This window comes from Amphiura filiformis, chromosome 12 (assembly GCF_039555335.1).
Source record: "Amphiura filiformis chromosome 12, Afil_fr2py, whole genome shotgun sequence".
Classification (NCBI taxonomy): domain Eukaryota; kingdom Metazoa; phylum Echinodermata; class Ophiuroidea; order Amphilepidida; family Amphiuridae; genus Amphiura; species Amphiura filiformis.
This window is the reverse complement of record NC_092639.1, coordinates 45,257,678-45,401,856: the sequence shown is the minus strand read 5'-3', so window position 1 is coordinate 45,401,856 and position 144,179 is coordinate 45,257,678. Positions and strand designations below refer to the sequence as shown.

Sequence of the window (144,179 nt, the reverse complement as noted above, 5' to 3'; positions counted from 1 at the left end):
TGATATAAGGTATTGATGAACGACCTGGTGTAGCTATCCACCATAGTATACCTCTGATATAAGGTGTTGATGAACTACCTGGTGTAGCTATCCACCATAGAATACCTCTGATATAAGGTATTGATAGCTATCCACCATGGTATACTTCTGATATAAGTTGTTGAAGAACTACTTAGTGTAGCTATCCACCATAGAATACCTCTGATATGAGGTGTTGATGAACGACCTGGTGTAGCTATCCACCATAGTATACCTCTGATATGAGGTATTGATGAACTACCTGGTGTAGCTATCCACCATGGTATACCTCTGATATAAGTTGTTGATGAACTACCTAGTGTAGCTATCCACCATAAATACCTCTGATATGAGGTGTTGATGAACTACCTGGTGTAGCTACCCAGCAAACACAAAACGTTTTCGACATAATTCGCAAAAGGTTATAAAAGGTTGTCAGAAAACGTTTAAATGTCGGGTTATATAAAGGGTATATTAAGAGTATAAAACGTTTTCATAACCTTAAAAAACACTTTTTGATAATCTACTGCTCATCAAACAAAAATGTTTTACAGAAAACGTTTAAATGTCGGGTTATATAAAGGGTATAAAAACGTTTTAATAACATTCCAAAAACATTCTTGAAAACTTGATACAAAACATTCTAAACAGAATGTTACTTTGGAGTTGAAAAAATATTTTGCGAAAAATGTTTACCCAAAATATTTTCAATAACGTTTTAAAAAACGTTTTCATGACCTTTATATAACCCGACATTTAAATGTTATTAAAAGGTTTTGAAAAAAAAAAACCATTTTATGAAAATTTTTGTGTTTGCTGGGTTCAAATATTTTTAACATAATGTTATATAAGTATTGACACAATATTTGGCAAAAATCTTTGCAAAAATAGTTTACAATAACATTTTTGGTAAACATTTAAGAATATTGTTGTAGTGTGTTTTCGTATAAAACGTTTTAAAACGTTATCATGACCTTTATATAACCCGACATTTTAATGTTATTAAAACGTTTTTACCTAAACCAAAAGCCAAAAAAAACTTATTTAAAATGTTTTTAAAACGTTTTTGTGTTTGCCGGGTATCCACCATAGAATACCTCTGATATGAGGTGTTGATGAACGACCTGGTGTAGCTATCCAGTCCACCATAGTATACCTCTGATATAAGGTGTTGATGAACGACCTGGTGTAGCTATCCACCATAGTAGTATTTCTGGTTCAAGGTGTAACGCATGCGCTTGTCCTTGATGTAAACAACTTCAAATATTTGGGCAAAAAAAGTGATAGTTTCTCTTTAAATTGTACTATTTTTGCGGTAAAAGAAATGAAGTAAAAGTTGCTGCCCTATCCTTTACACCCAAATAATGTGTCCTTGGCAGTAAAAACGTTTTAAAATAATGGATTTGACTCTGCCGCACCAGTATTCGCCTCGGACACATGGTGTAAAGGAGAGCTAGGGCATTACCATTTATTTCTTCCATTTAAAACGTAACGACCAAAACGTTTCTAATATTTTAATATAATAATAACAATAATAATAATAATACTATTAAGTACAGAAATTAAATTACAACTTAAAGGAGTATTTCGTGATCCTAGCATCCTCTTTTTATGACATTTTTCAGTACATATCCACGAAAAAAAGCATATTCCCCAAATTTCAGTTGATTCCGATATTGCGTTTGCGAGCACGATTATGTGTATTACACTGCTCCATAGACAATACGTTGTAATTTCGTTCTGGTGCACCAGAACGAAATCTTGGCTAAACGAATTAATCTGCAAGAAATATTTTGTACATAAACATTATGTAGCCAGAGGTTTCCAGTGATATAAAAATCTCAACTTTTTTTTTTGAGAAAAGTGGGGATGAGGCTGTGGATCACGAAATGCCCTTTTAAACGACAATTTAGAAAGATGTGTCGTTAAACATCTGCAGAGAAGTGATGCTGCGAATATCTGCCGACAGAGCATTCCAGATGGTGGTAGGTGCAGCTACACTGAAGGGTCTACTGCCATATGTGACGGTTCTGTGAATGTCCGGGCGCATATGAAGAGCGAAATGTGCGAGAAGGATTATGGCGAGAAATGACTTCAGTCATAACCAGGAGACATTCCATGGAGACTCTTGAAAGTCATGACAGCAATTTTGTAAGTGATGCGATGACTACACTCTAAATTTTGCAATGGATAATGTATTTGTGACAAATGGTTGAACCGATTGTTGAACTGTCTTGATGCTACGTACTTTGATATGATATGATATTTTGTTGTAATTGTGTGTTTTGTATGTATGAGCACTCATGAGTGTAATTTCCCTTGTGGATTAATAAAGTTTTTACTTGACTTGACTTGAACCTGTGTACATATAGTGCCTATATTACAATATAAATCAAATAAAGCAGCCATAGGTGTCAATTGTCTTTTGGAAAAAGACTCGTAATTGGTAAAAGTAATTTCTTGGCTATTTATACTGCACTTACACATAATTGTACCGAAAATATAAACGCATACTTTCGGGACAACTATGTGTTTAGTGCACTTTGTCCCGAAAATACATGGTGTAATTTGTATAAATTGCCTTCTAACAATCACGAGCCCTTTACCAAAAGACTAATTTTGACACATGTGGCCATTTAATGGTAATCATATCACATAAGCACCGCATGTACACATGTTTATTCAAAGTACACAGCATCAAGAGAGTGCAACAAACGGTTTGTTCACAGCTACATATTAACCGTTGTAAAATTTAGAGTATAACTGTGAGTCAATGCAGATCGCGGAGGATTGGGCTGATATGATCGTATCTACTACTGCGTGTAACGAGTCCAGCTGCTGCGTTCTCTGTACTCTTTGGAGCTTCTTGATATCATTGGCTGGTAGCCCGTACAATAAGTTGTTACATTAATCAAGCCGCGACAAAACAAACACATGGACCAGTCACCCGATGGAATCGCGATCAAGGTGCTTAGTAAGCTGCCCGATCTTATGGATAGTAAACGAAGCTGCACTGACAACTGATTTAAGATGATCCTTCATGTCCATAGTATGATTGAAAATAACTCTGTGGTTTTTGGTGACTGATATCGATGAGAGACTCACCAATCGACACCTTCAGAAATGGAGGTGAATGTAGACATGAATCACCACACAGTCTTCGAGTCATTAAACAAACGCACTTCTCTATCCTTGAAAGAGCGTCAGATCTCTCTGAAGGCTTCAGAATCAGATAGAGCTATGAGTCATCTGCATATTTCATATACCGGCACTCAACACCATGGGCACTGAAAATATCACCGATTGGAGCAGAATACATTGTAAGTATGGTAAGTCCAAACACTAACACTCGAGGAACACCCTCCGTAACACACAAGTATCCGAAAAATCAACAGATTGTACGCGGCAAATAAGATAAGATTCAAACCATTCGACAATACCATAGCGATCCCGCAGGCGTTTGAGAATGATCTGATGGTCTATGTTGGTGAATGCCGCGGAGTATAATCAATCAGCACTAAAATGGCTTCCTGATGATTGAATGCAAACTAATGCAGTCTCAGTACTATGGTATTTGCGATACGTGGACTGTTTGGGATCGTGCAAACCATGAGCATCATTCAGTTGACAAGCAGCAGCTTTCTCAATTGGTCTTGAAGAGAAATTTGAGATTTGATATCGGGCAGTAGTTCTTGAAATCTTAACGATGCAAGCTATATTTCTTCAACAACGGCTTTACATGCGCGGATTTCAGCGTCTCTGGTATCACACCAAAAAGCTGTTCACAGTGTGAGCTATATGGGGTAGTACTGAATCCAAACAACTCAAGTCTTCAGGAGGCTCGTCAAGACTACAGACAGACGTTGGCTGGCTGATAATAAGTTTCCTGATGTCATCCTTAGTGACCGGATTACTAAACGAAGAGAACGTAACATAACACGTGTCATTGATATCAACGGAAATTTTCGGAGGCACTATGTTATCAGGTTTATTTCGAAGATCGCGGACTTAGAAGAACTTTACAATTTGCCAAGTCTGTCTCAGTTTCAATGTCGGGTAATGCATGCGTTTTTGCGAATTAAGACACCCAGGGCAAAATCCAATATGCACTGATCTACCCTACGTCATTGAAAGCAATTGGAAATGAGTCTAAGATTGACTGAAAATATATTGAGAAATAAATGTGGGGAAAACGTCCAAATCTTGTTTACAAGGCAAATAAGGTATAGAAGATGTTTGCCATACATGCGTAGTGACTGAAAGATACTAATTTCATCAAACAAACAACTAAACGAGGTTGTACTTTTCCCATTATCATGATTATTAACAAGTTACAGGCAGAACATCGCTTTTCAAATATGCCTGACACCTTTAGACCGTAAAATTGGTCGCTTAGCGAAGGAGTTAGACAAATTGTGACATGTCATGTCAAAAGGAGACACTTTTGGGCAGGTTATTAATTTTGAGGTTTTTAAAATAAATATCGAGATATTTTGCTCCACAACGCCGTTTTCCCTAATGAAATCGGACATTCCTATGCGAAGATAATTGAGCTCGTAAGTTATGGTAGGCCTATTATAAATTTGGAAATTGAGATATCGGCCTTTAAAAATATTATTGACAATTTTGAGAGTAGGGATTACCTTGAAAAATGTCTCACAAAATACAAGATGCCAGTTATATTCCGGTCTGAAACTTTCAGACAATATTTTAAACATTGATAACATCACAAATTTGCACGAACCCAAATTGTGCAAAAATCACCCGGGCAGATATTTGGCTATTTCTCCATTTACGATCCTGCCCAAAAGTGTCTCCTTTTGACATGGCACGTCACAAATGCATTACAACATTTCAGACAAGTAGAACAAAAGCATATTATTTCCTGCCATAAGTTTGTTTTGGTCAAATTCATTTCATTAGACTGCAGAGTAGGCGACTAGTACAAAGGTTTTCTAAGCACCACGATCCATAGCTAGTGAGGCAATACTGCACTCTGGTTGTTATTAATAAAATCACGGCTGAACGAAATTCAAATTTCACGATATCTTTGCTAAACGAATTAATCTGCAAGATATATTTTGTACATAAATATTATGTAGCCAGAGGTTTCCAGTAATATAAATATCTCAACCTTTTTTGAGAAAAGTGGGGGGGATGAGGCGGTGGATCACGAAATGCCCTTTTAACATGTTTAAGTTATGAAACACTGTAAATTGTTTATAGTTCTTCAATTAACCCACAAATCACAGGTTTTATCAGCAGTTAGCATCTGAATTTTATACCATCATCATCAGTTTTATGCTTAGATTCTTCTGATCTACTTTTTTTTTTTTTTTTTTTACATTTATCTTCATTTTGGAACAATTTATGAGTTTGTAAGTCATGTCTGCTGTTGTAAATCATCACAGAAGGAAGTCAATATTACAGGGTGTGTTGAACTATTGACTGACTAATAGGAGTACTAGCTATAACAATAGATATACCACACACAGTTTTTGACTGCTTCATGCTACACTGCTACTGAACACTGAACGCTCAAAACTGAATGCTTTAAAGACTGAACACTGAATGATGACGACTGAACATTGAACACTAAACACTAAAAACACTGAACGTCCTGTGCGGTGGACTTGGCACTGAATACTGAAACGCAGAACACTGAACATCCCGTGCCCACGTATATACAAAATATCTATTACAACTATTACAAGTACAAATACAAGGTTCTGGATTTGGTATATGGGCTGACAAAGTTTTACCACAAATTGGTAGCCCCGGGTTGGCAGCAAAACGGGACTTTAGTTCAACAGCAGAACACTATACATCAACTCCTAAAGTATTTCCGAGAATCGTCTTAGCGCCCTTGGTTGGGTCCAGGGGCTTAGATAAGCCCCCGTCGGATCAGGTTTTAGCCAGGAAAACGGGTTCGAGCCAGGAAAAGAGTCAGACTCGAGCTCACACGACTGATGATACCGCATCAGTATAATAGCATGCAGATGCATGATTTGCCGACCTGTCCTCCGGCACTTCAGTAGACCACTTAAAATGAACCGACAGTGCCGTCTCAACAGACGGAATGGAATATGGGGGGTATTAGGCCCCTGGTTATGTCCAGGGGCAAAGCTCCGACCGCCCCCTGAAGCTCCTAGGTTTGTTCCAAGAAACTTATTTTTGGGAGCGGAAGAAGACCCGCGGATTTTACACCAGCCTCAATTCAGTACAACCCCTTGCCCCCTCTTGTAACATGGCCCTTACAAGGCTGCTGCGATTATTTACTTTTGCCATATCGATCGGCTATAAGTGTTGCTAAGGTATAAAGAAACGGATTAAGAGCAGAGTTGATGGGTAGGATTAGACCTATTGTCCAAGCATACATTTCTGGACCAACCGTAAATGCACCACATTGTACCAGTAAACATACCATGGCTAATGGCACCCAGCAAAAGAAATCTGTGAGAACCACAACAGACATTTTAAACGCCATCCGCAATTCATTCGTTTTTGCCGAGCTTTGGAGTGATTTTGAAGAAGCATTTGCTATTTGAAATATCCGGATATAGAATATAGCTATTGCTACAAAACACGTGACATTTAAACCAATAAATACAATGATTGATAGATAATTGGCCAACTCATGTCCTGAAACCTCAGAAACTTTGTATATAATGTGTTCAGTAAAAGAAACACTCATGAGATACTACCTCCCGCCAATGGTGTCATTCCACGTGATACTGTTATAATACATATAATGATACTGATAGTAATTTAATTTGAACACGTGCTTAATAATTGATGTCGATTCTGTTTTTTCCATGTTTACTGCCCGTTTGACAATAGGCAATCCGACACAAACTTCTGAAATATCGAACCCTCCAGGAATGTACATTCCTAATACAATCGAGCCAACAGATATTATCAACGAAATCAACCAACAAGTAGAAACACAAACCCTCATTCGGGTAGATCCTAATCCTTTGCTAACACCTAATGGGTATCTGACTCCAAGATATCTATCGACACCTATGAGCAAAACTAAAATCACCGACGCTTCACTTGAGAGTGTAGATAAAACAGCAGCTACCTTGCACAGGAATCCGTTAATCCAAGTTACTGAAAAACTTGGAAAATAATCAGCGTAATAAACATCTACAGAGGTTAACATAACCATGTCAATACCCATTACCAAATCCGATAGAGCGAGATTTAATATCAGAGTGTTTTGAACCTTGTTTTTCACTTTTGCAATAAGTCTCTGTCCAATAACGCAAACATTAAATAAAATTGCAGCTAAACCAACGGCCCACATAGTAATTTTTAACATGATATTAGGTAACATTCGTTTACATGTCATGTAAGAAGGCCTGGCAGTTCCTGGAAAGCATGACAGATTCCCATTCATAAAGCAACATGGTGCGTACCTATCAACTACGAACGTAATTTTATTTAAACCAGAAAAGGACTCAGTCGTTAAAAACGAAAGTGGATTGCCTCGTAGTTCACATGTGATATTATCTAACAATGCGTTCGTGCCTGTAGGATCCATATATTCAATAACATTTTGTGACAGATTTAAGATACGCAAATAAGGAATATGATTTAAAAATATGTTAGATACGAACTTCTTTAGTTTGTTATTTTGTAATTCTAAAAAAACAAGGCTTTTCAAACCTATGAAACTATCATAAGCTAGATTTGAAATATTATTTTCGGACATGTCGAGGATTTCAAGACTGCTTAAATGTTTGAAAACACCTATCGCAATGCTTGAAATGTTATTTGAATTTAGATATAGAAGTTTTAGGTGATGAAGTCCATAAAATGCGCCACTAGTAAGCACTCGGATATCATTATTGTGTAGTTTCATCATCTGCAAGACGTCAAAACTTCCAAAACTGTTAAAACTTGAGTCAGATAGAATGTTATTATCAACTTCTAAATATACCAACTTGATGCAAGAATACAGAGGTGGTATGTGTATTAAAGCATTTTTTGCTAACGATAAATATTCTAACGAAACTAATGGTGTAAAGATTTCCATTGGTAAACTACTTATGTTATTGCAACAAGAATGCAGAATGCGTAGTTGTCTTGTCCTGATAAACATGTTCTCATAAAGGTATGAAATGTTGTTGGTGGAGAAGGATAGAACCTCTAAACGTTCGAGTGAGTCAAGAAAACCATCTGAGATTTCTGTCAACAGATTACGCTGTATTTCCAAATTTTCTAATTTAACAAGTGTATCGAAAATTCCAACAGGCAGTAAGGAAAGTTCATTTTCCGACAAAGCAAGAATTTTCAATGCTGTATTTGATTTGAATATGTCTTGTGGTAATACTTGTAAGTTGTTACCAAATAGACGTAAAACTTCTAAAAGTATCAAAGCTTCGAAACTTGTATTGTGTAGTACCCTCAATCGATTAAATGTAATGTCAAGTTCCATTAGATTTTGCGCAGTATTAAATATTCCCAGTGGTAATTCAGAAAACATATTGCTTCCCATGCTTAATACCCGTAAGGCTGTAAGATCACGAAATATGTCGTCATGTAGCATATAAAGTCTGTTACCATCTAAAAGAAGCTGCAGTAGATCGTATTTCTTGTGGAAAAGGTTACCCGGTAAAACAGACAACAAATTATTGTGAATGTTTACCACTTTCAATTTCGGAGAAACCAAATAATTGGTTTCAAAGGATGTGAAATGATTAAAAAAAGCATAGAAGTATTCGAGGTTTTCTAAAGCTGAAGTATTTGGACATTTTATCAAATTGTTTGAATCCACTGCAAGATAGAATAGTTGCGAGTTTGAAGAAAAAATATATTCTGGCAATTCAACCAAATAATTGTTACTTACATCTAGATGCGTTAGAGTAACGAGACTGCTGAAAATGTCACCAGGCAAGGTTGAGAGATGATTAAAAGCAAGAATAAGTTGTAGTAGCTGGGTTAAATGTGTAAAAACACCTGGTGGTAAGTTAACTAAGGCGTTATTTCCTAGACTCAACACGAAAAGCATTGTCGCAGTGTCTAAAGCTTCGCTGCTGATTGCAAATATTTTGTTGCGAGATACAATGAATGTTTCCAATTTCTCTAAATTTAAATATGGTAATGACGTTAATTTATTTTCAGACAATTCCAAGACTTGTAAACTCTCAAGACCGTAAAAAGTATAATCTGGGAGATCCGTTATCTCATTTGAATTTAAATATAGCTTCAACAGACGTGTAAGATGACTAAACATATGGGACGTTAAGTCTGACAAGTTGTTGTGGTCCAGATAGAGATCTAATAAATTAATGGTGGAATTAAAGATATATTTTGTAAGTAAGAAAAGCTTGTTATATGACAAATAAAGCTTCTTCAGATTTTCTAGTCCATCAAAAACGTCATCCGGTAATGATGTGATCAGGTTGTTTTCTATAAATATTTGAATTATTGAAACTGGAAACAAACCACGTGACAATTGCGTTATCTGATTGTGATCTAACTGTAAATCACGTAAATTTGTTACATTACTAAACGCCCCAGATGGTAGATCCGCCAGGCTGTTATCTGACAGTAGCATATATTCAATATTCGTACTAAACGTTCCTGCTGTAAATGATGTCAAATTATTTCCAAACAAATTAAGGTAGTATAAAGAAACTAAACCATCAAAGATATTAATTGACAATGTGGCAATCTTGTTAAATTGAAGATGAAGATCTGTTAATTGTATTAAGTGACTAAACACACCAGAAGGTAAAGTAATAAACATGTTTCTACTCAGAAACAATAATCTTATATTAATAGTTAAGTCGAAAATTCCGTCTGGTAATAATGATATGCTATTATTTATCATTAACAAATGCTTCAGGTTAACCTGGTTTTCAAAAATATTGTCGGGTAACACTGCTAGTTTGTTCCAACTTAAATCTAAGTACCTTAAGGGTAGACGAGGTATTGTTGGTCGAAGCAACCTAAAAATCTATTTTCATTATCTATAGATCAATATATTATTGAAAAATAACACCTTGATGTTTTGCAAAAGTTCATTCTGCAAATCATATACTTTGCAAACTTGCTTAATTTATTGTTGTTAATGAGTTATGTACGTTTTACAAAAGTGTTGTTGTTTCAGCCCTCTTTACAACGTAACTCAAGAACCGCAGCACCTATAAAAGTATATCTGTGATATTTTAATTCTTCTACACACTCGCTATGAATTGAGCAATACAGTTTTTGCCAAAGCTCACTACCATTCGTAAGATGCTGTGAACTACCAAATCACAACAGTTTAAAATAATTAATAACCTTAATTTAATCAGACCATGAAAAACATGACGGGGCAAAACATGAATTTCATTTTCTCTAAGTATCAATTTCTGTAAAGATTTGAAACACCAAAATGCTTTCGGTTCGATGGTACTTATTTTCTGATTGGAAAATGAAAGACCCGCCAAGTTTGGATCATAAATTAGTAAAACCCTGAATTTCTTTTCTTCCATGCATTCTGTAAGCCAGACTTTGTGACCCAGTGAACAAATGCACTCATCTGGACATGGGATGTCAGACCGGTATGTCGACATTATTATATCCGCATCTTTTCTTTGATTCTGTAGGGTTAAATAGTAGTAATGGAATTTAATCCGCTTTAAATGAAACCGTTTGACTTGTTGATATTCAACAAGACTACAATTATTGAGTTGTTCAATATCCATTGCATCACTAGCATGTATGGTAAAATCAATATACATTAATGCAAAATGAAAAACTAAGGATGTCCCGACAATAGTAGTTGTGCATGTGCTAAACGGAAAAGAAATAAAATTATTATCATTTGTTCTCGAGCTTATATCATCCTCATGTATCTTCTCAACAAAAAACGTGGAATAGTTATAATTTGCTTCTACGTGTTGAATATCAATTGTAAACCAAGAGCGAGTGAACGAGTAAACCGTTATGCTACATTCTGTTTCGGTGCCAGCGACAAACCGCTCTGTTCTATCATGTCTATTATTCGGTATAAAAATGTTCCTCCCACAAGAATTTTGGTCAGGATTCAAATCATATTTTATACCATATGAATCGAAAAGGCTCTTATACCAAAAGGAGGAATACGGATCATCAACGACAGAAGAAGAACATGAATAAGAGCCTGGTGGAAATGAAAGTAATAATAAACAACACAAAATATACACAAGATACCAATCCATCGTTTCCTTAGTTGTTAACATCTATTCTGGTTACCATGGATACATGATCATCGGCAACGTCTTCATGTGTGATTTCTGTAAAGTAATACAAAACGAGCCAAAAGAAAAAATAAACAAAACAAAAAAAACGCAAGGTGTAAGGTTATTATTTTGAGGATAAGTGAACGAACTAATAAAAGGAGACATAGCTGACAGTGAAAATTAACTAACAGTTTGTGGAAAAAAATCAACAACTATTTTTGGAAATGTTACAATATTGCTATTATTAAGCGATTTCAAACATTTTTCTGGATTGCTTTGGTTCTCGACGGAAGAAAGAAAGAAAGAAAGAAGGAAACAAAGAACCAAGGAAGGAAGAAATAAAGAAGAAAGAACGGAAGAAGGAAAAAAGGAGAAGGAAAGAAAGAAGGAAGGAAGGAAGGGAGGAAGGAAGTAAATAAGAGAAAGAAAGGAAGAAAGAAATAGGAAAGAAATAAATAAAAAAGGAACGAAACAAAGAAAACATATCTCTAAAAGGATAATGCACTTGTGAGTGTGTAGAGGTAGGGGGTGGGTGTGGTGTATGTGTGCCATAAACTGGACATCTTACCGATTCTTAATGTTTTGTTCCCAATCAAGTGTGATACTATGAAACGAATAATGTCTCTGCAATCAAACGTCCACGTATGTAGTGTGTGAGAGGATTGTTCAAGAGTTCTTACTTGGGGTTTGGTGATGATAACCAAGAATAGTGAAATAGACAAGAAGTAAAAAACCATTCAAGTTAGCAGGTGGTATCCAATCTTAATTATATTCATAAATTAGAAATTTTAAAACTGTAGTTAATTTCTCTCTTGAAGTGACTGGTAAGCATGAGTGCTAGTTGCTATGCAGGAGTTTTTAGAAATTCTGACGATTTTTGGAAAATAGAAGCAAATAGCATTGACAAATCAACCATGATAAATGCTTTTTTGTAGATAAAACAATATAAATCATTTGTTTTCCAAAAGGTGCTCAATAGCTGCCGTGTGTTACAAGTTTTCTGGTATATTTTAAATAACATTTAACGATTGGAATGGATTGTAACTCTAGCTTATTTTATAACTATTTTCACCTAATGTCACCTAAACTTCTCCAATTCAAAGTTTAAGAATGGCTGTCATTGGATTTAGCTCCTTTTGGAACAAAAGACAAATCTTTCATATAGATTATTTTCTACTTCTTCTTCTTATTTTTTTAAAAATACAATTAACAATTGTTATAACTATTCTAGTGGTCCAATGTTATTATATTGACAAGATTATTACTACTCTAAGGAATATCATCAAAATGAATTTTACACAAAGCAGCCTTTTGGAACCAAACTCTAATAGATTTGACAGATCAACCATGACAAATGATTCATATTTTTGTAAATAAAAGACTATAAATAAAAATCAACAACAACCACAGGTTTGGAATAATACGCTTAATATTTTGTAACACCATCATACTGGTTTGAGTTTAGGGTGGGTGGGTGACACGACATAATATAAATCAATCACGAGCCCTTTACCAAAAGACTAATTTTGACACATGTGGCCATTTAATGGTAATCATATCACATAAGCACCGCATGTACACATGTTTATTCAAAGTACGCAGCATCAAGAGAGTGCAACAAACGGTTTGTTCACAGCTACATATTAACCGTTGTAAAATTTAGAGTATAACTGTGAGTCAATGCAGATCGCGGAGGATATGATCTGATATGATCGTACTGATCTACTACTGCGTGTAACGAGTCCAGCTGCTGCGTTCTGTACTCTTTGGAGCTTCTTGATATCATTGGCTGGTAGCCCGTACAATAAGTTGTTACATTAATCAAGCCGCGACAAAACAAACACATGGACCAGTCACCCGATGGAATCGCGATCAAGGTGCTTAGTAAGCTGCCCGATCTTATGGATAGTAAACGAAGCTGCACTGACAACTGCTTTAAGATGATCCTTCATGTCCATAGTATGATTGAAAATAACTCTGTGGTTTTTGGTGACTGATATCGATGAGAGACTCACCAATCGACACCTTCAGAAATGGAGGTGAATGTAGACATGAATCACCACACAGTCTTCGAGTCATTAAACAAACGCACTTCTCTATCCTTGAAAGAGCGTCAGATCTCTCTGAAGGCTTCAGAATCAGATAGAGCTATGATGAGTCATCTGCATATTTCATATACCGGCACTCAACACCATGAGCACTGAAAATATCACCGATTGGAGCAGAATACATTGTAAGTATGGTAAGTCCAAACACTAACACTCGAGGAACACCCTCCGTAACACACAAGTATCCGAAAAATCAACAGATTGTACGCGGCAAATAAGATAAGATTCAAACCATTCAACAATACCATAGCGACCCCGCAGGCGTTTAAGAATGATCTGATGGTATATGTTGGTGAATGCCGCAGAGTAATCAATCAGCACTAAAATGGCTTCCTGGTGTTTGTCCACAGCCTTCAGAAGATCGTTTTGATTGCAAACTAATCCCGTCTCAGTACTATGGTATTTGCGATACGTGGACTGTTTGGGATCGTGCACACCATGAGCATCATTCAGTTGACAAGCAGCAGCTTTCTCAATTGGTCTTGAAGAGAAATTGGAGATTTGATATCGGGCGGTAGTTCTTGAAATCTGTACTATCCAAGCCATGTTTCTTCAGCAACGGCTTTACCTGCGCGGATTTCAGCGTCTCTGGTATCACACCTGAAGACAAAAAGTTGGTCACAACTATATGCTATATGGGGTAGTACTGAATCCATAAAAACTCTTCAGGAGGCTCGTCAAGACTACAGACAGACGTTGGCTGGCTGGTAATAAGTTTCCTGATGTCATCCTTAGTGACCGGATTACTAAACGAAGAGAACGTAACATCACCGCAATAGCATCTGGTTGAATGATTTTTGTCTTACGCTATAGAATAGAGTAAGACAGTAAAATCACTACTGTTCGTCCGTGTTACTGTGATTATACTTTTATAGGCATATCAACATTCTCAATCTTGTGTTTGTAGTCACTTTTAAACACGAATAAATGTAATAAAGTTGGTATCATTGTGTGACGTTTTGCTTTTGATGCTATAATTGTTTTTGTTTATTATTTTAATGATTATTTAAGTTCAAAAACACAGTATAATTGTTTCTAATTCTTCAATTAACCCATATATCACAGGTTTGATCAGCAGATAGCATCTGAATTTTATACCATCATCTTCAGTTTTATGCTTATCTACTTTGTTTATTTACAATTATCTTCATTTTGGAACAGTTTACGACTTTGTTAGTCATTTCTGCTGTTGTAAATCAAACCTACACTGATTGTATACCTCATCACAGAAGGTAATCAATACACAGGGTGTGATGAACTATTGACTGAACAATAGGAGTACCAGCTATATAACAATATATATACCACACCCTGTTTTTGACTACGTTGAGCAAGACTTTCATGCTACATGTAGGGATGGTCCACGGCAGGTTTTAAAGACAGACTGAATGCTTAAGACTGAACACTGAACAACGTTCCTGGACAACGTTAAACACTGAACACTAAAAACACTGTGCGGTGGACTTGGCACTGAATACTGAAACGCTGAACACTGAACATCCCGTGCCCACGTATATACAGGGGGATCTATTACAACATCTAGTAGTTCTATAGTACGTCTTCATGTGTAACCATCACCTCATGTGGGCTCATATTTGGGCAAAAAAAAGTTTTACCTAAAAATGGCAGCAAAGTTGGGACATTTGCCACCCGCGGATTTTACACCAGCCTCCACCTAGTAAAACCCATGCCCCCTCTAGTACCACTGGCCCTTGAAGGGGCCTTAAGGGCTGCTGCGATTATTTACTTTTACCAAATCGATCGGCTATGAGTGTTGCCAAGGTATAAAGAAACGGATTAAGAGCAGAGTTGATGGGTAGGATTAGACCAACTGTCCAAGCATACATTTCTGGCCCAACCATAAACGCACCACACTGTACCAGTAAACATACCATGGCTAATGGCACCCAGCAAAAGAAATCTGTGAGAACCACAACAGACATTTTAAACGCCATTCGTAATTCATTCGTTTTTGCCGAGCTTTGGAGTGAATTTGAAGAAGCATTTGCTATTTGAAATATCCGGATATAGAATATAGCTATTGCTACAAAACACGTGACATTTAAACCAATAAATACAATGATTGATAGATAACTGGCCAATTCATGTCCAGAAACCTCAGAAACTTTGTATATAATGTGTTCAGTAAAAGAACTACTCATGAGGTGCCACCTGTCCATCCACGTGATGCTGCTATAATCCATAATATAGTAATTTATTTGGAACACGTGCTTAATAGTTGATGTCGATTCTGTTTTTTCCATGTTTACTGCCCGTTTGACAATAGGCAATCCGACACAAACTTCTGAAATATCGTACCCTCCAGGAATGTACATTCCTAATACAATCGAGCCAACAGATATTATCAACGAAATCAACCAACAAAAAGAAACACAAACCCTCATTCTGGTAGAACCTAATCCATTGTTAACACCCAATGGGTATCTGACTCCAAGGTATCTGTCGACACCTATGAGCAAAACCAAAAGCACTGACGCTTCACTTGAAAGTGTAGATAAAGTAGCAGCTACCTTGCATAGAGATCCGTTAATCCACGTTACTGAAAAACTTGGAAAATAATCGGCATAATAAACATCTACAGAGGTTAATATAACCATGTCAATACCCAATACAAGATCCGATAAAGCGAGATTTAATATCAGAGTGTTTTGAACCTTGTTTTTCACTTTTGCAATAAGTCTTTGACCAATAACGCAAACATTAAATAAGATTGCAGCTAAACCAACGGTCCACATAGTCATTTTTAACATGATGTTAGGTAACATTCGTTTACATGTCATGTAAGAAGGCCGGGCAGTTCCTGGAAAGCATGAAAGATTCCCATTCATAAAGCAACATGGTGCGTATCTATCAACTACAAATGTAATTTTGTTTAAACCAGAAAAGGACTTAGTCGTTAAAAACGAAAGTGGATTGCCTCGTAATTCACATGTGATATTATCTAACAATGCGTTCGTGCCTGTAGGATCCAAATATTCAATACAATTTTGTGACAGATTTAAGATACGCAAATAAGGAATATGATTTAAAAATATGTTAGGCACGAACTTCTTTAGTTTGTTATTTTGTAATTCTAACAAAACAAGACTTTCCAAACCTATGAAACTATCATAATCTAGATTTGAAATATTATTTTCGGACATGTCCAGGATTGCAAGACTGCTTAAATGTTTGAAAACACCTATCGCAATGCTTGAAATGTTATTTGAATTTAGATATAGAAGTTTTAGGTGATAAAGTCCATAAAATGCACCACTAGAAAGCACTCGGATATCATTATTGTGTACTTTCATCATTTGCAAGACGTCAAAACTTCCAAAACTGTTAAAACTTGAGTCAGATAGAATGTTATTATCAACTTCTAAATATACCAACTTGATACAAGAATACAGTGGTATGTGTATTAAAGCATTGTTTGCTAACGATAGATATTCTAACGAAACTAATGGTGTAAAGATTTCCATTGGTAAACTACTTATGTTATTACAACAAGAATGCAGAATGCGTAGTTTTCTTGTCCTGATAAACATGTTCTCATTAAGATATGAAATGTTGTTGGTGGAGAAGGATATAACTTCTAAACGCTCGAGTGAGTCAAGAAAACCATCTGAGATTTCTGTTAACAGATTACGCTGTATTTCCAAATTTTCTAATTTAACAAGTGTATCGAAAATTCCAACAGGCAGTAAGGAAAGTTTATTTTCCGACAAAAGAAGAATTCTTAATGCTGTGTTTGATTTGAATATATCAGTTGGTAATACTAGTAAGTTGTTACCACAGAGACGTAAAACTTCTAAAAGTATCAAAGCTTCGAAACTGGTATTGTGCAGTACCCACAATCGATTCAATGCAATGTCAAGTTCTATTAGATTTTGCACAGTATTAAATATTCCCAGTGGTAATTCAGAAAACCTATTGCTTGTCATGCTTAATACCCGTAAGGCTGTAAGATCACGAAATGCGTCACCATGTAGCATAGAAAGTCTGTTACCATCCACATGAAGACGCAGTAGATCATATTTCTGGTGGAACAGGTTACCTGGTAAAACAGACAACAAATTATTGTGAATGTTTACCACTTTCAATTTCGGAGAAACCAAATAATTGGTTTCAAAGGATGTGAAATGATTAAAAAAAGCATAGAAGTATTCGAGGTTTTCTAAAGCTGAAGTATTTGGACATTTTATCAAATTGTTTGAATCCACTGCAAGATATAACAGTTGCGAGTTTGAAGAAAAAATATATTCTGGCAATTCAACCAAATAATTGTTACTTACATCTAGATGAGTTAGAGTAACGAGACTGCTAAAAATATCACCAGGCAAGGTTGAGAGATGATTAAAAGCAAGAATAAGTTGTAGTAGCTGGGTTAAATGTGTAAAAACACCTGGTGGTAAGTTAACTAAGGCATTATTTCCTAGACTCAACGCGAAAAGCATTGCTGCAGTGTCAAACGCTTCGCTGCTGATTGCAAGTATCTTATTGTCAGATACAATAAATGTTTCCAATTTCTCTAAATTTAAATTTGGTAATGTCGTTAATCTATTTTCAGATAGCTCCAAGACTTGTAAACTTTCAAGACCGTAAAAAGTATAATCTGGGAGACCCGTTATCTCATTAGAATTTAAATATAGCTTCAACAGACGTGCAAGACGTCTAAACATATGAGACGTTAAGCCTGGCAAGTTGTTGTGGTTCAGATGGAGTTCTAATAAATTAATGGTAGAATTAAAGACATTTTTGGTTAGGTAGAAAAGCCTGTTATATGACAAAGAAAGCTTCATCAGATTTTCTAATCCATCAAAAACATCATCCGGTAATGATGTGATCAGGTTGTTGTCTACAAATATTTGAATTATTGAAACTGAAACAAACCGTGTGACAATTGCGTTATCTGATTGTGGTCTAACAGAATCGTCTGTAAATTTATTACATTACTAAACGCCCCAGATGGTAGATCAGCTTCGCTGCTGATTGCAAATAAGTTGTTGCCAGATACACTGAATGCTTTCAATTTCTCTAAATTTAAATTCGGTAATGTCGTTAATTTATTGTCAGACAAGTCCAAGACTTCTAAACTCTCAAGACCGTAAAAAGTATAATCCGGGAGATCCATTATCTCATTAGAATTGAGAAATAGCAGCAACAGGCGTGTAAGACGTCTAAATATGCGGGACGTTAAGCCTGACAAGTTGTTGTGGTTCAGATGGAGTTCTAATAAATTAATGGTAGAATTAAAGATATTCTTGGTTAGTAAGAAAAGCCTGTTATATGATAAAGCAAGCTTCATCAGATTTTCTAGTCCATCAAAAACATCATCCGGTAATGATGTGATCAGGTTGTTGTCTATAAATATATAAATGATTGAAACTGGAAACAAATCACGTGGCAATTGTGCTATCTGATTGTGATCTAACCGTATGGAGCGTAAATTTGTTACATTACTAAACGCCCCATATGGTACATCAGCCAGGCTGTTATCTGACAGTAGCATATATTCAATATTCGGACTAAACGTTCCTGCTGTAAATGATGTCAACTGATTTTCTGATATATCTAAGTTCGTCAATGTTAGAAAACGTAATTCAGGGACCTGCGTCAAATAATTTCCAAACAAATTAAGGTTGTCTAAAGAAACTAAACCATTAAAGATATTAATTGACAATGTGACAATCTTGTTAAATTGAATATTAAGATCTGTTAATTGTGTTAGGTGACTAAACAAACCAGAAGGTAAAGTAATAAGATTGTTGTTTATCAGAAATAATAATCTTATATTAATAGTGAAGTTGAAAATTCCTTCTGGTAATAATGATATGTTATTAAATATCATTATCAAATGCTTCAGGTTAACCTGGTCATCAAAAAATGTTGTCGGGTAACAGTGATAGTTTGTTCCAAGCTAAATCTAAGTACCTTAATTTATTCAGACCATGAAAAACACGACGGGGCAAAACATGAATTTCATTTTCTCTAAGTATCAATTTCTGTAAAGACTTGACACACCAAAATGCTTCCGGTTCGAGAGTACTTATTTTCTGATTGGAAAATGAAAGACCCGCAAAATGTGGATCATAGATTAATAAAACCTTGATTTGTTTTTCTTTCAGGCATTCTGCAATCCAGACTTTGTGACCAAGTGAACAAATGCAGTCATCTGGACATGGGATGTCAGACCTGTATGTCCTTATTACTATATCTGCTTCTTTCTTTTCGTTCTGCAGGGTTAAATAGTAGGGAGGGAGTTTAATCTGCTGTACACGAAACCGTTTGACTTGTTGATATTCAACAAGACTGCAATTATTGAGTTGTTCAATATCCATTGCATCACTAGCATGTATGGTAAAATCAATATACATTAATGCAAAATGAAAAACTAAGGATGTCCCGACAATAGTAGTTGTGCATGCGCTAAACGGAAAAGAAATAAAATTATTATCATTTGTTCTCGAGCTTATATCATCCTCATGTATCTTCTCAACAAAAAACGTGGAATAGTTATAATTTGCTTCTACGTGTTGAATATCAATTTTAAACCAAGAGCGAGTGAACGAGTAAACCGATATGCTACATTCTGTTTTAGTGCCAGCGACGAACCTCTTTGTTCTATTATTCGGTATAAATATGTTCCTCCCACAAGAATTATGGTCAGGATTCAAATCATATTCTATACCATATGCATCGAAAAGGCTCTTATCCCAAAAGGAGGAATACGGATCATCAACGGAAGAAGAAGAACATAAATAAGAGCCTGATGGAAATGAAAGTAATAATAAACAACACAAAACATAAACAAGATACCAATCCATCGTTTCCTTAGTTGTTAACATATAATATGGTTACCATGGATACATGATCATCGGCAACGTCTTCATGTGTGATTTCTGTAAAGTAATACAAAACGAGCCAAAAAAAAGGTAAGGTGTAAGGTTATTATTTTGAGGATTAGTGCACGAACTAATAAACGGAGACATAGCTGACAGTGATTAACTAACAGTTTGTGGAAAAAAATCAAGAACTATATATTTTTGGAAATGTTACAATATTGCTATTATTAAGCGATTTCAAACATTTTTCTGGATTGTTTTGGTTCTCGACGGATCTCTGAAAGAAAGAAAGAAATAAGGAAAGAAAGAACCAAGGAAGGAATGAAAGAAAGGAAGAAATAAAGAAGAAAGAACGGAAGAAGGAAAAAGGAGAAGGAAAGAAAGAAAGAAAGAAGGAAGAAAGGGAGGAAGGAAGTAAATAAGAGAAAGAAAGGAAGAAAGAAATAGGAAAGAAATAAATAAAAAAGGAAACAAAAAAAAACATGCCTCTAAAAGAATAATGCACTTGTGAGTGTGTAGGGGTAGGGTGTGGGTATGGTGTATGTGTGCCATAAATTGGACATCTTACCGATTCTTAACGTTTTGTTCCCAATCAAGTGTGATACTGCAACGAATAATGTCTCTGCAATCAAAACGTCCACGTCTGTTGTGTGTGAGAGAATCGTTCAAGAGTTCTTACTTGGGTTTTGGTGATGATAACCAAGAATAGTGAAATAGACAAGAAGTAAAAAACAACCCAAGTTAGCAGGTGGTATCCAATCTTAATTATATTCATAAATTAGAAATTCTAAAACTGTAGTTAATTTCTCTCTTGAAATGACTGGTAAGCATGAGTGTTAAGTTGCTATGCAGGAGTTTTTAGAAATTCTGACGATTTTTTGAAAACACAAGCAAATAGCATTGACAAATCAACCATGATAAATGCTTTTTTGTAGATAAAACAATATAAATAATTTGTTTTCCAAAAGGCGCTCAATAGCTGCCTTGTGTTACAATTTTTCTGGTATATTTTAAATAACATTTAACGATTGGAATGGATTGTAATTCTAGCTTATTTTCTAACTATTTTCAGCATCATTTTGTAACCTAAAATTCTCAAATTCAAAGTTTAAGAATGGCTGTCATTGGATTTAGCTGCTTTTGGAACAAAAGAAAAATCTTTCATATATATTATTTTCTACTTAAAAAAAAAATACAACTAACAATTGTTATAACTATTCTACTGGTCCAATGTTATTATATTGACAAGATTATTACTACTCTTAGGAATATCATCAAAATGAATTTTACACAAAGCAGCCTTTGGAGTTAGCGCCTTTTGGAACCAAACTTTTCATATAAACAAATAATTTAATAAAGTCATCTTTGGAATAATACACTTTACAGAATAATAAATTTTGCAAGCATATTTGGTTTGATGGTAGGTTGAGTGTGTAAAGCGACTCAATACGAATTAAAAGCAAACAGACGGGCTAATAGATTTGACAGATCAACCATGACAAAAGATTCATATTTTTGTAAATAAAAGACTATAAATAAAAACAAAACCAACCACAGCTTTGGAATAATACGCTTAATATTTTGTAAAACCATCATATTGGTTTGAGTGTTTTTGTAGATAAATAAACACAGCTTTGGAATAATACGCTTTACATCAAGGAGCTTATATAACGTGGAGAGACACTAGATTGCGTAACGCATTGTTCTTTTGTGTCAATTTGATTTGCCTACAAGCTATTCATCGAGAGCTACATTTTGTTCAAGACAAAAGGGTTCGCCATTAAATCAGTAACTGAAATCACAGATTTGTGCTGACATGACAGCGTATTAACGCTTTATCAGATAGGCTACTGTCAATAAGTGATCAAAAGCAGGCGGCATAGGAAGCGCAACACGTGACGTACGAGGCTGGCGAAGATACAGGGCTGACAGCCCCATTCAAAATACACGGTTAGCAATTACAAATGGAAATTTAACATACTTGCAGTGTGGTACACTGCCGTACCCCCACGGTTTTAGAGTAAGATAATTTTGCTTTGACACCACATAACAAATTTAGAATTATTTGTGAAGATTTCATGATTATGTGTTAATCCAATGGCGACCTCAAAATTGGCGATATCGCTTCCATCACCGCCTGATCAAAAGAAGTCATGTGAAAGCGTCCACTTGAGCGAGAGGTATATTTTGTTCTCATATAGACCTTTTTCCCTCTATCCCACAATGCACTATTCCAGGGGGGTATGACGTAGTTCATCAACCTCATAGATCGTGTGCATCCGATGGTCTTTGCCAGGCCTTTGCAATTATTTTGTCTTAATATGGGCATACTGATTCCATATTTGCGGATTATCGTAAAGACCATCGATGTTACTAATTATGCAATTATTGAATACACGAGTGATGCAGTTACGGAGCGATGCAGAACATCTGTGTAAGAGATTTTGTGTTCGTTTTATTTTCAACTCCGAAAAAAAAGTGAAACGAACGCCGGTAAAATACCACTGCGTGTCCCGTCATCAGTTTTTCACCATTAGGTCTATAAAATGTATACAAAGTTAGGTTTCAATAACGGGAAACTTTTTTGGGTGAATACACCATGTCCATAAGGCATAGAAATGTTTTTTTTTGCCCCCCCGAAAGGTATCAGTGATCGTGGCGCCATTATCATCATTATCGGGGATTCCTTTTTTTGTGATGAAGGCACCAGTCGAAATGTCCGTATTCCAGACTGTAATGAACATAACTCTGTACTCCCCCGGGGAGATGATGTATTTTGCGACACTCATACCCCCCTGGAATAGTGCATGATGGGAAAGAGGGAAAAAGGTCTATAGCCCACGGGCGTGATTGAGTCTTCGCCAGCTCACAAAGCACACTTTATCGTCGATGTAAAGTTATTTACAGCCCACCTTAATTTAGGTGCCTCATTGAAATAAATTGAATAGAGTTGCTGATCGATTACCCGTAACAACGTGGCGTGGCTGCCAGGTAAAGGTCTATGTCTATCTGTGTCACTTTCTATTAATTAGCAGTAATTGTTATCATGATTATAGGCCTAGTCAATAAAGTTAAATGGGATTCTTAATATCACCGTATTATCACAAATATCCATTTTAATAGCCAAGTGAGGGAGTGAAGGAGGGGTCGAGGGGTAAAAAGAGGAGAAACGGTTGGGCGATCGAGATTGGAGGGGAGGGGAGAAAGACAAACAGAAAAAGAAAGGAAGATTTGTTTGTTTGTTTGTTTGTTTGTTTGTTTGTTTGTTTTATTTCTTCTTTTGCCTGTGTTATTCATTCAGTGGACGTTTTAAGGTATCCTCTGTTCTTCCATGAGGCCCAGGGGAGAAGGTGAGAGAAGGAGAGTGAGGGAGTGATGGGTTCTAAAGTGTAGGTATAAGAAAGAATAAGTGCAGAGAAAGGAAAAGAAAGGACTGAATAGAGAAAATAACAATTATTATCATTATTATTATAGAAACTAAACACATAGCTGCACTAGGCAGCCATTCAACGATGCCAAAACCTTAATGCGTTACGTAATTAAAACACCTAATCAAGACGTATTTTACCATGGAGCTAGTATATCATGGAGGAGCAATAGATTACGTAACGCATATTTCGTTTCTGCCGACAAGCTATTCATCGAGAGGTACCTTTTGTTCATGACAAAAGAGTACCGCCATTAAATTGGTAACTGACCTGACAGCGTATTAACGCTTTTACCCGGCATGCTACTGTCAATAAGTGATCAAACGAAAGTCACGTGAAAGCGCCGACTTCAGCGAGAGATACCTCTTGTTCTCATACTTTAGCGGTCGATGTACAGTTATTTACCACCCACCTTATTTCAGGCGCACCATTTACATAGATAAATTGAATAGATAGACTCGTTCTATTTTGGAAATATGTGCTTAAAAAAAATCGGAATTTATATAGCGCATTTTTGTAGAGGATTCAAAGCGCTGTAATTTCGCTGCGTGGTGAATCATCACAATCAGATCGCATCAACTAGGCTAGTTGCAGCCAAACCTGGCGCAAACATATCCGCACTTAGATTGTAACATCCACCCATTTTCTGCAGCTCCCCAAATTCCATTGGGTGAAGGAAGTTTTTGATAACCAAACAACTAATCACCGATGCTTATTTAAGCATCAAGCAGCAAGTTCGCGTAAAAACTGGCAACCAAATTATATTGGTTAACTTGGGTATGCTGAATTCAAAATTTTTGTCTGCCAAACTATATTGGAACACCGTGACCCTCAAAAAAGACACCCAAACATGCTCATACAGGGGGCAAAAATTAAACGTGCTCCACTACAAAAGATGTCGAATTATTTGTCTGGGTCTAAGGATCACAAAAATGTGGCATATTTGCGCATAGACCAAGTTATTAGGCCAAACAGGTCCATGGTCAATTTGCATGTTATACAGGGGTGAAAAATTCAAGTTGCTTCGATTTTCGTAAAAATGGATGCAAATTGTTCCTCAACTTCGATGAATTCATGAAAAGAATCAGAGGATATATGATAAATAAATACAAATTTCATTGAATCCTACATATCTTTTGACTCTTTGCTGTGTAACATGCTAACTAGACATCGCAGATTTCGGCGAACAATTTGATTTGCCTCAACTTTTGCGAAAATTGAGCAACTTTGAAATTGGCCCATAATAAGCAAAACCTTTTGTGCCTCATAACTTCTTAACGATAGGTTGTACACGCACAAACATTACACTACTTGGATCCATGGGACCAGATAGCTCGAGAACCTCTAGCTAAAATACAGGTTTACATTTACTATCTTACATTATCTTGCTGTATTTCAGCTAGAGCTCCAAACGACAAGCTTCCGGGTTTTTTGGAGAACAATACTGTTACGTAAGATGAAGAAGAACCCGCCTCGGAGCCCGCCCTACTCATTATTTCATTGTACTTATTGCAATTTGCCTCCACACATTACGTAATCAACACAAAGCTTTTGTGAGGATTAGTGAGTGGATAAGAAATTGACAGTGGATGGTACGAAGTACACGCCGATTGCTAGTTGTCAATCATGAATTGCCGCAACGTATTAATATTTTACTGCATGGCATTCCGCAAACACCAAGACAAATTATGCCGTATTTTCCAAAGATCATCTCATATGAAGTAAGCTGAATGCGATCTGTACATTTGTAACATTCCGATCGCTTTTGATCACCTATTATCGGCGAATTTGCTTGAAAACACGTGAGTTCATGTTGTGTAAACATAATTAGCATAGACACAAATGAAATTACGATGCAATACAATGCAATTTGAATGCGCAGCAGATCTATAGAAATAACGTTGCCCGGTTTTATGCAGAATTAGACCCTGTCTGGGACCAGACGCATAATTTGACATGTATGAAAGTTTTTTTGAAATTAAATTAATTTTTGCCCCTATACGATCCGATGGGGTCATCTGGGGTCTTTTTAAGGATCGCGGTCTCAAAATGTAGCTAAAATATTACTTGGCAGATAACAGATTCGTGTTCAGCATACCAAAATTAACAAAAACTTGCTTATTGATGCATTTATTTCCCTTTAAATTTGCTGCGTAAATTCTATTATATTCACCGCTTGATATTTATAACCCTGTTTAATTCACTAACGACCTTCACTTGAGATGAGGATGCTGTGGTTTTTGTTCTTTTGTTGCATCTCATACTTTTTTCATTCAATAGTTGCGCAATCATCTTTTATGTTATTACCTCTGTAATGTGCGTCTTCCCTTGGTGAAGGTCGTTGGGGTATCATTTTTTATAATAGCTGCTTTGAGTGGTGGTGGATTGTAACATTGTTGTCATGCTTTACTTACCGGTCTTTCGGTTTCAACTTTCCACTGCTCGGAACATCTATCCTTTCGTATATTGTATTGCTGCCTTGAGTGGTGGTAAATTCTAGCATTGTTGTCATTCGTTACTCATGACGTTTGAAACGTCACGTTTCTATGTTTGGATTATCCACTGCTCGCATTAGTCTACATATTCTTTGTTTACTATGATGTTGACGTCCCTGTTTACCTCTCTGTTATTTGGCAGTTATTAAGTATCTTTTTTTTTTTAATACATTTTTTTTTAAAATAATGCTCAATCCATTGGTTTATATTCAAACCCTGCTCCACAAATATATTTATATATTTTCCCTGTTTTTCACTTGCTTTTTAGTGACCCATCTCGTGTGTATTTTGGAACGTACCATATAAACTTCCCTCTGTAATATACTAGTTGTTTATAATTGTTTGTTGTTTATGTGTTTACATGTTGGCAATTATGGTAAATGTTTGTATATCTTGTAGCAAAAATAGTTTATTTATCAACAAGATCTTTTTTTTTGCTGTAATGGCAAATACCTTTCCCACACCCGTTGTGTTTACACTGATATTGATCAAGTTCATGACTGATTTATATGTTTCAATTGTTTTGGTGATATTTTCCCGTTTAACCATATTTTTCGATGATAAATTAATTCGCCCTGCTTACTTTCAAAAATTCTGTGCATGTTAAATAATGTTTGTTCCTGACATGAGTGACCTTGGTCAAGTTCAAAACTGGTTTTGTTTTTTCTATGATTATTTTCCCGAAGTTCAATCATTATGTTGAAGATAATCAAAAATAATTCACTTTGTACACTTTTGAAAATTCATATTATTATAGTCATTGATCTGATCTCAAAAACTCAATCCTGTTTATATAGATGATATGTAAAACGTGTAATATAAATATTTTGCCTCATCATTCCAAACTTCTTTGTTGCAATTGCAACCATTTTTATCACGCTCGCTGTGTTTACACTGACTATGACCAAGTCCAGAAGTGGATTTGTTTTCAATGTACTGGGGACATTTTCCCCTTTAATCACTATGTTGATGACGATGAGTTCAGATTTGCTTTATTTTGTTTTGATAATACAATTGAGTTTAATCGCATGCTTAGTTTGAAATTAAATCCCTTTAACTTTGAAGATATGTTTCGAACATCATCCAATGAATCTATTAATTTGAATGAGCACACAAACCCTCTCAATAATTGTTCTTATTTATTTGACAATGATATTACTTGCTCAGGTGATAACGATTTTTCAATTTTACATTTAAATTCACGTAGTCTCAACAAAAATTTTGATAACATTCATAGCTTTATTTCTGGTCTAAGTCACACTTTCACAATTATTTCCATTTCAGAAACGTGGTTAAATGATGATAGTTTTAATATGATTGATATTGAAAATTATGTTCTCGTTAATGCACCCCGACAAGGTAGAAGAAGTGGTGGTTCTGCTATTTATATTCATAACTCAGTTGCTTACCGTGAAAGGGAAGATCTTAAATTAATTGTTGAATCATCTGATGACATCGACCACTCTGAGTCTGTATTTATTGAAATTTTGAATTCTGTTAACAAAAAATATAATTGTGGGTAATATTTATCGTGCACATCGTACTAATGTAAATATGTTCCTTACTGACTTGGAAAATTGTCTTGCTAAAATGTCTGGTGAAAATAAGCAGTGTTATATTTCTGGTGATTTTAATTTTGATCTATTGCAGTATACTAACAATAACACAATTAATGATTTTCTCAATATTTTTTACAATAATAATATGCACCCACTGATTGACAGGCCTACAAGAATAACACCCACTACCGCTTCTTTACTTGACAATATTTTCACAAACGTTCTCACACACCAAATAAAATCTGGTATTTTCGTTAGAGGCTTAAGGGATCCAAAATGAGCGTTTATTGCGTTTCGACAGTATTTTTTGTGGGACATGAGAGCACCTCAGACCTATCGAATTGCATTCTGAATACGAAGCATGTCTTTCTGATATCAAATAATTTTCATTTTTAAAAATCACAATATAATACAAATTTTATGACAAATTATAAAAATTTGATATTTTTCAAATTTTGATATATAACAGTCATCGAAGTAAATTATATAAATCTAATGATATATTCTTAAAGTGTATGTAGCAGGAGGAAAAGCCGACGGTCAATTGAAAATTTTGACCTTTCATATTGAAGATATGGATTTTTTCCCAAATAGACCTAATTTTTTTTGGTGTTTTGGGAAAAAAAATCCATATCTTCAATACGAAAGGCCAAAATTTTGAATTGATCGCCGGCTTTTCATCCCACCTACATACACTTTAAGTATAAATCATCAGATTTATAAAGTTTACTTCAAGTACGGTTAAATATCAAAATATCAATTTTTAATGATTTGCCATAAAATGTGTATTGTAATTGCGAATTTCAAAAAATCAAAATTATTTAATATCAGAATGACATTCTTCGTATTCAGAATGCAATTCGATATGTCTGATGTGCTCTAATGTCCCAAAATAAATACTGTCCAAACGTTCATACCCCAGCCCTCAACTGATCATTACCCTATTTTTCAAATTACCAAATCTATTCCTCTTACACACCCACGCCACCACCAGCATACTACATATCGTTTAATTAATCAAAATAGAATCCGAAATTTTCAGAATCATTTAAATCTGGTTGATTGGAATTTTGTTGAAAATATAGGTTCTTGTGAGCATGCCTATGTGGCTTTTCTTAATAAATTTTCTGATTTGTATAACATTTATTTTCCCTTGAAATCGTCTCGCTCTAGTAGTTCCAGTAGTCGTCGAACTCCCCGCAAACCGTGGATTACAACAGCTGTCCTTAACTCTATTGTTCGGAAGGAAAAACTTTACAGAAAGTATGTCGGTCATCCAACAGAGTCTAACAAAATGAATTATCATGTTTATCGCAATCGACTAACTTCTATCATTAGGTCTTCCAAAAAGACTACTATGCTGAGAAACTAGAGAATTGTAAAAATAACTCGAAACGAACATGGAATATTTTAAATTCTATTCTCGGTCGCCAACATAGGTCTGATCTTCCAACTATGTTTAACATCAATAACGTTTCAACTTCGGATTCTCAGCATATTGCAGTTCATTTCAATTCATATTTTGTTAATATTGGGTCTAAATTAGCTGGCAAAATTCAACAACCAAATACTGATTTTCGTGAATTTTTAATTAATGCTCATTCTCCTGTTAACTCACTCTTTCTTTCACCCACCAACTTCGATGAAGTAGTCAATCTCTGTATGGCACTGAAGCCTGGAGCAAGCAGTGGTCATGATGAAATCAAACCCGAGGTTATTAAAGCAGTCAGCACCTCAATCGCAACCCCACTTGTCCATATTTTTAATTTATCCCTGTCTTCTGGTTTTGTTCCCCACCAACTCAAGATCGCTAAAGTTGTTCCCATTTTTAAAGATGGTGATCGCCACGATTCTTCCAATTATAGACCAATTTCAGTTCTTCCTGCTTTTTCAAAAATTCTTGAGCGTCTGGTCCACAAGAGGTTGTACAATTTTATTTCCCGATTTAATCTACTTCATAACTCACAATTTGGTTTTCGTTCTAACCGTTCCACATCTATGGCCATCATGGAAGTCTACAATAAAATTGTTAACGATCTCGATAACAAAAATCACGCCCTTGGTATCTTCCTGGACCTCTCGAAGGCATTCGACACGGTTAACCATGATATTCTGTTCTCAAAACTCGCTCACTACGGTATTCGTGGGAATGCCTTCGATTGGTTCAGGAGTTACCTTACTGATAGATCCCAGTTCGTTAACTTTAATCGTCGTAACTCAATTCATTTGAATACAAGTTGTAGAGTTCCACAGGGCTCAATCTTAGGACCCTTATTATTCATTCTATATATAAATGACATTGTGTTCTCAAGTAAATTTTTCTCATTTGTCATTTATGCTGATGACACTAATTTATTGGCTTCACATAAAAATCTCCATCACCTTATACATTCAGCTAATATTGAACTTGCAAAAATTTCCACATGGCTTAAAGTAAACAAACTTTCCTTAATATTAAAAAAGACCACATATATGTTATTTAAAACAAACACAACACACGTATTACGTATCCTGACACTATTTTAATCAATATTGAAAACAAACCTATCTCAAGGGTTTCTCACACAAAATTTCTCGGGATAATTCTTGATGATTCTCTAACATGGCATCAACATAACACTTATATTACAAATATTGTTTCGAAATATTCAGGTATTCTTTATCGTCTTAAACACATACTTTCTGGCTCAACATTATTTTCTCTTTATTCTAGTTTGGTTTTACCACATATTCAATATTGTAATATTATTTGGGCCGACAAGAATAATTGCAATTTACAATCTATTCATCTCAAACAAAAGAAAATTGTCCGTTTATGCACCAACTCACATTACCTTGCACACACACAACCTTTGTTTAAGAGATTAAATACACTAACCGTTTATGATATTCACAAACATCAAATTTCCCTCTTTATGTATAAGTTCAAAAGTAGTTTACTCCCAAATATTTTCACTGATTATTTTAAGAAGAGTAATACCTTCCATTCTTATGGAACCAGGTCAGCTGAATTGTATAGACCTCGCAACTTCAGAACAGATCTTGCAAATAACACAATTAAAAGACAGGGCCCATTAAGTTGGAATGTTATTGATCTCAATATTCGTAACTGTAACACCATTAAATGTTTTAGTAACCCGTATAAAGATTATCTTGTATCCCAATATGAGTTGTAATTAGATTGCTCGGGGTTTTATTTATAGATCATGTTGATTTCCAATCAATGATTCTCGTGACTTTGAGTCTCGTAACCATCTTTTTATTATCTTGATTATATCGTATTGTCAACATATTTGTCTGTCTCACCTGTGCTGTCCTGTCTCGCTTTGCACATTGTAGTTTTGTCGCTTCATAATGTCTCTCGTCTTTGCACGTAGTATTTAAGTATTAGTAGTTCTCTTATAAATTTCTTTCAGGGTGGCCAAACTTGTACGAGCCTTGTGCTCTTTTTGGTCATCCTCCATTAATAATACCGTTTGTTTTGAAATATGATTCAATTGGTAAATAAAACTGAAACTGAAACTGAAACTGAAAAATAAGCTGGTTGCCAAACTTGCCTCTAGGAACGCGAGTTTTCCAAAATACAACCAGCATAAGAGTTGTTGGTCGATTACCCATAACAAAGTGGCGTGGCTGTCAGGTACGTATAGGTTCAGGATCTGTGATCTGACTGTGTCACTTTCTATCAATTAACTGTTTCGCAGTATAGTTTGTTATCATGGTTACTCGCTGGCGAAGTGACGTAATAAATCGGATTAATAGCAATAGGTGAAAACAATTTTGAATATATCGCGCTGCACTACAAGCAGGTTGAACTCATCACATGTGCATGTCTGCAATCATAGTATTGAATACAATAGCTCTCTTTTCAAAGATCCTAATCTTACGCGGCCCATACACAATCAAATTATTTATGTTGTTATTGCGGACACATTAAGGGAAGGGGTATGAACGTTTGGACAGTATTTATTGTGGGACATTAGTGCCAGGGGCGTAGCCAGCTTTCTTGGTCAGGGGGGGCAAAATAACATTTTGGGGGCACAGACGAAAAAAATTGCAGTTGCATCATACAATACATAGAGACTGTATGTCTTCGAGGTTCCCGAAAAAGGCCTTATTGTGATGATGTGCGCGCGTAGCGCGAAAAAAAATGGTATTTTACACTATTTTCGCCCATTATCCGGCTAAAAAGGGCTTTATTGTTACAATGTGCGCGCGTAGCGCTGAAAAAATTTTGTATTTTACACTATTTTGGCCCTGAATTTTGCTAGAAAAGGGGCTCCTTGCCCTTTTCTTTTCCTTTGCCCTCCTGATTTTCTCTTTCATTTTTTTTCAGAGGGGCACTTTTTCTTTCATTTTTTTTGTCAGGGGGGGCACTCTGCCCCCCTGCCCCCCCGCTGGCTACGCTACTGATTAGTGCACATCAGACATATCGAATTGCATTCTGAATACGAAGAATGTCCTTCTGATATCAAACAATTTTGATTTTTTGAAATTCGCACTGTAATACACATTTTATGGCAAATCATTAAAAATTGATATTTTTGATATTAACAGTACTTGAAGTAAACTTTATAAATCTGATGATTTATACTTAAAGTGTATGTAGGTGGGATGAAAAGCCGACGATCAATTGAAAATTTTGACCTTTCGTATTGAAGATATGGATTTTTTCCCAAAACACCCAAAAAAATAGGTCTTTTGGGAAAAAATCCATATTTTCAATATAAAAGGTCAAAATTTTCAATTGATCGTCGGCTTTTCCTCCCAGCTACATACACTTTAAGAATATATCATTAGATTATACAATTTATTTCGAGGACTGTTATATATCAAAAATTTGAAAAATATCAAATTTTAATAACTCTCATGTCCCACAAAAAATACTGTCGAAACGCCATAAACTTTGGGATGCAAAGCCGACGATCAATTGAAAATTTTGACCATTCGTATTGAAGATATGGATTTTTTTCCCCAAAACACCAAAAAAAAAAAGGTCTTTTTTTTATTAAAATTCATAACTTCAATATGAAAGGTCTAAATTTTCAATTGACCGTCGGCTTTTCCTCCCTGCTACATACACTTTAAGAATATGTCATTAGATTTATATAATTTACTTCGAGGACTGGTATATATCAAAAATTATCAAATTTTTATAATTTGTCATAAAATTTGTATTATATTGTGATTTTCAAAAAATGAAAATTATTTGATATCAGAAAGACATGCTTCGTATTCAGAATGCAATTCGATAGGTCTGAGGTGCTCTCGTGTCCCACAACAAATACTGTCGAAACGCAATAAACGCTCATTTTAGATCCCTTAATATGGTGTATTGTAAAGGAGAGGGCATTACCATTTATTCTTCCCTTTACAACCAAAGCGTTTCTAATATTTTCCAACAGGTGTGCGATCCCGTTACCAAGGAGTTATGCAGCCACTGAAATCAATGATCAATATTCATCTTCGATAATAGTAATAATAAAATATATTTTTGAGCGCCTGACAACAAGCGCTTTACAAAGCCAAAATACATGAAAGCAAGAACACACAAATTATTTAAAAGTGCAAACTAGCTGTACAAGAAAATATCATAAAAATGGTTACAATACCTTAAAATAAGCACAATAATTAAACTACAACATAAACGACAATTTAAAAAGATGCGTCGTTAAACATCTTTTACAGTTCTGTAGAAAAGTGATGCTGCGAATGTCTGCCGACAGAGCATTCCACTGAAGGATCTGCTGCCATATGTGACTGTTCTGTCAATGTCCGGGCGCTTAAGGAGATGTGCAGATGAAGAGCGAAGTGTGCGAGAAGGATTATGGCGAGAAATGAGTTCATTGATGTAACCAGGAGATATTCCATGGAGACTCTTGAAAGTCATGATAGCAATTTTGTAAGTGATGCGCTGACTAACTGTGAGTCAATGCAGATCGCGGAGGATTGGGCTGATATGATCGTATCTACTACTGCGTGTAACGAGTCCAGCTGCTGCGTTCTGTACTCTCTGGAGCTTCTCGATATCATTGGCGGGTAGTCCGCACAATAAGTTGTTGCATAAGTTTGCCGCGACAAAAACAAACACATGGGCCAGTCACTCGATGGAAACGCGATCAAGGTGCTTAGTATTAAAGCTGTCCAATCTTATAGATAGCAAACAAAGCTGTACGGACAACTGCTTTAACATGATCCTTCATGTCCACAATATGATTGAAGATAACTCTGTGGTTTTTGGTGACTGATATCGATGAGAGACTTACCAATCGACACCTTCAGAAATGGAGGTGAATGTAGAGATGAATCACCTCAGTCTTCGAGTCATTAAACATATGCACTTCTCCATCCTTGAAAGAGCGTCAGATCTCTCCGAAGGCTTCAGAATCAGATAGAGCTGTGAGTCATCGGCATATTTCATATACCGGCACTCAACACCATAGGCACTGATAATATCACCGATTGGAGCAGAATACATTGTAAGTATGGTAAGTCCAAACACTAACACTCGAGGAACACCCTCCGTAACACACAAGTATCCGAAAAATCAACAGATTGTACGCGGCAAATAAGATAAGATTCAAACCATTCAACAATACCATAGCGACCCCGCAGGCGTTTAAGAATGATCTGATGGTATATGTTGGTGAATGCCGCAGAGTAATCAGTCAGCACTAAAATGGCTTCCTGGTGTTTGTCCACAGCCTTCAGAAGATCGTTTTGATTGCAAACTAATGCCGTCTCAGTACTATGGTATTTGCGATACGTGGACTGTTTGGGATCGTGCAAACCATGAGCATCATTCAGTTGACAAGCAGCAGCTTTCTCAATTGGTCTTGAAGAGAAATTTGAGATTTGATATCGGGCAGTAGTTCTTGAAATCTGTACTATCCAAGCTATGTTTCTTCAACAACGGCTTGACCTGCGCGGATTTCAGCGTCTCTGGTATCACACCTGAAGACAAAAAGTTGGTCACAATGTGAGCTATATGGGGTAGTACTGAATCCATAAAAACTCTTCAGGAGGCTCGTCAAGACTACAGACAGACGTTGGCTGGCTGATAATAAGTTTCCTGATGTCATCCTTAGTGACCGGATTACTAAACGAAGAGAACGTAATATCACCGCAATAGCATCTGGTTGAATGATTTTTGTCTTACGCTATAGAATAGAGTAAGACAGTAAAATCACTACTGTTCGTCCGTGTTACTGTGATTATACTTTTATAGGCATATCAACATTCTCAATCTTGTGTTTGTAGTCACTTTTAAACACGAATAAATGTAATAAAGTTGGTATCATTGTGTGACGTTTTGCTTTTGATGCTATAATTGTTTTTGTTTATTATTTTAATGATTATTTAAGTTCAAAAACACTGTATAATTGATTCTAATTCTTCAATTAACCCATATATCACAGGTTTTATCAGCAGTTAGCATCTGAATTTTATACCATCATCTTCAGTTTTTTGCTTATCTACTTTGTTTATTTACAATTATCTTCATTTTGGAACAGTTTACGACTTTGAATGTCATTTCTGCTGTTGTAAATCAAACCTACACTGATTGTATACCTCATCACAGAAGGTAATCAATAAACAGGGTGTGATGAACTATTGACTGAACAATAGGAGTACCAGCTATATAACAATAGATATACCACACCCTGTTTTTGACTACGTTGAGCAAGACTTTCATGCTACATGTAGGGATGGTCCACGGCAGGTTTTAAAGACAGAACACTGAACAACGTTCCGGGACAACGTTAAACACTGAACACTAAAAACACTGTGCGGTGGACTGGGCACTGAATACTGAAACACTGAACACTGAACATCCCGTGCCGTATGGCCCACGTATATACAGGGGGATCTATTACAACATCTAGTAGTTCTATAGTACATCTTCATGTGTAACCATCACCTCATGTGGGCTCATATTTGGGAAAAAAAAAGTTTTACCTAAAAATGGCAGCAAAGTTGGGACATTTGCCACCCGCGGATTTTACACCAGCCTCCACCTAGTAAAACCCATGCCCCCTCTAGTACCACTGGCCCTTGAAGGGGCCTTAAGGGCTGCTGCGATTATTTACTTTTACCGAATCGATCGGCTATGAGTGTTGCCAAGGTATAAAGAAACGGATTAAGAGCAGAGTTGATGGGTAGGATTAGACCAACTGTCCAAGCATACATTTCTGGCCCAACCATAAATGCACCACACTGTACCAGTAAACATACCATGGCTAATGGCACCCAGCAAAAGAAATCTGTGAGAACCACAACAGACATTTTAAACGCCATTCGTAATTCATTCGTTTTTGCCGAGCTTTGGAGTGAATTTGAAGAAGCATTTGCTATTTGAAATATCCGGATATAGAATATAGCTATTGCTACAAAACACATGACATTTAAACCAATAAATACAATGATTGATAGATAACTGGCCAATTCATGTCCAGAAACCTCAGAAACTTTGTATATAATGTGTTCAGTAAAAGAACTACTCATGAGGTGCCACCTGTCCATCCACGTGATGCTGTTATAATGCATAATATAGTAATTTATTTGGAACACGTGCTTAATAGTTGATGTCGATTCTGTTTTTTCCATGTTTACTGCCCGTTTGACAATAGGCAATCCGACACAAACTTCTGAAATATCGTACCCTCCAGGAATGTACATTCCTAATACAATCGAGCCAACAGATATTATCAACGAAATCAACCAACAAAAAGAAACACAAACCCTCATTCTGGTAGAACCTAATCCATTGTTAACACCCAATGGGTATCTGACTCCAAGGTATCTGTCGACACCTATGAGCAAAACCAAAAGCACTGACGCTTCACTTGAAAGTGTAGATAAAGTAGCAGCTACCTTGCATAGAGATCCGTTAATCCACGTTACTGAAAAACTTGGAAAATAATCTGCATAATAAACATCTACAGAGGTTAATATAACCATGTCAATACCCATTACAAGATCCGATAAAGCGAGATTTAATATCAGAGTGTTTTGAACCTTGTTTTTCACTTTTGCAATAAGTCTTTGACCAATAACGCAAACATTAAATAAGATTGCAGCTACACCAACGGTCCACATAGTCATTTTTAACATGATGTTAGGTAACATTCGTTTACATGTCATGTAAGAAGGCCGGGCAGTTCCTGGAAAGCATGAAAGATTCCCATTCATAAAGCAACATGGTGCGTATCTATCAACTACAAATGTAATTTTGGTTAAACCAGAAAAGGACTTAGTCGTTAAAAACGAAAGTGGATTGCCTCGTAATTCACATGTGATATTATCTAACAATGCGTTCGTGCCTGTAGGATCCAAATATTCAATAAAATTTTGTGACAGATTTAAGATACGCAAATAAGGAATATGATTTAAAAAATATGTTAGGCACGAACTTCTTTAGTTTGTTATTTTGTAATTCTAACAAAACAAGACTTTCCAAACCTATGAAACTATCATAATCTAGATTTGAAATATTATTTTCGGACATGTCCAGGATTGCAAGACTGCTTAAATGTTTGAAAACACCTATCGCAATGCTTGAAATGTTATTTGAATTTAGATATAGAAGTTTTAGGTGATAAAGTCCATAAAATGCACCACTAGAAAGCACTCGGATATCATTATTGTGTACTTTCATCATTTGCAAGACGTCAAAACTTCCAAAACTGTTAAAGGGGGTAACCCTATTGGTTTTGGATATGGATTGTCTTTAAAATTACATAATAATATCAAATATCTCCCCCTTTATGCTGCTTTGTGAAAAAACGAGAGCATTTTCAGCGTAAATGTGAATAAATAGCCAAATTTGCAATCCAATACCTTGTATACGTGAATTGCATTCTGGGTAGGCATGCAACAACAACAATTCCCGTTCGTATGACGAATGCTGACATGCTGCAATGCCCGGCCCGTATTGAACGGAAAATATTTGGTTTATTTAGGTTTTTTAGAAACGATACAGAAAAAAAGGAAACAAAATATATTTCCCCTTGCAATATGTACATTTCAAATTAATATAAAAAGTTTGGGTTAAAATGGAGAAAAAAACCTTCCGATACCGGGTTTTGAACCGGGTACCTCTTGGGTAAAAGAACGGCGCGCTAGCCAATTGAGCTATTTCACCAACTGAAATAATCAAGGAATTGTTTTAATTATATACGGCGGACCGTCTCCTCAGCACTTAGCGTAGTTCGCTTTTTTCTCTTCCCATGATCCGAAGTAATTTTTATTGTTTACAAACTGGTATACCTGTAAAAACCGTTGTGATTCATGATTTCTCCGGAAATACATCGACTTGGAGCGTCAAATTTCAGGATAGTAATGAGAAAAATAGTATCTATTATGTGATACCAAAACCTCATCAACAATGAAAAAAATCGGGGGATGATGCTGTCGATCGGGTCACGGACCTTTAAAACTTGAGTCAGATAGAATGTTATTATCAACTTCTAAATATACCAACTTGATACAAGAATACAGAGGTGGTATGTGTATTAAAGCATTGTTTGCTAACGATAGATATTCTAACAAAACTAATGGTGTAAAGATTTCCATTGGTAAACTACTTATGTTATTACAACAAGAATGCAGAATGCGTAGTTTTCTTGTCCTGATAAACATGTTCTCATTAAGATATGAAATGTTGTTGGAGGAGAAGGATATAACTTCTAAACGCTCGAGTGAGTCAAGAAAACCATCTGAGATTTCTGTCAACAGATTACGCTGTATTTCCAAATTTTCTAATTTAACAAGTGTATCGAAAATTCCAACAGGCAGTAAGGAAAGTTTATTTTCCGACAAAAGAAGAATTCTCAATGCTGTGTTTGATTTGAATATATCAGTTGGTAATACTAGTAAGTTGTTACCACGGAGACGTAAAACTTCTAAAAGTATCAAAGCTTCGAAACTGGTATTGTGCAGTACCCACAATCGATTCAATGCAATGTCAAGTTCTATTAGATTTTGCACAGTATTAAATATTCCCAGTGGTAATTCAGAAAACCTATTGCTTGGCATGCTTAATACCCGTAAGGCTGTAAGATCACGAAATGCGTCACCATGTAGCATAGAAAGTCTGTTACCATCCACATTAAGACGCAATAGATCATATTTCTGGTGGAACAGGTTACCTGGTAAAACAGACAACAAATTATTGTGAATGTTTACCACTTTCAATTTCGGAGAAACCAAATAATTGGTTTCAAAGGATGTGAAATGATTAAAAAAGCATAGAAGTATTCGAGGTTTTCTAAAGCTGAAGTATTTGGACATTTTATCAAATTGTTTGAATCCACTGCAAGATATAACAGTTGCGAGTTTGAAGAAAAAATATATTCTGGCAATTCAACCAAATAATTGTTACTTACATCTAGATGAGTTAGAGTAACGAGACTGCTAAAAATATCACCAGGCAAGGTTGAGAGATGATTAAAAGCAAGAATAAGTTGTAGTAGCTGGGTTAAATGTGTAAAAACATCTGGAGGTAAGTTAACTAAGGCGTTATTTCCTAGACTCAACTCGAAAAGCATTGCTGCAGTGTCAAACGCTTCGCTGCTGATTGCAAGTATCTTATTGTCAGATACAATAAATGTTTCCAATTTCCCTAAATTTAAATTTGGTAATGTCGTTAATCTATTTTCAGATAGCTCCAAGACTTGTAAACTTTCAAGACCGTAAAAAGTATAATCTGGGAGACCCGTTATCTCATTAGAATTTAAATATAGCTTCAACAGACGTGCAAGACGTCTAAACATATGAGACGTTAAGCCTGGCAAGTTGTTGTGGTTCAGATGGAGTTCTAATAAATTAATGGTAGAATTAAAGACATTTTTGGTTAGGTAGAAAAGCCTGTTATATGACAAAGAAAGCTTCATCAGATTTTCTAATCCATCAAAAACATCATCCGGTAATGATGTGATCAGGTTGTTGTCTACAAATATTTGAATTATTGAAACTGGAAACAAACCGTGTGACAATTGCGTTATCTGATTGTGGTCTAACAGAATCGTCTGTAAATTTATTACATTACTAAACGCCCCAGATGGTAGATCAGCTTCGCTGCTGATTGCAAATAAGTTGTTGCCAGATACACTGAATGCTTTCAATTTCTCTAAATTTAAATTCGGTAATGTCGTTAATTTATTGTCAGACAAGTCCAAGACTTCTAAACTCTCAAGACCGTAAAAAGTATAATCCGGGAGATCCATTATCTCATTAGAATTGAGAAATAGCAGCAACAGGCGTGTAAGACGTCTAAATATGCGGGACGTTAAGCCTGACAAGTTGTTGTGGTTCAGATGGAGTTCTAATAAATTAATGGTAGAATTAAAGATATTCTTGGTTAGTAAGAAAAGCCTGTTATATGATAAAGCAAGCTTCATCAGATTTTCTAGTCCATCAAAAACATCATCCGGTAATGATGTGATCAGGTTGTTGTCTATAAATATATAAATGATTGAAACTGGAAACAAATCACGTGGCAATTGTGCTATCTGATTGTGATCTAACCGTATGGAGCGTAAATTTGTTACATTACTAAACGCCCCATATGGTACATCAGCCAGGCTGTTATCTGACAGTAGCATATATTCAATATTCGGACTAAACGTTCCTGCTGTAAATGATGTCAACTGATTTTCTGATATATCTAAGTTCGTCAATGTTAGAAAACGTAATTCAGGGACCTGCGTCAAATAATTTCCAAACAAATTAAGGTTGTCTAAAGAAACTAAACCATTAAAGATATTAATTGACAATGTGACAATCTTGTTAAATTGAATATTAAGATCTGTTAATTGTGTTAGGTGACTAAACAAACCAGAAGGTAAAGTAATAAGATTGTTGTTTATCAGAAATAATAATCTTATATTAATAGTGAAGTTGAAAATTCCTTCTGGTAATAATGATATGTTATTAAATATCATTATCAAATGCTTCAGGTTAACCTGGTCATCAAAAATGTTGTCGGGTAACAGTGATAGTTTGTTCCAAGCTAAATCTAAGTACCTTAATTTATTCAGACCATGAAAAACACGACGGGGCAAAACATGAATTTCATTTTCTCTAAGTATCAATTTCTGTAAAGACTTGACACACCAAAATGCTTCCGGTTCGAGAGTACTTATTTTCTGATTGGAAAATGAAAGACCCGCAAAATGTGGATCATAGATTAATAAAACCTTGATTTGTTTTTTTCTTTCAGGCATTCTGCAATCCAGACTTTGTGACCAAGTGAACAAATGCAGTCATCTGGACATGGGATGTCAGACCTGTATGTCCTTATTACTATATCTGCTTCTTTCTTTTCGTTCTGCAGGGTTAAATAGTAGGGAGGGAGTTTAATCTGCTGTACACGAAACCGTTTGACTTGTTGATATTCAACAAGACTGCAATTATTGAGTTGTTCAATATCCATTGCATCACTAGCATGTATGGTAAAATCAATATACATTAATGCAAAATGAAAAACTAAGGATGTCCCGACAATAGTAGTTGTGCATGCGCTAAACGGAAAAGAAATAAAATTATTATCATTTGTTCTCGAGCTTATATCATCCTCATGTATCTTCTCAACAAAAAACGTGGAATAGTTATAATTTGCTTCTACGTGTTGAATATCAATTTTAAACCAAGAGCGAGTGAACGAGTAAACCGATATGCTACATTCTGTTTTAGTGCCAGCGACGAACCTCTTTGTTCTATTATTCGGTATAAAAATGTTCCTCCCACAAGAATTATGGTCAGGATTCAAATCATATTCTATACCATGTGCATCGAAAAGGCTCTTATCCCAAAAGGAGGAATACGGATCATCAACGGAAGAAGAAGAACATAAATAAGAGCCTGATGGAAATGAAAGTAATAATAAACAACACAAAACATAAACAAGATACCAATCCATCGTTTCCTTAGTTGTTAACATATAATATGGTTACCATGGATACATGATCATCGGCAACGTCTTCATGTGTGATTTCTGTAAAGTAATACAAAACGAGCCAAAAAAAAAGGTAAGGTGTAAGGTTATTATTTTGAGGATTAGTGCACGAACTAATAAACGGAGACATAGCTGACAGTGATTAACTAACAGTTTGTGGAAAAAAATCAAGAACTATATATTTTTGGAAATGTTACAATATTGCTATTATTAAGCGATTTCAAACATTTTTCTGGATTGTTTTGGTTCTCGACGGATCTCTGAAAGAAAGAAAGAAATAAGGAAAGAAAGAACCAAGGAAGGAATGAAAGAAAGGAAGAAATAAAGAAGAAAGAACGGAAGAAGGAAAAAAGGAGAAGGAAAGAAAGAAAGAAAGAAGGAAGAAAGGGAGGAAGGAAGTAAATAAGAGAAAGAAAGGAAGAAAGAAATAGGAAAGAAATAAATAAAGAAGGAAGCAAAAAAAAACATGCCTCTAAAAGAATAATGCACTTGTGAGTGTGTAGGGGTATGGTGTGGGTATGGTGTATGTGTGCCATAAATTGGACATCTTACCGATTCTTAACGTTTTGTTCCCAATCAAGTGTGATACTGCAACGAATAATGTCTCTGCAATCAAAACGTCCACGTCTGTAGTGTGTGAGAGAATCGTTCAAGAGTTCTTACTTGGGTTTTGGTGATGATAACCAAGAATAGTGAAATAGACAAGAAGTAAAAAACAACCCAAGTTAGCAGGTGGTATCCAATCTTAATTATATTCATAAATTAGAAATTCTAAAACTGTAGTTAATTTCTCTCTTGAAATGACTGGTAAGCATGAGAGTTGAGTTGCTATAAAGGAGTTGGTTAGATATTCTGACGATTTTTGAAAAATATAAGCAAATAGCATCGATAAATCAACCATGATAAATGCTTTTTTGCAGATAAAACAATATTAATCAATATGAAGAATTTGTTTTCCAAAAGGCGCTCAATAGCTGTCTTGTGTTACAATTTTTCTGGTTTATTTTAAATAACATTTAACGATTGGAATGGATTGTAACTCTAGCTTATTTTCTAACTATTTTCAGCATCATTTTGTCACCTAAACTTCTCCAATTCAAAAATTTTAAGAATGGCTGTCATTGGATTTAGCTCCTTTTGGAACAAAAGAAAAATCTTTCATATATATTATTTTCTACTTTAAAAAAAAAATACAACTAACAATTGCTATAACTATTCTACTGGTCTAATGTTATTATATTGACAAGATTATTACTACTCTTAGGAATATTATCAAAATGAATTTTACACAAAGCAGCCTTTGGAGTTTTTTGGAACCAAACTCTTCATATAAACAAATAATTGAATAAATTCAGCTTTGGAATAATACACTTTACAGAATAATAAATTTTGCAATCTTAATTGGTTTGATGGTAGGTTGAGTGTGCAAACAGACGGGCTAATAGATTTGACAGATCAACCATGACAAATGATTCATATTTTTGTAAATAAAAGACTATAAATAAAAATCAACAACAACCACAGGTTTGTAATAATAGTTTAATATTTTGTAACACCATCATATTGGTTCGAGTGTTTCTGTAGATAAATAAACACAGCTTTGGAATAATACGCTTTACATCATGGAGCTTATATAACGTGGAGAGACACTAGATTGCGTAACGCATTGTTCTTTTGTGCCGGTTTGATTTACCGACAAGCTATTCATCGAGAGCTACATTTTGTTCAGGACAAAAGGGTTCGCCATTAAATCGATAACTGAAATCACAGATTTGTGCTGACATGACAGCGTATTAACGCTTTACAAGATAGGCTACTGTCAGTAAGTGATCAAAAGAAGTCATGTGAAAGCGCCCACTTGAGCGAGAGGTACATTTTGTTCTTACATAGCCCACGGGCGTGATTGAGTCTTCGCCAGCTCACAAAGCACACTTTATCGTCGATGTAAAGTTATTTACAACCCACCTTAATTTAGGTGCCTCATTTAAATAAATTGAATAGAGTTGCTGATCGATTACCTGTAACAACGTGGCGTGGCTGCCAGGTAAAGGTATATATCTATCTGTGTCACTTTCTATTAGTTAGCAGTAATTGTTATCATTTATTTATTTATTTATTTATTTATTTATTTATTTATTTATTTATTTATTTATTTATTTATTTGATTATCATGATTATATAGGCCTAGTCAATAAAGTTAAATGGGATTCTTAACATCACCGTATTATCACAAATATCCTTTTTAAAAGCCAAGTGAGGGAGTGAAGGAGGGGTCGAGGGGTAAAAAGAGGAGAAACGGTTGGGCGATCGAGATTGGAGGGGAGGGAGGAAGACAAACAGAAAAGAAAGGAAGTTAAAGGTGAGAGAAGGAGAGCGATGGAGTGATGGGTCCAAAATTGTAGGTATAAGAAGGAATAAGTGCAGAGAAAGGAAAAGAAAGGCATGAATAGAGAAAATAAAAATTATTATCATTATTATTATAGAAACTAAACACATAGCTGCACTAGGCAGCCATTCAACAATGCCAAAATCTTAATGCGTTACGTAATTAAAAATCTAATCAAGATGTATTTCACCATGGAGCTAGTATATCATGGAGGAGCAATAGATTACGTAACGCATAGTTCGTTTGTGCCGACAAGCTATTCATCGAGAGGTACATTTTGTTCATGACAAAAGAGTACCGCCATTAAATTGGTTACTGACCTGACAGCGTATTAACGCTTTTACCCGGCATGCTACTGTCAAAAAGTGATCAAACGAGTCACGTGAAAGCGCCGACTTCAGCGTGAGATACCTCTTGTTCTCATACTTTTGTCGTCGATGTACAGTTATTTACCACCCACCTTATTTCAGGCGCACCATTTACATAGATAAATTGAATAGATAGACTAGCTGGTTCTATTTTGGAAATATGTTTTGTGCATATTTAAGCATCAAGCAGCAAGTTCGCGTAAAAACTGGCAACCAAATTATATTGGTTAAGAATGGCTGTCATTGGATTTAGCTCCTTTTGGAACAAAAGAAAAATCTTTCATATATATTATTTTCTACTTTAAAAAAAAAATACAACTAACAATTGCTATAACTATTCTACTGGTCTAATGTTATTATATTGACAAGATTATTACTACTCTTAGGAATATTATCAAAATGAATTTTACACAAAGCAGCCTTTGGAGTTTTTTGGAACCAAACTCTTCATATAAACAAATAATTGAATAAATTCAGCTTTGGAATAATACACTTTACAGAATAATAAATTTTGCAATCTTAATTGGTTTGATGGTAGGTTGAGTGTGCAAACAGACGGGCTAATAGATTTGACAGATCAACCATGACAAATGATTCATATTTTTGTAAATAAAAGACTATAAATAAAATCAACAACAACCACAGGTTTGTAATAATAGTTTAATATTTTGTAACACCATCATATTGGTTCGAGTGTTTCTGTAGATAAATAAACACAGCTTTGGAATAATACGCTTTACATCATGGAGCTTATATAACGTGGAGAGACACTAGATTGCGTAACGCATTGTTCTTTTGTGCCGGTTTGATTTACCGACAAGCTATTCATCGAGAGCTACATTTTGTTCAGGACAAAAGGGTTCGCCATTAAATCGATAACTGAAATCACAGATTTGTGCTGACATGACAGCGTATTAACGCTTTACAAGATAGGCTACTGTCAGTAAGTGATCAAAAGAAGTCATGTGAAAGCGCCCACTTGAGCGAGAGGTACATTTTGTTCTTACATAGCCCACGGGCGTGATTGAGTCTTCGCCAGCTCACAAAGCACACTTTATCGTCGATGTAAAGTTATTTACAACCCACCTTAATTTAGGTGCCTCATTTAAATAAATTGAATAGAGTTGCTGATCGATTACCTGTAACAACGTGGCGTGGCTGCCAGGTAAAGGTATATATCTATCTGTGTCACTTTCTATTAGTTAGCAGTAATTGTTATCATTTATTTATTTATTTATTTATTTATTTATTTATTTATTTATTTATTTATTTATTTATTTATTTGATTATCATGATTATATAGGCCTAGTCAATAAAGTTAAATGGGATTCTTAACATCACCGTATTATCACAAATATCCTTTTTAAAAGCCAAGTGAGGGAGTGAAGGAGGGGTCGAGGGGTAAAAAGAGGAGAAACGGTTGGGCGATCGAGATTGGAGGGGAGGGGAGGAAGACAAACAGAAAAAGAAAGGAAGTTAAAGGTGAGAGAAGGAGAGCGATGGAGTGATGGGTCCAAAATTGTAGGTATAAGAAGGAATAAGTGCAGAGAAAGGAAAAGAAAGGCATGAATAGAGAAAATAAAATTATTATCATTATTATTATAGAAACTAAACACATAGCTGCACTAGGCAGCCATTCAACAATGCCAAAATCTTAATGCGTTACGTAATTAAAAAATCTAATCAAGATGTATTTCACCATGGAGCTAGTATATCATGGAGGAGCAATAGATTACGTAACGCATAGTTCGTTTGTGCCGACAAGCTATTCATCGAGAGGTACATTTTGTTCATGACAAAAGAGTACCGCCATTAAATTGGTTACTGACCTGACAGCGTATTAACGCTTTTACCCGGCATGCTACTGTCAAAAAGTGATCAAACGAGTCACGTGAAAGCGCCGACTTCAGCGTGAGATACCTCTTGTTCTCATACTTTTGTCGTCGATGTACAGTTATTTACCACCCACCTTATTTCAGGCGCACCATTTACATAGATAAATTGAATAGATAGACTAGCTGGTTCTATTTTGGAAATATGTTTTGTGCATATTTAAGCATCAAGCAGCAAGTTCGCGTAAAAACTGGCAACCAAATTATATTGGTTAACTTGGGTATGCTGAATTCAAAATTTTTGTCTGCCAAACTATATTGGAACACCGTGACCCTCAAAAAAGACACCCAAACATGCTCATACAGGGGGCAAAAATTAAACGTGCTCCACTACAAAAGATGTCGAATTATTTGTCTGGGTCTAAGGATCCCAAAAATGTGACATATTTGCGCATAAACCAAGTTATTAGGTCAAACAGGTCCATGGTCAATTTGCATGTTATACAGGGGTGAAAAGTTCAAGTTGCTTCGATTTTCGTAACAATGGATACAAATTGTTCCTCAAGTTGGATGAATTCAGGAAAAGAATAGATTTTGCTATCTACGATGTCAGGTTCAGAGGATATATGATAAATATATACAAATTTCATTTAATCCTACATATCTTTTGACTCTTTGCTGTGTAACATGCTAACTAGACATCGCAGATAGTGCAAACTATTCTTTTTTATGAAATTTCGGCGAACAATTTGATTTGCCTCAACTTTTGCGAAAATTGAGCAACTTTGAAATTGGCCCATATTTATACAACAAGCAAAACCTTTTGTGCCTCATAACTTCTTAACGATAGGTTGTACATGCACAAACATTACACTACTTGGATCCATGGGACCAGACGCATAATTTGAAATGTATGAAAGTTTTTTTGAAATTAAATTAATTTTTGCTCCTATACGATCCGATGGGGTCATCTGGGGTCATTTTAAGGATCGCGGTCTCAAAATGTAGCTAAAATATTACTTGACGTGATTGGGGCTCGAGCAAACTGGCATATGAAAATATTGAGAGAGAAAAAATCAGGACTCAGCGGGGATTGAACCCCGGTCGCTGGATTACCGGTCCAGAGCTTTACCACTGTACTACCTGAGTTCACAGTCGGTACTCGGGCAATCTCAACTTAAGTCCCCATAATAACTCTCTCATTGTGTCTCAGCGGCCAATTATAAATATTACTTGGCAGATAACAGATTCGTGTTCAGCATACCAAAATTAACCAAAATAAGCTGGTTGCCAAACTTGCCTCTAGGAACGCGAGTTTTCCAAAATACAACCAGCATAAGAGTTGTTGGTCGATTACCCATAACAAAGTGGCGTGGCTGTCAGGTACGTATAGGTTCAGGATCTGTGATCTGACTGTGTCACTTTCTATCAATTAACTGTTTCGCAGAATAGTTTGTTATCATGGTAAGTCGGATTAATAGCAATAGGTGAAAACAATTTTGAATATATCGCGCTGCACTACAAGCAGGTTGAACTCATCACATGTGTATGTCTGCAATCATAGTATTGAATACAATAGCTCTCTTTTCAAAGATCCTAATCTTACGCGGCCCATACACAATCAATTTGATTGATCAATATTGGTGACCCTAGATGCAGGATTGGATACAAAATAATAGTTCTCTTCAATATTATTGAAGAGATCTAATCTAGTTTGATTTTATTGACGGTTGGATAATACAATCACTATTGATGTTCGTGTGTACAGTGCACAATGGCAGATTTTGTATCCAGGGTCTTTGATATTGATCAAACTGATCGTGTATAGACGCCGGGTATAGACCGCCTTACAGGTACGGGTGTAGGGTGGATGGGTTGACACGACTCAATACGAATTAAAAGAAAACTGACGGGACAATAGATTTGAAAGATCAACCGTAATAAATGATTCATGTTTTTGTAATAAAAGCCTATAAATATATAAACATAGGTTTGGAATAATACGCTTTACAGCATAAAATATTTTGTAACACAATCATATTGGTTGAGTTAAGGGTGGGTGGGTGACACGACTCAATACGAATTAAAAGAAAACAGACGGGCTAATAGATTTGAAAGATTAACCGTAATAAATGATTCATATTTTTGTAGATAAAAGAGTATAAATAAATTGCCAAAAGCCATGTAGCCACATATTAGGCGTTTGGAGTTTCCTACAACACGCAGTTTGACGGGCGACATTTTAGATAAGCAATTATACTTTTATGTGATTGATGTTTAGGGGCTGTGCAATAATTATGAACCGGGGAGGGGTAAAATTGTGCAAAAATTGCTCCCTCCCCCCTTCCCGGCCTGCAAAAAAAAAAAAGAATGAGATATTTTGTCAAGAATGATGGGCTTAGTGGTATGGCAAAGCACTCGACGGGAATACGGTAAAGTGTTGTCTGGATACCGGGCCATAATGTAATTCACGCGTACCAATATATCGGCTTGCTAATTATGCTAAGTATTCACATTATACGCTGAAAATGTTCTCGTGTTCTCACAAGGGGACGATATTTGAAATTGTATGCAAGTTTGAATACAATCTATATCCTATCACGACCCCTCTTTAAGAGTGTTTCTTTTTTAAAAAAACCTGTCCTTCGGAGATGAAGTTATGAACATATCGGCTTGCTAATTATGCTAATTATTCACATTATACGCTGAAAATGTTCTCGTGTTCTCACAAGGGGACGATATTTGAAATTTTATGCAAGTTTGAATACAATCCATATCCTCTCACGACCCCTCTTTATAAAAGTATTTTTTAAGCCCACCTGTCCTTCGGAGATTAAGTTTGAAGAAATCATTCTAAATGTGGTCCATGCATCAGATTATCTTGAACCTTTTTTCATGAAAGTGATAATTCTTGAATCACATGTCTTAGTGTTTCTAGATGAAACTCGCCATAATTTTGCCGATTTAGGCATCGATGAAACTCAAACTATGTATTTTAAAATTGAAATTCTAAAGCCAGAAGATAATTTCTAAAAGCTCAAGAACATTTCAAAATGGCTGCCAAAATAATGCTATAAAATGGTGTTAGATTGGATAATATCTCATGCGAGGTCTTATTTCTAGTTCAATAGTTAAATCATTCTTTGACACTATGAATTCTTAGTGTAGATACTCTAGAACAATGTAAGGGGGTGGTGGACTCAAATTTTATGGTTCATATTTCTCTAGAGAGCGTTTTGAAACTGGTCAACAAAACTGATTAAATTTGCTATTAGGGCATACTGTGTTGATCTCACCGGTCAAACCCATTCGGTTTTATACAAACCTTTTTGCAGGATATGATACTCAACGTTCAGTGTAACAACGTTAAGCTAGCAGGAAAGATCTGCCAGAGAGCACTTTTAAAATGGCTACCAAAATGCAAGACAATATTATTGCGTTGTTGCATATCTATCAATAGGAATGTTAACCCAATTTTAATACTATTGGGTTAGTACTTTAGATTACTTCTGAGACTTTTGAGTACATTTTATCAGTAAAAGACCTTGCCAAATTTGGAATCTAAACTGCATGCCAATTGCCAAAGTATAGACTACAGTCACAATTGACCTTTTCGGTAAATCCCATAAGCCTTTGCGAGTATACTTGAGATGGCGTCATTTAAGGTCGCACCGATCTGCACCGATGCGCACATCGTTTAGCGAACATCGCTACTGCGCATTGCAAGTCGGCATGACGACAGATGACGACATTTCAGATGTACTCGAAAAGGATTATAGGATTTACCGAAAAGGTCAATTGATAACAAAAATAAGTTAACCATCAAACGAATGTGGACGATCGCGCTATATCCATCATGTATTTCTTTGCCACGCGGACCAAGTAATATATAGTATATTACATGTACATATACAGCCTGTTTAAAAAAATGTGCAAGTGAAAAGCGCCCTCTTTGGCAATTAGAAAACACCGTTGTGACATGATATTGACATCAACGTCAGGGGCATAGTCTTAGCTCTTAAATGCCGTTTGTTCTGTGGCACAATTGTGCCTTTACCCTTTCGTTGTTAACTAAATATATCTCGAGATTAAAACAAGCAACGTGAACAGGACAAACGACATTTAACTTTTAAGAGCTAAGACTGCGCCCTTTACGTTGCTGTAAGCATCATGTCACAACGGAATTTTCGAATTTCCAAAGAGGGCGCTTTTAACTTGCACAATTTTTTTGAGACAGGCTGTACTACTGGTACTTTTAGAATTTAGTTGTAGTAAGCTTACTGATCCCTGCCTCGTAATAAGGAAGAAAAACAGATAATAATAAAAAAGCTTCTTCAAGTGTCGGTATTTGTGACATTAAAATCTAATGAACATATGATTGGTAATTAAACAATCGAAATGAGACAAAACACGAGAAAAAAGACATGATCTTGTCTCTATAATGTGCGTATGTGGCACCCAAATTTTTACACCTGACTGCAGCTTTTTTATTAATGCTTTCTTACAAGCAAAATGGATCATATTATTTACCCGGGGGGCACTTAACACAAATGATCATACGGGAAGGCTCCCCGGAAAAAACCTCTTTTGGATTTCGCAGCTCGAAAGAACCCTTTATTTAACTAAAATAGAGCTCCAAATGATTTTGATAATTTCAGCTCTAAAAGGCCCAAAAATTGCTCATTCCTCATATTTCTGGAGTTTTTTTCAGGCGATTTTCAACCAAAAAGCCAAGAAAGACCCTTGATTTTGACTGTTTGCAGCTCTAAAAGTACCCATTTTACTTGTTCGCAGCCCGGTTCGCAGCTACAAAAGACCCCATTTTCGCGGTACGACGTCAGCTCCCAAAGACTCACCACCTCAAAATTTCGGGGGAACATACCCACCAAAATGTTTTGATGTGCCTCAATGACAGACATACAGGGTGTCCCAAAAAGGAGGCCCCTCATTGCGTCTCTTTTTCTCCTATTTCAGAAAAGTTGATTAAGTATATATTGGTATGTAAAGAAGCCTTTACCCATTAGCTTTAATAAACCGAAACAATTATTTCAATCGGCTCATAACTTTTGAAGATATGCCCTTTTAAAGAAATGTGTCTGTTTTTCACTCAGGAGGTTTGGCTACTTCAAAGATTGAAAAGTGCATATACCATGCATGAATATAAAACATTCCTCGATGATAAGTTTATAAAATAACAACTTTATTTTAGGGAATGGGCTTTACCGGTGGGCTTTATGGGTTATTGATTTTGTTAATTTGGGCGAAATTGATGTGGGATGGACTTCTTTTGCTATACTTGCAATTACTTATGTTTTTCTCGGTTATTTTATGCCTTTTTGTTTTAATATGTTTCTTATTTTCTTACTTTATTGTTTCTTGCTTTCTTTTTATTGACAACATAAGTCATTTCTCTTTTTGGAATAAAGGGTAGCCCTGAAAAGCGCTGTTTAGTTTGTCTTTGGTTCTTTTGAATTGAGTTTACTGTGCTGCTCTGCCCTTTACCTGGTTGCCTCCTTGACGAATACAGGTTTCACACCTAGTCCTCATTGCATCAACTGCGTTGCGTACCAACCTTGTGCGCCGGATACTTGCGAATATAGCAGTAATACGTTTGCAAAGATCTTGGATTTTGACACAGATGAAGAAATCAAGTGATGTGAGGTCTAGTGATCTTGCAGGCCACTCCACAGCATGACCCATCCCAACCACTCTATTTGCTATCCGTGGACAGAGTGAAAAACGGGTACTTGTCTTTAAAAGGTCATATCTTCAAAAGATTGAAATAATTGTTTTGGTTTATTAAAGCTAACGATTAAAGGTTTCTTTACATACCAAAATATATTTGATCAACTTTTCAGAAATAGGCGAAAAAGAGGGCGCAATGGGGGGCCTCTTTTTTTTGGGACACCCTGTAGCTTGTTTAGGTCCCCGCTGGGTATATCCCACCTGAAATGTGAAATGATACGACCTTGGCGGGGAGGGGGTAAACTGCATTCCATCACTCGAGTTACAGGTAGACAAAAGAATGATTAAACTTTACAAAGCAACACCCGTTTGGTGCGCTGGGTACCCAGTTATGGCCGAATGAATTCTGACCATCACTTGGTTAGTTGGATTCGTCTATACTGCGAAGGTCGATTCAGATTTCATTTTTCTTTTTAGGAAGTACGTTTTATGTTGAAATAGTGATATTATTCTGAAACAATGAAATTTTATGTTGAAAGAGTGTATACAATAACAGAGTACAGAATGACACGTATGTTATCATTTTGCGTTATTTTTAATCAACTTTTAATCAATCCTTTTCAAACACTTGTCATTCTGGTCTAATTCCTTCCTCTCCCACAAATGTTTGTTTTCGTACTTTACCTTTTCCGTCGTTCTTTCTATCTTATAATCTAAAATATGATACTACTGTTTAAAGGCGCAGGCATCTATCATTTTATGTCCCTCTGCTTTAAAGGCACTTATGAGTTATTCAATAAATTAGAGAATCTAAACAAGCATGAAATATCAGACTTGTATAAAAATAAGTGTGTTAACATACCCTGCAAGTGATTAAACTGCAAACAACTTTATAAGGGTAAAATGTTACATTTGTGACCATCCACCACAACTGAGCCCCGATGTCTCCAGTGCCACTATTGAGATATGTTCCATTGAACTTAACAATAAACAATAGGAAACAAAGGATTTATTGACGGTTTTATTTATTTTTCATTACTTAAATGTCAAGTACTATAGACATGATATACATCATTTTAAAGCTAATTTCACAGAATATTTTGGTTGAATATCTCAAAAATGATGATTGGCGACTTCAGGGCTCAGTTGTGCTGGATGGTCACATTTTAGTCAATCTTTGAGTGTATACGTACGGACACGTTTAGCTACATGGAATTGAATGGTGTTTCATATCGTCCATTTTGCCTTTTTTATCATTATATGAAACAAAATACTTAATAAAATTACATTGAATAGTCCTTTACTCTCAACTCATGTCTTCAAGTTGCCTATTATGTGGTTATACGCTTTGCCACCAAGGGTTGTACCAAATAGAACAGTATAGTGGTTTGGTTTAAAAATCCATATGGAATGGTGGACTTATGATTAGCCCAGGCCATTCTTTTTTAAGCTTTTGAATGCACAAGGAAAAAATCTTTAATGGGCGGTGGGTATGGGTTTGGTAAAAGCTATTCCTACAATGTACATTGTTTCGATGTTTTGTATGCCTTTAAGCATAATCTTGATTATATCACCTTCAGTTACTTGTGTATTTATAATATGTCTTTCCGAACAATAATAATATTACATTTCTTCCTCATGATTCTGATATTCAAAGTAAGCAACATTTCAATATCATATTCCAATCTCAAAATGCAATCGGAGAAAATAATATCATACTTGCCACAAAAGCGTCTAGAGAAGATGCCTGCGGCTTTAAGTGTTTGAACTATTCTTTACTTTCTTATATTACTTTTATAATTTGGACACATGTCCATCATTTAATTGCTATTGCTACTTAAAACATGCACTTTAAGATGTCTACGACGTTTGGGTAAGAGGTGGATTGAATGCACTGTACGGATGACGTCACAATATCCCGTCCCGATATTGATTAACTGTGAACTCGCATATTCATACTGAGATTTGATAGGACAATCAGTCATCCACACAGCCCATCCACTCTGTCTCTAACCTTGACGACGTGTACGCCGAATTACTCATATTTGGATTAGAGGTTGCTTGCACAAGAAAGCCCGCTTACTTGCGCATTTTTCATGTAAGAAAGCCCCTTTCTTAATGACAACGCAGTCACGCTTCTTCTTTTGCTTCTTCTGGTCTACAACGCCCTCATGTGCTTCACCATCATGCCAAACAAAGTTGCCTTCCTGATCCTGATCATTGAGATCAATCCACGCAGTAATTAACTTGTTCTTACCCTTCCCACCGCTTGCCATCGCAATATATTCACCAAGGAACCTATGCTCATCGCCATCTCGGACAACATGGCTAACTAGATCTGCGCCGAGACTTGCGCATTCACGTTTAGCGGTTGCCCAGTTGACCTTTTTCCCGTTATATAGATAACACGCGCCATTGTAAGAAGTCCACACTTGTGGACACGTCGCATCGCACTCTGGTGTATCTATTACTGCATCTAAAAAGAGTAAAAATGACCAGTAAAAATATGTGTCTTTTAACACAGAAAAAAGTCAGATGTGGTTTACGGGTTTCCCTACGGTGAGAGTACAAAATCGTATATCAGCCAGACAGGTATCCAACTCGGAGATATACCGAAGGAGCACAATTTAACTGCCCCCCTAGCCATGCTAGCCGCAAACCCTATGCTGTTGCAGAACACAAGGCAGAATCTCACCACCACAACAATAACCATTCACAGTGATAACCATTATTCATGTTAGTGCAAGACGGTAAGCTAATAAATTTGTCGTAGCTATTCTGGTATTGACATTATGCTTTTCGTGCACGCGTGGACATAATGAAACCAATTGATAAGGTACTGTGGAGACATATCGTTTAGACATTAAAACATATATTTGAAATACACTGATCTATTCAATCCATTGAAATGATTGCCACCGTAATATAGGAAACATTATTTCATAAGAAGAAGCTCCAAATTAGTTGTCTTACCTTCACACGAATACTCTATCTCCAGATATTTGAAAGTTCCTACACATGGATCACCAAATACACCATTGCTTGCCTGGATGTCACATGTTTCTTGCCCCTCACATTGTTCTTGAACACGTGTCAGTGAATCAACAGCGGCACAGTTACTTGTTTCAAGGATGGGCCCATTTGTACACACATTGGGTGTTTGACGGCCATATAACACGGATGAAACAGAGATCGTTTGACCAGCGGCACATTTAAGTTGAAAGGTTTCATGTTCACAGACATAACTGTCATCGTCTATTTCAGCATCTAAAAAGAGAAACAATAAACGGAGAAAATAAGCATCTTGAGGAGTAGTGGAGTTTGGCCGGGAAGGGTGGTCAAATTTGGAAGTGATGTGGATGTGCGACTTGCCTTACAAAACTATAATATGCTCCGTCCACAAATGGGGATGTCTTTTAGAAAAGATTTTGATAATTTCTAGTTCGTAAAAGTGCGAAATATACAATTTTTGCATAATCTTAAATAATGATCAGAATAAAGGCCTATTTATGCATCTTAAAAGAGAAACCATAAAAGGAGTAAATGTGCGTCAGGTTGCGATATTTTGGGTTCATAACCCTACCTAAATGTACAATTTGAAAAAAAAGGTTCTTCTCAAATGATGTTAAAACAAAGCGTGCAGATTCCAAGGGAACTGAGTTGTGGATGGGCAAATAATCACGGTTTCACAATAATACTAAGACTGCCCTCCTTAAGGTCGAGAGTTGCCATTTCCAACACCTGGAAATTGACAGCTGCATATTAGCCACATCATTGATAAGATGGACAAGTAGTGATAGCCTAATATAAATTTTAACTGCATATAAGTTTATCTTCTAAATAAGCAGAATGTCATGGCTTTATCTAACACGTAATTATTTCATAAGAAGAAGCTCCAAATTAGTTGTCTTACCTTCACACGAATACTCTATCTCCAGATATTTGAAAGTTCCTACACATGGATCACCAAATACACCATTGCTTGCCTGGATGTCACATGTTTCTTGCCCCTCACATTGTTCTTGAACACGTGTCAGTGAATCAACAGCGGCACAGTTATTTGTTTCAATGGGCCCATTTGTTGTACACACATTGGGTGTTTGACGGCCATATAACGCGGATGAAACAGAGATCGTTTGACCAACTGCACATTTAAGTTGAAAGGTTTCATGTTCACAGACATAACTGTCATCGTCTATTTCAGCATCTAAAAAGAGAAACAATAAACGGAGAAAATAAGCATCTTGAGGAGTAGTGGAGTTTGGCCGGGAAGGGTGGTCAAATTTGGAAGTGATGTGGATGTGCGACTTGCCTTACAAAACTATAATATGCTCCGTCCACAAATGGGGATGTCTTTTAGAAAAGATTTTGATAATTTCTAGTTCGTAAAAGTGCGAAATATACAATTTTTGCATAATCTTAAATAATGATCAGAATAAAGGTCTATTTATGCATCTTAAAAGAGAAACCATAAAAGGAGTAAATGTGCGTCAGGTTGCGATATTTTGGGTTCATAACCCTACCTAAATGTACAATTTGAGAAAAAAAGGTTGTTCTCAAATGATGTTAAAACAAAGCGTGCAGATTCCAAGGGAACTGAGTTGTGGATGGGCAAATAATCACGGTTTCACAATAATACTAAGACTGCCCTCCTTAAGGTCGAGAGTTGCCATTTCCAACACCTGAAATTGACAGCTGCATATTAGCCACATCATTGATAAGATGGACAAGTAGTGATAGCCTAATATAAATTTTAACTGCATAATGAGTTTATCTTCTAAATAAGCAGAATGTCATGGCTTTATCTAACACGTAATTATTTCATAAGAAGAAGCTCCAAATTAGTTGCCTTACCTTCACACGAATATTCTATCTGCAGATATTTGAAAGTTCCTACACATGGATCACCAAATACACCATTGCTTGCCTGGATGTCACATGTTTCTTGCCCTCACATTGTTCTTGAACACGTGTCAGTGAATCAACAGCGGCACAGTTATTTGTTTCAATGGGCCCATTTGTTGAACACACATTGGGTGTTTGACGGCCATATAACGCGGATGAAACAGAGATCGTTTGACCAACTGCACATTTAAGTTGAAAGGTTTCATGTTCACAGACATAACTGTCATCGTCTATTTCAGCATCTAAAAAGAGAAACAATAAACGGAGAAAATAAGCATCTTGAGGAGTAGTGGAGTTTGGCCGAGTAGGGTGGTCAAATTTGGAAGTGATGTGGATATGCGACTTGCCTTACAAAACTATAATATGCGACGTCCACAAATGGGGATGTCTTTTAGAAAAGATTTTGATAATTTCTAGTTCGTAAAAGTGCGAAATATACAATTTTTGCATAATCTTAAATAATGATCAGAATAAAGGCCTATTTATGCATCGTAAAAGAGAACCCATAAAAGGAGTAAATGTGCGTCAGGTTGCGATATTTTGGGTTCATAACCCTACCTAAATGTACAATTTGAGAAAAAAAGGTTCTTCTCAAATGATGTTAAAACAAAGCGTGCAGATTCCAAGGGAACTGAGTTGTGGATGGGTAAATAATCACGGTTTCACAATAATACTAAGACTGCCCTCCTTAAGGTCCATGACTACATCGTGTGGCCTATGAAAAGGAAGGCGTTACCACCCTTGTCTTCCTTGAGTGTAGCGTGGCAATTGGTGTACTTAAACCACGGCGTGCTTTTAATTAATGCCCACACACTGTTCCCATAAGTAGTCAATTGACAGTCTCAGTGACAATAAGAGCACATAACACTGTGTACTTTCAAACTGGACAAAATTAAGTCCAGTTTTCTTGAAAAATTCAAAAAACAATTCACATTGTGTGGCAAATATGATTTTGAATTTCCAAATCCTTATCCATACAGATACGATGTTTTAAGACAGACTTGTCACTGTCTAAAAAGTTTTGTTTATATATTATTATCATTATTATAACGTGGTACACTTGGAAGAAATCTTTACTTAGCATATGGGCGTATTACACCAATCAATGCGCCAAAAGTGCGATGGTGATGAGTTCTGGTAAAAACTATACGACAACTTGAAGCAATTTGGTGTCCTTTGGAATTTCGTTTTATATGAGCATAATGAGATTGGCATGTTCTAATTACAACGAAAGAATGCAACACGTTAATCACTTGAATGGACCCGAAAGAAAAAAAAATAACAACGGTTTTACATAAAAAAAATAGGTCCTGTGTGAAATGTTTATTTTACCGCCTTTTCAATGGAGAGCTGATTTGGTGATCTGCGCCCTTATTCGGCACCGTGGACTAGCTAGCTTCTGATTAGCTACTAATGATGTGAGTAATCGTGATTGTATCGGGGGAGGGGTAGGTTGTATAGACCTATAGGTTCAGAAGTTAATCTTATATTTCATGCAGTGCAAATTAAGGCTTGTGATAATGCATTTGTCAATTGAAAACCTGGCCCACTCCAGCATCTGGGTATCCGTGAATAGTGGAGCAGACGAACATTGACACAATCTTGTCACTGTAGGGCCGGCCACGTGCCGGACCTTTTCAATTGCCTGGGTAGCTGGGTTTGGGACTATTGGCCGGAATTTTACACACAAACACTGCCCCGTCGGTCAGGGAATAAGCCGAGAGTTGCCATTTCCAACACCTGGAAATTGACAGATGCATATTAGCCACATCATTGATAAGATGTTTGTCTCGGGTTTTTTTTTGGTTTTTTTTAAATTATTATTATTTCTTAGATGGTAACATGTCTTTGTTAAAGGGGGTGACTCCCTCTGGCCTTACTGGCCTTCTGGTCATCCCCTCCATAATTCGTTGTTGTTTGATCATACTGCAGTTACTGTCCGTTTTCCTATACACAATACACAGTGCTCTTTCCCATTGACGCGTGACCTCTACAAATAGCATACGTTAAAAGTATGGGGATATGCCTAGTTAACGTCGCTGTGTGAAAATTAACCGGCCAATATTAAAAGTACTCTTCTAAAGTTCTAGAAAATATAGTTTTGTAACATGTCCTAAATTTTTAGCTAATTTAGATTTTTGGAAATATGCGTACTTTGGTGTTTTAGTTAATGTTATAGGAAATAGTACATTGCCTAGTTAACGTCGCTGTGTGAAAAATAACCGGCCAATATTAAAAGTACTCTTCTAAAATTCTAGACAATATAGTTTTGTAACATCATACATGTCCTAAATTTTTAGCTAATTTAGATGTTTGGAAATATGCGTACTTTGTTGTTTTAGGAAGGATATGTAAACGACAGATAACACCAAAAAATATGAAGAAATTATTTCCAAACCGTTTCTCATTTTCAAGAACGCTGGTTAACAATAAGCACGTATTGTCTCATTTCGTAAACAAAGACCACACACAATTGTTCTCTAGCGCTCGCTTTATAATCGTTCACCCAACTGAAAGTATAATCCTAGCTCATTGCTCCATTGTACGTGTAAAGCAGACACATATGTTGTGTGTATTTAACCAGAGAAGATATGATTTAATCAGTTGAGCTGTTTTCAATGAGTGTTATCTTGGTTTAATAGCTTTTAATGGGGTTTAAGTCCTGCAAAGGTCGAGTTGAATTCTACTGTAAACATGACTGCATCATGTATTGCCCTTGTTTATTTGTTTCTTAAAATTTATACTTATATTTATATTTGATTATTATGTGACTTGTTGTGAATTATGGGAAATAAATTATCTTATATCTTGTCTCTTGTATCTTATAAGATCAACAAGTAGTGATAGCCTAAATTATAGCTTCATAATGAGTTTATTTTTTTAAATATGTAGAATTTCATGGCTTTACCTAACACGTAATGGCGCGAGTCAATTAAACGTCATTTTGTACGTAGGAAGTTGGTATTTAAAAACTGCGATAATTTAAAATGGCTACAATGTTGAAATGAAAAGTCAAAACTACCAAAATTTTTAATAAAGTCAGAACTTTGTCATATGTAGCTATATAATACATTGGTATGCATAGGCCTGGGCATGTGCTAATTTGTCATTGTACTAGAAAGAAACAACATTCTTCACAGGATTAAACTCCCATAGCCATATTAACATACATACACACACACCAACACCCACATACCCATCCACCGCACATGGTAATGACAAAAATTGTTGTTAAAAAACAAACTTTATTTTGTCCGAGGTAAGTGCAGATCTCCAGTCCTCCCATACCCTAACCCTACACCTGGGCCTTAACACTAACCCTTATCCTAACCCTACCCCTAATTCTAACCCTAATCCTAACCCTAACCTAACCTTAATCCCAACCCTAACATACCCTTAACATGGAAACCCTAATCCTAACTCAATTCCTATCCTACCTACTCTTAATTCTAACCCCAATAATATAGCCTAACCCTAACGGGAGGAATGTGCTCCTTTGGATGGATAATTATTCCTAACTTCAAAATCATCCTTGCAACATATTTTGTTTTTGCTTTGAAGTTTTAAAAAAGTGAACTAAATTTTGACCAGAAGGAAAGTTCACAGTGTTGGTTTTGAACTGAAATTGCCATTAATATATAACGCAGGCAAACTTTCACACGCTTTAAAAGATACAAAAAGCCTACCTAAACAAGTACTACCCGAGTTGAACATTGTGAATAATTTTTTTTTTTAATGCAAACATTTTAAAACCATAATCAACTGAAATATAGCGCTTACTAACCTTGTAAATCAAACACAGACATTCGCCAAGTTCCACCGCACATTTGCGATGCATCCCCAGAACAAGCCTTATTGCAATCTGATTCCGGAGCTAGTCCGTATTTATCAAAAGAAGCACTATCGCTACCACAGAAACATTCCTGACTGTATTGCACACCGGCGTATCGCGATCCTTTAGATTGACAATGTGAAATGCACGAAGCGATTGTAAGAGATGTCGAGTCGGATCGATGGTCGGGTAAAGCTCTGTCTGATTTATCGACGTAACATCCGAGATAACGATACGCTTGACTCTCTGGAGATTAATAAGGACAAACAAACAAAATTATATATCTTAGTGCTCCAAGTGACCAATCTTCTTTCTTGCCTTCTGGGGTGGTGGTGGTGGTGGTGGTGGTGGGGGTGGGGGTTATGGGGTTGGTTATATAAAATACTACCAGAATTAGTTTGGCAAGTATTTGAACTGCTGTTGTTCTTAAGATTGCTGTTCGTGGGGGTGGGTGGGTTTTTTGTGTGTGTGCGTGGGGGGGGGTTGGTGGTGGGGGCACACTCATTTTTGAAATTATGGTGGGGTATGCGGCGTATGGAACTTTGGTAACTGTGAATTGGGTTTGGGGGCAAAATAGGGGCTTCTGAGATGAAGATCGGTCTTAAAATGTTCTTTCAATTGATTTTGTGCTGACATTTTGACTTTCATCGCTTGGAGGGGCGAAGAATCGATGCTGAATTGGTCAATTTAAGGGTGGCGTCCGGGGCATGTTGCCCCCCCCCCCTGCCCCCCGCTAGTTACGCCACTGATGACACCCATGGTTCTTCTGCAATTACTGGTCACAAATTGGATGTGAATTGGACTGCATGGGTGGGTGGGTCTTGGTGGACACAGAAAGTTTAAGCAGAAAATTAGGGCATGGAAATCGTTCTTATTTCATGGTAAACAAAAGCATCGTCAGCAAAATGTCTGGTATTGGTAACGGTATTAGTACCACTACTGACACAGTCTGATAAATCATTGATGAATATGAGTAAACTATGCTGCCCGATGTCCGTTATTATCGAAGCTGGCATCCACTACTCAAAATATTGGATCTACCTATCCTCAAAAACAAAATGTTCTTAAATTTTGTTTTACCATCTTTGCAGCGTTTTAATAGTTTGAATATAATACTAGGCTATTAGCATGAAAGTTCATCTGTATTGGTAATCCATATATAGAAAGATTTTAACTCTTGATCTGTGTTGGTTAAAGGTTTGAATTACTCAGTTGCACCAACAGAGGTTACCGTTGTTGATATCATTACCAGCACTGAATCGGCGTGCCGTACGTCACCCGAACGGGATGCTAGTGAACTTAGATCAAAAGTAGTTGGTTTGTTGAGTCGGCCAAAGAAATTTGATTCCAATTTGAATGCAGATGAGCATAAAGCTCTTAATCAATTAAAGAAAGATCAGGATATCCGGATTTTGCCTGCCGATAAAGGCAGAATTGTTGTTGTTTTGGATACTTCAGATTATCAACAAAAATGTGAAAATCTCCTTAGTGACACAGCAACCTATAAGAAAATGTATTTTATAGTGTTTTTTAAATATGTTTATCATTAAAGTACTGTGTAATTTTAGTTCTTTTATTTTGGTGTGTGTATAAGGGCCCCCATCCAGTGGGCCTGCGTGCCTGTTCGGGGTTGCCCTTTTGCACCACACACCGCATTTTGATATTTTGTGCAATAAAGGTATTAAACTAAACTAAACTAAGTGAACGTGTAGACGATGATGAAGAACTTCGGTCATACGACGTAACCGCACTATTTACATCTGTGCCTGTGGAAAAAGTACTTCCAATTATACAGTCCAGACTTGAAAGCCATCAGACTTTGAAAGAAAGAACTCAATTGTCTGCGGCCCGTGTAGTGTGCCTTCACTGCACGTATTTTGTTTATAATGGCACATATTACCAGCACATTCATGGAGCAGCTATGGGCTCGCCGGTTTCACCGATTGTGTGTAACTTATACATGGAACACTTAGAGCAATAGCCATTAGAATAGCACCCCACCCCCGTTGTGGTGGTATCACTACGTCGACGACACGCACACGAAACTCAAGAAGGAGTACGCTGAGGAATTTACAGACCATCTTAACTAATTAGACCCAGACATCAAATTCACCACTGAAGTAGAGGAGGAGCTAGGAGGATAGATCATTAGCGTTCCTGGACACTTCCACTGTAATTCATGCTGACGGCAGTCTAGAAATAAAAATATATCGCAAGCCAACCCACACAGACCAATATCTGCATTTCTCCTCTAACCACCCTTTAGAACATAAGTTCGGGGTAATCCAGACCTTGTTTCACCGTGCGGAGTCTGTGATCACCAAACCCCAAGCTGTGGTGGAAGAAAAACAGCACATAACGCAAGCTCTCACTAAGTCAACAAACTCAAGAGCGCGAAATCCAACCACAACAGGGACAGTATTACATCTAAAGGACAGAAAGTTGCCACTGGTCAGGTGTATGCCAGGGGCAGACCACAAGGATGGTCAGAGACTTCGCGTATGAACTTAGCAAACCCTTAGCAGACATTCTCAATCAATCTTATAAAGAAGGGGTTTGCCCACCTCAGTGGAAGAGAGCAGTGGTGGTACCCATCCCCAAATCAAAACCTGCGGTGTGGGACAAACTAAGACATGTGTCCCTCACAGATCACTTCGCGAAAGTGGCTGAAGGCTTTATGGCAAATTGGCTGTTGGAAGACATGGAGAGCGGCATTGATCCAAACCAGTATGGAAATCGCAAGGGTGTCTCCACCACTCACTACTTGGTCAAGCTTTTACATATTTTGCATGTGAACGCAGACAAACCTGGGCACACAAGCACCGTTGCTATTACAGACTTCAGTAAAGCATTTGACCTAGTAGACCACAACATCCTCATGAACAAGTTAATCACCCTAGGCGTGCGCCCATCTGTTGTTACCTGGATTGCCAGCTTTTTAGATGGTAGGGAACAATGTGTACGCTATCGCGGTCAAACTAGTGACTGGAAAAAGCTGAATGGTGGCGTGCCTCAGGGTACTCGCATTGGCCCACTCAGTTTATTGATACCCCATTGGTAACGTTGAAATACGTTGATGACCTATCAATTATAGAACCTAGATCGCGTGCTCAAACTTCCGTGCTGCAGGAACATCTTGACAATTTTGAGCAATGGGCTGTTAATAATAACATGCAATTAAACCCAAAAAAGTGTCTTTCATGAGGAAGCCCCTTGATGAGGCTCCTCTTACCATTTCTAATGTTCCCCTTCAAGTTGTTGAGTCAGCCAAAATTCTTGGCGTCAAAATCAGTTCCAATCTGAAATGGGACATTCAAGTGTCTGATATGCTTAAGAAGGCTAATGGTAGACTTTATAAGCTCAAGTTATTGAAACACTTCAACTTACCCCGTGATGATCTTGTCACTATTTTCTCTGGCTTTGTAAGACCGCTGGCAGAATATGCTGCCCCCGTTTGGCACCCTGGTCTCACGGTTGCGCAAAGTGCCGATTTGGAAAGAGTTCAAAGAAGAGCGTGCAAGATCATCATGGGGAAGCAGTACACAACTTACAACGAAGCTCTTGAGATGTGTGGAATCAATACATTAAGTGTAAGAAGAGAGCAATTATGTTTGAATTTCTTTAAGTCACTCGTGAACTCTGAACAATTCAGTAGTTGGGTCTCACCTTCTCGAGGCAATGTTCATCTAAGGAATCTGAGGAATTCCAACAAATTGACCCTCCCTAGGTGCAGAACTGATCGTTGTAGAAAGAGTCCAATCTTGTATATGACTGATTTATGGAACAAAAAGGTGCCATAAGTCTTCTGTTCGTGCAATTAAGTTTTGAGACATTGGCTTGCCTGATTTTTAGGAGTGTTCTTAAATTGCTTTTTACATTCATACTGTTTATATTTAATATATTATTATACAGAGTGCAATATTCCTATTCTATGTCTTTTTTATGTAGTTGCATGAATCTATTTTTAAAATTGGATTGGTTTTAAGTGTTGGGGTGCGTGTGGGGTTGTGGGGTGAGTGTGGGAGTGTAAGGTGTGCATCTTGTATGATGTGTGTGAGTTTGAGGGGGTGTTGCTGAGGGCGTATGCTGTGAGACGTGCGGTGGGTGCATGGGTGTGAGTGTGCGGATAGGGTGTGTGGGGGTGTGCTTGGGATGTGTGTTAGTGTTGGTATGCATGTATGGGGCATATTTGCTGGTCAATGCTCATTTTGATATTTCTCATATTATTATTTCGATGTTGTTGAATTTGTATGTAAAATTGTTGCAATTCGGTTTTTTATACTGTGATGACAATTTATGAATAAACCTTTTATGAATAAATGAATGAATGAACAAGAGGAACCTGCCAAGAATCATACATCGGTGAGACTGAACGTTCTCTTAAAACCAGATTTTTAGAACACAGACGTCCAAGCACCACTTCGTTCGAGGTTTCCAACCACATCCATATTGAGTCACCGAGCCACCACGTTGACTTGGACAAAGTCCGAATTTGGGATAGGGAGCCCCGCTGGTTCGAGAGGGGAGTTAAGGAAGCCATACATCAGGGCCAACCAACCATCTCTGAACAAGGACGGAGGGCGCTACCAGCTGCCAAAGGTCTATGACCCGATTATTACGTCACACTTCAAGTGTGCTCGATCGGGTCAGTCCGCTGAAGAAGGCTGTAGTAGCAACAGCTGTAAATTACGGAGGTAAATATTTTGTATTGAGATCAAGAGTTAAAATCTTTCTATGTATAATACTAGGCTGTTGATATTAAACATTTAAACGTTCGGGAGCGGTTTACACGTTTAGAAAATTAGCTAAACATATTTTTTTTAATCACATTTTTTTTTTGGCTCAAAGAACAATTTATTCTATGAGTTCAAAACCGCTGTGGTCTAAGACCACGAACACAGCCGTGTTGCACTCTTAATGCCCTTTGGACCATAATATTAAAACATCCCGTAGCCATTGGCTGAAATTCGTCGATTACATCACATACTCTCAATTATGTCAATACCATATAGTAGTAAAAGTAGTTTTTTTTAATCACATTTTCTTGGCTCAAAGAACAAATTATTCTATGAGTTCAAAACCGCTGTGGTCTAAGACCACGAACACAGCCGTGTTGCACTCTTAATGCCCTTTGAACCATAATATTAAAACATCTCGTGGCCATTGGCTGAAATTCGTCGATTACATCACATACTCTCAATTATGTCAATACCATATAGACGCTATAGGCAATAACAATGCATGTGTGTATAAGTGCGTCACTGTGCTATGTTATTTGTGGGTGGGGGAAGAGGCATTTTGGGCTGATCCCGGGGAACTATCAGTTTGACTTCTGTGTGGCCTTTGAACCAACGAAGGCATGCGACATGTGTGGTATGTCAGACTTAGACGACCGAAAACGAAGGATAAAATTTATATATACGAGAAGAGACGCTGTGTTATCAGGAAAATTACGTTTGCCACCCCGGACAATACCTAAAACCTCCTTCATTTAACTTCATGCCATTCGATTAATAATAATCCGAGTTAAAAGTAACCCTTGCAAACCTTTAAGAAAACCACGATTAATTACTAAAATCGACCCACTGTAGACCCACCCCGGCGACCAACCCTATCCATTAGCAAACAGATCGAGTTATGTCGGTGCATAGCGCCTCTGGCCCTCATGCCATTACATTAATAATAATCCGAGTTAAAAGTAACCCTTGCAACCCTTTAAGAAAACCACGATTGATTACTAAAATCGACCCACTGTAGACCCACCCCGGCGACCAACCCTATCCATTAGCAAACAGATCGAGGTATGTCGGTGCATAGTGCCTCTGGCCCTCTGCTCGCGTTCGTGTTTTCTATTCGGGCATCGCGATTCTAGCGAAATGACTTTGAGCTAGCGCTGTAGCTAGAACATGTTTTACCTTGATCTTCACAACCAAGAAGTTCAAACCGCATGCTGATGTGGTTGTTCCATTCTGTAGGGCGTATTCTGATGTACCTCGCTGTAACTGGTGTTTTAAAGAAATTGGTGACAACCGTTTCTTGGTCGGTGTTTCCATCAAATGTCTGTGATAAGGAATAATTTCAACATAAATAAGAACTAGATGTAATTTGCATTGCAGAAATAGCAGTATTTTGTTGGTGTTTGCTTATATAAAAAAAAACAATGATAATTAAATAATAGAATTAAAGTCCTTGGCACCGTAAACATGGTAAAATATCTCACATTACAACAGGTATTTACTTCTTTCTGTTCTTATTCCTCTTAAAGGAAAGTCTCCGGTAATCACAACATCATGCCTTATTATGTTAGAAAAATACTTATCAATCACGAATCTGATGGTTTTATTTAAAACAAACTCATATTGACCATAAACACGGAGAAAAAATAAGAACCGGATCTCAACACGCGATATTTAACATTCCCGCACCGCCGTTCGTCAAGTACACATGAAGATAACAACTCACCAATCCCCCATCAACAAACTCCCAATCTTCACCGTCAGTACTGGATTGAACTTTGTATTTTGTCACCCACTGTTGATAGGCTGGCCTTCCTTGAATCTGCACGGCAGTAACAAGTTGTGAGGTGCTAAGTTCTGCCTGAATCCATTGCTTGTCGTCATTGGCTTTTTGCGCTCCATGCTCCAGTAGTACCTCCCTGCGCTTTACGGTTCAGACGAGCATTGGTAGCCCCGTGGTTAGTAGCCCATTCGGTGGAAGCTGTGATCTTATCGTCACTTATCCGACCATCCGCTACTCCGAGGGGGCCTCTGCAAGCTATTAACAGTTAATAATATACAAGAATATTCAATTGGTATGATTTAAATTGGTAACGCTTATTTTGAAACTATATAAGTAACTGCAACATTTCAACGTACGATGAACTTTAGACTTTTCAACAAAACTGTAAAATAATGATAGAAAATGTAATTTCTGCATGTTACTCAGAAAAGCACCTTTTTCAGGAAAATACAGGAAAATAGTCCCTCTCTGTTTGCCCAGCACTGCACAGCTCGAATCAGTGGTATTTAATCATAAGGATATCTAAAAACATTTGAGCAATTTGCATTTTGACCTCTCATTCCCTTATTGTTGGTTGTCCGCATCTTAAAATGCACAATGCTGACCGACGGCGAGTGAACTATATATTTTTTTTCAAATTGGATGTCTTCTTGAGAAGCAAAATACAAAACAAACATTAAAGCACCAAAACAAGCTGTTAAATCAGGAACATTGCGTATGGCCCTCCAGTCGCTTGACGGGCTTAAACATTATAGAGAGTTTGCGATTTCCAAACGCCGCGATGATCTATTCAAAATCTGAAACTGACCTCCAGTGACAAGATCAGATGGTAGTCTTTGCTCCAGCCGCCTTCTTCTCCTTCTTGAGGAATGAGCACAATCCAGCTTGAAACCGAGACTAGCAATATTGAATGCCGTTTTGAACGCCTTATTAACGCAAGGTCGACATCGCAATCTCTCTAATAAGCCTAGTTGAAATGGCTGCAAAAGATGGCAAATTGGTTGGCAAAATTTCTCCATGTTACTCAGAAAAGCACCTTTTTCAGATGTCATACAGGAAAATAGTTCCTCTCTGTTTGTCCAGCACTTCCCAGCTCGGATCAGTATTATTTAATCGTAAGGATATCTAACAACATTTGAGCAATTTGCATTTTTGACCATTCATTCTCTTATTGTTGGTTGTCCGCATCTTAAAATGTCCAATGCTGACCGAGTGCCAGTAAACTATTTTTTTTTTCAAATTGGATGTCTTCTTGAGAAGCAAAATACAAAACAAACATTAAAGCCCCCAAACAAGCTATTAAATCAGGAACATTGCGTATGCTCCAGCCGCCTTCTTCTCCTTCTTGAGGAATGAGCACAATCCAGCTTGAAACCGAGACTAGCAATATTGAATGCCGTTTTGAACGCCTTATTAACGCAAGGTCGACATCGCAATCTCTCTAATAAGCCTAGTTGAAATGGCTGCAAAAGATGGCAAATTGGTTGGCAAAATTTCTCCATGTTACTCAGAAAAGCACTTTTTTCAGATGTCATACAGGAAAATAGTTCCTCTCTGTTTGTCCAGCACTTCCCAGCTCGGATCAGTATTATTTAATCGTAAGGATATCTAACAACATTTGAGCAATTTGCATTTTTGACCATTCATTCTCTTATTGTTGGTTGTCCGCATCTTAAAATGTCCAATGCTGACCGAGTGCCAGTAAACTATTTTTTTTTTTTCAAATTGGATGTCTTCTTGAGAAGCAAAATACAAAACAAACATTAAAGCCCCCAAACAAGCTATTAAATCAGGAACATTGCGTATGACCCAGGCTGGCTTAAACATTATAGAGAGTTTGCGATTTCCGAACGCCGTGATCTATTCAAAATCGAAGCGCTTCACCCTCTAGTGACAAGACCAGATGGTAGTCTTTGCTCCAGCCGCCATCTTCTTCTTCTTGAGGAATGAGCACAACCCAGCTTGAAACCGAGACTAGCAATATTGAATGCCGTTTTGAAGCCTTATTAACGCGCGGTCGACATCACAATTTCTCTAATAAACCTAGTTGAAATGGCTGCAAAAGATGGCAAATTGGTTGTTTGTTTGTGTAATTTGCATGATCGATGGAACATCAAAGATTGTAATCCCTGAAACCCCTTCACAGAATGACTGTTAATAACCAAAATAACCAAAAATCAACCCATTGTAAGCTTGCAATGTCCATCATACAAGAATAGGAATGTTTGGTTTGTGCTGGTTTGTACTAGTCGTTGTACTCTTTTTTCAGAAATTTTAAAGTAACATTTCCATTTTACATTTGATGAATATTGGTTTTGCTTTCTGTTGAAAAATGTGTAATAGGCAGTTAGTATAGTTTAGCAACGCGAGTCAAAGTTCTAATAAACAGCATGGCTATGTTCGTGGTTTGTGACCACAGCAATACCTAATAAGTATTAATGTGTTACCTGTAACCGTAGGATCTGAAGTAACCGTTGCTTCAATGGAATATTCCCGTTGTTGTACACCTCCATTGATATTAACGTTTTGAGTGGCTGCTAAGCCAGCATGTAGATTCCCGCCAACCCATCGGACTTTGTAGCTCCCTCCACCATTATATGTTATCACACCACCTCCAAACGACCATCCAATTACATCGCCAATTGCGACTGTAATACGGTCATTTTCTGGTACTACATAATTGACTGGTGTGTTAGCTGCACCTGCTGGTATGTCATTGATGCCGACAATTTCGAATTCAGTATCAGCGCCACCAGTCGGTCTGAATACTATGGCTCGAAATGGTCGTGAGGACTTTCCTTGATATTTCCACGCTGTAACTTGACCACTACAAGTAAACTTTTGATCTGGTGATGCCATCGTCCAACCGTTGCTGTCTGGACCTCCACGGTTTACTATTGGCCAACCTGTTGTGCAACCATCGCCTGTAAGTATGAATTAAATAATAGTGGAACCATTTTAATATCAATTGCAGAAATTTCTCAGTATTTAAGCAGATTTACACTGCGGTACGGTGCGACAATGACGGGTAATGTTGTGTATTGAGATTACGGTTGATATCCCCCAGCATCAGAGTCAAAAAAGCTTAACGATTAGAGAATAAACGATAGGAATTTTTGTTTTGACTATCCTCTACCGTGTGATAGACGACAGGCAGGTCCAATATTTTGAGTAGTGGATGCTACTAATCTAAATTCTTCAATGCTTATTTTGAAGATAAATAAGTGTAACATTACAACATTTGATGACCTTGAGACTTGCACTGAAGTACTGAAATATAAAGGCCACAAATTTACATTGCAACCTCCTTTTTTTAGGACTTTAGAAAAACACACCAGTAGGGAGGGGAATCTCATCAAAACTGTAAAATAATGGTAGAAAATGTAATTTCTGCATGTTACTCAGAAAAGCGCCTTTTCAGGTGTCATACAGGAAAATAGCCCCACTTTGTTTGTCCAGCACGTGCACAGCTCGAATCAGTGGTATATAATCATAAGGATATCTAACAACTTTGAGCAGTTTGCATTTTTGACCACTCAATCCCTTGGTTGTCCGCATCTTAAAATGCCCTATGCTGACCGAGGGCAAGTGAACTTTTTTTCCAAATTGGATGTCTTCTTGAGAAGCAAAATACAAAACAAACATTAAAGCTCCAAAAACAAGCTGTTAAATCAGCAACATTGCGTATGGCCCTCCACTTGTTTGACTGGCTTAAACATTACAGAGAGTTTCCAAAACGCCGTGATGTCAAGTTCAAAATCGAAGCGCATCACCCTCTAGTGACAAGACCAGACGGTAGTCTTTGCTCCAGCCGCCTTCTTCTTCTCCTTGAGGAATGAGCACAATCCAGCTTGAAACCGAGACTAGCAATATTGAATGCCGTTTTGAACGCCTTATTAACGCAAGGTCGACATCGCAATCTCTCTAATAAGCCTAGTTGAAATGGCTGCAAAATATGGCAAATTGGTTGTTTATTTGTGTAAGTTGGCATGATCGATGGAACATCAAAGATGGTAATCCCTGAAAAACCCCTTCACAGAATGTTGGTTAATAACCACCAAAAATTAACCCATTGTAAGCCTGCAATGTCCATCATACAAGCATAGGAATGTTTGTGCAAGTTTGTAGTAGATCGAGGCATGTAGGTGCGTCGCGCCTATGGCCCTCTGCTCGCGCCCGTGTTCTCTATTCGGGTATCGCAATCCTAGCGAAATGACTTTGAGCTAGCGCTGTAGCTAGAACATGTTTTACCTTGATCTTCACAACCAAGAAGTTCAAACCGCATGCTGATGTGGTTGTTCCATTCTGTAGGGCGTATTCTGATGTACCTCGCTGTAACTGGTGTTTTAAAGAAATTGGTGACAACCGTTTCTTGGTCGGTGTTTCCATCAAATGTCTGTGATAAGGAATAATTTCAACATAAATAAGAACTAGATGTAATTTGCATTGCAGAAATAGCAGTATTTTGTTGGTGTTTGCTTATATAAAAAAAAACAATGATAATTAAATAATAGAATTAAAGTCCTTGGCACCGTAAACATGGTAAAATATCTCACATTACAACAGGTATTTACTTCTTTCTGTTCTTATTCCTCTTAAAGGAAAGTCTCCGGTAATCACAACATCATGCCTTATTATGTTAGAAAAATACTTATCAATCACGAATCTGATGGTTTTATTTAAAACAAACTCATATTGACCATAAACACGGAGAAAAAAATAAGAACCGGATCTCAACACGCGATATTTAACATTCCCGCACCGCCGTTCGTCAAGTACACATGAAGATAACAACTCACCAATCCCCCATCAACAAACTCCCAATCTTCACCGTCAGTACTGGATTGAACTTTGTATTTTGTCACCCACTGTTGATAGGCTGGCCTTCCTTGAATCTGCACGGCAGTAACAAGTTGTGAGGTGCTAAGTTCTGCCTGAATCCATTGCTTGTCGTCATTGGCTTTTGCGCTCCATGCTCCAGTAGTACCTCCCTGCGCTTTACGGTTCAGACGAGCATTGGTAGCCCCGTGGTTAGTAGCCCATTCGGTGGAAGCTGTGATCTTATCGTCACTTATCCGACCATCCGCTACTCCGAGGGGGCCTCTGCAAGCTATTAACAGTTAATAATATACAAGAATATTCAATTGGTATGATTTAAATTGGTAACGCTTATTTTGAAACTATATAAGTAACTGCAACATTTCAACGTACGATGAACTTTAGACTTTTCAACAAAACTGTAAAATAATGATAGAAAATGTAATTTCTGCATGTTACTCAGAAAAGCACCTTTTTCAGGAAAATACAGGAAAATAGTCCCTCTCTGTTTGCCCAGCACTGCACAGCTCGAATCAGTGGTATTTAATCATAAGGATATCTAAAACATTTGAGCAATTTGCATTTTGACCTCTCATTCCCTTATTGTTGGTTGTCCGCATCTTAAAATGCACAATGCTGACCGACGGCGAGTGAACTATATATTTTTTTTCAAATTGGATGTCTTCTTGAGAAGCAAAATACAAAACAAACATTAAAGCACCAAAACAAGCTGTTAAATCAGGAACATTGCGTATGGCCCTCCAGTCGCTTGACGGGCTTAAACATTATAGAGAGTTTGCGATTTCCAAACGCCGCGATGATCTATTCAAAATCTGAAACTGACCTCCAGTGACAAGATCAGATGGTAGTCTTTGCTCCAGCCGCCTTCTTCTCCTTCTTGAGGAATGAGCACAATCCAGCTTGAAACCGAGACTAGCAATATTGAATGCCGTTTTGAACGCCTTATTAACGCAAGGTCGACATCGCAATCTCTCTAATAAGCCTAGTTGAAATGGCTGCAAAAGATGGCAAATTGGTTGGCAAAATTTCTCCATGTTACTCAGAAAAGCACCTTTTTCAGATGTCATACAGGAAAATAGTTCCTCTCTGTTTGTCCAGCACTTCCCAGCTCGGATCAGTATTATTTAATCGTAAGGATATCTAACAACATTTGAGCAATTTGCATTTTTGACTATTCATTCTCTTATTGTTGGTTGTCCGCATCTTAAAATGTCCAATGCTGACCGAGTGCCAGTAAACTATTTTTTTTTCAAATTGGATGTCTTCTTGAGAAGCAAAATACAAAACAAACATTAAAGCCCCCAAACAAGCTATTAAATCAGGAACATTGCGTATGACCCAGGCTGGCTTAAACATTATAGAGAGTTTGCGATTTCCGAACGCCGTGATCTATTCAAAATCGAAGCGCTTCACCCTCTAGTGACAAGACCAGATGGTAGTCTTTGCTCCAGCCGCCATCTTCTTCTTCTTGAGGAATGAGCACAACCCAGCTTGAAACCGAGACTAGCAATATTGAATGCCGTTTTGAAGCCTTATTAACGCGCGGTCGACATCACAATTTCTCTAATAAACCTAGTTGAAATGGCTGCAAAAGATGGCAAATTGGTTGTTTGTTTGTGTAATTTGCATGATCGATGGAACATCAAAGATTGTAATCCCTGAAACCCCTTCACAGAATGACTGTTAATAACCAAAATAACCAAAAATCAACCCATTGTAAGCTTGCAATGTCCATCATACAAGAATAGGAATGTTTGGTTTGTGCTGGTTTGTACTAGTCGTTGTACTCTTTTTTCAGAAATTTTAAAGTAACATTTCCATTTTACATTTGATGAATATTGGTTTTGCTTTCTGTTGAAAAATGTGTAATAGGCAGTTAGTATAGTTTAGCAACGCGAGTCAAAGTTCTAATAAACAGCATGGCTATGTTCGTGGTTGGTGACCACAGCAATATCTAATAAGTATTAATGTGTTACCTGTAACCGTAGGATCTGAAGTAACCGTTGCTTCAATGGAATATTCCCGTTGTTGTACACCTCCATTGATATTAACGTTTTGAGTGGCTGCTAAGCCAGCATGTAGATTCCCGCCAACCCATCGGACTTTGTAGCTCCCTCCACCATTATATGTTATCACACCACCTCCAAACGACCATCCAATTACATCGCCAATTGCGACTGTAATACGGTCATTTTCTGGTACTACATAATTGACTGGTGTGTTAGCTGCACCTGCTGGTATGTCATTGATGCCGACAATTTCGAATTCAGTATCAGCGCCACCAGTCGGTCTGAATACTATGGCTCGAAATGGTCGTGAGGACTTTCCTTGATATTTCCACGCTGTAACTTGACCACTACAAGTAAACTTTTGATCTGGTGATGCCATCGTCCAACCGTTGCTGTCTGGACCTCCACGGTTTACTATTGGCCAACCTGTTGTGCAACCATCGCCTGTAAGTATGAATTAAATAATAGTGGAACCATTTTAATATCAATTGCAGAAATTTCTCAGTATTTAAGCAGATTTACACTGCGGTACGGTGCGACAATGACGGGTAATGTTGTGTATTGAGATTACGGTTGATATCCCCAGCATCAGAGTCAAAAAAGCTTAACGATTAGAGAATAAACGATAGGAATTTTTGTTTTGACTATCCTCTACCGTGTGATAGACGACAGGCAGGTCCAATATTTTGAGTAGTGGATGCTACTAATCTAAATTCTTCAATGCTTATTTTGAAGATAAATAAGTGTAACATTACAACATTTGATGACCTTGAGACTTGCACTGAAGTACTGAAATATAAAGGCCACAAATTTACATTGCAACCTCCTTTTTTTAGGACTTTAGAAAAACACACCAGTAGGGAGGGGAATCTCATCAAAACTGTAAAATAATGGTAGAAAATGTAATTTCTGCATGTTACTCAGAAAAGCGCCTTTTCAGGTGTCATACAGGAAAATAGCCCCACTTTGTTTGTCCAGCACGTGCACAGCTCGAATCAGTGGTATATAATCATAAGGATATCTAACAACTTTGAGCAGTTTGCATTTTTGACCACTCAATCCCTTGGTTGTCCGCATCTTAAAATGCCCTATGCTGACCGAGGGCAAGTGAACTTTTTTTCTCCAAATTGGATGTCTTCTTGAGAAGCAAAATACAAAACAAACATTAAAGCTCCAAAAACAAGCTGTTAAATCAGCAACATTGCGTATGGCCCTCCACTCGTTTGACTGGCTTAAACATTACAGAGAGTTTCCAAAACGCCGTGATGTCAAGTTCAAAATCGAAGCGCATCACCCTCTAGTGACAAGACCAAACGGTAGTCTTTGCTCCAGCCGCCTTCTTCTTCTCCTTGAGGAATGAGCACAATCCAGCTTGAAACCGAGACTAGCAATATTGAATGCCGTTTTAAACGCCTTATTAACGCACGGTCGACATAGCAATCTCTCTAATAAGCCTAGTTGAAATGGCTGCAAAATATGGCAAATTGGTTGTTTATTTGTGTAAGTTGGCATGATCGATGGAACATCAAAGATGGTAATCCCTGAAAAACCCCTTCACAGAATGTTGGTTAATAACCACCAAAAATTAACCCATTGTAAGCCTGCAATGTCCATCATACAAGCATAGGAATGTTTGTGCAAGTTTGTAGTAGATCGAGGCATGTAGTTGCGTCGCGCCTATGGCCCTCTGCTCGCGCCCGTGTTCTCTATTCGGGTATCGCAATCCTAGCGAAATGACTTTGAGCTAGCGCTGTAGCTAGAACATGTTTTACCTTGATCTTCACAACCAAGAAGTTCAAACCGCATGCTGATGTGGTTGTTCCATTCTGTAGGGCGTATTCTGATGTACCTCGCTGTAACTGGTGTTTTAAAGAAATTGGTGACAACCGTTTCTTGGTCGGTGTTTCCATCAAATGTCTGTGATAAGGAATAATTTCAACATAAATAAGAACTAGATGTAATTTGCATTGCAGAAATAGCAGTATTTTGTTGGTGTTTGCTTATATAAAAAAAAACAATGATAATTAAATAATAGAATTAAAGTCCTTGGCACCGTAAACATGGTAAAATATCTCACATTACAACAGGTATTTACTTCTTTCTGTTCTTATTCCTCTTAAAGGAAAGTCTCCGGTAATCACAACATCATGCCTTATTATGTTAGAAAAATACTTATCAATCACGAATCTGATGGTTTTATTTAAAACAAACTCATATTGACCATAAACACGGAGAAAAAATAAGAACCGGATCTCAACACGCGATATTTAACATTCCCGCACCGCCGTTCGTCAAGTACACATGAAGATAACAACTCACCAATCCCCCATCAACAAACTCCCAATCTTCACCGTCAGTACTGGATTGAACTTTGTATTTTGTCACCCACTGTTGATAGGCTGGCCTTCCTTGAATCTGCACGGCAGTAACAAGTTGTGAGGTGCTAAGTTCTGCCTGAATCCATTGCTTGTCGTCATTGGCTTTTGCGCTCCATGCTCCAGTAGTACCTCCCTGCGCTTTACGGTTCAGACGAGCATTGGTAGCCCCGTGGTTAGTAGCCCATTCGGTGGAAGCTGTGATCTTATCGTCACTTATCCGACCATCCGCTACTCCGAGGGGGCCTCTGCAAGCTATTAACAGTTAATAATATACAAGAATATTCAATTGGTATGATTTAAATTGGTAACGCTTATTTTGAAACTATATAAGTAACTGCAACATTTCAACGTACGATGAACTTTAGACTTTTCAACAAAACTGTAAAATAATGATAGAAAATGTAATTTCTGCATGTTACTCAGAAAAGCACCTTTTTCAGGAAAATACAGGAAAATAGTCCCTCTCTGTTTGCCCAGCACTGCACAGCTCGAATCAGTGGTATTTAATCATAAGGATATCTAAAACATTTGAGCAATTTGCATTTTGACCTCTCATTCCCTTATTGTTGGTTGTCCGCATCTTAAAATGCCCAATGCTTACCGAGGGCGAGTAAACTATATATTTTTTTCAAATTGGATGTCTTCTTGAGAAGCAAAATACAAAACAAACATTAAAGCACCAAAACAAGCTGGTAAATCAGGAACATTGCGTATGGCCCTCCAGCCGTTTGACTGGCTTAAACATTATAGAGAGTTTGCGATTTCCAAACGCCGCGATCTATTCCAAATCTGAAACTGACCTCTAGTGACAAGATCAGATGGTAGTCTTTGCTCCAGCCGCCTTCTTTTCCTTCTTAAAAAATGAGCACAATCCAGCTTGAAACACAGACTAGCAATATTGAATGCCGTTTTAAACGCCTTATTAACGCACGGTCGACATCGCAATCTTTCTAATAAGCCTAGTTGAAATGGCTGCAAAAGATCTCAAATTGGTTGTTTATTTGTGTAAATTGGCATGATCAATGTAACATCAAAGATGGTAATCCCTGAAACCCCTTCACAGAATGATGGTTCATAACCAAATATCAACCCACTGTAAGCCTGCCATGTCGTTGTACTCTTTTTCTGAAATTTTAAGGAACATTTCCATTTTAACCTGGATTGACTTTTTGGTCATTTTGGATCCAAATCATCCAGGTTCACTTGATTCGTTGGCTTTATATGGGACAAACATGTGTCTAGCTAGGAAGAAAAGACAGAAGATGGGGTTAAATGTAGTAAGGGGTGTCATGGGGGTAATTTATAGTATGACAAGCTGGGATGGTGAAAACTAGCAAAACCTGAATACTCCTTGCTAACATATAGACAAAATAATATACGATTTTTGGAGATGCATGTTCCCATAGTATGGTATTTACTATGTAATAAATTATGTCCGAATGAATGAATGAATGAATAAATTATTGAATGAATGAATGAATGAATGAATGAATGAATGAATGAATGAATGAATGAATGAATGAATGAATGAATGAATGAATGAATGAAAGAATGAATGAAAGAATGAATGAATGGATGAGCGAACGAACGAACGAATGGATGGACGATATGGATAAACAAATTGAAATGAACTTTAAGAATAAAAAATACCCACCTTCTATAGCTATAGCAGACCCTACTAAGCCCACAATGCACAATAGCGAGACAAAATTCATCTGGAAAAAATAAGATTTAAGACAATTCAACAACAGAGGCCTAAAGTTTTAAAGTACTTGCATATCCAAAGATTGTGACCGTGAGTTATGTGGAGTTTGAATTTAGTACTTGTCCGGAAAATAGAAGTAAATCCGCCGGCAAATCGTGACCTCCTAACACAGGTCATTGCTAGTGCACATGCTGGAGCACACATTTACAGAAAATAGCACTATGAACAAAAACACTTTAAGCTGGCGGCTCAATTGTATCATGCTTGAGGTGACTGTCCGTATGCAGGCTTCGAACCCGCATCGTCATGTCCACATGAAACACCCGTACCCGTACTCGAGTCCCAATTCCATACCAGTACCCGTATCCGTACTCATGCCCTATTTTGTCTTCGTACCCGAACTCGTACCCATATCCTTGGACGTGGACCGTACTAATGGCCTAAGACTCGTACCCTTCTCCTGGATACGGATATGGGTACCTGGTACACAGTACTCCACTCAGGAATCCAGGATTGAACTAGTGGCTAACAGTGAGTGGCTAATATAATTTAAACTAAGTGCCTCATAGCATGGGTTCAATATTAATTAGTCTTCCGATAAGGAAACCACCACTTTCCCAGGCGTTTAAAATTCATCAACATTAAAATTTAAGGCCTCTGGTAACAACGTTTTTGTGGGACATGAGAGCACATCAAACATTTGAAATTACATTCTGAATACGAAGAATGTGATGACATTTGCGATATGATACAAATTTTATGGCAAATTATTAAAAATTGATATTTTTGACATTTAACAGTCCTCGAAGTAAAAATGTAATTTGATTTGAAATGATATTTAGTTGTATGTAGCTGGGAGGAAAAGCCGACAATAATTTGAAAATTTTTATTTTAGATTTTAATTTTTTTCCAAAAAACGCCTATAAAATTGAGATCTTTCTTCTTGGGAGAAAAATGTGTATCTTCAATACGAAATGTCAAACAGAAATGATCGCCGGATTTTCCTCCAAGCTACATACACTTTAAGTAAACATACCATTACATTTATAAATTTCACTTGGAGGACTGTTAAATATATTTAAAAAAATCAAAATATATCGTTTTTAATAATTTCTCATAAAATTTGTATTATATCACCAATTAAAAAAAAAAAATCAAAATTATTTGATATCAGTCCTTCTAAGGACATTCCTCGTATTCAGAATACAATTCGATATGCCTGATGTGCTTTCAAGTCCCACAAAAAATACTGTGCAAACGTTGTTACCAGAGCCCTTAATATAAGTATTTTTCATAAGTTAAAAACACCACAACATAAATTAAAAAATCAGATGTAATTTGATTTAAATCGGCACCCGAGAAAGATATTGGTTATTGGAATCTCTATATCCATCATAGGGTGACTATACAGGGTGTCCCAGAAAAAAAATACCGATCGAATAAAATTGAGCGTAAGTCGAGAAGAAATAGACATCAGAATCAAAAAATTACAAATGTAGCGCATAGCTTATTTTGTTGTGCATCACATACGCAAATTTTATTTGATTCGGTTGACTGGTTGCGAAGAAATGGATGATTACATAATGCGTGCATCAATTCAGTTCATTCCAAGTTTGATCAACAGGCGGGTTTTTCATACTCGCTCACCGCTTCCTAAAGTTTGTGTATCTCATTAAATTTAGTCCACATTATATAGTTTATAATCGGACGGTGTTATGCCATTCATGCTTTTACTGAAGATGAGTAACTGTTTGTCCGAAAAAAACTTTATTTCTGCAATTGGAAGCTTTCCAACTTCAATTCGTAATGTTATATCTTAACTTTCAAAAGAACATTTTGAGCCAAGAATAACAATGATCAGGTGCTTACAGCTTTACGTGTGATTTTTGATACCAAGCAACATTAATGTTGAAGTTTTACAATTTCTTGGAAATATTTCAAAAATTTTTACAATTTCTTGAAAATATTTCAAAAACATTAATGTGTGTGAGAATTTTTTCAAGCCAACTGGAATTCTTTATGCAATAATTCTTAATGCAACATTTCATTTATATCAACATCAACGAAAAATATATTTACAAGTACCGAACATCATCTTACATGCAAGCTTTCATTTTCAATATCGTGCAGGTTTTCATATTTCAAACAAAACCTTATTAAATGTTTTGCAAGAAACAGATTGTTTAAAAAGAACGAAAAGGATTTCACCGAACAAAATATGAAGCCCATTGACAGTTGACTAGTTAACCACATTGTGTTGAATAATCTTTCTTTCAAACTTGGAATGAAGTGAATTGACGTATGACTTATGTAATTGCTCATTTCTTCGCGCTCAGGCAACCGATTCCAGTAAAATTGGCGTATAAGATGCAGAATAAAATGGGCTACACGCTGATGTTTAGATTTTTGGATTTGGATGTCTATTCCTCGACTTACGTCCAAATTCATTCGCCTGGTAATTTTTTCTGGGACACCCTGTACATGCACATGCACGCTAAATAATAAATTGTAGGTAACATTGCTAGGCATACTGCAGTTACTGTCCGTTTTCCTATACACAATACACAGTGCTCTCACCATTGACGCGTGACCTCTACAAATGATGTATGTTGGAAGAATGGACACTTGCCTAGTTAACATCACTCAGTGGCGGATTTAAGCTGTCAGCAAGTCAGCAGTTGCTGACAAGGCCCCCCTGTTTTTTTTTGGCCAAAGGGCCCCCCTGCTTTTTTTTTTTTTTTTTGCTTTAATTGTTTTCTGCAAGATTCACAGGTGCGGTGGGTAGAATAGTACTGAAAAGGTTATATACAGTAAGCCAAAAAATTAAGGTACCAGTTATGTTCACCTCCTGTATATCCTAAACAAAGACAGATATGTCATAATTGGAACCAGCAGCTAATAACTGCATCTTTTAGCTCGAATTTAAGACCTCATTCGTTGAAATTGTTCAAGAAATAAAGACACGGCGATCCCAAAACCCAAGGAAGATACCAATTTAAAAGTTGCAGTTTGTTGCATTAAATGCCCTATTGATTTGTACACAAAGCGTTCGTGAACAAGAGAACTAGCGCTGCGCTTCCATTATAGCACGTTAAAACTAGCGTCGTGCTTTCATTGATTAGAACACAAAAGTGCAACTTTTGATTTCGTTTCTTCATTAGGTTTTTAGATCACCGTTTCTTTAATTCTCAACCAATTTCAACAAATAAGGTCTTAAATCAGAGCTAAAGAGTACAGGTATTGACTGCTTGTTTTAATTTTGACATATTTGTCTTTATTTAGGATATACAGGGGTGAACATAACTGGTACCTTAATTCTTTGGCTTACTGTATATACCCGTGCAGGACATTCTATTTATGCCAGCATTTATGATTTTTGAAAAGTTTCATTTTGTCCGTTTTGGCCCCAGCAAGAGGTCAAAGGCCGAGGGCCCAGTCGAGGGCCCCAGGGGCCCAAATTTAATATTTGGGAATATAATTTTTATAGAATCAGGACTACGAATTGGTACCTAGAGCATTATACATTCTCAAAATACAAGTAGGTCATCTAGTATGGGCCCAGGGCCCCCAATGTTAGATATAAGGGTATCATCATAACTGGCTCTATAACTACAAAGGACCCCGTATGTGGCCCAGATATCCAAGATCAAGAGTTCCAGGGGGCCCAAATGTCAATACAAAGGGCCATTCGTTTCTCAAGAACTATTCAAGGGTACATGAGCTCCAAATGTCAAATATTATAGGCCCACTCGGCCCTTTGTTTTAACATTTGCGGCCCTCTGCCCCAGGGCCTAAAATGTTTTTAAAAAGTAATTTAAAGCAACTATAACAGTTCATGGTTCTGAGTTGGTACACCCAGCACTTGGGCAGTGTACCTTTCATGGGTACACGAGCCTCATAATGTCAAATATTATGGGCTATAGGACCCAGATGGGCCCATTCCCAGGGTCCCCAAAATGTGGGCCCCAAAAATTGTCATGTGCATCTTCTTTTTTAGACCTAAACACCATGTTTTGGGCCAAAATAGGGTGAAATAGTGCCCGCGCAAAGCGCGCTCTGGGCCTGTATATAGCAAAATTTACCTTCATTTTGGGCTAAAACAGACGGAATTTTTTTCCGTGCTTCACCCGCAAATGTCATAGTAAAATCAAAAACAAAATATGCTCGGCTCCCTCTAAATTGTTATGCTTCTGCCGCAATCTTATACGTAAGTCAAATTAAACTAAGCCACTTGAGTGCATATGCCTTCCTCACAGTGAGTTTGGGGCCCTCCAAATTTTGGACAGGGCCCCCAAAAGGCAAATCCGGCCATGACCAGAGGCCCTAAGCTGCATAGGCGTAGATCCGGTGGAGTGTATGGGGGATGTGGGATAAATCCCCCATTTGCACCATGTTTCTAAATGCCAACATTTTCGCGCGCTTCGCGCGCATTTGTACCATAAATTTGTTTTGTCGCCAAATGGTCCTGGATTTAAGAATTTTTTCCAACCCCATCCCCCTAATGTCAAAATTCACGCGTACTAACGTATTGGCTTCCTGTTCATTGAGGTCAGATTATGATAGTAAAATTGATTCTGGACCTGAATCTGGGATTTTGCTTGCTTCTTAACTATCAAACAAAAACAGAAAGAAAAGGAAATGTGTGAATAAATTGAATGAATGAATGAATAAATTGAATGAATGAATGAATGAAATATTCCTTGTTCTTTTAGTACCTACCGTTTAAACACTCACAAATCTGATAAACCCACGATTTGGATATAGAATAGTGTGAAATTGCAAATTTTCGCGCGCTTCACGCGACATTTACCAAAATACATCAACTTTTACCATGTTTACTTTAGGCCTAAATAGTATGACATGGAATGAATATTCTCGCACTACGCGCACATATCTCATAACATTGGGCCGAACTAATGCTCACTGGCCAAATTTATTCTTGCCCTCCTCCCGACAAAAAAATCAGGCACGCTCCTGATTGCAACTCTTTACTATTGGGCCCCCGGAATATTTTGCTGACAGGGCCCTTTTCCTTAAATCCGCCTCTGATCACTGTGTGAAAAATAACCAGCCAATATTTAATTTATTCTCCAAACTTCTAGCAAATATGTTTCTCTAACATGACCTAAAATTACAGCTAGGTTAGATGTTCAGAAATGGTCGCACTTTTGTAAAATATGAGTGAGGGCAAAGCATAGCTAGCTCATAGCTAGCCAACTCCCCGTGTTAATTGAATGGAGATTTGACCGAAAATATTGAGCTATATTGGTAACGGACCGCTCCGTTCTGAAGGATGCCACAAAAAAAACGGTACAAGCTACATTTAAACTATTCTAAATAGGTTCTAGAAAATATAGTTTTGTAACATGTCCTAAATTTTTAGCTAATTTAGATGTTTGGAGAAGGTCGCACTTTTGTGTTTTAGGAAGGATATGTAAACGACAGATAACACCAAAATATGAAGAAATTATTTCCAAACCGTGTTAAGTCAACAATTTTAAGTCAACATTTTGAAGAATGCTGGTTAACAAAAAGCAGGTCTTTGTCTCATTTCGTGAACAAAGGTACACATACCATTGTTTCCTTTCGTTTCCTTTATAATCGGTTACCCAACTGAAGCTATAATACCAGCTTTATTGCGATGTCGCACATTGAAAACAGACACTTGTGCACAACCAGAGAAGATCTGATTTAATCAGTTGAGCTGCTTCAATGAGTGTTATCTTGGTTTAATAGCTTTTAATGGGGTTTAAGTCCTGCAAAGGTCGAGATGAATTCTACTGTAGACATGACTGCATCATGGAGCCTCAATGGGAGGAGGGTAAGTCAGTAGCGTAGCCAGCGGGGGACGGGGCAGACTGAAAGAAAAAAGTGCCCCTCTGACCAAAAATGAAAGAGACAATTTGGAGGGCAAAGGAAGAGAAAAAGGGCAAAATTTTTGCTCGCTGCGCGCACACATTATGAAAAGCCATTTTCATCCAGATCATGGGCAAAAATAATGTCAAATTTTATTTTTTTGGCTCGCTACACGCGCATATCACCCCAATAAAGCCTTCTTGGGAAGCTCGAAGACATGTATAGTATCTCTAGAAAACAAAAATTGCATGATGCAACTGCATTTTTTATCAGCTGTGCCCCTGAAATTTTTCTTTTTTATTAAAGGACAATCACTACCGGAGTGCCCTATTTGCAGCACATTAGGCCTATATACAATATTTACAAAATTAATAGAAAACTAAGATTACAACGTAATTACGCGCTCCCCTCCTTCGGGCAACATCTAATTACATAACATCAACAAAGTATAGAATACTAGTATACGCTGGCGAGGTCACGTAATAAATCGGATTGGCTACCATAGCAATAGGTAAAAACAATTTTGAACATATCGCGCTGCACTACAAGCAGGTTGAACTAATCACCTGTGTATGTCTGCAGTTATAGATTGAACACAATACTGGTCTCTTCAATGATACTAATCTTACAGGTGCAAGTGATCAGCATGATATGGTTCAATGCAGAGGTACCGCGTGAAAGTATCAGTGCAGCGCGGTATATTCAAAATAGTTTTCACCTATTGTTATGGTAGTTCATCCGATTATTACGTAACTTCGCCAGCGTATACTTCCTGTGGTGTGTGGTTTGCCCTCGTTTTATCTTTTCTGTTTCGGTTTCGGTTTCCGGTTTCGGTTTCGGATCTCATTGTTATTTGAAGTGTTAGCATGGTACGTGTGAACAATCTTTTTATTCTAGTCTTTTGTTGACTACAGAAAAGTTGAACGAAGATCACTTCTGTTTCGGTTTCGGGAATTATGTTTATTTCTGACATGAAAAAGTGAGATGAGAGGGTTGATGCTAATCTAGACAAAAGAAGTGACTATCTAAATTTTACGGTCGTAAATTCGCGATAAATTGTACGGCTTCAATTGACTTGCGTTGGGTGTATAGGTACTCCAGCCTAAGCGGGAGTAGATTGTGAAAATAGTCCAGCGTAGAAATATACATTAACATGATTAATATAAATTAATCAATAGTAATCAGTGTTGCCAAGAATTACGTATACTTGTTCGTGCAATCGCGCAAAAAATCGGTCATATTATGATTATGTAGCGATTAAACGGGGAATTATTTTCGTCCCAAATACACCTTAAAACTTGGTAATATGCAACACCAGGGAAGTGCGTTGAAGTGAAACTAATAGGATTTCTTTCATTGGAATTGGTAATCTGATAATTGCTTCAGGCGAAATTGCCAGACTCAAATCTATTTTAAATGTATATTATTTGAGAGAGTGGGGATGATGAGACCGTCGAGGAGATGATCTGGTGGAGGAGAGGAGAGGAAAGGAGAGGAGAGTAGAGGAGAGGAGAGGAGGGGAGAGGAGAGGAGAGGAGAGGAGAGGAGAGGAGAGGAGGGGAGAGGAGAGGAGAGGAGAGAGGCGAGGCGAGGAGAGGAGAGGAGAGGAGAGGAGAGGAGAGGAGAGGAGAGGAGAGAGGAGAGGGAGGAGGAGAAGGGGGAGGAGAAGGGAGGAGAGGAGAGGAGAGGAGAGGAGATCGAGAGGAGATCGAGAGGAGAGATGGGGCGAGCAGAGCAGGGAGGAGTTTATTCCGTTTATTTTGATTTTTCCGCGTTGATCATAGACCTACTGCTAAAACAGTGAGAGGGGGAGAAGGGTAAAGGAAATACAACATCCAATATAATTCAGATATCCAGAGGAGAAGAGGCAGGGGTCCTTTTTTTAAATGTCATAGTAATATGGACTATAATGACACCAAATTTGCGTTCGGACCTGATGTAGGCCTATCCTGCCTAGTTAAATGACTGACATGAGTAAGATTGCCCACTTGAGACGCCAGTGTTGCATATAATTGACTTGTCCAACCTTTATTGACAGACAGTGTGATTGACAGCACCTATTATTACCTCTTCAAATGAGAAGCATGATGCCCCAAACGTAACAATGAAGTCAACTTACACACCATCCTACTTAATCCTTTGCGTTTTCGTTTCTGAACAATAGACCTCCCGAAACAGAAAAGATGAAACGACAATAAGTCCTGATTGTCGCATTGTCAGTCAGGCGCAGAATGGGGCTTATATAACCAATCGTGTTTTATTTGAAGCTATTTTCTTTATCTAAGTTAGATGTTTAATGAACCGATTTCAATTCATAATTATCGCGGTTCTTATCTTGACTAATGCCCTGCACTCTGCTATGATTATCCTTAACTTAAGGACTCTGGTATTAACGTTTGAACAGTATTTTATGTGGGACCTGAGAGCACATCAGACATATCGAATTGCATTCTGAATACGAAAATGTCCTTCTGATATCAAATAATTATGTTTTTTTTAATTCGCGATATAATTTTATTTTTTATGGCAAATGACTAAAAATTGATATCATATTTTAATAATTTGTCATACAATTTGTATCATATTGCGAATTTAAAAAAATCACAATTATTTGATATCAGAAGGACATTACTCGTATTCAAAATGCAATTCGATGTCTGAAGTACTCTCAGATCCCACAAAAAATACTGTGCAAACGTTAATGATTTCTTAACTTGACCCGCATGCTACATAAGAAGGCAATGGTTAACACAGCAAAATGCAATTTTAATGAAACTTGCCTTTGACCATTTTGTGCAGGAACTACATAATAATTATGAATAATAAATGTTCAAATATTAGAAGTATTTATCTTAAAATGTTTCCATTAGATCAGTAAAATTATGAGATGTACCTTAATGAAATTAATGAAAAACATTGTTTGTTTGTTTTTCAGTAATGTCAGAAAAAAAACCACAATATTAAACATTTAAGTATAATAATTTTGGTTTCAACGGGCCTGTTTTAAACCCGCAGGGCTGTTTTAACAAGCCTGAAGTTACCCCGCAGGCCTGTTTTGAAATTACACTTTTAAAGTTCAGTAATGCAAAGTGTTTCCCACATTCCTGTCAACATTTTTCAAAGAACACGTTAAATATGTCTACTTTAAACAAAGTTGTCACAATAAGTATCAGCCACAATCGTATGTCAAATCATCGAAAAAGTCGCAAAATATCTTTACTATAAGTTTCTATTGTAAATTACTTATCAATAGTCACGGATACCAATAACGAAAATTCATGTAATATTTTTCGTTGTTTCAAGAAGCAGTCGAACATCACAGAGGGTTTTAAATAAAACATTCGATGGATATGAATAACGCCTCAATCTGATGATTTCCTCTCTAAATATTTAACGAATTACCAAAATAATGCAACTCACACTTACCTTAACAAGGGGTAGTGCTGATTCAGATGCTTCGTCGTTGAAGATCTTCCAACGAAGCTGACGCTGTTTGGTTGTATGCAGTGATATTTATGCAGAAATGAAACAGAAAATAATTATCATCAGGTTTTCGACATCACTTCACTTTTAACCAATGAGATGGCTCGTTCTTTCTTATCAAACAATTTCCATGATGAAACTAATCACCCCATTGGCCAGGTGTTTACCTTTTACTGAGAGTGACGTACACTATAACCATATGTCACAGGATGTAACAAACAAAAAACAGGTAGGAAAAAAATATGACACGTGTTTGTTGTTCTAATTTTACTTTGTTGAATCGTTTGATACAATTTTTTCTTGATTTTAAAAGGGCATTTCGTGATCCACAGCATCACCCCCCCACTTTTCTAAAAGAAAAAAGATTTTTATACCACTGAAAAATATCTCTGGCTACATAATGTTTATGCACCACAAATTTCTTGCAGATTAATTCGTTTAGCAAAAATTTCGTCAAATTTGAATTTGAACACATTGTCTATGGAGCAGTGGATACACATAATCATGCATAATTCGCAAACGCAAAATCGGAATCAACTGAAATTTTGGGAGTAAACTTTTTTGTGGATATTTACTGAAAAATGTCATAAGAAAGGATGCTAGGATCACGAAATTCTCCTTTAACAGAGGACTTGTTCTAATATTAACAATAGAGGACGCACTCTCAAATGCATCATTAGACTGTTTGCTGTCTATTGCACATCTCAGCTAAACGGAGACATGGTCCCGGATTGCAGTAACGTCCGCGGTTGAAATGTTAAGTGTCATAAAAAACTTTATTCCAACCGCAATCCTAATCTCTAATTCTTACCCTATACCCCTACTATCTGTCTATGATCTCTGATAAATAAACACAGCGAAATTAAAAAGTCGCCACTAGTTCCATCCCCATTTTATCAGAGTCTGATAAGTTTATGGTAAAATAATTTACATAATACCAGTACTTTTCTATACACTTTCCTTCGAACGTTGATACCAAATTTGATATCAAAAGTATAACCATCGTGAGCATAGAACCGTTGTTTGGAAATTCGTGCAATTTTAAAACTGACAAATTACGAATTGACCACGCAAAAGCCAATGCATGGTATCAGCTTATTATGTGGCCCAAAGCAACCCGTACAGGAATCATTGTGCACTTGCCTGTGCACAATTTAAAGAGCGGGGTATTTGATTTGCATTTTGACATGCATGGGTAAGCCTTTAATGACAATGAAATTAGACCTCTCAGATCAAGATGCGTGTAGATGTGTAGATGTTCATTAACCTGCCGTCCTCAGGCGACGTAATTCTTGGCACTCACGCTAGCTCCGTCGCGTGATACCACTCCTTATGTCATTTTTAAAATTTCCCTGCTTGTAAACAAGACAAACAAAGAAGAACGCAGTAAAAACAAACCTTTGCGAAAGGACAAACACATGAGTTCGCAAACCCTTCAGTATATGTTTGTGCCAGATGCTACGCCAATCAATTCAGGTTATGAGTGCATCATGTTTATATGAAATAAGTCTGTGGTTTCTTTTCTATTTCATGGGCTAATAGCCGTTATTACTGATGCAAGTTAATTGCCTTCACGTGGGAATTTTAGCAGTGGTTTCGTTTCAAAGTCCCCCAGCATGTTAATTAGGTTAATGGTTTGAAACGCCAAGCCACACGTGGCAATAGACTATTTCGGTAATTCTCAAAAGCCTTTACGTATTTACCGTAGAACAACACAGTTCAACATATGCGCAGTAACGATGCGCATCAATCAACAAAGACGTATACTTTCCTAACTAATCTGGTAATTACCGAAGGTAAAGAATTTTAGAATATTTTGAAAGGGTAACCCTATTGTTTTAGGATATGGATTGTCTTCAAACTTCAAACAAGCCAAAGATTATATGTGCATGTGAAATGCATTGTGGTCCCGTGTCACAGCGAAACAGGGGGTGGTATGCCGTATTCCCGGACCGTATTAAACTTCATTTGAGATATTTATGTCAATATATGGTTTACCTACATATTATAGATAGCTTGCTCGAATCAAAGATATTGCTGTATTTAATGTAGCACTGAAAGCCAAACTGGAATCAGGGTGACTCTAAGCTAAGTCCAGCTACTCTGCCTCTAAAATGACTCCATATTGGGCGTCATCTGACTCCCCTGAAAAGTCATAATTTGATGATTCTACACAGGAGTTATTTGAATCCCAATATGGAGTCATTTTGGACATGTTTCTAGAGTCTGCTTCTAGAGTAACCCAGACTCCATATAAGGTCACCCGGCTCTATTACAGGGTCACTTCGACAGTCCGACTACAGGTAGGAAAGCTTACTATTACTAGCTTTACCTCACCGTTAGGTTAAAATTCTTCTGTGGAATCCAGCTCAAGACCACGTTAGCCTACAGTATGAAAATACCACGTCACACTTTCCAAACACCAACACATGATACAACGTGCGAATGATCAGTAGCAAACAGCAGCAGCATAATGCAAAATGGCCGCTACCACAGCAATACACGTGTACCGCGTCGATGATACTGACTGTAGAGTCAATTGACTCCACGGGTAGAGTCAATGGACTCTGTAGTGAAAGTCAGGTACGACTCCACAGGTAGAGTCACTTGACTCCACGGGTAGAGTCAACTGACTCTCTTGTGACAGTCAGGCGACTCCTTTTGAGAGTCAGTGCTAGTTTACTGCACTTTGAGAGTCACTTGGGTGCATTCTGGCTATCAGTGAGGCCGGATATATCGCATATGTTACAGTTACACACGCAAGGCAAACGATTTTGAACAGTTTACGTGTTCCTGCTTTTTTCTCTCCTTGGGGTGTGTGTGTGTTTTTGTGTTTTGTTTTTGTTGCTGTTGTCCTAGGCTCGTCTAAATACGATAATGAAAGTGACAGCACTGTCCAAAAGTCCTCTGCTATGCGGCCTTCAAGACCACCGTTACTCAAGATTATACCACCGGCTACTTATTTTGAACACATGCGAAAATGGTAAAATGATACAGGGAAGTGTTTAACAGTAGAAGTACGAACATCGCCTACTGGTCTTATTACTGTAGAGTTGACTTGCTTTCATTGAGTTAAGACACAGCTTATTTTGCTCTGAGTTTGCTGTCTTGCTTGCTACTGACTTCTTTTGTTGTCTGTTCCTGAAGAAGAGCAGTAGATCGAAACGTCGGTTGTTTTTTGGTCCGTTATATGCACAGTGATTTTCTTCACTTCCCGTGTACTTTTTTACTGTTTTCCTGACACTTCTGTGGGCACTGGAAATGGCAATATTTGACCATCGCAATTTTTGTGTGCCTACATTGGTTGTGTGGTTTATCGTGACTGTTTATATGCACAGTGATTTTCATCACGTGTTCTACAGTGTGGGCCAAAAACAACTTTACCCAATTTAAAATGTTACTATCTCAAAATTGAAAAGTCTGCTGCAAATTGTTTTCACATATTCGTAAAGAACATCTTCTTTAGAGTAGGCCTATTTGGTGAAAAAACTATCCAAAAATGTATTAAATTAAAAACGTGACGCTAGTTGTAAATCAAAGAGTCAAAATTAACTTTGTCCACGCGAAGGCTTACTAGCTATCGCGTCACATCTCTTGCAGTGGCGAGTTCGATAAAGAATGAGAACCACACAGTATACACACAAATTTGTTCAGCAATTTTATATAACACAATCAAATAAATCAAACATGAACAATTTAAATGTCAAGCTATGATATTTCGTCATGATATGCAGCTTTCACGCTGCAAAGATAAACACAATTCTCTTCAAATATGCGCAAAGCAATTGTAACCTCAGACCTGATTTTTTTGTCATTACCAAATGTTATCTAGAAAGAAAGTTTGAAGTTATTAATGCGTTCGTGGTATGTTCGTCAAATTGTTGCGTCGACAACTGACTCTGGGGTTAGTTCTTTTTCCCTTTGAACCGCTGCAATATTAGCAGCTGAACGACCAGTTCTTGGACGTCCGCTCCGTGCTTTTGCATCTATTCATCACACTTCCGAGGTTGTGAAAGTTGTTCGTATGTAGAGTTATGGTATAGGTTTCGGTGGGATCTTACGTTCAGCAAATGAATCCGAAATTGACGCTGCACTACCAAAAAGCTTTCTGTTCTTAATTAAGTATACCTCTGCCATAAAAGTCATCTCTTATGTTGTGAATTGCCTTATCTTAACACCTTGCAAACCTATTTAGAAATAAGCCACGCAGTCACAAAATGCACGAAGGCCTATTTAAAATTCAAAAACTGCGCCAGATAAAACCTTTGTAATTGTGTAATTTTTATTCTAACTGTTGGTCAATGACAGGAGTGAAGTTCAAGTACATGACAAGTAAATGGGGGTTAAAATCAATTGTATTTCCTTCATGCATGTAAAACAATCATCACTTTTCAAAGACAAGCCAAACGTGTTTACCAATTACACGTATGCCTAACGCATATGTATGCCGTACTCTTAGCAATCGGACACATACCATTGAATTACGTGTGGACAAAGTGATTTTTGACCCTCGGACGTAAAACTAGCACCATTTTGTTAATTTAGCTTCTTTTGCTTTCATTTCTTCATCAAATACTTTTAGAAATACATGTATATACATTTAGAATATGTGACAATATTATGAATAGCTCTTCTACAATTCGAGCAACCACCCTCTAAAATTGGGTAAAGTTGTTTTTGGCCCACACTGTAGTGCACTTTTGTATTCCCATTAATCCATGTTGTTTGTGCAGGTTTAGCACTTCTGTGGGCCTTGGAACTGGTCATTTTTGGCAATCGAACTTTGCTGTTTTTGTCCCCCCTTGCATACTGTCTAGTCTATATTTTACTTGTTTCCCCACAACAAGTTGGTGTACCTTGCTCATTTTCTCTCCTGTTGTTCATATTCAAGGTATCCTCTTGTATCATTTATTGATCCTTGATGTCCTCGTCCGTTGGATTTACCATTATCCACTTTTACTGTAGAATACCCTCCTGTCTTATCTTAACCCTTACACTAACGCTAATCCTAAACTTAATCATAATCCTAACCGTAATCCTAAACTCTATTTCTCACCCTAGAACATCACCTGGATTATAGGGTGTGAAGCGTTCAATATATATCTGTTAAACGTCTGTCTCGCACCCCGCGCGCTTTGCTATGTGAACCCCAAATAACGCTTCGCGCTACGCGTTAGTGGTAAAATTCATTTTTTTCTTCATATGTTCAATTTTTTGTATGGATATTTTCAGTATCATGTCGCGATCCAATTTGGTGGTTGTTTTTTGTACACATTTCGCCCTGCTTGTAAACAAAACAAACAAACATATTCGTATATGTACTATGTTTCTGTTTTTGAATATCACAAAGTACATAAACATTGTGCCTTAATTTTTAAACAAGCATAGCAATTTTTTACCAAATGTGTCTGACATATTCAAAATAGTACACACTCATACTAATTACTATGACCTATATGCGGTTTTTTTAATATAAGGAAACATATGTCATGATTTCTCCATACGTTACAGAACTAATAATGTGTTAATAATTCAATAATGTTTTGCTTTATATTTACTCAGTAAGTTATATGCCATTTTGTAATGAACGAGGCTACTTTGCCCCCTTAATGGATATTGATAATTCCATATGTTATAGTTTATGTTTTTTTATCTTATCATATGTTCAAAAACATATGTTGTGACATTTTGCTGACAAATATATTTTCGAAGACTGCTATGACATGTATGAGTAATAAATGTTTCGTCTTGCTTAAAACAGTTACAATGCAAGTATGATGTGAAATTATCTGATGGACCGTTCTCCAGAAAGTGAGTCTATTTTTGATTTTGATTTTGATAAATTTATGTATTTTTGTTCGCAGCAACTAAACATGCTAAAGAAACAATTTCAAGGGCATCGTCCTCTTTTTGAAGATGATCTGTTCTTCCATAAACAAGCATACTATTTATATACAGAATGCTACCAGGATACTACACACATTTATATTATACAGAATACTACAAACACAAACATATAATGTACTACAAACATTATGTAGCAGTCAAGTTAGCTCGACTATTGTGCGAGATGTTGCGGTTTTGAACCCTGGCGGTGGAAAAATTGAGTTTGCTTGAAATTCCCCCGGACAAGGAACTTAATACTAATTGTCTCGTTGTAACTCGTACGAAACTCGGGGAGCTAATCCTGGAATGTGGAATGTCTAGGGTGTGCGCTCTTAAAGTCCCTGTATTGTTGTTAAAATGATTTATGGAATGATGTGGGGCGACAACCTGTAAAGTGTGCTGAGGCATGTGGTTCAGCGTCTGCGCTTTCTTTATCGTCCAAATGTCACAAACCGGAGGTAACAACACAACATACTTCGTATAAGAGAATAAAATAAAATAAAATAAAATAAAATAAAATAAAATAAAATAAAATAAAATAAAATAAAATAAAATAAAGTGATAGCACTTATCTTCATATCGTTCACCAATAGACGAATCCAATTTCACGTCTTCCTACACCTCAATGCCCGTCGGCTCCATCTCACCTAAAATGTGAAATGATGCGGCATTGGCGGGTATTTTAAACTGCATTCTATCACCCGTGTTACACGTAGACAAAAGAATGATGACAGTTTACAACACTAAAGAATCTAACATCGATTTTTAAGCGGCTTTAATCCACCCAATTGGGCAGTCACAACACCTCAATAGCAGCCATAGCTGGGTCCCCGTTGGCTCCATCTCACCTAAAATGTGAAATGATGCGGCATTGGCGGGTATTTTAAACTGCATTCTATCACCCGTGTTACACGTAGACAAAAGAATGATGACAGTTAACAACACTAAAGAATCTAACATCGATTTTTAAGCGGCTTTAATCCACCCAATTGGGCAGTCACAACACCAGTTTGGTGCTGCGGGACCCAGTAATGGCCGACCAAATCCTGACCATGACTTGCCTCGTTGGATTCGTCTATACGTACCATATAAAACATATCGGTTCGAGTGAACATGAGCTAACATGGTAAACACTGCATATTGCCAGATAAAATCCAACCATATTGATTACTCACTAACTCGCCTAAACCACTTCTCGTGTTAGAAAAGGAACGGTTTAACTCTTATTCGGCAAACAGGGGCAACAGTCCCAAACATCCAATTGAGAATTTAGGCAGAAGCGCAAAAGAATTCTTTCCACATATTCCTATCTTTACTTGTAACTTGACATTGAAAACATTCAATGTTACATCAACCATTTACCAACCACTTCCCCTCACTTACTGACAAAAGGGGACCGAGTCCACCCGCACGAACCCCCTTGCACTCATAGAAACGACTTGTTCGCCTTGTTGGCGCAATTCAAAAGGAGTAAGTTTGGACAACTCAAAAATAGTGTAAAAGTTGCCAAAACAAAATTATCCGAACTTAATAAATGCTAAAAAGCTCAAAAAGTTCCGTCAACTAATCAACTTTGTTGGTATTACTTAAAAGTTGATGTAAGTCGTTGCGTCAACTTTTTAAGTAATGTCAACTTCTGAATTCAAGTTCAGGGAACTTAGAAAAATAAACAAGGTTCAAAGAACCAATTTGTTGAGTTATTATAACTCAACATGTAAGTTGATGTAACTCGTTCATATTAAGTTACTGGTACTTATTGTTTTGAGTTATTCCAATTTGGTACTTTGTTACTTAATTCACGTAATTTGATCATTTTCTGCACAATTAGCAGTATTCAAATATTTATTTTTGTAATCAGTGCAAAATTTTGTATACTATAGCACACCTCTAGAAAATTATGCTAACCTAGTTTCATTTTCTGAGTAATAACTCAATAAAGTAAGTGCAAATGAGTGCGACCAACATAATGATATCGAGTCAGCGTTACTCAAAATTGTACGCGTTGGCATTACTCGGAAAGTTGACGCAACGACTTACATCAACTTACTGAGTAATGCCAACGAACAATTTTTATGAGTGTGCGCACGATACTGTCTCTTAGGACTTTTAGGGTACACCCCCAAGGAAAATGTAAGGGGTCCCTTGGCATATCTTAAAGGCTACAAAAACCCTACGGACCCAACCAACCGGCGGCAGGATTGTGCGTTTGAGGGAATATGTCACGCTGTATGTAATTAAATCTTTGTGCCGAAGTGGATTGCTTGGAAAAATTGTCAAAAAAGTGTGTTAAAATTGTTCATATTTTACCCAAGTTTCCTGTGATTTGGGATCATTTCGGAATGGAGCTAATAAATACCTTGGAGGGGTGGAAAATATGGGGATCAAAAACAACGTACTTGTCATTAATTTTTGTCAATCATTTTCGGAGCATACTAGTATTTAAAATAATCAAATTAGTATAAGGAATCGGATAATAATTTCAATTTTTTTTTAAATTCGCGGGATAGTGCAAATTTTATTGCAAATTATTCAGATTTGATATTTGTGATATTGTACAGTCTACGAAGTTATCGTTATAACTCTAATGATATATACTTAAAGTGTATGTAGCTGGGATGAAAAGCCGAAAAATTATGTCTTTTTGAAAAAACAACAACATGCAAATAAAAAAAATATCGAAGATTGGGGTTTTGAGGAAACAAATCATACAAAAGGTCCCAATTTTCATTTGATGGACGGCTTTTCATCCCAGTTACATACACTTTAAGTACATATCTTTATAGCTTTATGCAATTTACTTCGAGGACTGATAAATTTCAAAAACATTAATTTTTAATCATTTGCCATAAAATGTGCATTATATCGTGAATTTCAACAACAAAAATCCAAATTATTTGATATCAGAAGGACATTCCTCGTATTCAAAATGCAATTCGATATATCAGATGCGCTCTCAGGTTCCACAAAAAATACGTGAAAACATCGCTGTTAGAGCCCTTAAATTTACAAATTTTAGCTCGCTTTGAATATATTATATCCAAGAAAAAATGATTTTGGGCCCAGTTTATGACCACATTACATTTATTATTGCTGAGCAAGGGGACATCAAGGGGCGTTGCTAGGGGCAAGTGGAATACGTGCCCCGAGCGCCATGTGGGAGGAGGCGACGAATCGACCGCTTTTTTCTTATAACCATACATAAACTGATCCATACTGTGCCCCTCCAAGTGGTTAAAAAAGCAACACTTGTGCGCGCGAATCATGTCAACAATAGCATCATGGAGAGGGGAGATTGTAAGACAAAAAATAAAGACAGGGTATATTGTGTAACGTCAGCTGGGGAAATTAAGAACCTACAACCTCTCACCCCTTCTACTTCCCGGAAGAGGAGGGGGAAATTCACAAAGGGTATTTTTAAGCCGTATAAAGGAAGATTTTTTTAATGTCATAGCCTCAAACTTTTCCAACAACCACTCCAAAGTATTTATGAACGCTCCTTTAGTCTAACTAGTCTAATGAGTGAATGTTCTTTGTCATCCAGTAGTTTTTGGAAATAAATCTAATACTGGAATTTAAGGAACTTACTTTTCGCAACTTTGTTACCTTGCATCTGGAACCACACATAGCCCTTAGCTTTTTTACAACTTTTTTTTTGCTTAATGGGTACACCCACACTCATGCTATGACCTATGCGGTTTTTTAAGCAAGCATATGTCATGATTTCTCCATACTTTGGACTGTTTTGGAGGACTAATAATGTGTTAATAATTCAATAATGTTTTGCTTTATATTTACTCAGTAAGTTGTATGCCATTTTGTAATGAACGAGACTCTTTTGCCCCCTTAATGGATATTGATCATTCCATATGTTACAGATGTTCAAAAACATCTGTTGTGACATTTTGCTGACAAACATATTTCCGAAGACTGCTATACATGTTTCCTGTAAGGCGATACATGCAAGATCTGGGTGACTTTGACAAATACTGATCACATTATATTCATATTTGGTCAAAATGTTCCTCTGGTAAAATCATGGGTTCAATATTATGCAATCGATCATCGGTTGCAATTCCTGTGGTACAAGTTCCTTGAAAAGGTGTATTGTGTTAGACTAGCTACAAACTCAAAAGAAGAGCTTTTATTCTTACTAATTAGGATTACGGGCTCGTTAAAGTAGATATGAGTAATTTTCCCAAAAAATTCACAAAGGGATATTTGAAACCGTGTAAGGGAGATCATTTTTTATGTCATAGCCTTAAACTTTTCCAACCACCCCACAAAAGTATTTATGAACACTCATTCTAATGAGTGAATGTTCTTAGTCATCCAGTAGTTTTTGGAAATAAATCTAATACTGGCACTTACTTTTTGCAACTTTGTTACGTTGCGTCTGGAACCAAACAAAGAATTGCGATAGACTTTCTTTTTTTCTTTCTTTTTATTTGCCTAATGGTTCATTCAAAATAGAACACACTCATGCTATGAACTATTTGCGGTTTTTTTTAAGGAAACATATGTCATGATTTCTCCATACTTTGGAGGACTAATAATGTGTTAATAATTCAATAATACTTTGCTTTATATTTGCTCAGTGTGTAATGAACGAGACCCCTTTGTCCCCTTAATGGATATTGATCCTTCCATATGTTACAGTTTATGTTTTTTATTTGATGTTCAAAAACACATGTTGTGATATTGTGCTGACAAACATATTTTCGAAGACTGCTATGAGTAATAAATGTTTCGTCTTGCTTAAGGGCTGGGGTATGAACGTTTGGACAGTATTTATTTTGGGACATTAGAGCACATCAGACATATCGAATTGCATTCTGAATACGGAGAATGTCTTTCTGATATCAAATAATTTTGATTTTTGAAATTCGCAATTTAATACACATTTTATGGCAAATCATTAAAATTTGCTATATTTGATATTTAACAGTACTTGCAGTCAACTTTATAAATCTGATGATTTGTACTTAAAGAGTATGTAGGTGGGATGAAAAGCCGACGATCAATTGAAAATTTTGACCTTTCGTATTGAATATATGGATTTTTTTTCCAAAAACACAAAAAAAAATAGGTCTTTTTGGGGAAAAAAATCCATATCTTCAATATGAAATGTCAAAATTTTCAATTGACCGTCGGCTTTTCCTCCCAGCTACATACACTTTAAGAATATATATCATTAGATTTATATAATTTACTTCGAGGACTGTTATATATCAAAATGTGAAAAATATCAAATTTTTATAATTTGTCATAAAATTTGTATTATATTGTGATTTTCAAAAATGAAAATTATTTGATATCAGAAAGACATGCTTCGTATTCAGAATGCAATTCGATAGGTCTGAGGTGCTCTCATGTCCCACTAAAAAATACTGTCGAAACGCAATAAACGCTCATTCTAGATCCCTTAAAACAGTTACAATGCAAGTATGATGTGAAATTATCTGATGGACCGTTCTTGAGTTTGATTTTGATAAATGTATTTTTGATCGCAGCAACATGCTAAAGAAACAATATTTCAACGGCCTCATCCGCATTTTGAAGACGATATGTTCTTCCATAAATTAACATACTATTTATATACAGCAAACATTATCGACCAAATGTCACAAAACGGATGTACCAACACAAAATACTTCGTATAAGAAAATAAAATGAAATGAAATGAAGAGCATACATCATCTTTATAATGTTCACTAATACGTACTTATAGAATAAATTTGTCACGTCATGGGTTTAATTACAATTATAATTGTCCGTTTTGTAACATTCGAGATCTATCATTTATTATTGCTGAGCAAGGGGATACCAAGGGGCATTGCTAGGGGCAAGTGGAGCATATGAGAAGAGGCGACGAATCGACCGTTTTTTATGGCCATACATAAACTATCGATAAAAGTAACATTTGCGCGCGAATCACACATGTTAACAATAGCCATTTTAAAGAGGCTGAACATGCACCTTGATTATGACCAAAAAGGGGCGTCCTTTTGTACCTACACTCTTACTTTGGGTGCTACGAGACCATTTACCAATAAGGCTAACTCAGCGAGGACAGAAACAATTTCTCCCACAGTACATCATAGAGAGGGGAGATTGTAAAACAAAAATGAAGACAGGGAGTATTGTGTAAAGTCAGCTGGGGAAATCCAGAACCTGCCACCATTTACCCCTTTCACTTCCCAGAAGAGTAAAGGGGAGGTCAAAAGGGGTATTTTTTTCAAACCGCAGGGAGATTTTTCAACAACCCCACCAAAGTATTTATGAACACTTCTTAAGTCTAATGAGTGAATGTTCTTAAATCTAATACTGGAACTTAACTTTGTTACCTTGCGTCTGGAACCCCACACCAGACTTCATCAGGCAATTGACCCGCTGGACTGGTCACGTGATAGACGGCTAGGTCCACAATAAGAACACAACCAATGCAATAAGCACACATGCGTTTGCAATGAGTGGGCACACATACAAGTGATTATTGTACTAGTATGCGTGTTATACGTTAATATGATAATGGAATTAAACGCATTTGAAATCAATATGTTACATATTAAAGCCTTAATGTACGACATCCGTCAAATTTTAATTTTGTTATTCTTTACCTGTCCATTATAAGCTTAAATAACGAGGGAAAGTGAAAGACATCCCATTGGCTATTTTTGTTGTTTAACATGGAGTTCTATGATGTTATGTCAAAATTGCTCTGTTGAACTACAAACACAACAAATTTGGCTGATTCCATTTAGGTGTAAGTTGGGAAATGTGTAAACATTACAAATATGCCAAAAAAATCAGGTTTGAAAAAAATAAACTAATTTCATATTATAAGATCGTACATTATGGCTTTATATGATACGAATCACTGCAATTATGCTTCATACTGCAGTTACTGTCCGTTTTCCTATACACAATACACAGTGCTCTCACCATTGACGCGTGACCTCTACAAATAGTGTATGTTAGAAGTATATGATATTGCCTAGTTAACGTCACTGTGTGAAAAATAACCGGCCAATATTTAAAGTATTCTCTGAAATTCTAGAAAATATTGTGTTGTAACATGTCCTAAATTTTTAGCTAATGTAGCTGTTTGGAAATATTCGCACTTTGGTGTTTTAGTGTATGTTATAGGTAATAGGACATTGCCTAGTTAACGTCACTGTGTGAAAAATAACCGGCCAATATTTAAAGTATTCTCTGAAATTCTAGAAAATATAGTTTTGTAACATGTCCTAAATTTTTAGCTAATTTAGGTGTTTGGAAATATTCGCACTTTTGTGTTTTAAGAAGGATATGTAAACAACAGATAACACCAAAAATATGAAGAAATTATTTCCAAACCGTGTTAAGTCAACAAGCATTATGTTTCTCATTTTCAAGAATGCTGGTTAACAATAAGCAGACTATTGCCTCATTTCGTGAACAAAGGCCTACATAGTATTGTTACCTTGCGTTTGCTTTATAATCGGTTACCCAACTGAAACTATAATACCAGCTCATTGCGATACCGCACAGGTAAAACAGAAACATGTGTAGTGTGTATTTAACCAGAGAAGATCTGATTTAATCAGTTGAGCTGTTTTCAATGAGTGTTATCTTGGTTTAATAGCTTTTAATAGGGTTTAAGTCCTGCAAAGGTCGTGGTGAATTCTACTGTAGTCATGATTGCATCATGTAATATCGAAGTAAGACAAACAGGTGGAGACAATTGAATGGAAATCATGGACAGACACAACATTTGAATCTAATGTTGTGAGCACTTTGATGAATGACTTAGTCAAGAAAAACGACCATAGGCCAGCAGATGCGCGTTCTTGGAATAGGAAGTATAGACGGTAAGTTGTATAGATGTCTGGAATGTCAGACTATTTTATTTGCAGTGTGGTCTGAAGCTTCGTTACCCATTTTCAAAGATATATAATTTCTCATTAGTTTATTTCAAATTATTGTATGATATGTTTCTAGGAATATGTGGCCCAGATAATGAATTCCAATAACCAAATGGCACCACTTTAAAGAGCAACAGATGAATTGTCACCTTTGAAGCTTATCTTTATTCATTTTAAGATAAGCACTCCTGATATATAACTCTGTGAATGTTAAATTCTGTCTAGATTGGTGTGCTCTGAGGTCATGGACTTGACACCCAACTTTGGTGGGTTGAAGTTAAGCTTATGAATGACGAGGCTTAAGCTACACAAGCAAGTGCCACAGTCGTTGCATACAACAGGCTCACTAGTGAAAGGGAGGAGGGACCAGGAGAAATCATGGGGCGTCATATTATTTTGTTCAGGCAAAAAAGGTGGTCACATGACTTTTTATTTATTGAAAGGTGGTCATGTAGATTTCCACCTCAAAAAACTGTAGCTTCCGAGGGCTTTGCTTCCTCGACCCCGCCTAGGACATTGCCCCTGGACACCTCACCATTCGACTCGTGCTGTGTGAAAATGTCGCATTTCCGAAACGGAACTTTGACCTTTCTCAAATTCATGCGACAACATAATCCCAATTATTTTCAACTGATACTTGTTTGAGTGCATCCAACAAATATAAACAAATTAAACACGAAGTAACTTTGTTGGGATCTTGTTGGCACATAGATCTAAAAGGGCTCGAAAAAGTGCATTTTGCGCCGTACAACAACCTATACTCATTGAACTTTGGCCTTTTCTTAAATTCATGAAGTAATTTTGTTGGGATCTTGTTGGCGCAAAAATCTAACTTGAAAAGTGTATGTTACTCCATGCGAACACCATTCTTGCACCAACATGATTAATATTTGTAACAAATTTATGCGTTTTTGAAACTTCATATTTTGGGTGTTTTTGTCAACATTGAGCATAATTATTTGCAGGGGTTAAATCAACTTTTGAAATAGTCAAACAAACCATATTAAACAAACCATATATCTATCGTAGGGATATCAAATAGCAGATACACCACTCTATGCCATGCACAACTCGGGTAGCCCAATTCCCCTAGCCCACCTGGAAAGGACAAGAGCGCGAGCGGTCTCTTCAAATTATCTCATTGCCACCATGTGGTTTAATCGTTCAGGAATTCACGTGTATTGATTTAGTTTCCCGTACGAAACTCGAGGAACTCCAGCTGAAGGTTATTTGTGGAATATCTAGGTGTATGCTCTTGAAGCAGCAAAGTCCCTGAATTGTTGTTTAATGGTTTATGGAATGATGTGGGGCCGTAATGGTCAGCGACAACCTGTAAAGTGTGCTGAGGCTTGTGGGTCAACGTCTAGGCGTTGTGCCTGTGAGTATAGCGCACTATAAATCACCGTGCTGCGCTTTTTCCCTGTCTGTACAATATAATTATTTACCAGGTGTTGTCGCTGTCTTACGTTGGCGAGACAGGACGATCTCTTGGAGTGCGACTTAAAGACAATAAGAAAGATATGCTATAACCGACGAAATCGCAACAGCAAATCATGTGATCAACTGGGAAGACCCTAAACTATTTGAGAAAGATGAAATCAACAAACAAGATTTATCAGAGAAGCATTTTTTATTTGGATTAGACGGATGGGGAACGAAACACTCAATCGGGACATCGGTTGTTACTCTCTTGATCACGTATACGATCCACTTATAAGAACTAAGCAACCGAGGTATGCGAAATCGCCAGAAGTAGCTGCCAATCCCGCGGGAAAGTGGATCCCCAGTGGTCATTCTGAAGAAGCCATCAGCCAAGATGGCGAAAGTTTAACACCTGTTAGTAATTTTTGGATTTTTGAACCAAAATACCTAACCTTATATTGTTAGCTTGTTTATTGCACGTCACTCGTGTGCTTTTGAAAGCATAGTATACTTTTCATGTATCAATCAACCAGTAACAATGAAATAATTCCTAAGATGTCGAAGTGATCACCAATTCGCTGTCGAAGTGATCGCCACCATATCAAAATTAAACTCCTGTGACAGAGCAATGTCGCCTACATGCCGTCGTTTTATCTTTTCAGTTTCTGTTTCCGTATCCGTAACCGTTTTTGTAAGTCATTGTTATTATGAAGTGGTAGCCTCCCAGGTGTCACCAATCTTTTATTCTAACCTTTTTTTAGTTACTAATAATTTGAAGCTCGTGAATTTCAGTTTTCGTTTTGGTAAGTTATGTTAATTTTTGACATAAAATCTTGAGATGAGAGGTTGGGTGCTAATCTAGACAAAAGAAGAGTCTAAATTTTACGTCCCTATTAATTCGCGGTTCAGTGCACCACAGAGAAAAAAACAGCAAGTGATGTAATGAGAAAGGTTAATGTGTATAATTAATCTTGGGAAATCCCAAGCTTGCATCATCTGTGAAGATGTGAATGAAGTGGTGGTTTATTAATAGATGATGGGTTTTGCATGAGTACTGGTATAAAAGCTGGAGGCTTGGATTTGGATTTTACAGAATGTCATGGGAGATTGCAAAACTCCACATGTGTGTGATGATCTTCGTGCTTCAAAAAAGAAGTACATTTTAACCAGTTATATAGCCAATAATTGATTTTATTTTAATACAGCAACGAAGGAGATAGCGAGCACACAAATGTGCTCTTCCTCATCAAAGGATTAAAGTTCTTCTGTCAGATTGCTGGAGTTTGCTGGGTTTATGAAGGCCACGCATCTGTCAAATACAGCGGAGCTGGAGAAAGAGTGATTGGTGAAAGAAACGCCATTTTTGGAGAAAGCAGCGCAAGGAGTTAAATATTTGGAGAAAGCAGAGCAAGGAGATATATTTTGGAGAAAGCAGCGCAAGAAGATCTTTTCCGTGTGAGGATTTCATACGCAAGGATATTTATAAACGCAAGTGTACACTGGACTTCGCTGATTTTCGCAGGACAAGTGAATAGGGATATATTACATCAGTCGTCCAGAACATTGCACGAACTCTAGGATCACCAACAAGAAACCCGCTGGTTAAGTACTGATAGAATAAAACTGTGATTGTGTGAGTTTATTATATGCAATTGTTCTTATATGTACCAATCATACTTTGTTTTCAATTAAAGACTTAGATTTTGTTAGCTTAATCAAACAGTGTATTTGTGTTGCGCATTCGTGTGAGTTCGGGTAAAAGATATTTTTGGCCTTGAGTCCAGTACGACTAGTAACAGTACTTCAAAGTTAACAATGAAGTCAGATTACAGTAAACTTACTTAATCCCTTGCGTTTTCGTATCTGAACAATAGACTTACGGAAACTGAAAAGATAAAACGACCCTTAGCCAGTATTGAAGATTCTGCACGTACGAAATAAACGTGCGGATTACGTAGAAAATGCATACATTTTTTTCGTTTTACATTATAAGACAGTCAAGGATATTTTGTGTGTACGAAAGCACTAGTATAAGTAAGCAACAGTGAGGTGTGAAAATTTCATTTCATTCATACGTGTTGTTTATACGTAAAGATTTTTCAAAAAAATTGCGTGTTAAAAAAAAAGATTGCGATTTGCATATTTGATACAAACCGACTGAGTAACGCACGAACGATATTGAATTTTACAGTCATGCGACTAATTTTCCCCACGAAAAAGTGTGACTTTAAAAATAAAGTCATGATATATGTATGTAGTGGTCCTTCATCTTCAGAAATATTTGTTTTATGGAAACCATGATATTTAGGAAGTAATGAAATACAATTAAATTTAAGTGGCAAGTTAACCCTGGTTTATAGTTATAATCAAAAGCTAGCCTCGGTTCGAGGCGTTAGGGCGCTAGGATAGTATTTTTTTTTGCTTCTTGATTTATTTATTCATTCATTTTTCTTCTTTTTTTTTTGCTTCAATTTATTTTTATTCTGATCTCTGTAAGTGTTGTCCACCTACCGTACCTCTGATCTATAAAGTATATCCAATCGCCAGGGTCCTGCTTGTCATGATTTAAGAAAGGGATGGATGTGACTACAATAATAGAGAAAATTGCTGACCCCAATTTTCAACTGCTATCAACCTGTTGGAGGCAGCCAGCAAAATGGAGCCTGTAATAGATTGTGAACTTCTTGTAGTTCAGAGCAGTTTAAGTGATGAAAATTGGGATCATGACAAGCAGGTCCACTGGCAATTGGATATACTTTATAGCATGTATAGAGCAGAGGTAGGTGGACAACACTTACAGATACCAGAATAAAAATAAATCGAGAAGCAAAAAGAAAAAATGAAAAATGAAAAAAAAAAAAAAAAAAAAAAAAATACTATCCTAGTCCCTAACGCCTCGAACCGAGGCTAATCAAAAGCAGGCTATATTGAATAAAGACATAAGACCCAGACACCACTAAATTTAATTTCATGTTTGTCGTCCTCCTATGAACAGGCCAGATGTTGGTCTCCGTCCCAGTTGCCTTGTACTCCGTCGTAAGGAAGCACACAATCCAGTTGGAACCGAAACAAGCGATATGGTACGAATGCCGTATAAACGCATGGTCCACGCAAGACGTGTGGAACATCTCTCTATTGGGCTATCGCAGAAATTAACGGCACCCACCTTAAATTCACATGCCTTCTTTACCCACTAAATCAAATTTTTCCATGTCTTCTTAAGGCCAAAAAAGTTGTTTGTTTGTCCTCCACCGCCCGCTCCTCGGATGAAGGCCTGACCAATATTTTTTTTTCAATTTTTTTTTTTATATAAAAAATAAGTAAAATTCAATTTTTTTTCCAGATTTGGAGTATCTCTGGACCTCTTTCATGGTTGAAAAATTTTTTTAAAGTCCACCAAATCATTAAAAGACTATGGCATGAACACAAATTATAACTTTAAACTGCATATTAAAGAAACAAAATGGTTTTTTTAAAGTCACCATGAATGATTGTAGCATTTAGCTCTAGCAAGGTCCAGAAATACGCCAAATCCGAAAAAAAAAACCCCAAAAATCCGCCCGCCCGCACGTCCTCTTTCAAAGCTGTGGAGGACAAACAAACAATTTTTTTTTGGCCTAAGGGGTAACGTCCTAAGCGATTGCGAGCACCAGCATGCTGTACACACACCCTTACAGAGGTGTCACAATTGTCTTCGCGTTAGGGGTGGAAGTCAAAGATGCTACATGTATGTAAATCGCAACCTCTTTTGTTATAATTATAAAACGAGATCTAACACACAAACCAATGGACAATCTGCTCGTATGTACCGCTCAAATTTAATCATAATGCTTTTTTTAGAAATAAAATGGATCATAATAATAGTTGGACCTATTCCCTTCGTACATACATTATGTCTTATTAGAAAAATAATTATCAAGCACGAATCACATGGTTTTATTTAAAACAAACTCATATTAACCATAAAAACGAATAAAAACAGCCATCTCACAACACGCGATATTCAAAATTCCCGCGCCGAAATTGTCTAGAGCAATGACGTCCCAATAATTCAATGAAGCCTGACGACACATGAGCACATATAACCATGACGTCATTGCTCTAGAACATTTCGGCGCGGGAATTTCGAATATCGCGTGTTGAGGGATTGCTGTTTTATTCGTTTTTATGGTTAATATGAGTTTGTTTTAAATAAAACCACGTGATTCGTGCTTGATAATTATTTTTCTAACATATAAGACATAATGTTGTGATTGCCGGACAAGGATTTTGATAATCCTTAATTGAAATAGTTCATAAACTTCAATAACAGAGTACTGTACACGTTGGTATCATTTTGGGTTATTTTTAATACGTACTGTCCTTTTCAAACATTTGTTATTTCCTGGCCTTGTTCTTTCCTTTCCTACACATTTATTTTCGTACTTTCTTTTTCCGTCGTTCTTTCTATCTTATAATTTAGAATATGATACTACTATTTAAAGGCGCAGGCATCTATCTTTTTATGTCCCTCTGCTTAAACGGCACTTATGAGTGATTTGGTAAATCAGATAATCTAAACAAGCATGAAACATTTGTATAAAAATGAGTGTATTGACATATCCTGCATGTGAAACAACTTAATTAGAGTAAAATACATTTATATGAAATTGAATGCAGTTTCATTTTGTTTACCTTTTTGTAATATTTTATGAGTATATAAACAAATACCCTTTAGGGTATGGGGCTATTCCTACAATATTATTAGTTTTGTATGTTTTTACTAGGATCACTGACAGTGTCTTTAAGCATAATCATGATTATAGCACATTTATTGCAACATCTCCCAAACCTAACACAAAAACGGTATCAAATGTCCCAGAAAACCCAATTAGTGGAACATTGCCTTAATTCCAGATTTCTGCTTGAAACCAATACCAATACCAATAATTTTTATCCGAGTTGACCAACTTTAAAATTTCACACCACTTGCATTTATGCAAATTCGATTTATGCAAATTAAGCATTGTCCCTCTTCTTGGACTTTCGGGGGAGTTTTGATATGTTCTTTACTATGCTTTTCTGAAATGAATTGCGATTCAATGGATTCTGTTGCAATAAGTGGTGGGTTATGTCTTTCCAAACACTAATAATATTACATTTCTTCCTCATAAGCAGAATTTCAAAATCATAATTATTCCAATCTCTAAATGCAATCGGAGAAAATAATGTACTTGCCACAGAAGCGTCAAGAGAAGATGCCTGCGGCTTTAAATGTTTTAACTACTAGTATTCCTTACTTTATTTTATTTCATTTTTTATTATATTACTTTTATAATTTGGACACATGTCCATCATTTGATTGCTATTGGTACTTAAAACATGCACTTTAAGATATATACGACCTTTGGGTAAGAGGTGGATTGGACGCACTGTACGGATGACGTCACAATGTCTCGTCATGATATCTATTGGATAAACTGTGAACTCTCATACTCGCACAAAAATAGGATAAGGACAGTCAGTCATCCGTACAGCCCATCTACTCTAACCTTGACGACGTATACGCCGAATAACTCATATTTGGATTAGATGTTGCTTGCACAAGAAAGCCCGCTTACTTGCGCATTTTTCATGTAAGAAAGCCCCTTTCTTAATGACAACGCAGTCACGCTTCTTCTTTTGCTTCTTCTGGTCTACAACGCCTTCATGTGCTTCACCATCATGCCAAACGAAGTTGCCTTCCTGGTCCTGATCATTGAGATCAATCCACGCAGTAATTAACTTGTTCTTACCCTTCCCACCGCTTGCCATAGCAATATATTCACCAAGGAACCTATGCTCATCGCCATCTCGGACAACATGACTAACTAGATCTGCGCCGAGACTTGCGCATTCACGTTTAGCGGTTGCCCAGTTGACCTTTTTCCCGTTATACAGATAGCACGCGCCATTGTAAGAAGTCCACACTTGTGGACACGCCGCATCGCACTCTGGTGTATCTGCATCTAAAACGAGAAATAATAAACAGGAAATGTCTTTTAACAGATAAAAAATTCAAGTGTGGTTTACGAGGTTCTCTGCGGTGAGAGAACAAGTTCGTATACCGGTATCAGCTAAAAAGGTAGCCAACTCGGGGATAGACTGAAGGAGTACAATTCAACTGCCCTAGCCGCAAACCCGCTACTGTAGCAAAACACAAGACAGCATCTCAAAACCACAACCATAACCATTCACACAAGACGGTAGAGTCAATACATTTGCCGTAACTTGCCTGGTATTATCATATTAATTATCTTTTTTTTTCATATTGATAAGGTACTGTCACTAGTGGAAATTGAAAATGAGAATTCTTTCAAAACTTTCAAGAATTGGACAAAACTATAAGAACTGAAAATTGTCTTATTTCTATGAAACTTTCTCCTCGAAATAAATTTAAAAAACCAATTAACCTGTTAACAACCAGTCACATCGTGATATCGTGTTAAATCTTCTCCTTTAAAACAATGTGACAGGTAGTTGACACGTCAATTAATATTTCTCATTCATTTTGATGAGAAATTTCATTTCATGAGAAAATATTCAATTCTCATAGTTGTGTTCAATTTTCATCGCTTTGAAAGAATTCTCACTTTAAATTTGTACTAGTGTGTGGTGAAATATCTTTTAGACATTTAAACTTAGATTTGAAATACATTTACCGATTCACAAGTGATTCCCCATGTAGGAAACATTTCAGAAGAAACAGCTCTAAACTTGTGGTCTTACCTTCACACGAATATTCTATCTCCAAATATTTGAAAGTTCCTACACATGGATCACCAAATACACCATTGCTCGCCTGGATGTCACATGTCTCGTGTCCCTCACATTGGTCTTGAACAAGTTTCAGTGAATTAACAGCGGCACAGTTATTTGTTTGAGGGTTGGGCCCATTTGTACACACATTGGATTTTTGACGGCCATATAACGCCGATGAAACAGAGATCGTTTGACCAACGGCACATTCAAGGTGAAGGGTATCATGTTCACAGACATAATCTATTTCAGCATTTGAAAAGCGAAACAAAAGGAAGACATAGTTGGAGAAAACTTTCATTATTGAAAATAAATTATAAAATAAACAGTGTACTTCGAGTATATTTATAAATGCGTTTTTTTTATAAATGCGCACGTGACCCATGGGCATGACATACCAAGACCAACAAGCGTGACCAAATCCTCATGCATTGGCCACTATACAGAAAAGGATAGGAACTCTGTAGATAAATATTATCAAATTTAATTATTAATGAATAGCAAACAAAGTTATTAAACATGTGGGATTCCGAATTTGTAATATGTGACCGTACAGCACGAATGAGCCGTAAATGTCCTCAATTGTATTCTGACTTACAGTGTAAAATGGGCATGAAGGTCATATTCATAGGTATTTCAATTTGGTGCTACGTGTACCTCATTAAATGAGGTACACGTAGCACCAAATTGAAATACCTATGAATACGACCTTCATGCCCATTTTACACTGTAACTCAGAATACAATTGAGGACATTTACGGCTCATTCGTGCTGTACGGTCACATATGTTATCAAAAACTACATTTTGAAAGTATAAAAAATATTCAACGACGGAAACGTTTACAATGTAATCACAAAATTGAACAAAATAGACAATTTTGCTGCATAGTAGTCTCATGTTGATCCACCTTTGCATTCCGCTATGTAGAAGGTCACTTCGAGACTTACTGTATAGTGTATACAAGCTGTTATGGCAGCACGCAGGTGGTCACATGCGTATTTATCAAAAGCGCATTTTTAAATATAACCGAAGTACACTGTCCAGTTAGAAATACACACATGTGTATCGTACATGTCCTGAAGGCAATCTGTTTTATCGTTAAAATTGGATATCAAAAATACCACATAAACGTGCATTTAAATGTATGCTAATACAAATTATGAGAATTATACAGAAGTAACATATATCACTTATTAAAGCTGTATCTTGAAAAAAGCGATTGTCTGGTGCTAGAATTTCGGCAAGAAATCTCAGATGAAATAAAGAAAATTATTTCTGATTGATTTTGTGTGCCTTTTTAGCGTTAAATGTTTCAAAATTGAAAAATGAACACAATGCGAATAACTATGAGGTCATCAACATGACAGTAATATTCATGATTAATTATTGCTCTTTAAAAAAGAAATGGTTAACAAATGGTCTCGGCAACTGGTTTAAATTTATCGCACGACCTTGACTGTATCTAGAAATTTGTGAAAGTTGCTTGTCAATTTTTGCCGGAAACGAGCTTATTACATGGTTACTGACCAGCTTAGCGTGGTTCATCAGACATTGGGTCATTCTTTCCCGCGGGTTTACTGCCCTCTGTTGATGACAGGGCTTCGAACTCTAATCAAGGCGATCTAAGAAGTGCAGGGTCATGTATCGCTCACATACTAAGTGCCTTAATGTACCGATGAAAGGGCAAAGGAAGATGAGCATATTAAGTCCGCTTTACCATTGGGACATCGCAACCTTACTTTTGATTTAGCCAAAGATAGGATAAGCGTTGAAATATTCGTCCCCACCGGTGCCAATCCCCGCGGGTAGAGGGTAGGAAATCATTCACCTCTATCACTTAACCCTATTATAGAGGGGTTATCGCACAATCTTCCTAAAATTTTCAGACCACACAATCAAGACAATAGGGTAAACTGTTAGTGTAATCTAAGGATCTAAGAGAAAAAAAATCAGGTGTGGTTTACGAGATTCCCTGCGTGAGTGTACAAGTCCGTACATAGACCCGTCAGACAGGTAGCCAACTCGGGGATAGACCGAAGGAGTACAAGTCAACTACCCCTAGCCGCAAACCCTCTCCTGTTGTAGAACATATGACAGAATCTCACCACCACATACTAGAATAATCATTCGTGAAAGGCATCAGAGCTTGTCTGGTATTATCATTATGTTTTTCAAATGCATAAGGAAACCTATTGATAATTAGGTACTGGAGCCACATCGTGTAGATATTTAAACATTAACAGAGATTTGAAATATAATAAGCGAATCAGAAGTGTTTTCCCCATAATATAGGAAACATTTATTTATTTCAGAAGAAACAGCTCTAAACTTGTTGTCTTACCTTTACACGAATACACTATCTCCAGATATTTGAAAGTTCCTACACATGGATCCTGAAATACACCATTGCTTGCCTGGATGTCACATGTTTCACGTCCCTCACATTGGTCTTGAACAAGTTTCAGTGAATTAACAGCGGCACAGTTATTTGTTTGAGGGTTGGGCCCATTTGTACACACATTGGATTTTTGACGGCCATATACCGCCGATGAAACAGAGATCATTTGACCAACTGCACATTTAATGTGAAAGGTTTCATGTTCACAGACATAATTATCTGTTTGAAAATAAATTATAAAAGAAGAGAAAATATATCAAAACCTGGAAATCTTACATCAAAGTGATGTATCTCCAGTTAGAAATGCACACATGTCACGGTTGTTTGATAGCATGTAAAACTACGTCATTTGAAAGGAAAGATGAACACTGATGGCGCTATTTATCTTAACATGGGGTAAACATTGGTATAATGGCATTAAAACAAATAGCAAGGACATTTTCCAAAAACTTTTTATCATGAGATGTATGGAATAACTTTGCTAAATTAATATATGTAAAATAGCTCCCTTTTATACAGTTTATAGAATAAAAATTACCAGAAAAAAAGCGGAAATAGGATTGAACATTGCATAATGTATTGTTAGTGTTCTAGTCCATGTGGTGACCCCGGGTGGTGACATTACAAAAATATCGTGCTTTTCAGCAATTGGCACTTCCGGTTTGTGAATTCAAGAGTTTGGTCTTTTCTACTTAAGGAAAGAGTGGCAATTGATCGGGGCAATATTTATTGATATATCTGAACATATGGTCATAGTGGTTGGCTATTAGGGGGTGACTTGTGGTTTAACACTGATTTGACAGTAGTCTATGGATTAACTGTGACAATTGGCTCTACAGGCATATGACAAAGATCTCTAAGCAGTGTATGTGTATATACCATTATCCTAGATGCACTTACACCGAATGAATAAATGAATGAATGAATAAATGAATGAATGAATGAATGAATGAATGAATGAATGAATGCATAAAGCATAGCAACTGAAACGCATGAAGTGAACTTTAAAGATACATACCTTCTGTGGCTATAGTAAACCCTGCCAAGCCTATTATGCACATTAGCGATACAAAATTCATCTGAAAAATAAGGTTGAAAACAATGTAATAATGGAGGCCTAAACTTTCAAAGTTCTTGGATATCCAAAGATTGTGACTGCGAATTACCCATTATTTTAATGAGTTGTTAATTTCCATGGCCAAATATGCCGTTGAGCATGAATCCGCCAAAATTTGTTGACCTTCGATGATGTTTTTTAGGCGATTGAACTAGAACGTGTACAGGGTACAGATAATCATCTCAATGGTGTCAAACTTGTGTTCCTCAACCCTCACCCCCCCCCCCCCACCCCAAGCATTACAACGAAGACCCGTACCCGTACTCAAACCCCAATTTTCGTACCTGTATTCATGGCTCCGAATCGAAACCGTACTAGCCGTACCAGTAATCGCGCGCTATTTTGGCTTCGGACCCGTACCCATACCCATAATTTTTGCAGGAATCTGTTATGCTATTTGGCTTCGTTGTATCATTTTCTTTCTGAAAATGTATACTTTCATATACTTCTTGTCATTACATTTAGAGATACAATAAAAACAATACCTAAATTACTGACTCAAGGATGGTATACAGAATATAGCGAACCTAATTCAAAATTCGGACTAGCGAACCTTCTGACTAGCGCACCTTCGGACTACGCACCTTCGGACTATCGAACCCCTTTTTCGGACTAGAGAACGTTTTTGATATTTTGCTGGGCGATTGGCCCTATGGTGAGGACAGTTTTCATTTTGTAAATTTCAGGTAATTTGTTTTATATCTTGTATCATAAATCATATCACGCTTTCTAAATTAGTGAAAACACGATCAAATGACTGTGGAAGTAAACCATTCTTATACATGAAATACCCACTTCTTTGTCATACATTTCAAAGATGTTCAATGAGTTATACTTTTCAAACTGTTCGAGATTATTCTAAGTCCGGATTCTAAGAGCTCTCTTTAGAAGCTTGGGTATTCTCATTACATATTCGTTAGAAGCTTTTCCCCACAACACTATTCCATATGACAAATAAGGTAAAATAAACGAGCAATATAATTGGTACAATAAATTTTCCGGTAAGTAAAGAAGTGTTAACCTTATATGGAACGAACAGGTTTCTGAAACATGTTTTGTTAACATTATTTATTTGGGGCTTCTATGCCAAATTTTCATCTATAGTTATGCCAAGAAATTTTACATCAGAATCTCGAGATAAGTTACAACCATCTAATTCAATAGAACGATTAATTTGAACATTTATTAGGAGGTCCCGATTAACATTAAGTTGGGTTTTTAAGCATTTAGGGATAATTTATTGCACTTTAACCAATCACACACCTCTTGTAGCTCGGTATTCATTAGGCCTATATCATAAAGTAAAATGTAGAAAACGGTGACACTCAGCCACCATAATATTTCTATTATATCACGAAATCCAAAAAATCCAAATTATGTGATATGAGAAGGACATTCCGCGTATTCAAAATGCAATTTGGTGTGTCTGGTGTGCTCTCAAGTCCCACAAAAATTACTGTGCAATCGTTGCTATCCGATTCCTTAAGTTGTTTTCAAGAAGCAGTCAAACATATCGTGGAGTTAAAGCAAACATTTGATGGCTATGAATAACATTTAAATATGATGATTCCCTCTCGAAAAAATGAAATAAATTACCAAAATAATACAATTTACACTTACCGTAACAAATGATTCAGATGCTTCGTCAAAAACAAAAATGTCCCAACTGAACTGAAGCTGGTTCTATGCAGTGATACTTATGCAGAATTGAAACCGGAAATAATTTACTTCAAACTTTTGACCAATAAGATGGGTCGTTCTTTCTTACCAAACAGTATACGTGAAACTAATCACCCCATTGGCCAGATCTTTACAGTCACTGAGAGTGACGTACACTATAACCAGATGGCACATTCTAATGCACAGGATGTAACAAACAAAAAACAGGAAACAAAATATGTCACGTGTTTGATGTTCTGATTTCCGGAAGGTAAATTGTCACGTCTGCATATATTTTGTTTCTCTTCTCCTGTGAACACTTACATTTGCTCTAACACAGATAACATATAACAGATACATAACAAGCCCCAACCACCCTAATACACACTCCCACATATACTCTGTATTTAACTATCCTGGATGCCTTTTTTGATTTCCTGCGCCCAACTGGGGCTAGAACGTTGAATCGTTTGACACAATATTTTTTTCTGGATTTTAACCTTTTACACTTTGGGAGACAATGACCTTTTATGACATTTGTGCCATTAGCAAAAGGAGTAGCATTTTAGTGAAAAACACAAGAAATCAAATTTTCGGCAATAATGATTTTTATATGGCTTTTGGCCTCGAAATGTTTACGTGACATTTGTGCCATCAGTCAATGGTTTTAGTGATCAAGTGACATCATCGTACTATGAAGAGTTGAATTGCAAAACTGCTTAGGGACCATTTTTTCAAAATTGAGTTTTTGATGTTAAGTTATAGTGCTGATAAAAATACACATTTTGGTGCTTGTTTGACTTTCATACCACCTTCCGTTCCTGAGATATTGTAAATTTTCCCTTTCGGAAATCTTCGGGAATTTCCGGAAATTCGGACTTATAACGGCTATAAAATCTCCGAAAAATAAGATTGTTTTACTTTTTTGATGTTTTATGGTAGCATTCAATAGTCTTCAACTTTCAAAACCAAAATTAGCTGTTTTTGGGTCACCATGTTTGAAAAATGTAATTTTAATTAACAAAAGATGTTACTTCGGAAATACTCAAAAAATGGCCGAAAATGACATTTTGACGAATTTAATTAAAAAATCATAATTAAAAAAGTAAATGAGATATTTAAATTTTTCTTTTTGATTTTGAAAGCATTAATCAAGATACATAATACCATACCAACAGATGGGCTCAACTCTGATTTTAAAGATGTTTTTTAGAAATAGGGTAAATGAGTTTCATTGCAAAACTGCTTTACACTATATATATACTGCGCCAATGAAGTATCCTTACACTTGGAAAAATAATCATAATTTCAAAATCATGCACATTATGACACCACATTGAATCCAATGTGACCTCAATAAGTAAAGTTACAAGCAATTGAATAGACGAAGGTCCAGTTTTAAAAGTGACAAACTGGCCTATACAAGGCGCAAAAAAGATTCCAACAAGCCGCAACAAAGAGACAACACAGTTTCTTCAATGAAGCGTTATTTAAAGCAGTTTTAATTTAAGTTTTTACTTCTCTGTACTTTTCATAACTTTACATAACATTTTATTTTTTAGTTCTTTTGTTTCAGTTTTCTTTTGTTCCTTTTGTTTTAAATTAAAGCCAAACGCATAAATCTGCTATTCACCACTCTCAAACCAGATGACTAGTCTGTGGAGTTTTGAATAGGCCAGTTTGTCACTTTTAAAACTGGACCTTCGTCTAATCAAATGCTTGCAACTTTGCTTTTTGAAGTCACATTGGATTCAATGTGGTGTCATAATGTGGAAGATAAGGTAGTGCATCTATTAAAAAAAAACTTACCCCAATATTGTTCAGTTTGGAAATTGTGATTATTTTTCCAAGTGTAAGGATACTTTATTGGCGCAGTATATATAAGGACCCGTGGATGACATTTGACCCCGAGATGGTTATGTGACATTTGTGCCCTCATACGATGGTCCTAAATATAGTCAAATTGGCCCAAAGGATATGGATATGATGGTATGTTATGAAATTGAAAAATAAGAAAAAACGAGAAGAACCCACAAAAACAGACCTTTAGCCAATGCTTTGCTAAAGGATAAAAATATGAGTTCCCAATTCCTTCAGTATATGTTTGTGCCAGATGTAATATATCGCCCTGCACTACAAGCAGGTTTCACTCATCATCTGTGTATGTCTGCTATCATAGATTAAATTAGACTATATGCCATAGTCGATTTTTGATAAATAAAAACATGTTATTAATCATGATGAACGAATTCAGTTGAACTCGAAATTAAACTGATATTTATTACATCAAAATACTAGTATAAAATGGTTATGAAAAAGTTTATTTAAAATTTAAAGTATACGTAGGCTTATACTATTGAATGCAACATATCATAATGGCATAATTATAATGGCACTTCAATACTGAACAATTCTGATTTTAGAATCTACCAGTTTATTAATCGCGAAAGCCTGAGTTAAAAAATCTTTGGAAGCTAACAAACAGAGGGAGTACGGTGACTAAAAAGATCAGATGTGAAAATCTATCAATAATTGTGCACAAATTAATTAAATCAGAGTTTTAAGCTTAAATGCAATAGCCAGAGTATGCACAATGGGCAAATGAACTACGGAGAAGTCTAAGATTAAATACAATACCGCTCTTTTCAAAGATACTAATATTACAGGTACGATCGAGTGATCAGCATGATATGAATATTCTACAGAATTAAGATCCAGGTCTTTAGCCATGTTCTTTGACATCTATGAGCTTCTATGGTTCAATGCATGTATAGGTACCGCGTGAACGCACTGGTGAAGTGCGATATATTCAAAAATGGTTTAAACCTATTGCTATGGTAGTTAATCCTGTTCTACGGCGAATTAACTCATGAAAGAGAATGACTGTAGAATACCCTCCTATCTTATCTTAACGTTACCCTAACGCTAATCCTAAGCCTTAACCATAATCCTAACCGTAATCCTAAACTCTATTTATCACCCTAGAACATCACCTGGATTATAGGGTGTGGTGGACAATCTGTAATGGGCAAGGGCTTCAATCTCGGGGGACAGGTCGACGTGTCCCCAAACTTTTCGGCAAAATACCCATTTTTGTTATTTCCAGTCACTTTTTGACCATTTTGGCCGATTGTCCCCCCCACATTTCAAGCCAGATTGGCGGTAATGGTAATGGGTACATCCACATGCAAAGTAGGACACACTCATGCTATGACCTATTAATTTGCGGTTTTTTAAAAGGAAACATATGTCATGATTTTGGCATACTTTGGAGGACTAATTTAATGTGTTTGCGCGGTTATTTCTATAACTTCTGCCATTTTTTAATGAACGATACTCATTTGTCGCGTTAATGGATATTGATTATTCCATATGTTGTATTTTATATTTTTCATTTTATTTTCAAAAACACATGTTGTGATATTTTGCTGACCAACATGTTTTTGAAGACTGCTATGATGAGTAAAACATGTTTCGTCTTGCTTATAACAGTTGCACTGCAAGTATGATGTGGCATTATCTGATAGACCATTCTCCAGATAGTGAGTCTATTTTTGCTTTTCTAAAAAAAGTATAAAAAAAAAAAAAAAAAAAAAACATTTTTGTTGCTATAATAAATAACAACTAAACATGCTAAAGAAACAATTGAATACATGATTTCAAAACCCACCAAATTCCATGGGAAGTGATTTTGAGAAAAAAAACCCGTGTATCATTTTAATTCCTTCAGTTAGATTTACATGGTTAATAGGTAAGTTTTACGTGCAAATGGGTGGGTTAAACTGTATTAGGTATGACGATTAGCATTTCAGGGACTTCGTGTGGTTCATTTTAAATGCTGGACTTGGGTGGGTTTTTTTAATCGTATACAAAGATAACAATGTTGGAATGAGATTACCACTAGTAAGATAATACAAAATAAAGCACACATGTATGTATAATGTTGATAAGCATACTGCCATGTAATATAAACCACACACTTTCCTCGATTAACCTTTTTTTTCTTCAAAATTCACTCTCCAGCAATGAATGTGTTACAAGTGGACTTTTATACATACTGGATTTCAATCAATGTGTTACAAGACTCAAATCCTGGACTTGGGTGGTTCTTTCATACATGCTATTTTTCACATGCTCAATAGACACAGAGGATGAATTTGAGTTGTTCTTTCATACATATGACAGGCCTATGTATAGCAACAATTTCCATTTGGCCAAAGGATGGACTTGGGTGGGTTTTGTATTCATATATTCAATTTCAAGGGCATCCTCTTGATGAAAATGATCTGTTCTTCCATATATTGGCATATGATTTTATATACAAAATGCACAAAACGGAGGAACAGCACAAAATAACTTCAAAAGATGCAATATGAAGAGCATTCATCATATTTGAATGTTCACCGATACGTACCTTATATAACATATCGTTGTAAACTCTCCGGGTGAATATAGTGAACACAGTATAGTGCCGAATTAAACCAAAACCAAGTTGTAGGCATTTTCTCTGAAAAGACAGAAAAAAACCATTTTGAAAGCACTCCGCCAGCAGATCAACTTTTCCCACAGTGCATCAGAAGAGGGGTAATTTTAAAACAAAAACAAAAAAATTGAAGACAGGATATATTGTGTAAAGTCAGCTGGGGGGAATTGACCGCATCTAAAAACAATACATGCCATTTATATTTCTGATATCATGAAATTCATGGACAGACACGGTACTTCTACAATTGGGATTTCACAGCCATGCGCTATTCTTTATGATCCCTGGATTCGGCCAAAATTTTACCTATTTTATGACATAGGAAAGTGACTACAATTTATTGTATTATTTATTGTGATCAGCTTGATGAAGACTTTGTCAAGAAAAACGATCATAGGTCAGCAGATTCGCGTACTTGGAATAGGAAGTGCCTTGAAGAAGTAGAGACGGTAAGTTATACTGATGTCTGTAGTCATGGTAATGTAATTTATTTCACAGTGTGGTCTAAAGCCTCGTTATCCATTTTTAGTATGGACATCAGATAGAACAAACTCCTCTACTCATGGTCACCACTCTCCAGAAATGCTGACGTGCTACCTGAACACAATACAAAACACTATTAATGCACTAAGGGGTGGTGCAATAATTATGTGTACCCCGGGGGGGGGGGGTTATTGCAAATATTTTGGGCAAGAATTTTTCGCAAAATATTTTTTCCACCCCAAAATAACATTCTGTTTAGAATGTTTTGTATCAATTTTTCAAAAATGTTTTTGGAATGTTATTAAAACGTTTTTATACCCTTTATATAACCCGACATTTAAACGTTTTTTGTAAAACATTTTGTGTTTGTTGGGCAGTAGATTATCAAAAAATGTTTTTAAAATGTTATGAAAACGTTTTATACCCTTAATATACCCTTTATATAACCCGACATTTAAAAATTTTCTGACAACCTTTTATGACGTTTTGCGAATGATGTCGAAAACGTTTTCTGTTTACTGGGTCTGTGTGGCTACGATAACTTCACGATGTATCGAGTATTCAACTGCTGGCTGTGGTTAAGGGGTTTATCCCCCAGAATCTCACATTTGAACAAAAAAACGTATTTTTCTCTGTACAAGAACCAAAACAATAATTTCATACGGCCTGGCTTCTTTTTCGCCGGCTGCCGGCGCTTCGCGCTTCCGTGTATAGTTCCAATGATTCCAATTCTTACTATTTTCTTTCTTATCACCTCAAATTTATTATAGTAATATTTGTTACAAGCTACCAAGTATGACCTTGTTTGAATAAAATAAAATTGACCTTGTTGATTTTTCTTTTTTTAATTGAAGGATGGACGACGCGACATTGAACCGAATTTGCTGTGTCATGTTTTTGCTCAGATTCTGTGAACTTTTTTTTAAACAAGTAGTCATGGTAACAATGTCTTTGTTCCCTTTTGTTCTTTATGGCTTGCCATATTAAAAAAAAACCCGCATTTACCGCGCGCGGCATTTACTATTATGTGCGAGGTGCTGAATCACAGAATCAAGCTGTGCAGTTAGTGGTAAATGTACAATCATCAATACATGTATGAAAGTCAGTGTAAATATGGCATCTTGCAAGGTAAGTGTAGTCCTATCGTGTAAAGCGTATATCGTACGTATATTAAACATAATAAATATAACGTGGTATTAATCACGTTTATATATTCATGCATTATGTTTTTCATTCTACATGTAGATATCAGGAGAACAGGGGCGTTCATTCACAAACTGGGCAACAACGTTTACGTGTAAACCCGAGCTGTATTTTGAACCTACAACTACCGAAGAAATAATTCAGGTAATTATATATGTAGTTAAAATTATGTATACTCAGCTGCTACACTGGTGTCTGCTTGTATTGCAATTGACACGCTCTCTTGGTTTTATTTGAGCAGTTCTCAGAGAATTGTGTTTTGTAGAGATTACCACGGTCAAACTGTAGGTCAAACCCGGTCAAAAGGCCCTACTCCCCATTCCAGAAAAATACAGCACTAACTTTTTGGGATTCAAAAAATATTATCAAGTTAATTCTGCCAAATGAAACATAGCTCAATCCTAATCATTCTTCTAACTGGGTATAAAAGAAAAAGCTCACTATTTTACTAATATCTTGGAAAAAAAGAGGCAAAAACATGCATTTTCGGCATGTTTTCTGACAATCGAGTCACAAAAATCACATACTTGGAACAAGTCTAAGCATTCAAAATCTTGAGTATTATGCGAAATTTTGCTGCAATTTTCCCCTTTTTGTGTTACTTTAATTAAATGGTTGGTTATAAAAATGAAATATGTCTTTTCCAAAAATTAGAATGCATAAATTGAAATTATTCTTAGTACAAGTCTTTGGGCTTGATTGTCACAGCATACGAAAAACACACTAAAAACGCATGTTTTGGAAAAAAAAAAAAAAAATTGGCCAAATATTAAAATTTGACTTTTATTGCTAGTTAGGACTAACTAAAGGATTAGGAGTTCTGTTCATTAGGCAAAACAGGATGATTTTTTTTTAATCCCAGAAAATTAGTGCTGTATTTTTCTGGAATAGGAAGTAGTACATACTAATAGGGCTAACTGATACTAATAGTGGGTCGGAATTGTAATTTTAATACGGACATGTTTGTGACCTGGCGAACAAGTTCATATGGATCAAAATGAGGAGGGTGTATTAGCAGTGTTGTAGTCGAGTCCTCGTCATCCGAGTCCGAGTCCGAGTCCGAGTCCGAGTCCGAGTCCTTGGTGTCCGAGTCCAAGTCCGAGTCCGAGTCCCTGCCAATTTCTGATGTCCGAGTCCGAGTCCGAGTCCGAGTCCTCAATGTTCGAGTCCGAGTCCGAGTCCTTATGTATCAAATTCAAGCCCCAGGTTTTTCACCAATACTTAATATCAACGTAGGCTTATATAATTAACCAGAATTTTAGTTCTATATTATTTTCTTGTAAATACACAATTTGCTAGTCCCACCTGGCATGCCTATTATTGTTTTGGGGCTGTGCAATAATTATGCGGAGCCGGGGCCGGGGAGGGGTGAAATTGCAAAAAATGCTTATCCCCTCTCGGCCTGCTCAAAAATCACTTGTCCCCTCCCCCTCCCGGCCTGCCAAAAATCTTTCCACATGCCATTTTTGGGGATCCCAATTTAGATATATGTTGTAAGCGCAGCGAGCAGGGGAAATTTGCATATGTAAGCGTTTCCGTACTGTTTTTAATCATGTCTATAAGCTTTTTAGAGCATTTTATTTGAAAGGTGCCCCATATGTGCCAAAATTGCTTGTTCCCCCCTCTCGGTTTGCTTCCACCCTCCCTTTCGATCGGCCAAAAAATTCTTACCCCCAATTTTACCTTCCCCCCAATGCTCATAATTTTTGCTTAGCCCCTAGGTAGCATACCTTGAAACCCGGGGTGGGGTGGGGGGCTCTCGAATGTGAAATTGACATGCCTGTGCCCACCAGCGTACGAAACTAGGGGTCTATCAGTGTAGAAATTTTCAGAAAAAAGGGGTCATTCGGTGTTCAGTGGCAATGTCAAAAACGGGGTGATTTTATATGGGAGCGCTCAAAATTTCACATCATTAACGATAAAAAAAAGCTTTTTACCCAATTTTACAGTTCAAAATAGACAAAACTCTTTTTTTTTTTATAATGCGCGCGAAGCGTGCCGAAATGTCAATTTTGAGGACTAATTGTTCAAAAAAGGGGGTCATTCAGTGTAAACTACTGAAGAAAATGGGATCATTGGGTGTTGGATTTGCCAAAAATAACGGGGTAATTTCATGGACACATGACGTATGTCAATATATGGGAGTGCTCCCCCGGGCCTAGAAACAGAGTAATCAAAGACTTACAGTAACGTATTATATTTTAGAGAGGCAAAAGATGCAATATGACAATCAAAATATGACGTCACTACCAAACTTCAGGTGCCAAACGAAAGGGATGTTGGATCTGGCTGGCCTATGCAGTATTATTCCGGGGGGGTCACTCATATGTAAAGGTGGTACGGGTACATTGTATGTGCGGTGGTCAAGGGTCCCTTTTTCAGGCTCTTCGGCAGTTCCTTAAGACCCACATTTGCATCATGCTCCAGTTCATTGAGCCTAACACTCTGAAAATTGTAGCTCTTTAGCTCAAATTTGGAAACATTTTGAATTTGTTAGCTCCAAAGCCTATAATTTTGCCCAATTTAAGTTCACAGACCTCTACAAAAATGTTGAAATTTCATTCATCAAGCCCCTATTTTGCCCCAAAATCAGTTCTTAGTTCCCAAAGTTTGGCTCCGCACACCCCTTCCAAAATTTTAACTTAAATGCCCAAGGGTATTATTATTCATGTACATTCTAGACTTGCGTAGACCTAACAAAGCAGTCATGTCAGAACAAACGATTAGGATTAAAATCCATTTAACCAATTAAAGATATAACTGAAAGCAATCTTGCTTTTGGTTGTACTTTTATTCACAAACTGAATTTATTTGCAGGCAAAATTACTTAATGTGATCATTGATCAAGCATAAGAGGAAGTTTACAATGAACAAAAATAAAAGACCTAAAAAGACCCTATTTTGCCGGACTCGAGGAGGACTCGGAGCCGAGTCCCCGAGTCCTTGGGTCCGAGTCCGAGTCCGAGTCCGAGTCCTTAGCTCCCGAGTCCAAGTCCGAGTCCGAGTCCTTCAAAAAAGGACTCGAGTCCGAGTCCGAGTCCCGAGTCCTCCAATAATATTAGAGCCATGTGTAAGAAGTTTATTGCTAAAACTATTGGAACTCTCGGTTGGAACTACGCTTTCCGACTATTCTAGTAGAGAGGCTTATTTTTGTAACTGCCAAAAGCCTCGAAATGCCTCCATTTGACAATTTGATTGCAGCTGTTCTTTAGGGGTAAGCCTTTGGGTCTTTTGGGAACAGTGGACTCACTATAAACAGGTGATCTCTCATGATGGTCTATAAGTGCTTGGGCTATCATTTTCTTCGGAAGGTGGATCCCAAATATACTGGGAGTCATACATTTTTGGAAAGAAAAATATAATACAATTTTTGATGATCAAAATGTAGGTCACAATTTTATTGACGGCGACTTTTTGTAAAGTTGGGACCCCCTCCCCTTCCGGTATATTTATAAAGAGCTATCAGACATACATGATTTTAATATCATTACCCCGGGATCATTACGTTACAGATTTTAAAGGAAGCAAGGCGACTAAGCAAACGAGTGAAAGTATGTGGTTATGGTCATTCGCCATCAGATATTGCCTGTACAGATGGATACATGATTGACATGCGCAGATTTAACCAGCTGATTGATGTAAGAATATTGTTCGTCTCATCAAGATAATATTGAACTGATGGGTTATGTTAACAAAATATCGGTTTAAAAAAAAAAATTGTCTCAAAATCATCATCATCATCATCATCATCATCATCATCATCATCATCATCATCATCATCATCATCATCTCATCATCATCATTATTATTATTATTATTATTATTATTATTATTATTATTATTATTATTATTATTATTATTATTATCATCGCATTATTATCATCATAATTAAAGCTGTTACACACTAACACAAACTTTCACTCACAAATACAGCAACGTATTTAATATGATAGTATGATAGAAGAGGAACTGAATCAATTGGCTTTATCATACATTTTAATAACTGGCATTTTTAAATTATTATATGCGATAATATTTTAATAACTGGCATTTTATTGTATGCAATAATATGCATGAATAATTTGTGGCTGTAATTTGGATGCTGCAACACAAAAATTGTCATTAAAGCAAATTTTAATTGCATAATTAAAGCAAGTAATGGATGCTGTTTCAGTATTGTATGCTGCAACACTTTTTATCTTCAGTGCAATATTTCGGCTGAATACCAATTGTTTTGATGTTGATTATTTGCTGTTGCAACTTTTGAATTAATACATACAATATTCATTATATTTCAAGTGATTAAATCAGTTTCCAAAATATTTTTCTTACTTTTTGGGATATGGACGCGTACCGATCGTCCCGCTGACAAACTCGAAATATTGTTTGCCGACTATATTATTAATTGTTAACCCCAATTATCTTTCGCCATGGCGCCCGATAATCTAAAATGTGGGTGTGTGTGTGTGGGGGGTCTTTCGAGTCTTTTTGTACCGGTATCTCGAGCCTCTGGATATGCAATGTCGTTGAAACAATTATAAAAGCACTATACATATTAAAGAATATCCCCCAAAACATGCGTAATTGCAAGCACATCAGAGATTGTTAACTTTAAGGTGGATTTCATATGTGTTCTTGTGTGAAATGTACATTAAGCATCCAAATATTCTGCGCCAAAGAGTATGCTTACACTTGGAAAAATAATCACAATTTCAAAACTGAACCATATTGGGGTAAAATTTGTTTTTTTATAGATGTACTATCCAATCCTGCACATTATGACACCACATTGAATCTAATGTGACCTCAAGAAGTGAAGTTACAAGCGATATGAATAGACCAAGGTCCAGTTTTAAAAGTGACAAACTGGTCTATACAAGGCGCAAAAAGATTCCAGCAAGCGCAACAAAGACACAACACAGTTTCGTCAATGTATCTTTATCTGAAGCAGTTTTTTTTACTTCAGTTCTTACTTCTCTGTAATTTTCATAACTTTCATTTTATTTGTCAGATCTTTTGTTTCAGTTTTCCTTTGTTCCTTTTGTTTTGAAATAAAGGTACGCATAAATTGGCCATTCACCACTCTCAAACCATATGTCTAGTCCGTGAAGTTTTGAATAGGCCAGTTTGTCACTTTTAAAACTGGACCTTCGTCTAATCAAATGCTTGTAACTTTGCTTCTCGAAGTCACATTGGATTCAATGGGGTGTCATAATGTGCCGGATTAAATGGCGCTTCTAATAAAATACAAATTTACCCAATATGGTTCAGTTTTGAATTTTGAATATTTTTCCAAGTGTAAGGATACTTTTTGGCGCAGTATAGCTCAAACTGGGTATCGGTTACCATGGTGACAGAATATTTTACAAAAAATTAATATGTTATATTTTATCATATTGTTGCTTTTCAATACTGTCTTTTCACAGATTAACGAAAAGAACTGTACAGTGAAAGTTCAGAGTGGGTGTCTGCTGAAAGACCTCATTGATGATGTGTTGGAACCACATGGAATGGCAATGCAAAAGTAAATGGTTACTCTTTTATTTTTATTTTTTTATAGAACTAAAGACAAAATATGCAAAATAGTTTCCAAAGATACCAAATGAGGCATATATGGAATAATTTGAAATGTAAATAATTTGTGTTGTTCAATGAAAAAAAGAAAAACACAAAGTGCTACAACTAAACAAGACAACAGATAAACACAAATCCCGACCTGCACACAACCCAACTTCAAAAAAGTTAGGGAATGTGCCGATATGGGATTCGAACCCACGACCTTCCGATCACTAAACGGACGCTCTATCTATTAGGGTACCAGCTCCCACCTATAAACGGTGGTTAAAACTGGCTCTAATGTGAGTAGTCGAGGTATACAATACACACAAACAAATATTACGCATGTACACAAGTACAAGATATCCTTGCTGATGCTTAATCGTTTCCCCAGCATAATACAAGTAAAGTAGGTAATGGGGATACGCATCATGCACAAGAACAAATAAACACAATGGGGAACGTTCCGCATTGTTTTTATTTGTTCTTGTGCAGGATTCGTATCCCCATTACCTACTTTACTGTTGTTCAATAGTTTTGTTCTCGGAGAATTCTAGTATTTCAATCCCAATCATCTAAGAATCAGTGGTGGCGCGAGGTGGTAAGGGAGCAATATTACCCCCCCCCCTCAGTGAAATGATATAAATTATGAACATTTCCCTATTTTAGGCCAAAAGTGTCAGAAAGATGACGCAGTACATGTATAACATTAAAATAGTTCGGCCCGTGAAAATTGTCGAGGCAAAATAGCGGTAAAGGTAGCTGCTTTATTAACTTCCAAAAATTATCTTTAATGAAACACATCCTTTTATATCTTCTATACTAAACAGCAACCACATAATCATTATAATGGGTTTTTTCAGCATTGCAGCAATTTCAGAGGTAACGATAGCTGGGATGATATGTACAGGGACTCATGGTACAGGGGCCAACTATGGTATTATATCAACTCAGGTAAGAGAAGTCATAAAAGGGAACTGACTTTTATAATTTGTTTGACCACCGTATCTAATACAAGGTACAATTAGGGCAGTGATACTGTTCATTGTATAGGACCTCCTTAAAATATGGCGATACTCACCAGGAACACACAAAAACCAGGTCTTTAAAAAAACCTTTCGGTCCAACGCCTAGCTATATACATACCCTCATTCCTAGCTAAGGAACATTACTAGATGTACATATACATGATATACGGCCTTAAGCTTATTGGACACATACATGACATACACTAGTGGAAAATTTAAAATGAGAATTCTTTCAAAACGATGAGAATTTGACAAAAGTATGAGAATTTAAAATTTTCTCATTTATATAAAATTTTCTCATCCAAATGAATGAGAAATATTAATTACCGTGTCAACAACCTGTCACAAGTTGTTAATTTTCTCATTTAAAACAATGTGACAGGTGGTTGACACGTTAATTGGTATTTCTCATTCATTTTTATATAAATGAGAAAATTTTGAATTCTCATACTTTTGTCCAATTCTCATCGTTTTGAAAGAATTCTCATTGCAAATTTTCCACTAGTGATATGGTACAGGTAATGAATAAAGGTTATTTTAATGCCATTTTAGGTAGCTTATGAATTTTTTGACATGGGTGGGGGAGGTGAACCGTGAAGCCTACTGCGGAACTTCTCGCCAAACCTTCTTATTATTTTGTAGATGTATGTTTATTTTAACGCAAATGTTTATTTTTGCGACTTGCTACTCTGTCGTAAGAAACAAACACATTCTTGCTTATTGTAAGCTCATTCATTCATCCATTCATAAAAGGTTTATTAAGAAATTGTCATCACAGTATAAAAACCGAATTGCAACAATTTTACATACAAATTCAACAACATAATAATAATCATATACACGATATGAGAAAATTACAAAAATATCAAAACAGCATTGACTAGTACATAGGCCCCATACACTCATACAGACCCACCCCCACTCCCAAACACACCCCACGCACATCCCACCCACACACTCACCCACAAGCTCTGTTATTAAACGCTAGGAAAAGTATTTTGTTGCTACTTTCTCAAAGTCATGGTACATGGCTAACATGGATGATATACTAGTTGCAATTATTAAACAAGAGGTTCGCACAGGTGCAACCTATATGCGATATTACTAAATATGACTTTTTTTGAGAAGATTGCCCATTTTGATGTATAAACGTAAATTATGTATATAATATTATATTTATTATTCCAGTCACGAGACACATTAGAGAATGAATTTGGAGAAAACCTTCTGATAATTACAAACACTCGCTGAGTAGCAAGACCTTCCCTCTAAGCTTTTAATCCGATAAGCTGATTATCTATTTGTTTTCATGAATTAGAAGACATTCTTTAATGTATTACTGAGCTCAATTATCTGAAATTACTGGAGCGTGAGCCACCCAGGCTGGTGGCTCAGCACAATGTAGTCCTAATACAATAGTTTGGCTCTTAGTTAGATTCTTTCTTTGTTTACATGTTTTTGTTTTGAATACTTCTCCGTTTACTTCTTTGTTTTATGTTTCTCCAAAGGTATTGGAAATAGAACTAATAACAGCAGCTGGCAAGGAAGTGATATGTTCCCACACAGAAAACACCGATCTATTCCGTGCAGCATGCTGCAGCCTTGGTGCCCTAGGTGTCATCACCGCGGTAACACTTCAATGTGAACCTGCTTTTAAGCTGCACCAAAGACAATGGCCAGGCACATTAGATGAAGTAAGTTTGAACGTTTTTTCAGTTGAGCATCTAAGTTAAACCCTCTATTGTACAAAAGGCATGCGCGTATTTGGGGAGGGGTGGCTTTGGAGGCACGAGCCCCCCCCCGGGTAAAGGCAGGGGACAGCAAAAAAGAATCGGCGGTGGAAGATGAAGGAGCGGCATGAAGAATTATTAAAGAAAAAAGTGCGAGATAGAAAGGGCGGCAAGAAGAATTATTAATGAAAAAGGGGCGGGAAGTTACAGAAAAGTAATGAAACTATAACATTGGGCGCCAACAGGGACACAGCAGTACAGCACGAGTTGGCGGTGTCAAATTTTTACATGGATGCATAAAGGAAGGGAACAATGTTTGACATTGTATGTAAGTTTGAAGACATTCCATATCCTACACCAATAGGGTTACCCCGCTTTATAAACTAGCCGAATTAGTATACGGAATAAAATATTATGATCATTCACACGCTACTACAAAGTAACGATCACCTTGATTCAAATGAAGGATTCATCCACCGTTTCTTTTTTATCATGTTGATTTACACCAGGTCCTAGACAATCTAGATGAGCATATAGCCAGCAGTGAGCATTTTAAGTTTTCCTTGATGCCACACACCGAGTCTGTCTTAATGAGTCGTATGGATAGAACTAAGGAGCCAGTGAGTGATGTTAGCAGCTGGTTCTGGAGTACATTTGTTGGGTATCATTGTGTTCAGTTTGCCTATTGGTTGAGGTGAGTTATTCATCTTCTTTCTTAAGGAACCAACTTCATAAACTTCAACCTGCTCAAAATGATACTGCTAGGATACTCACTAAGACATGGAAATAATAGACACCACCGGTCTTCTCACCTGTCAATACTAGTCGCACTGTCAGTTCATCAAATTAACTTTTGCTAAATAATAATAATAATAATAATAATAATAATAATAATAATAATAATAATAATAATAATAATAATAATAATAATAATAATAATAATAATAATAATAATAATAATAATAATATTGATAATGATAATGATGTCGAGATTTCTGAAATTGTACAAAATACCACCAGATGAAAGGTGTATTTCCCCATTTCAATTGTCGTACAAAAGTTGTTGTTTTTTATTTCTTCCGTGGTCGGAGCTGTGCGTATCGCGTACACGAGCGTAAACACACAGGCGATAAACAATCACGCCGATTGGCTGATCAACAGTCTTGGCAACAAGACGGATTGGTCATCGGCGAGTATAAGGGGAGGAGACCTCGTCACTTCTACGCAATCGCCGATCACCAGCGCGTATCCCGACCACGGAAGAAATAAAACAAAATCACTTTACTTAGTGGAACAATCCATGTTCCAATGGTTAACGTATAATTTCAACCATCATCTCATATATATAAAGTTTTAATTGAAGACCGAAGTAAAAAAAGACTGTTTGCGTTGACGACCTGTCAACCAAACCTAAAATGTCGTACTGCGCAGGTCAGTAACCAATCACGTCGCACCAACTAATCTTTTTAATTCGGTCTTCAATTATAGGTATGCTGCAATTCATTTATACCATCTCTGATCATGTCAATATTTAACTTTTTCTTGTTCTTTTGTTTCAGTTCATTTTTCCCATCAACCGTAGGGTTTATCAACCGTACATTGTTTTACCTGTTGTTTAGTAAGCCACTGGAACGAATCAACATCAGTCGAAAGGTGTTCAATTTTGACTGCTTCTTTCCACAGTATGTTACTGATTGGGCAATACCAAGGTAATTAAGCATGTGATGCGATCAAGCAAAATCAGTCGGAACTCGGAAATATTGATTTTGAGGTATAGCCAAACAAAGGATATATTTCCTTTTGTTTTGGAAACTCTTTAATTGCTCTTATCTTTGGAACATGTAGTTCAATTTCAAATGGGTTTTCTGCAAAATGCAGCTTTGTAAATGCCTCTTACTGTCTTATAAGAAACTGAAAATTTAATATTTCCGAGTTCCGACTGATTTTGCTTGATAGCATCACATATGTAGGAGTATGTGGATGTGTATCAGAGCGGTAGGGAAGTGTTTTAGTATGTGGGGGTACGTAGAGTTTGTAATTAAAAAAATACAGGATGACTTTGGTAAAGGCACACAAATTGCAAAGAATCAACTCTATAACCATGGCAACTGGATGGAGTGGCAATGGCACAAATGGTCGATTTTTGTCAGGGGCGACCCCCCCCCCCCACCTATAGTAGTTACGCCACTGGTCCTCTGTAGAGGTATAGGATCGGTCCACAGGCCAGGTAGTTATTATCAGTGAGGGTGCATGACTGTGTCGGTGTCAGGTTCTGGAACCTCGCTATCACAAAATTACAAGAGCACATGCTTTTAGTTTACGTTAAGATTCATTTTTGTATGATCAGATAATTGTGATGTATAAATGTTTATGCATGGGACATAAAAAACATTCCTTGTTAACATATTTTGTGCGTACGTTTTAAATTTATTATCATGAAAAGCAGGGAGCCGGTTACTATACTACTGTAAAATTGTGTGATCCCTTTTAACAAAAGTTTTAGCTCTAAGAAAAATTTGACTATATCGTATTTGTATTAAAAAATGTGGATCAGAAACCGTGTAAAAGTTGTGGTGTTAACAGTTCTTGTGTTATTATCGTATATATATAAAGACGTGCATATTCCAGATCTAAAAACATAAGAATTTTACTTCTTCCATTACAGCCTTAATAATATAAATGCTCATGAGCAAACATAACGTATTTTGTAAACATTCCATTAGAGAATGAATTTGGAGAAAACAATCTGATAATTACAAACACTCGCTGAGCAGCAAGACCTTTCCTCTAAGCTTTTAATCCGATAAGCTGATTATCTATTTGTTTTCATGAATTGGAAAACATTCTTTTATGTATTACTGAGTTCAATCATCTGAAATTACTGGAGCGTGAGCCACCCAGGCTGGTGGCTCAGCATAGTATTTTATTAACAGAAGGTTTTCTCCAAATTCGTTTCCTAATGCATAATTTGTATGCTTGTTAACTTACATACTTACAACTTACATATCTATAGGGAGCACACGGCAACAGTGCTGAGAGAATTGCGAGCATGGTTGCGAGAAAATCCCAATCAGGCTGCCCATTTCTGGATTGAAGTACGGTTCTGTCGAAGCGATAATATCATGATTAGTCCAGCTTATGGTAGAGACACATGCTTCATTAACATTCTTGTATATAGGTGAGTAAAAATTTCATCAAAAATATTCATCATTTTGATATTCACCATTTTGTATAAATACACACATGTAAATCAAAATGGTCTGGCGAGACTGGCGCAACTGAGCATACTCAGAAATAAGAAAATGTGTGGCAACATGATGCTATTTACATAATTTTCAATAGATAGCATTCTACATATTAAAGAAGATGCTATCTTCACTAGATAGCTGTCTGCATTTCTTAAAGTAGATGCCATCTTCTGTAGATAATAGTCTGCATATAGTCTGCGCATATCGGTTTCACCTCTGAGAACCTCCTGTCTGAAACAGATGCTATCTTTAGTAGATAGCATACTGCATATCGTGAAACGGACGCCATCTTCAGTATAGCAGTCTACAAATTATGCATATCTTGAAGCAGATGCCAATGTCCTTAGATAGCAGTCTGCATTTCTTGAAACAGATGATATCGTCAGTAGATATATAGCAGTCTGTATGTCGTGAAGTAGATGCTATCTTCAGTAGATAGCAGTCTGCATATCTTAAATAAAAAATAAAATAAAATAAAAATAAATAAATAAAAAATAAAAATAAAAAAAAATAAAAAAATGTAGATATTTATATAGCGCTTTATGCCGTAAACAGCCTCAAAGCGCTTTACATTTATTCCGCCGTTATTAGAATATGTCGGAACCACGTTTGCTGCCTACAAATGGCGCAGGGTTCATCAGTACAACGACTGTGACTACCCCTAACAGCTTCCCATTGCACCTGGGTGGGGTGAAGCAAGCGAGACAAAGCGCCTTGCCCAAGGGCGCAACACGGTGGCGTGACGGGGACTCGAACCCACGCACAGTGTTAAAGTAAATGCTATCTTCAGTAGATGGCAGTCTCATTATCTTGAAGCATATGCCATTTTCAGTAGATAGCAGTCTGCATATCGTGAAGCATATGTCATTTTCAATAGACATCAGTATGTATATCTTGAAACAGATGATATCTTCAGTAGATAGCAGTCTCATTATCTTGAAGCAGATGCCATTTTCAGTAGATATCAGTCGGCATTTCTTGAAACAGATGCTATCGTCAGTTGAAAGCAGTTTGTATATCTGGAAACAGAATGCTACTCGTATCATCAGTCCATAACAGTCTGCATATCTTGAAAACAGATGCTATATTCAGTAGATAGCAGTATGGATACCTAGACACAGATGCTATCTTTAGTAGATAACAGTCTGCATAATAAGTAGATGCTATCTCCAGTAAATAGCAGTCTGCGCAAAATGCTATTGTCCTTAGATAGCGTTTAGGTGTCACAATGTAACCGGCGTACTAATATCCTCAGCTCATTTTTTAAAATTGAGTGTGAAAGATATTATGAAATGTGTGACTGTATCCCACCCCCCCTTAAAAAGGAAAATAGATTTATAATCATGATTGGAATTAAAATATAACGTAAAATGGTATTCAAACTTTCCGAAATGTTACCGAAAATCTCTCTCTTTCTCTTTCCCAGACCATATGGTAAATTCATTCCTTATGCAAATTATTGGGCCGCATATGAAAATATTGTTAAGAGAGTTGGTGGAAGACCACACTGGGCGAAGGTAAGGCTTTCCGTTGCAAGATGATAAAATTAGTAACTATGTTCAAATTGGTCATTTCCCTACCTTTATCCTTTTAAATAAATAAGCTTTTCTTTGTTACCTAAGGGAAGATGTGGAATTGCAAAGTAATTTTTTTTTAAATTGGCATTCTGTGTGGAATTGTATGAAGAAATTAGAATATTTACGCGGATTAATTATTATTTTGATAATTAGTACATTCTATTTCAAAAAAAAACCTTTTCAATATTCCTCAAATATTGTCAAAACACATCATTGTTATTACAAATGTGGATACGTGACTAAGCTAGTTGTGTGATAAAATCGTGAAAAAGCTATTACTTTCTTCACAGGATGTGTTATTCTCATTGTAAACTAACGCTCTTATCAATTTCAATATTTAGACAATTTTACCCGTTTCAGCTACATGATTTTGAAAACTGTTGAAAACGGTCGAAGAACAATAATTTTGATACAGCTTGGTTGAAAGCAATAAGAACATTTTGCTGAACTTAATAAGAAATGTTACTTAACTTGGAATTTAAAATGTGAATTGCATTTTTATGCTATGGAGGACATTAATTTTGTAAATTAAATCTATAATACTGGACTTAAAGTTTGCAACTCACTTTGCTACGTCGCAACATAATCAATCAGGTGCCTGTTGACGTCCGATGTTTTCGGACGCAACGTAGCAACGTGAGCTGCAAATTTAAGTTCCAGTATAGAGATTTATTTACTACTAGATCTGCACAAAGATACTATGGATGAATATTTTCATATCCTTTGCGGTGTTGGCTTTGTGTAACCGTTACAATCCCAACTTTACTGCACTTTTTTTTTTGTTATCCCATTTTCCTTTTCCAGGCTCATAAGGAAACCGCCAAGGAGTTCTCTCATATGTACCCAGAGTTTAACAAGTTTTGTGAGATCCGCCAAAAGATGGACCCTCAAGGCATGTTTCTCAACGCGTATTTGGAGCGTGTGTTGTGCATGGATAGTCAGCAAGCTTAGAATTTGTAAAGGGCACACTTTTATGCCCACGTGATCAGATGGCGGTGAAATTACAGCTTCTTGACAGAAAGTCTTGAAAAGTGACACAGCGGAATGGAAATGATTTTTTTTTCTCGTCAATTTCGGCGAAGTACGTCACTGAAATCAGGAGATGAGGAACTGACGTTTACATGCTTGTCAAGTTCACTAGTTGTAATAATTATAAATACATGTTCATGCCTCCAGCTTCTCCTCCCTATTCGAAAACCTAGATACGCCACTGAACGCAATTATCAGTGGTTTCGAAGGCTTGTGGATGAACACCACAGGCTGCAACAGATTATGTCGTTTGATGTAAATTATAACCTTTCTTTTATAGACTATGGTAGAAGGTAAATAATACTAAATAATACAGGCTTTTGAAAGACCTGTCGCACTGCTGCCGGCCGATCACTAAATAAGAACTACGACACGCCTGCGCCTGCATCACGCGATGATACGCAGATTGATTGGTGAATGAGGTGCTGATGTAATGAAGATGTGATTCAATTAGCCAATCAGAACCCGACTTCATATTTACTGCGTCAAATCGGGCACTGCAAATGCCAAATCCCTTTTACAAATCTCTTTTATATGTTTCACTGTAATATGTTTTAGTTTTGTTTGCAAATTTTTTTTTTCATCCTAAAACTGATTAAACAATGACTAAAGAAAAAATCCCTTTGAAAGGGAGAGCATGGATTTGAATACCCAAACTTAATGAAATGTATCAAAATAGAAATACAAAGAACAAACTACACTATAGAAACTCACATTGCAATAGGTCTACTCGGTTATAACGATCTGATCCAATTAGCACTGGCCATTTACACACCAGCTTTAACTACCACCTAGGCATACATAACCTATACCAATTTTATTTGTGTTTGTAATTGAATACATGAATACAAAACCCACCCAAGTCCATGGGAAGTGATTTTGAAAAAAAAACACCTGTGTATCATTTTAATTCCTTCAGTTAGATATACCTGGTCAATATGGTAAGTTTTACGTGCAAATGAGTGGCTTAAACTGTTCATTTTAAATTCTGGACTTTTTGAATCATATACAAAGATGTTGGAATGAGATTAACACTGGTAATATAATACAAAATAAAGCACACGGGTATGTATAATGTCGATAAGCATTCTGCCATGTAATATAAACCACACACTTTCCATGATTAAACCCATTTTTCTTTTCAAATGTCACTCTCCAGCAATGAATGTGTTACAAGTGGACTTTTATACATACTGGATTTCAATCAATGTTTTACAAGACTCAAATCATGGACTTGGGTAGTTCTTTCATACATGCTATTTTTCACATGCTCAATAGACACAGAGGATGAATTTGAGTTGTTCTTTCATACATATGACTGGCCTATGTATAGCAACAATTTCCCATGCATAACTCAATTTGGCCAGTATGGACTTGGGTGGGTTTTGTATTCATATATTCAATTGCAACTAGTTACGCTGTAATAAAACATGATTTTAAATATTAAGTATATTAATTTTCTCTGAGGACTGGCAATAAATAAATTGATTGATCTGATTATATTTGTGTTGGTGTGGTGATGTACGTATTGTTAGTAATCAGGTAATGATGATGATGATGATGATGATGATGATGATGATGATGATGATGATGATGATGATGATGATGATGATGATGATGATGATGATGATGATGACGACGACGACGACGACGACGACGACGATGATGATGATGTAGTAGTACCCATCCCCAAATCAAAACCTGCGGTGTGTGATAAACTAAGACCTGTGTCCCTTACATATCACTTTGCGAAGGTGGCTGAAGGCTTTATGGCAAATTGGCTGTTGGAAGACATCGCAAGGGTGTCTCCACCACTCATTACTTGGTCAAGCTTTTAGATACTTTGCATATGAACGCAGATAAACCTGGACACACAAGTACCATCGCTATTACAGATTTCAGTAAAGCATTTGACCTAATGTACCACAACATCCTCATGAACAAGTTAATTACCCTAGGAGTTCGCCCTCGTTACCTGGATTGCTAGCTTTTTGGATGGTAGGGAACAATGTGTACGCTATCGCGGAAAATACTGAATGGTGGCGTGCCTCAGGGTACTCGCATTGGCCCGCTCAGTTTCGTCGCCGTCGTAAATGACGCAGCCATTGATACCCCATTGGTCACATTGAAATATGTTGATGATCGATCAATTATAGAACCTAGATCGCGTGCACAAACTTCCGTGCTGCAGGACCATCTTGACAATTTTAAGCAATGGGCTGAAAATAATCACATGATTTTAACCCAAATAAGTGTAGTACAATGAAAGTGTCTTTCATGAGGAAGCCCTTTGATGAGCCTCCTCTTACCATTTCTAATGTTCCCCTTCAAGTTGTTTAGTCCGCCAAAATTCTTGGTGTCAAAATCAGTTCCAATCTGAAATGGGACATTCAAGTGTCTGATATGCTTAAAGAAAGCTAATGGTAGACTTTATATGCTCAAGTTATTGAAGCACTTCAACTTATCCCATGATGATCTTGTCACTATCTTCTCTGGTTTTGTAAGACCGCTGGCAGAATATCCTGCTCTCGTGCCGATTTGGAAAGAATTCAGAGAAGAGCGTGCAAGATCATCATGGGGAAGCAGTACACAACTTATAACAAAGCTCTTGAGATCTGTGGTATCAATACATTATGTGTCAGAAGAGATCAATTATGTTTGAATTTCTTTAAGTCACTCATGAACTCTGAGCAGTTCAGTAGTTGGGTCCCTCCTTCCCGAGGCAATGTTCATCGAAGAAATTTGAGGAATTCCAACAAGCTGACCATACCCAGGTGTAGAACTGCTCGTTATAGGAAGAGCTCAATCTTGTATATGACTGATTTGTGGAACAAAAAGGTGCCATAAAGTCCTCTGTTTGTGCAGTTTTGTCTTGTGACATTGGCATGTCTGATTTTTAGGAGTGTTTTTAAATTGCTATGTTCTAGCGCATTTCATGCTGTTTATATTATTATATCAAGGCAATATCCTTTTTTATGTAGTTGCAGGATTCTATTTTTTATTTTGGCTTGGATGCATTTGTAGGGGTGTGTGGGGGTGCGTGTGGGTAGTGTTGGGGTGAGTGTGGGCGTTTAAGGGTGTTTTCAGTGTGTGAGCAAAAACGAACCAAATCTATTGAGCCCTGTTGACGTTGACCTATTTTGTGACGTTACCTACAGACTTGACATTTAATATGGAATACTTTTTCGCAAAATTCAAAGACTGGTCTGGTAGAGGTCTGCATAAACTGCACGGGCTAAATATTAATTGGGGTGTGTCGGGAGATGGTGTAAAATAATTGTATGACAGTAAATGTGCTTTCCATTAGTTTTCATTATGGCGCTCATAATGTAGTGAATTAGCCTAAAATGGCGGATTTAAGGAGACTGAATTTGATTTTTGTGGGGGTAAAATTTCAAATTCATTGGGGTTTGAGGCGATTTTACTGAACCTGAATACCAATACGTGTTCGTCTGAACTGAAATGCACCTGTGATCTACCAGTTTTGAAAGTGGGAGGATCTTTAAAAAATATGACTCTTAAAAGTGATACGCACTCAGAAAGTTTGAATGGTCACCTGGGACCAAAAGTTATAAACTAACTGTACACAAAGAAACAACGAGTTCATTGGATAACCAGGAATCTACTCCTCTTTTCGCCAAACGACAAGTTTCTGGAATGCTGCTATTCCCTGCTAAAATAAGAAAACTTTTAATGCTAATTTATTGCACATTCTAGGGAAGCGTGGTTACCTTTTTTAAATAGCCGAGTGAGAGGGTTTTCAATGAAATATTTTTTATGTCAAAATTGAAGCATCCTATGTATAAAACAATATATGAATATTTACTGCACATCATATGTAACACGCAGTTAACAACAATTGAGCGCTATTAATACACATTAATGTTTTTAGGCAAATAAAATTCCAAAATATGGTACATTTTCTGCCTTTGCTTGTCACGTGCTAGGCCTATGTTGAAGTTGCGATTATATGTTCAAATAAGTTTCAAATGGATACCAACAAGACAAGTGGCCGAGCGGTCGAAGGCGCTAGGCTCATAGAGTATCCAAAGCGGTGCGCCGTGAGTTCGAACCCCACCTCTGCCAAATTTAATTGTACTTTTTTTAAATTTCATATTGGGGAAATGTGACTGGGAGAATTTATGTATGGAGTGGAGTGGTGTGCCAGGAATCCACACAGTTGTTTTTGTACCGTAAGTTTATAACATTTGACCCCAGGGGGCCATTCAAACTTCGTACAGCTTCTAAGAGCCCCATTTTAAGCTCCTCCCCTGTTCAAAAACTTGGTACATTGTAAGTGTATTTCAGCTGTGATGAATGCCAGTTGCTGACGAAGTTTAAGAAATATCACCTCAAACCTCCATAAATATGATAATAACAGAAGGTCCATGTACAAGTCTGAAATTGTGTCCTCCACAAAGTTCAAATTCAGCCTCCCTAATTCCACCATTTTAGGCAAATCCGCTACATTATGAGCACCATAATGTAAACATATAGAAAGCACATTTTGTATCAAACAATTATTTTACACCCTCCCCCGACACACCCCAATTAATATTTAGCCCGTGCAGTCTATGCAGACTCCATCCAAACCAGTCTTGGAACTTTGCGAAAAATATTCCATATTAAATGTTAAGTCTGTATTTAACTAAACATCCAAAACAATGTAACCTTTCTTATTTTTGATTCATTTTTACCAAATGATCAATTTGAGACCAGTTGCATTAAAATTGGAGCATTTTTCAACTGCAGACGCCTGCGGCCCCGCAAAGAGACACGTCAAACTACACTTTCTGAATCCTTATGATGAGCGCACTACATTGGCATGGATTTATAAAAGATTTGACCAACTTTGAAATGAATGGTGATTAAATGGGTGTTGTTACAGTGGTGAGTCACCGCTTTTCTTAATTTGACTAGCCTAAACAAGGGGCAAATCTTCAGTGAACGGCTCTTTTCAGAACCACCTCTTATTTACTTTTTTCTGTTAACAAGGGCGGTCTTCAGTGCATGCCGTCGCAAAAGACTGTCCCACATTTTGTTCGCATAACTGTCTCATACTGCAGTTACTGTCCGTTTTCCTATACACAATACACAGTGCTCTTTCCCATTGACGCGTGACCTCTACAAATAGCCCTACGTTAAAAGTATGGGGATATGACTAGTTAACGTCGCTGTGTGAAAAATAACCGGCCAATATTAAAAGTACTCTTCTAAAGTTCTAGAAAATATAGTTTTTAACATGTCCTAAATTTTAGCTAATTTAGATGTTTGGAAATATTCGTACTTTGGTGTTTTAGTTAATGTTATAGGTAATAGTACATTGCCTAGTTAACGTCGCTGTGTGAAAAATAACCGGCCAATATTAAAAGTACTCTTCTAAAATTCTAGACAATATAGTTTTGTAACATGTCCTAAATTTTTAGCTAATTTAGGTGTTTGGAGAGGGTCGCACTTTTGTGTTTTAGGAAGGATATGTAAACGACAGATAACACCAAAAATATGAAGAAATTATTTCCAAACCGTGTTAAGGGCTGGGGTATGAACGTTTGGACAGTATTTATTTTGGGACATTAGAGCACATCAGACATATCGAATTGCATTCTGAATACGAAGAATGTCATCCTGATATCAAATAATTTTGATTTTTTGAAATTTGCAATTTAATACACATTTTATGGCAAATCATTAAAATTGATATTTTTGATATTTAACAGTACTTGAAGTAAACTTTATAAATCTGATGATTTATACTTAAAGTGTATGTAGGTGGGATAAAAGCCGACGATCAATTGAAAATTTTGACCTTTCGTATTGAAGATATGGATTTTTTTTCCCAAAACACCAAACAAAAATAAGGTCTTTTGGGAAAAAATCCATATCTTCAATATGAAAGGTCAAAATTTTCAATTGACCGTCGGCTTTTTCCTCCTGCTACATACACTTTAGGAATATATCATTAGATTTATATAATTTACTTCGAGGACTCAATATATGTGACCATACAGCACGAATGAGCCGTAAATGTCCTCAATTGTATTCTGAGTTACAGTGTAAAATGGGCATGAAGGTCATATTCATAGGTATTTCAATTTGGTGCTACGAGGATCCAAGTAAATGAGGTACACGTAGCACCAAATAGAGGTACTATGAATACGACCTTCATGCCCATTTTACACTGTAACTCAGAATACAATTGAGGACATTTACGGCTCATTCGTGCTGTACGGTCACATATATCAAAATTTGAAAATATCAAATTTTTACAATTTGTCATAAAATTTGTATTATATTGTGATTTTCAAAAATGAAAATTATTTGATATCAGAAAGACATGCTTTGTATTCAGAATGCAATTCGATAGGTCTGAGGTGCTCTCATGTCCCACAAAAAATACTGTCGAAACGCAATAAACGCTCATTTTAGATCCCTTAAGTCAACAATCATTATGTTGCTCATTTTCAAGAATGCTGGTTTACAAAAAGCACGCCATTGTCTCATTTCGTGAACAAAGGTACACATACCATTGTTTCCTTTCGTTTCCTTTATAATCGGTTACCCAACTGAAGCTATAATACCAGCTTTATTGTGATATCGCACATGAAAACAGACACTTGTGCACAACCAGAGAAGATCCGATTTAATCAGTTGAGCTGTTTCAATGAGTGTTATCTTGGTTTAATAGCTTTTAATGGGATTAAGTCCTGCAAAGGTCGAGATGAATTCTACTGTAGACATGACTGCATCATGTAAAGATTTTATCTTCATGAAAGAAATAGGCGAACGTTGTATTAATGATCTCATAGGTTTAACAACGGTGTTAAATCTACGGGCCTGGCACGCGAGGCTATCAGTCTAAAGTTGGACATATTCAATTTTCAATTTCTTATAGGATTTGCGAAACTACATTTTGCAGAAAATCCCATTGAATTTGGACAGATATGAGAAGTTAAAGAGTTTCGAAACAGTATGAAACAAAGGAAACACTCCTTTGTTGGGCTATATATCAAAATCAATATTTCCGACTTTCCGACTAATTTTGCTTGACACATCAAGCGCCAGAAAACTTCAGTTAAGTCTGACGACCTCTCTAGCCTCATAGGGTGGAGTATTGAACTGCTAAGCCGCCTGTCGAGAAACTGGGCCAGTGTGACTGTGACAACTATAAGTTCATAGCACAGTGTATGACTGATTCTACGCATTATTGTTTTCTGTATCATTTGAATAGCAAGCGAACCTTAAATTCAAAGCGATCTAGTTTAGCTGAAATCTCTACACCTACCATATAACCATGGCATGGGCACCACAGGTAAGTACACAAAGGGGTATTAGTTCGGATTTCCGGACGTACATTTTGTCCAGTCGTTGCTGCTGGAAATCCAGACTTTTAAAGTGTCCAAAGGTAAACAAATCCGGCAGAAAACTACATGTAGTTCAAAACCAGAAATCCTCAATTTGAGAGCTCATTTTGGACATATCCGTGATTTTCCCTTAATTTAACTGGATTTCCAAGCTTTTTCAAGTGACATTTGCAACTGGAATTCCAGTCGATTCCAGAAAGCAGACTTGGAAATCCGGACATTTCTTTGATTGGAAATTTACTCCTCTATAGGGGGTGTGCATTTTTTTTCTAGAATAGCTCAATCGGGAACCATGCTGAGCACAAAAAGTAACCTTACACTTTTAATTGCTTTTGTTTTAAAAAACAAAAGCAATTTCTTAAAGACACTAAACATGAATTACCAAATAGATGGTAGATTTTGTTCTACGATGTGACTTTATTCCCCCAACTTGATAGCAATTTGAATGAAAAGAGTGAGCTTTTCAAAAGTGACGAGATTTATACATTGACTCTCCATCGAGCACGAAGAAGATATTTTACAGGGCGGCACATTATTCTCTCACGATGTAATGGGCATTTACAAAAGGAGGCTGGATTCGCCCTGAAGGAGAAAATATTCAAATGTACAAATGTGTCATTTTTGAGACTGTACCATTTGTCATTCATCTGCGTATATCTGGGGATGAGAATGAGGTATCAAATCTGCAGAACACACGTTTCCATCTATCGCCAACTTTATTTTTATAAATTAGTTTTAGTGTCTTCAAGAAATTGCTTTTGTTTTAAGTGTACGGATATTATTGTGCACAGTATTATAAAGGAGTTTTTGTTTTCATTTTATGCTCATATTCATTGTTACAATAATTTCCCTGACCATTATCAGGTCGCTCTTTTTTCAAGCATGCATGGTATACACTATTAATCTTCGGTACCTTTACCTCAATTACCTCATTTGCAGACTTTAATAGTACTAATGAAGTGTACACCATGTGATTTAACAGGATTATTGGATACAATTTACATTTTAAATAATGCAAGTTTCTTTGATTTGTTTTACAAGATTCAATCCACATGGCTTCAGTTTTTATTGAAATTAAGCTTCAGACCTGACAAAATAGAAAATTTACGTCATATTTGCCATACTAGGCCGACATGCCGATCATGTGATAGAAATATTGTAATATCGTCCGCATACATTGATATAATACGTACTGCACTTTACCAAGATTCTGAAGGGGAGGCGCTCTTCGGCTTTCATTGACTGCGACATGTAGTTAGTGTTGCTCCGCAAATGCATCCAATTTGCACCGTTTGCTGGTCGATTTAATGTTTTAAATCTTGTCATCTGCTTCATTAAGTTGTCAAGAACATTTCTGTACTCAAAATGAGTCCTCCAAAGAATAGTCGAGCTCTTGATTTAAGTCCAACAAAATCGTCACCGAAGACCAAGAAACAGAAACAACAGTCAACGTCGTCGGACGTCATGGAGGTCGGAGGTCAATCCAATATGTCAGCGCCCATGGCCATGTCCGCGAAGCCGGGGGCGAAGCGTAGCTTGTTGTTGTCAGATGAGGGTTCCGTGTCATCGGAATCACCACCCCTGTGGTTTACTTCTTTTTTCAAAGAGTTTGAAAAACGGCTGGACAACAGGATGGAAGTTCTTCTCGTCAGACGTTTGGATGATTTGACTGAGAAGCTTGGTGAACTAGATGAGAAGATGAAATCCATGGACTTTACTGTTAATGGTTTTGAGGCAGACATCAAGAATTTGAAGGACCAAAACCAGAAGTTGATAGACAAAGTCGATGACTTAGAAAATCGGGCTAGACGAAATAATTTGGTTTTTTTCGGTCTGCCTGAGAAAGCTGGAAAAGAGAACTGTTTTGAGACTATCTCTGATGTGTTCAAAT

The 144,179-nt window shown here is 36.7% G+C and overlaps 3 protein-coding genes across 5 annotated transcripts; 1 reads left to right on the top strand and 2 right to left on the bottom strand.

Moving 5' to 3' along the window:
- Positions 1-54,242: 54,242 nt before the first annotated feature.
- Positions 54,243-114,678, bottom strand: LOC140166276 (L-rhamnose-binding lectin SML-like). Of its 3 annotated transcripts, XR_011860841.1 has the most exons (7): positions 114,552-114,675; positions 112,833-112,893; positions 111,758-112,033; positions 109,386-109,658; positions 56,755-57,047; positions 55,814-56,107; positions 55,041-55,167 (listed from the first exon to the last, which is right to left on the bottom strand). XR_011860841.1 is itself a non-coding variant. In XM_072189686.1 (6 exons), exons 2-5 carry the CDS (start codon positions 112,891-112,893, stop codon positions 56,794-56,796), a joined length of 864 nt encoding a protein of 287 aa, XP_072045787.1. In that variant the 5' UTR covers positions 114,552-114,678; the 3' UTR covers positions 54,243-54,376; positions 56,755-56,793. The 3 variants fall into 3 exon arrangements, 2 of the variants coding, with proteins under 2 accessions (XP_072045787.1, XP_072045786.1); XM_072189686.1 differs by lacking the exons at positions 55,041-55,167; positions 55,814-56,107 and adding an exon at positions 54,243-54,376 and having other exon boundaries at positions 114,552-114,678; XM_072189685.1 differs by lacking the exons at positions 55,041-55,167; positions 55,814-56,107; positions 56,755-57,047 and adding an exon at positions 106,970-108,625 and having other exon boundaries at positions 114,552-114,671.
- Positions 67,117-88,875, bottom strand: LOC140166275 (uncharacterized). The gene is made up of 10 exons (XM_072189684.1): positions 88,825-88,875; positions 87,370-87,432; positions 78,037-78,097; positions 76,324-76,634; positions 75,777-75,921; positions 73,972-74,448; positions 71,956-72,266; positions 71,408-71,552; positions 69,604-70,080; positions 67,117-67,411 (listed from the first exon to the last, which is right to left on the bottom strand). Exons 3-10 carry the CDS (start codon positions 78,095-78,097, stop codon positions 67,254-67,256), a joined length of 2,085 nt encoding a protein of 694 aa, XP_072045785.1. The 5' UTR covers positions 87,370-87,432; positions 88,825-88,875; the 3' UTR covers positions 67,117-67,253.
- Positions 114,679-120,506: 5,828 nt separating the features above from the next.
- Positions 120,507-136,427, top strand: LOC140166273 (L-gulonolactone oxidase-like). Its single transcript, XM_072189683.1, has 11 exons — positions 120,507-120,684; positions 120,802-120,903; positions 124,272-124,397; positions 126,186-126,283; positions 127,179-127,269; positions 128,852-129,037; positions 129,583-129,767; positions 130,633-130,782; positions 132,087-132,251; positions 133,748-133,838; positions 134,703-136,427. Exons 1-11 carry the CDS (start codon positions 120,652-120,654, stop codon positions 134,847-134,849), a joined length of 1,374 nt encoding a protein of 457 aa, XP_072045784.1. The 5' UTR covers positions 120,507-120,651; the 3' UTR covers positions 134,850-136,427.
- The last annotated feature ends 7,752 nt before the right edge of the window (positions 136,428-144,179 follow it).

Bases quoted from the DNA above. Each gene is read 5' to 3' on its own strand.
- LOC140166275 (XM_072189684.1), bottom strand. From the start codon at position 78,097: ATGAATTTTGTCTCGCTATTGTGCATTGTGGGCTTAGTAGGGTCTGCT. The intron at 74,449-75,776 runs GTAAAACATGTT...TCATACTTACAG, and splicing joins TCTTGGTTGTGAAGATCAAG to GCGATGGTTGCACAACAGGT. The intron at 67,412-69,603 runs GTAACACATTAA...AACTGTTAATAG, and splicing joins TTCAGATCCTACGGTTACAG to CTTGCAGAGGCCCCCTCGGA.
- LOC140166276 (XM_072189685.1), bottom strand. From the start codon at position 112,893: ATGAATTTTGTATCGCTAATGTGCATAATAGGCTTGGCAGGGTTTACT. The intron at 109,659-111,757 runs GTAAGACAACAA...ATGCTGAAATAG, and splicing joins GATAGTGTATTCGTGTAAAG to ATTATGTCTGTGAACATGAT. The intron at 108,626-109,385 runs GTAAGACCACAA...TTCTCGTTTTAG, and splicing joins GATAGAATATTCGTGTGAAG to ATGCAGATACACCAGAGTGC.
- LOC140166273 (XM_072189683.1), top strand. From the start codon at position 120,652: ATGAAAGTCAGTGTAAATATGGCATCTTGCAAG. The intron at 120,904-124,271 runs GTAATTATATAT...ATTACGTTACAG, and splicing joins CTACCGAAGAAATAATTCAG to ATTTTAAAGGAAGCAAGGCG. The intron at 132,252-133,747 runs GTGAGTAAAAAT...TCTCTTTCCCAG, and splicing joins ATTAACATTCTTGTATATAG to ACCATATGGTAAATTCATTC.